The 142622-nt window shown below is 38.2% G+C and overlaps 13 protein-coding genes across 17 annotated transcripts in view; 6 read left to right on the forward strand and 7 right to left on the reverse strand.

Annotated features, from left to right (window-relative positions):
• The first annotated feature begins 14268 nt into the window (after positions 1–14268).
• Positions 14269–29630, forward strand: LOC135727444 (cell adhesion molecule CEACAM6-like). Its single transcript, XM_073811710.1, has 8 exons — positions 14269–14365; positions 14563–14666; positions 15460–15535; positions 18925–19253; positions 19871–20111; positions 20215–20469; positions 20925–21047; positions 29620–29630. Exons 1-8 carry the CDS (start codon positions 14269–14271, stop codon positions 29628–29630), a joined length of 1236 nt encoding a protein of 411 aa, XP_073667811.1.
• Positions 29631–33937: 4307 nt separating this feature from the next.
• On the forward strand, positions 33938–49712 carry LOC135728022 (cell adhesion molecule CEACAM6-like). The gene is made up of 9 exons (XM_065246126.2): positions 33938–34045; positions 34168–34488; positions 46367–46642; positions 46749–47003; positions 47142–47262; positions 47486–47526; positions 47625–47647; positions 47965–48117; positions 48296–49712. The coding sequence occupies exons 1-9, from the start codon at positions 33997–33999 to the stop codon at positions 48350–48352; spliced, it is 1296 nt and encodes a 431-aa protein (XP_065102198.2). The 5' UTR covers positions 33938–33996; the 3' UTR covers positions 48353–49712.
• Positions 49713–53657: 3945 nt separating this feature from the next.
• ceacam1 (CEA cell adhesion molecule 1) lies at positions 53658–66931 on the forward strand. Of its 3 annotated transcripts, XM_065245849.2 has the most exons (21): positions 53660–53873; positions 55346–55648; positions 56402–56680; positions 56835–57098; positions 57185–57460; positions 57867–58118; positions 58203–58478; positions 58613–58864; positions 58976–59251; positions 59402–59653; positions 59764–60039; positions 60190–60441; positions 60539–60814; positions 60971–61222; positions 61318–61593; positions 63123–63374; positions 63472–63747; positions 64208–64459; positions 64630–64908; positions 65246–65479; positions 66716–66931. In XM_065245849.2, exons 1-21 carry the CDS (start codon positions 53828–53830, stop codon positions 66805–66807), a joined length of 5193 nt encoding a protein of 1730 aa, XP_065101921.2. In that variant the 5' UTR covers positions 53660–53827; the 3' UTR covers positions 66808–66931. The 3 variants fall into 3 exon arrangements, with proteins under 3 accessions (XP_073667727.1, XP_065101922.2, XP_065101921.2); XM_073811626.1 differs by lacking the exons at positions 63123–63374; positions 63472–63747 and having other exon boundaries at positions 53658–53873; XM_065245850.2 differs by lacking the exons at positions 60971–61222; positions 61318–61593; positions 63123–63374; positions 63472–63747 and having other exon boundaries at positions 53658–53873.
• A 736-nt stretch (positions 66932–67667) lies between these two features.
• Positions 67668–68681, reverse strand: LOC141280008 (uncharacterized). Its single transcript, XM_073811699.1, has 4 exons — positions 68562–68681; positions 68188–68256; positions 67966–68019; positions 67668–67824 (listed from the first exon to the last, which is right to left on the reverse strand). The coding sequence occupies exons 1-4, from the start codon at positions 68623–68625 to the stop codon at positions 67691–67693; spliced, it is 321 nt and encodes a 106-aa protein (XP_073667800.1). The 5' UTR covers positions 68626–68681; the 3' UTR covers positions 67668–67690.
• A 1247-nt stretch (positions 68682–69928) lies between these two features.
• Positions 69929–77095, reverse strand: pafah1b3 (platelet-activating factor acetylhydrolase, isoform Ib, gamma subunit). 2 transcript variants are annotated; one of them, XM_065261144.2, is made up of 6 exons: positions 76968–77095; positions 76294–76380; positions 76039–76128; positions 75043–75159; positions 71593–71715; positions 69929–71296 (listed from the first exon to the last, which is right to left on the reverse strand). In XM_065261144.2, exons 2-6 carry the CDS (start codon positions 76372–76374, stop codon positions 71048–71050), a joined length of 660 nt encoding a protein of 219 aa, XP_065117216.1. In that variant the 5' UTR covers positions 76375–76380; positions 76968–77095; the 3' UTR covers positions 69929–71047. The 2 variants fall into 2 exon arrangements, with proteins under 2 accessions (XP_065117216.1, XP_065117217.1); XM_065261145.2 differs by lacking the exon at positions 76968–77095 and adding an exon at positions 76945–76965.
• Positions 77096–77631: 536 nt separating this feature from the next.
• On the forward strand, positions 77632–80412 carry prr19 (proline rich 19). Its single transcript, XM_065245231.2, has 3 exons — positions 77632–78919; positions 79062–79198; positions 79782–80412. The coding sequence occupies exons 1-3, from the start codon at positions 77632–77634 to the stop codon at positions 80304–80306; spliced, it is 1950 nt and encodes a 649-aa protein (XP_065101303.2). The 3' UTR covers positions 80307–80412.
• A 194-nt stretch (positions 80413–80606) lies between these two features.
• On the reverse strand, positions 80607–84033 carry tlr21 (toll-like receptor 21). Its single transcript, XM_065245854.2, has one exon. The coding sequence runs from the start codon at positions 84028–84030 to the stop codon at positions 81073–81075; it is 2958 nt and encodes a 985-aa protein (XP_065101926.2). The 5' UTR covers positions 84031–84033; the 3' UTR covers positions 80607–81072.
• A 1202-nt stretch (positions 84034–85235) lies between these two features.
• cnfn (cornifelin) lies at positions 85236–86100 on the reverse strand. The gene is made up of 4 exons (XM_065245855.1): positions 85998–86100; positions 85691–85813; positions 85484–85620; positions 85236–85368 (listed from the first exon to the last, which is right to left on the reverse strand). The coding sequence occupies exons 2-4, from the start codon at positions 85809–85811 to the stop codon at positions 85279–85281; spliced, it is 348 nt and encodes a 115-aa protein (XP_065101927.1). The 5' UTR covers positions 85812–85813; positions 85998–86100; the 3' UTR covers positions 85236–85278.
• Positions 86101–91163: 5063 nt separating this feature from the next.
• cxcr3.2 (chemokine (C-X-C motif) receptor 3, tandem duplicate 2) lies at positions 91164–94730 on the forward strand. The gene is made up of 3 exons (XM_065245856.2): positions 91164–91465; positions 92258–92374; positions 92496–94730. The coding sequence occupies exons 2-3, from the start codon at positions 92339–92341 to the stop codon at positions 93603–93605; spliced, it is 1146 nt and encodes a 381-aa protein (XP_065101928.1). The 5' UTR covers positions 91164–91465; positions 92258–92338; the 3' UTR covers positions 93606–94730.
• Positions 94731–97635: 2905 nt separating this feature from the next.
• On the forward strand, positions 97636–102507 carry LOC135743437 (C-X-C chemokine receptor type 3-like). Of its 2 annotated transcripts, XM_065261150.2 has the most exons (3): positions 97637–97968; positions 98624–98835; positions 100411–102507. In XM_065261150.2, the coding sequence occupies exons 2-3, from the start codon at positions 98701–98703 to the stop codon at positions 101167–101169; spliced, it is 894 nt and encodes a 297-aa protein (XP_065117222.1). In that variant the 5' UTR covers positions 97637–97968; positions 98624–98700; the 3' UTR covers positions 101170–102507. The 2 variants fall into 2 exon arrangements, with proteins under 2 accessions (XP_065117221.1, XP_065117222.1); XM_065261149.2 differs by having other exon boundaries at positions 97636–98835.
• A 2779-nt stretch (positions 102508–105286) lies between these two features.
• Positions 105287–111324, reverse strand: arsk (arylsulfatase family, member K). Its single transcript, XM_065245859.2, has 8 exons — positions 110988–111324; positions 110658–110787; positions 110411–110570; positions 108039–108321; positions 107443–107614; positions 107133–107357; positions 106622–106837; positions 105287–106267 (listed from the first exon to the last, which is right to left on the reverse strand). Exons 1-8 carry the CDS (start codon positions 111102–111104, stop codon positions 105993–105995), a joined length of 1578 nt encoding a protein of 525 aa, XP_065101931.2. The 5' UTR covers positions 111105–111324; the 3' UTR covers positions 105287–105992.
• Positions 111325–113259: 1935 nt separating this feature from the next.
• On the reverse strand, positions 113260–133773 carry cxcr3.1 (chemokine (C-X-C motif) receptor 3, tandem duplicate 1). The gene is made up of 4 exons (XM_065245861.2): positions 133628–133773; positions 120369–120470; positions 114860–115237; positions 113260–114566 (listed from the first exon to the last, which is right to left on the reverse strand). Exons 3-4 carry the CDS (start codon positions 115232–115234, stop codon positions 113844–113846), a joined length of 1098 nt encoding a protein of 365 aa, XP_065101933.1. The 5' UTR covers positions 115235–115237; positions 120369–120470; positions 133628–133773; the 3' UTR covers positions 113260–113843.
• Positions 133774–137145: 3372 nt separating this feature from the next.
• Positions 137146–142622, reverse strand: part of LOC135743443 (uncharacterized) — a 7753-nt gene continuing 2276 nt past the window's right edge. The window contains exons 6-9 of the mRNA XM_065261157.1: positions 138875–139126; positions 138609–138715; positions 137702–137737; positions 137146–137613 (exon numbers count right to left, since the gene is read on the reverse strand). Of these exons, the coding sequence (XP_065117229.1) occupies positions 137608–137613; positions 137702–137737; positions 138609–138715; positions 138875–139126 (401 nt within the window). The 3' untranslated portion in view covers positions 137146–137607. The remainder of the gene's footprint in view (positions 137614–137701; positions 137738–138608; positions 138716–138874; positions 139127–142622) is intronic.

Genomic DNA, 142622 nt, shown 5'->3' on the forward strand with positions numbered 1-142622 from the left:
TTTGCGAACTGCGCGTCTGTCTCGACACCTCTCTGTTCCTTCATTGTTCTCCAGTGTTGAAATGTTTCTCCAATAACGACTCTGGTTACATTAAGTTACGTTCTTCTGACAATTTTCTCCTCTTCTCAGCGACTTAAAAAGTCTTTCTTTTACGTCCTCCTTCCGGTTTCTTCTCTTCCGTGGTGCAAATTCGAGGAGGAAAGCAGGATCGACAATGAAGACAAACCGAAACTTAAGACGGAGTTTCATGCGCTATGCGCATGCGTCACTCGTGTAAAGTTACTGGAGAGCGCACGTCTCTCACAAGGAACGTATTGGCAGTGATTGACAAGCCAGAGGGCCAATCACTCATGCGATGATTACGTCAACGAATGGCTGATGTTTTTAAGGCCCTACCTTATTCACAAATGACATATATTAAATGTATTAATTTCAGTGCACCTAATAAATAGTCTTTTATCATTTAGTAAAGACAATTTCAAGTAATATTGCAAAAATGTACAGTATTAAACAAACATCCTCTTTTCCACCTTTAAGATCGGAGTCAGACACAACTTGTTAATGAAAAGATTCTCTAAACAGATATTTGTACTTTTCTGTACTATACTTATTTTTAAATTCACTGTCTGTGTAATTTAAAGGACAACTTCGGTATTTTACACTAAAAGCCCTGTTTTCAGATTGTTTATGATCAGAGGTGTCAAGTAACGAAGTACAAATACTTCGTTACCTTACTTAAGTAGCTATTTTGGGTATCTATACTTTACTGGAGTAATTATTTTTCAGACGACTTTTTACTTCTACTCCTAACATTTTCACGCAATTATCTGTACTTTCTACTCCTTACATTTTAAAAATCGCCTCGTTACTTCTATTATTTCGGCTTGTTTGCTTTTTTTCATTCCGGCTTGTCATCGTTAAAAAAACCTATCTTGATAAATTGCATCATCCAGATGAATGCGATTGTGGTTGGATGAGAAGTATAAACATACACCATTCCGACACCCTATTGGTTTGTACGCAATCCCCGCCCCCCAGCTGACTGCAGATGATCAAAAGTTTGTTCGATAGCCCTGCAAAGATAAACATGAAAGAACCGCGAGAGCGATTAGAAAGCATGTGGAGCAGTTTGCTCTCGCGATGCTTTGATATCATCCGCCATCCGTTTGTACAGTAACAGAACGCGGCATTCTGTCTTCAAATGGAAAAGTACGAAATAAAACTCGCGCATCACTTTCAGGTCAGTTCACATTCACAAGCCTGTGTAAATATATAGCTGTCTGCTGACACCAACTCATCTATGTGATTTAAATAGTGTAACAATACCAATTTATATCATATAACTTCAGTTGTTCAACTTAAATGACATTGTGCTGCGTTGCGTTTTGAAGCATGGCAAAGATATCTATGCTAAAGACATCTGTTGTTTTGTTTATAACTACCCTAAATTTTATTTGCATTAACAAAACCTACTTAGCTGAATGCTTGAGTGTTAAATCAATCAAACACATAACCATACATACCAACTTTTGCTTTTGTTAATAGACATCAGCTGTTTCCTTAAACCTGACTTTTTGAATTTACTTACAAGAAAGACATTTAGTAATTCTCCTTAATTGCTTGGATTTATACTGACTAAAGTAAAGTATACTAAAGTCCATTAGCTACACAAGTACAGATGCAGAAATATAGGCTATAATATATAATTGCATATTTGTATAATTGTAGTTTGTGTTGCTGTCAAAATACAATTATAAATGATAACAATAGCATATTTCTATTCTCACACATACTATACATGGATATCAGCTGACGTCACTCACTTGTCTTCCGCCATTTTAAGGACTTGAAGTGGTCGCAAAAGAACTAGAAGCTATGCCTTCAATATGCTGTGAGCATCAAAATCGCTATTTTAACAACACTAAGAAGGCTCAACACAACATGATATTTTGCTCGAAGTATCGCCTATGTCTCTACACGTGAACTCGAGCATTGAGAACATTGTTTGTGAACAGAGAGTTAACTAAAAAGAAGGTTTTGAACAACTGACTTTGGATGATTTGGCGTCCGCTCGCTCCTTCTTCCCAGTCAAGATGTATCGATCTCCAATTGCGACGTAAGGAGGGAGGATTGTAAAGATTGATATCTCCTAAAGCATAGTTCCATAAAAATGCACGGATAAGTCGTTGTTTTGTCGCAAGTGAAAAACAATATTGACCTTCAGGTTGAAAAAGGAGCCTCATATGATATTCATTCATTCCCCTTCGGAAATCGATTATTTATGTCTGGCAGAGATGACAAGCGGACACCATAACAGCCAAAGTCAGTTGTACAAAACCTTTATTTTTAGTAAACTCTGTGTACACAAACAATGTTCTCAATGCTCGCGTTCATGTGTAGAGATCCAGGTGATACTTCGAGCAAAGTTTCATGTTGTGTCGCGCCTTCTTATGTTGAAAAATAGTGGTAGTTCGGTAGCAGCGGACAGCGGCTGGAAGAACGCATCAGGGATCGAGAAGGCATCACACCCTAACCAAGACATATTTTTTTAAAGTAGCATTTATTTTCATGACAGTCGAGATGCGACATGTTGTCTTTCGTAGCCCTTTACTGTATCCGTAAGAATCATAGACAGTAAAAGATAAGAAATCCGTAAATCGTAGCAAGGTAGCCAATGCTTGTCAATAGCCTACTGGTACTCGGTAGGTCCTAAAGATGGCGGCATGATGTAAAAGGTCACGTGACTGAAATCCATCTATAGTTGTGTGAGATTTTGTTATTTTTTAACTAAAGAGGGCACCACTGTAGAAGTTTTGCCAGCAGCGGCCCTGCTCTGAAGTTTGACTTTTTGCACCATTACAATATTTATAGGCAACTAGTCATCATATCTTCATCTCTATGGAACACATGTTAATGCTCAGTAGTACACATATGTGGTTCTTTAATGCAGTGGTTATCAAACCTTTTTTTTCGCGCCTCCCTTGTGTGCAGTGGATTCCTTCACGACCCCCCAAAGAAAATGTATGACATAAACATTCTAAAACTTACAATTTGAATTAAACAAAACATATTAAATTATACAATGTATTGCTTTTGTTTAGTAGCCTTATTTTTTGAGGTTTAATTACACAGAATTTATAATAAAGTAATGTATTTCATAAAATATTGTAAAACTGGGGCCCCTGGCACCATCTCGCGGCCCCCAGTTTGAGAACCACTGCTTTAATGTATTTGTTCGCATTGTATTGAAATGCATTTTTAATGGGCATGTACCATATGTGGTTGAAACAGATAGTCTAGTGCAGGGGTAGGCAACATGGAGTGCCGATGTCCTGCAGTGTTTAGCTCCAGGTCTAAACAAGCAGACCTGAACAAACTAATAAAGGTCTATAAAGTCACCTAGTTTCAGGTAGCCAAGGTTTTATAAGGGTTGGAGCTAAAATCTGCAGGACATCGGCACTCCAGGACTGATGTTGCCTACCCCTGGCCCTAGTGCATCCCAAATTGTTTAACATTAACATTTTTAATATAACACTATAGTTATTATGGCCTTTAGAAACATGTTTTAGAGGAGATAGTGCACAAAAGGCCCCTGTGGTGCGGCCTAGGCTTTTTTCCGTAATGAAATTTTTTCCTTACATTACTTTTACTTTTATACTTTAAGTAGTTTTGAAACCAGTACTTTTTCACTTTTACTTGAGTAAAAAGCTTGAGTTGATACTTCAACTTCTACAAAAGTCTTTTTTTAACCCTAGTATCTATACTTCTACTTGAGTAATGAATATGAATACTTTTGACACCACTGTTTATGATTAAATAGAACAATTTTTGGGAACGCTTTAGATTACATCCTGGAAAGTACTGCGTAAGTACAGCGAATTTACAGCTGTTTCTGTAATTATAGTTTACTTATGAAGTGCGTACGTGTAATTATAAGGTAACAATTTATAATATTTGGGGAACAAAGGGTAACAAGTGCCACTTTAATTTACAGACCGCAGATGTTGTATTTACTCTGTAACTACATGAAACAAGGGGGTAACAAGTGCCACTTTAATTTACAGCCCGCAGATGTTGTATTTACTCTGTAACTATGTGAAACAAGGGGGTAAAAAAATTTGACTTAGACTGTAACAACACAAAACAATGGTATATTTACAAAGTAACTACATAAAATAGTTCTAGTTTTGCTTGCTTTGTTTTCACCATAGTTGCCTTGCCTATTTTTTATTTTGCTTGATGACCCAACACATTCCTGTACTCTTTTTCTTTCTTAAGGTAAGTAACCTTTATTGAAAATTCTAAATAAATTGTATCGTACTAATAAATAGCATAATCACAATTGAAAACTGAATTTCAAGTTTTGTTGTTTAGTAATCTCCATCATCATGCATCATGAAATGATAAAATATGTACCCCCCGTGGTTAAAAAAAAACTTAGCCTATGCCTAAATATATTTTAATAGCCTACCTATATTATTCCAAAAATATATGTGTGTATGACTATGATTGAATGAAGACCCACAGTTTGCAGAATCCATGTGAAAGCAGCCATGGTATGATGTCAAAACTGTTCTATTTCATCATAAACAATCTGAAAACAGGGCTTTAAGTGTAAAATACCGAACTTGTTCTTTAATTCTGGGGTTGTGTTGTCTGAATTGGAAATTAAATATAGAGATCATTTATTGATACTGAGGAGATCAACATCTCTGAATATGTATGTTATCAGGACTGAGGAGCTGTGTGTTCATTAAAATGTAGACTTTGCTCTAAATCAACTGGCATTTTAAAGAACTTGATTGTTTAAACAGTGCTGTATATCACATCCAGTGTTGGGTGTAACACGTTACAAATAATATTACTTTTTCAGTAACTAGTAGTGTAAGGCATTACCCGTCTGAAAATGGTAATATTATTACAGTTTTCCCGAGCTAGTTACTTGCATTACATTCGCCAGTAGCACCTTCATCACACAAGGCACACAACACAGAGAACAAAAGGGAAGGGGAGGAGGGCGTGAATGGAACAGTGATTGGTATAAGTTTGGCACGAGGTATCATTTACCATCACCGATTGGTCGACACCCGGCAGCCAGCAGCACAGAGCGGCACACTCAAAGACAGATCGGGAAAATGGAAGTGTCAACAACGGCTCTCCTTTCATTGTTTGTTTGTATGTAAACAGGGGTTGGTGCAGGTTGTTTATCCCATCAATTTTGTATATCAATTTTACCGTAATTGACGAAGGCTCTGTCTTTAACTTGAGTGATATTAATGATATTAATTGAATTGATTGTGTATTTATTACTTTGCGGTGTTAAATTAATATATTTATATGTTTGGGTGTTGGATGAATTTGCTGTGCATTGCTGTGTATAGTGGGTGGGTAAATAATGTGCACTAACATCATGGTATCCCCCTGCTAAGAATACAGAACTGGAAGTCTTTATCAGAAATAATTTATTGTGAACCGTCATTCTTTCATCAGCTGTCCATTTAAAGGTGTCCATCTAAAATGAATTGCAACCTGTTGTCATCCCTGTATTTTGAATGAGTAAATTGTTGTCAAATTTAATCTAAATAAATTTTTACTTTTTATTGATTTGGGAGTTTTGTGTTTGGATATTTTCTTGGCCGTGGCTTGCCCAAATAAACATTCTTGTCCAGAAAAAAATGTAACTAGTAATATAACTAGGAATATAACTAGTTACTTTCTCCAGGGAGTAATAAAGTAAAGTAAGGCATTACTATTTTTGAGAGCAATATGTAATACGTAATATATAACTTTTTTGAGTAACTAGCCCCAACACTGATCACATCTTACACCTCAACCCAAATCTTCACACATAAAATTTCCTTATCTGCGTTCATCAGAGAGCAGCAATTTTAGAAACCCAGTGTAAGACATCTGCTCTGGTGGTTTTACAGACACGCACACCAAATATAACGCCGCCCAAAATTTTTATTATGTAATATTTTTTCTTAGGCTTTTTTCCTGATGGCTTTGTTCTAAACTCATTCTTATCTTTCATGACTTTGATATCTTAAAAATTGACTTCATAAAAACGAAATTAATGGTCATGTCAAAGATTGAAATTAAGGTTCAAAGTTATATTTTCACATGATTTTATGTATCTTGTTGCTTTAACACAAAATGCATAATCAACACAAATTTAAAATGCTTTAACTTCTTTTACACACAAGCTCAAATGAGACCAAAACAATAGTTCTTTAATGTCAAATTTACAAATGCTTTCACACAGAAGAAGAGTAAGACATAGAATAACTGATGAGATCCAAGCTACAATAGTAATAAATAATAATAAATAATAATCAGTTACATTTATATAGCGCTTTTCCAGAGCTCAAAGCGCTTTACATATGAATGGGGGAATCTCCTCAACCACCACCAATGTGCAGCATCCACCTGGATGATGCGACGGCAGCCATATTTCGCCAGAACGCCCACCACACACCAGCTTATTAGTGGAGAGGAGATCGAGTGATATAGCCAATTAGTATGAGGGATGATTAGTAGGCCAATGGGCAAGTTTGGCCAGGATGCCGGGGCACACCCCTACTCTTTTTCGAAGGACATCCTGGGATTTTTAATGACCACAGAGAGTGGACCATGTCATCAACCATGGGATGATCCTGAAGGAACCTGGCCAACGGGTTCAGCCTAATTTGAGCCGCTACACTGTGGCAAGCATCATTAGGACATTTCGAAATGAGAATCGGTAAGTATACTTTGTAGCATTGCCATACTCTAATCAGAAACACAACAGTACCATACATGCAAAAATTCTGAAATTGTTACTTTACAGAATTGCTAGACATCCAGATGTTGGGGGCAGAGGAAGAATATTAACTCCAGAGCAAGAGACCCATAAAGTGAACATGGTGATTACCAATAATGCAAAAAGACTGCACGAAATACAGCAGTGCATAATTGATAATGACACCATCTTTCAAAATATACACAGTGTAAGCATTTCTGCACTAAGTTGTGTACTTGTGCGCCAGAGAATAAGAATGAAGCAAATTTACAGAGTTCCTTTCGAGAGAAACACAGAATGTGTAAAGCAACTGCGATATGACTATGTGCAGGTAAGCTATAGTGTCATTGGTTCTGAATTTGAAAGTGCTTTCTGTAGTGCTGTGCATGGGCCTGATGTGTTGAATTTGTTTTGTCTTGTCCAGAGAGTGATGGAACTAGAAGAAGATGCCATGGGACATGAGCTACTTTTTGTAGATGAGGCCGGTTTTAACCTCAGTAAAACCAGGAGACGTGGCAGGAACATTATTGGACACCGTGCCATCATCAATGTCCCAGGACAACGTGGTGGTAACATAACCATGTGTGCAGCTATAAGCCAAAATGGGGTTGTTCACCATCATGCAACCATAGGCCCATACAACACTGCACACATTATTGCATTCCTGGACACCTTATGTCACCACCAGGGGCTGGCTGTTTACTCTAAAGCCACGCCCCTTTGCAACTCCCACCTCGAGGAGGTCCCCAAAGCCAACCCAATGACCAGACAAACACGGGAACAGGTAAGTAAAATTTAAAACAAGCTTTATTTAGTTTAAATATTTAAAAGAACTGGGAATTTGGGGAAAGGGGAAATTAAAACTAATAGGCCTCTTCTTCTCCCTCCAGGGAGACTGCAGCCACGGCAGACAGGCCAAGGGCAGCAAGGGTGCCACCCACCATAAGCTGGGGGAGAACGGGAAACGTCAGACTCCAGCCTGGACCCTGCTAACCGTGGCGCCCTCCTTCTTCCGTCCTGGAGGCAGAATAATTTTGGTGTGACTGGTAAGGAAGATCTCCACTGTCGGTGTACCTTTCCTTGGGCCGGCAGGGGGTCCTCGCCCCACGTGCCTTTACGTTCCCTGTCGTACGTCCGTCCACGTTCTCCTTATGCCCCACAGATAGTCACTGCTACACAAAAGCACTGTTAGCTTACACTTGAGGTGTCTCTCACCGGCTCTGCTGCTTGCAGCTCTCTGGGTGGGTATCACGTTACACAGTCTGTTCTCCAATTGTTTCTCCTTGCTCTCCACAGGCGGCCACTAGGACACAAACGACACTGTTACTTGGACTTCGGGTATTGCTCACCGGTTCTGCTGCTTACAGCTCTCTGGGTAAGTATCACGTTCACAGTTTGCTCTTCAGTGATTCACTCTCGTTCTGCTCTCTCTCCACAGGTGGCCGCTAGAACACAAAGACACTGTTACTGGGACTTCGAGTAATTCTCACCGGCTCTGCTGCTTACAGCTTTCTGGGTAGGTATCACATTCACAGTTTGCTCTTCAATGATTCACTCTCGTTCTGCTCTCTCTCCACAGGCGGCCGCTAGAACACAAAGACACTGTTGCTGAGACTTCGAGTAATTCTCACCGGCTCTGCTGTTTACAGCTTTCTGGGTAGGTATGGTTCTCAGTTTGCTCTTCAATGATTCGCTCTCGTTCTGCTCTCTCTCCACAGGTGGCCGCTAGAACACAAAGACACTGTTGCTGAGACTTCGAGTAATTCTCACCGGCTCTGCTGTTTACAGCTTTCTGGGTAGGTATCACGTTCACAGTTTGCTCTTCAATGATTCACTCTCGTTCTGCTCTCTCTCCACAGGTGGCCGCTAGAACACAAAGACACTGTTACTGAGACTTCGAATATTTCTCACCGACTCCGCTGTTTACAGCTTTCTGGGTAGGTATCACGTTCACAGTTTGCTCTTCAATGATTCACTCTCGTTCTGCTCTCTCTCCACAGGTGGCCGCTAGAACACAAAGACACTGTTACTGAGACTTCGAGTATTTCTCACCGACTCCGCTGTTTACAGCTTTCTGGGTAGGTATCACGTTCACAGTTTGCTCTTCAATGATTCACTCTCGTTCTGCTCTCTCTCCACAGGTGGCCGCTAGAACACAAAGACACTGTTGCTGAGACTTCGCGTAATTCTCACCGGCTCTGCTGTTTACAGCTTTCTGGGTAGGTATGGTTCTCCTCCGTAGGTCAACAGAGGGGCGAAGGTCACACACCACCTCACCGGGTCGAGCGCTGCCCTATCTCCAATGCCCATAGGCCGATCGATTCCTAGACGGGGGCGCCCTTTTCGTAGAGACCACGGGGCGGCGGACCCTTTCGCCTCTAACTCTGCGACGAAAACAGACACAGGTAAGTTCACACCACGAAATGTTTTCCAATGGTTTACTCACGGTCACGGACAGCTCTTAGTCTGCGTCCCTTCGCACTCCAAACAGCACACTACTTATAGTAACAGTGATTTCTGTAGTCGTTGGCCTCTCCGTCCTCTGCCCAGTGGAAGAAAATGGATGATGCGGGGCTTCGTCTACAAGACACACAGCAAGCCACAGCAATATACACAGCACCACTCCAAACGTGAAAAGGATTTAATACACAGTCTCACTCACCACACTATAAGTGCACCCCAACAAGGGAAGCGCCCGGTGTCCTCCACTGCGCTTGGGCTACGATAAGGCGATGGGAAATACGACCACAATAAGTCTCGTTGCGGTGGCTGTTTGAAGTTATACTTCTAACGGCTCGCCCACCACACTCTTATAGGGGTAGGGCCGCCCTCCTTCTCCTGGAGGTTTCCAATAGTTACACAAGTTAACTTTTGCCAGTTACTCCACACAAAAAGGGTATACTCACGGCGAATAGCCTTTGTTTACGTTGTACCAGAAGGTCAATTTTCTTCCTGCTTTACTCCTTCAATATTGGTTAGAACAAGTTCCTTTTTACCCATAGGATTTTCCTGTTTACTCCAGCAGATCCACAATCAAGACTGCAACGAGAGAGAGAGAGAACCACAGACAGCCACCACGTCCAACAATGAGCACAGCTCCGTTTCCCAGCACACACTAAGCACTCTAACTGTGTTCTAACTGTGCTTTATATACTCCTCTCTGTACTATAATCATCCAATTGCCAGGCGATCTCTTCAACTAGGCACAGCTGTGCCCAATCGGCTGATTACAGCCTCCGTGAATCTGCCGGATGTCCGGTGTTTCCGTTTTCCGGTCTGGACGGAAACATCCGGGCGGAACCAAAACTTCCTCAACTTTTGGTTCCGCCCTGAAAGATCGTCACCCCGTGACATCCTCCCCCGCCAATGCATTCCAGTCCCTGGAATGTCCTTGAGTAGTCCACTCACCGTAACGGGAAGGGGGTCGGCCTCGATTTTCCCGTTGGGAGCGCCTCACAGGGGAGTCAGGTCCGGCGGGCTCGGGCACAACCTCAGGTTGTCTTTGGGCGGCCGGGGGTTCAGCTGGCGCTGGTACTGGCTCTGGTTGTCTCTGGGCGGCCGGGGGTTCAACTGGCTCAGGTGCTAGCTCGGGCTCTACTGGGGCGGCCGGGGGTGGTGCTGCCACGGGTAGGCCTGGTACCACAGCCCATCCTTCCATCCAGGGGGCCGTCGGTGCCGGTTCTGCCACTACCTCCTTCGCGACCTCGGGATAATTTGGGCAAGGGCGAATCATGTTTCGGTGCACCACACGTTCCGGGCCGGCCTTTCCTTCCGGCCGGATGGTATACACCGGCTGTCCCGGCCTCTGTTGCCTGCAGACTACGTACGGGGTGGGCTCCCAACGGTCACTCAGCTTTCCTTTGCCTTGCCGCCGATTGTCTCGTACCAAGACTCTCTCTCCTGGTAACAAGGGGGCGTCCCGGGCCGTCCGGTCGTACAGCCGCTTGTTCTTTTCCCCTGTAGCCCGTATCTTCTGGGATACCTGCTCGTAAGCAAAGTGTAGCCGTTGGTGGTGGCGCCCCGCCCATTCCGTCACGCTCCCTTCCTCTTGGCCAGCGGCCACTCCCAAGACCAGGTCCGTGGGCATCCGCACATGTCTGCCGAACATCAGATAAGTGGGGGCATACCCCGTCGTACTATGAACGCTGTTATTATAAGCTTGCAAAAGATTCGGTAGAGCACTCACCCAATCGCTCTGCTTCCGTTGGTCCAGGGTCCCTAGGAGCCCCAACAGGGTCTGATTAAACCTCTCACAACAGCCATTTCCTTGAGGGTGATACGACGTCGTATGGGTCTTCGTGCACCCATACAGCTGGCATAATTCTCGGATCACCTTTGATTCGAAATTTGCCCCTTGGTCTGAGTGCAGGAACTCTGGACATCCAAACGTTTGGAAGACGTGCCGCCATAGAGCCGTTGCGGTGGTGTTTGCCGTCTGATCAAGGGTGGGAACTGCCCATGCGTATTTTGTAAACAGGTCGGTGATTACTAAGATGTTCGGATAGCGGTCCTGTGGCCGGCCCAGTGTCAGGAAATCCATCGCCATGATGTGGAGGGGGGCTTTGGCATGTATGGGCACCATCGGCGCTCGAGCCTCTCGTCGAGATTTAAACAACATACACCTGGGGCAAGCTTGGACCAAGCTGCGTACTGACGCTTCCAGCCCCGGCCAGTAGAAAAACCTGCGCAGCAACGATACTGTCCGTTCCTGTCCCTGGTGCCCCAGCTGATCATGGTAGGCGGACACCAAGGCTGCTGCTTGATCGGCGGGCACCACGATCTGGCGCACCTCTTCGTCCAGCTTCGGGTCACTAACCTTCCGGCAAAGCACCCCTTCCTGTAGTTCCAGCTTGTCCCACTGTCCCAGCAGTCTTTTTCCCGTCTCTGTTTGAGTCAGCCTCTCAGACGCTGTTGGCCGTCGGCCCTGCTCCACCCACATCTTTACCTGACACACATCCTGATTCTGGGCCTGCCTCGTTTTCCACCGACAGGGGTCCCAGCCCCAATTCTCCGGTACCGCCTCCTGCTGGCCTCCGGGGGCCTCCACGGCCCCTATCAGATAGCCCTCCCTCTGGCTTTCTTCTTCCTTGCCTCCCCGGCAACCGGGGTTGTCCGCCTCTGGCAATCGGGACAAGGCGTCCGCGTTCGTGTGTTCTCGCCCAGGCCGATACTGCAGTTGATACTCGAAATTGGCAAGTTGTGCCACCCAGCGCTGCTCCACAGCTCCCAACTTCGCTGTCTGTAAATGTACCAAAGGATTATTGTCTGTAATCACCGTTACCTTAGCACCCCAGAGGTAGTCCTTAAACTTCTCGCTCAGGGCCCACTTCAGGGCCAGCAGTTCCAGTTTAAATGAGCTGTAGTTTGCATCGTTCTTCTCAGCTGGGTGGAGGCTTCGGCTTGCGTAAGCAATCACCCGTTCTGTTCCCGCTTGTCGTTGGGCCAAGACCGCCCCCAACCCCAGGTTGCTAGCGTCTGTATACAAGATAAATGGTTGAGTAAAGTCTGCATAGGCTAAGATAGGAGCCTGTAACAATTCCTGTTTCAATCTCTGAAATGCCCCCTCACAGGACCCATCCCAGTCAATCGGGGGTGATCCCCGTCCCCGGTTCCGCCCTGTACCGACCAGCAGCTGGTTAAGTGGCTTAGCGATCTTGGAAAAATCTTTTATGAACCGTCTGTAGTATCCCACAAACCCCAGAAATGAACGTACTTGCCTCACAGTCTTGGGCGCACTCCAATCTCTTACTGCAGAGACTTTCCCAGGGTCTACAGCCACCCCAGCAGCGCTGACCACGTGACCCAGGAACTGGACCTCTCGCCTCAACAGATGGCATTTATCGGGTTGCAACTTCAGCCCATATTTCTCCATTGCCTGGAAAACCTCTTCGAGGTGCCGGAGGTGGGAATCGAAATCTGGGGAGTACAAAATTACATCATCTAGATATACCAAGACTGACTCCATTAACTGACCTCCCAAACAGCGCTGCATCAGACGTTGGAACGTGGCTGGGGCGTTGCAGAGCCCGAAGGGCATCCGTTCCCACTCGAATAGTCCAAACGGGGTCGTGAAAGCGGTCTTCTCCCTATCGGCCTCAGCCACTGGCACCTGCCAATACCCACTGGCCAGATCCAGAGTGGAGTACCATGCAGACCGCGTGAGACCCGCAAGGGAGTCTTCGATCCGGGGTAGGGGAAAAGCGTCTTTCTTAGTCACCAGGTTGAGCTTACGATAGTCCACACAAAACCTCCAAGCTCCCGACTTCTTCTGCACCAGTACGATGGGGGCTGCCCATGGGCTACTGCTTTCTCGGACGATGCCCCGCCCCAGCATGCCCTGCAATAGTGAGCGTACCTCTGTATATAAAGTGGGTGGGATCGGCCGGTACCTCTCCCTGCTGGGTCCTGCATCTCCAGTCGGAATATGATGTTCTACCACCTTAGTGCATCCGTAATCCTCCTCGTGTCTTGCAAACACATGTTGCCATTTCTGAAGGAGGGCTTGGAGTCGTTGTGTCTGCGCCTGTTCCAGCTTTTCCCCTTGCAGGGACTCACCTGCCAGGTGTCTCGGCATGTTCCTCTCCCCGTTGTTTGAGGGGGCTTCCATCTGCGTCAGGGCCACCTCGATGACAGTGGGGCACACCTGACGGAAACTAACATCTCTCTCTTCCCTCACCTGATGGGGTGCAACCCCCGTGAGTCGGGCCAGCCGCTGGTGTCGGTGTAAGTGCACTGGGTAGGGGTGGTCATTTCGAACCTTTACAGGGACCCTCCCCCGGTGGACCGCCGCTAGGCCTCGTGCTACTTCCACTTGGGGGCAATCAGCGTGGGGTTCAACCAATACCCACTCTTCGGGGCCAACTCCTCGGGGGGCCACTCTCACCCACACCATGGCCTCACTCCTAGGGGGGATAGATAAAGCATAGCGACACATCACTCTTCCTACCTCTTCCCGGCTTCTACGGACCTGGGTCATCTGGACCCGACGACAGTCGGCGACCACTCGCTCCCATAGGGGCCTCTCAACAGGGGAGATCCTAGGGCCGGGCCTCGCCCGAAATAACTCCTCCCAACACTCGGAGAGCACATTCATCCCTAGTAGGGCTCGGTGGACTCCCAAACACCTGTCTTCCACGATGATCACCCCTTTTTGGGGAACTAACACCCCGTGCACTTCTAAGTCCGTCAGCCGATAGCCAATGTAAGGAATCTCTAAGCCGTTGGCGCCCCGCAACGTCAGCCAGGGGGCCTCTCCTCCTTGGGTTCTCTGCTTCCCGAATACTTCCTGCGAGAGACTTTCGGCAAACAATGTCACTTGAGAGCCTGTATCTACCAGGCACTGTACCGTCTTGCCACATACCTTCACCTCCGCCATGGGGCTATGCCCCACCATCTGGCCTCTTGAATTATCACGTCTTTCCGGGTCTCCTCGAGGGGTCCCGGCCACACGACCCACTGTGGCCGGTCGTCCTAAAAACCCCCCTCCGATGCCCTGCGAGGCCCACACTGACGGCTATAATGCCCTGGTTCTCCACAACGATTGCAGATTGGCCGCCCTTGGTCATCCCACTCAAAGCGGGGCCGGTTAAAACGGTTTGGGCGCCCCGGTGGCTCTCGGCCCCTCTCAGAGTAGACTCGCTCTCGGGGTGCCGGTCTCGGTTCCTCTTGCGCCCTACCTTGACGAAGTTCTCCCAGAAGAGTCTTAGATAGTTCCGACATCTGCTCTCGGACATCTTTCAACAATTCTACTCTGAGGGCTTGCTTCCAATCTGCGTGTTCAGGTGGTGCTGCGGTGTTCCCACTTACGGCTGCACATACAGGGGTTTCACTTACTTCGACCTCATCACCTTCCAAGGCCAGTGCCTCCTTCTTTAGGTCCTCAAAGGTAAGCCCGGAGTCCCGTCGAAACTGGACCCTCAGACTTTGTCTCACGGGGCCCTCTTTCATCCCCAGGAGGAACTGGTCGCGTAACAAGGTCTCTCCGTCTCCTAGCCCATGGTCTCGTCGGGCCTGCAGGCGAGTGAACTGCTCTCGCAGCCTGAGGGCAAAAGCTCTAATAGGTTGTCGGGGGCCTTGCTTACAATTAAAAAATTGTGAACGGAGGACAGCTACGGGGGTATGGTCGCCATATTGTTCAGTAAGGAACTGGAACACAGTCTGGGCGGTGGCTCGGATTGCTTCGGGGGCGGCTTGTACCTCTCGCCGTGCTTCTCCCTCTAGGGAGTTCAACACAAACTGGAGCCGCTGAGCGGCGCTAAGGCCCTGCAAGTCGGCCAAGTACTCTAATTGGGCCTTCCATTCGGTCAGTCGTACCTCCGACTCTGCTCCTCCATATTTCTGGATCCATGGGCTTCCCATGATAATAGATGTGGCACGGGGTGGGGCTGCAGGCCCCGCGTTGTCAGTCATTGGGTGACCTTGGTTACTCAACTCGAGGTGGGGCCCTGCCGACTACGCCAAAATCTGTCACCACCAGGGGCTGGCTGTTTACTCTAAAGCCACGCCCCTTTGCAACTCCCACCTCGAGGAGGTCCCCAAAGCCAACCCAATGACCAGACAAACACGGGAACAGGTAAGTAAAATTTAAAACAAGCTTTATTTAGTTTAAATATTTAAAAGAACTGGGAATTTGGGGAAAGGGGAAATTAAAACTAATAGGCCTCTTCTTCTCCCTCCAGGGAGACTGCAGCCACGGCAGACAGGCCAAGGGCAGCAAGGGTGCCACCCACCATAAGCTGGGGGAGAACGGGAAACGTCAGACTCCAGCCTGGACCCTGCTAACCGTGGCGCCCTCCTTCTTCCGTCCTGGAGGCAGAATAATTTTGGTGTGACTGGTAAGGAAGATCTCCACTGTCGGTGTACCTTTCCTTGGGCCGGCAGGGGGTCCTCGCCCCACGTGCCTTTACGTTCCCTGTCGTACGTCCGTCCACGTTCTCCTTATGCCCCACAGATAGTCACTGCTACACAAAAGCACTGTTAGCTTACACTTGAGGTGTCTCTCACCGGCTCTGCTGCTTGCAGCTCTCTGGGTGGGTATCACGTTACACAGTCTGTTCTCCAATTGTTTCTCCTTGCTCTCCACAGGCGGCCACTAGGACACAAACGACACTGTTACTTGGACTTCGGGTATTGCTCACCGGTTCTGCTGCTTACAGCTCTCTGGGTAAGTATCACGTTCACAGTTTGCTCTTCAGTGATTCACTCTCGTTCTGCTCTCTCTCCACAGGTGGCCGCTAGAACACAAAGACACTGTTACTGGGACTTCGAGTAATTCTCACCGGCTCTGCTGCTTACAGCTTTCTGGGTAGGTATCACATTCACAGTTTGCTCTTCAATGATTCACTCTCGTTCTGCTCTCTCTCCACAGGCGGCCGCTAGAACACAAAGACACTGTTGCTGAGACTTCGAGTAATTCTCACCGGCTCTGCTGTTTACAGCTTTCTGGGTAGGTATGGTTCTCAGTTTGCTCTTCAATGATTCGCTCTCGTTCTGCTCTCTCTCCACAGGTGGCCGCTAGAACACAAAGACACTGTTGCTGAGACTTCGAGTAATTCTCACCGGCTCTGCTGTTTACAGCTTTCTGGGTAGGTATCACGTTCACAGTTTGCTCTTCAATGATTCACTCTCGTTCTGCTCTCTCTCCACAGGTGGCCGCTAGAACACAAAGACACTGTTACTGAGACTTCGAATATTTCTCACCGACTCCGCTGTTTACAGCTTTCTGGGTAGGTATCACGTTCACAGTTTGCTCTTCAATGATTCACTCTCGTTCTGCTCTCTCTCCACAGGTGGCCGCTAGAACACAAAGACACTGTTACTGAGACTTCGAGTATTTCTCACCGACTCCGCTGTTTACAGCTTTCTGGGTAGGTATCACGTTCACAGTTTGCTCTTCAATGATTCACTCTCGTTCTGCTCTCTCTCCACAGGTGGCCGCTAGAACACAAAGACACTGTTGCTGAGACTTCGCGTAATTCTCACCGGCTCTGCTGTTTACAGCTTTCTGGGTAGGTATGGTTCTCCTCCGTAGGTCAACAGAGGGGCGAAGGTCACACACCACCTCACCGGGTCGAGCGCTGCCCTATCTCCAATGCCCATAGGCCGATCGATTCCTAGACGGGGGCGCCCTTTTCGTAGAGACCACGGGGCGGCGGACCCTTTCGCCTCTAACTCTGCGACGAAAACAGACACAGGTAAGTTCACACCACGAAATGTTTTCCAATGGTTTACTCACGGTCACGGACAGCTCTTAGTCTGCGTCCCTTCGCACTCCAAACAGCACACTACTTATAGTAACAGTGATTTCTGTAGTCGTTGGCCTCTCCGTCCTCTGCCCAGTGGAAGAAAATGGATGATGCGGGGCTTCGTCTACAAGACACACAGCAAGCCACAGCAATATACACAGCACCACTCCAAACGTGAAAAGGATTTAATACACAGTCTCACTCACCACACTATAAGTGCACCCCAACAAGGGAAGCGCCCGGTGTCCTCCACTGCGCTTGGGCTACGATAAGGCGATGGGAAATACGACCACAATAAGTCTCGTTGCGGTGGCTGTTTGAAGTTATACTTCTAACGGCTCGCCCACCACACTCTTATAGGGGTAGGGCCGCCCTCCTTCTCCTGGAGGTTTCCAATAGTTACACAAGTTAACTTTTGCCAGTTACTCCACACAAAAAGGGTATACTCACGGCGAATAGCCTTTGTTTACGTTGTACCAGAAGGTCAATTTTCTTCCTGCTTTACTCCTTCAATATTGGTTAGAACAAGTTCCTTTTTACCCATAGGATTTTCCTGTTTACTCCAGCAGATCCACAATCAAGACTGCAACGAGAGAGAGAGAGAACCACAGACAGCCACCACGTCCAACAATGAGCACAGCTCCGTTTCCCAGCACACACTAAGCACTCTAACTGTGTTCTAACTGTGCTTTATATACTCCTCTCTGTACTATAATCATCCAATTGCCAGGCGATCTCTTCAACTAGGCACAGCTGTGCCCAATCGGCTGATTACAGCCTCCGTGAATCTGCCGGATGTCCGGTGTTTCCGTTTTCCGGTCTGGACGGAAACATCCGGGCGGAACCAAAACTTCCTCAACTTTTGGTTCCGCCCTGAAAGATCGTCACCCCGTGACATCTACATGACATGCTCACTGTTCAGAGACCAGAGCATACACGATATGTCATCATATGGGACAATGGTAGTTTCCATAGGGCTGCTTTGGTCCGCAACTGGTTTACAGACCACCCATTCTTCATGGCACTCAACCTCCCTTCATACTCTCTATTCTTAAATCCTATCGAGGAGTTGTTCTCTGCCTGGCGCTGGAAAGTGTACGACTGTCATCGTTGGAGGAGGCATGTAGAGATATTGACCAGGCATCATGTAAGGCCTGCGGCATTCAAGGAGATTATCCACGGTGCCTTGGACTAGAGGATATTGCATGCGATGTGGACGAAATTTTGTGGCTGGACACACAAAGATGACATGATGTAGGCTGATTGTCTTTTTTTTGTGAAATTACTATTTTGTGTTCTGACTTTGTCTTGGTTTTGATGAGTGTAAATAAACACCAATACTTGAAGTTTGGATCTTTATATGTTTACATGAAACTATGACAAAAGTATGACCTCAAATTGACATCTGTACACAGAGAAAGCAAAAGCCAGATGTGTTTTGTATTCATACCATCAGTGTGTAGTTGGCACATTGTGTGCCAAGTAGATGATGGCATGTTTACTGCCACATAACATGATTGAATTTTAAAATAGATTATTCAAGAGGTTTCCACAAGTGACATGTTTGTTCTTACAAATAGACAAGACAACATGAGTCGTGTCAACTCCGCACCACAGCTCTAGGTGGCACAAAGCTCGATCTTTGTTTTACAACAAAAGTTTATCATTAACTGAAAATGAGATGTATATAGTAAAGATTGCATGTGACTGAGACCTCAGTCATGATGTTTCCTCATGGTTTGTATTGGACTCTGTTGATGTTGTGCATTGGTAAGCCTTTAAAACAACTACATAATGTGTGTCATAAAGCTGTAGTTAACTGCAAGAGGAAAATAAAAGACAGTTTGCCTTTTACTACACTAGTCAAAAAGTTTTAACATCTTTTCTTGTTGTTAACAGGACAAAGTCTTAGTGAAGATCTGCAGTTTCAGGAGTTTAATGGGGCAACAGGAAAAAATGTAGTGTTTGCCCCTGAAGATCTACCATACATTCCTTCACAGATTATTTTTATTGCATGGGCTTTTGGAGTGGATAATATTATTTCCTTTAACAATGGTGAAAATAAAGTTTCTCAAGAATATGAAGGCAGAGTTAATCTCAACACCACCACTGCTGCTCTGGAGCTCAAGAACCTGAGGCTGAATGATTCTGGGTCATACAAACTGACAGTAATAACAACTTCACAAACCTCTACAGGGCAAACTTCACTCAAAGTGTATGGTGAGTCTGTTGCTATAACTATTATTTGGAAATAGGCTTAATAAACATGTTTGGGGGGGGGGGGGTGGACACATAATTTTAAAGATAATAATAAAAAGTAAAGTTTGTTTAAGACACATAAATATTTGGTTATTAACAAGAATTAAAGATGCTGAATAATTGGTGCAAATTGCAATGGCATTAACAGTTGAATATTTTTCCAGCTTATGTTATATTGACTTAATTTTGTGTTTGAATGTCCATTACTACATAAAAAAAGCGCAAAACTGTGCTAAATGTTCGTTGTCTCTAATGTACAGTTTACTTCAGTATGTTTATGTTTCATTTAGGAATACAAAGAAATTCCACAAATCCCCAACATAAACTTCAGGATGAATGTATTTTGCATTATTTACTGGGTTTAAAATTAAAAAAAATTCTAAATTAATTTTAATCCAACAGATACAGTATGTTTGCCCATATTTAATCCAAAATTGAAATATTTACCAATATTTTCAGAAACCTGAAAACCAGATACAAAACATAAAAACCACAGGCTCTCTTGCTTTATTTAGAAACAGTGTTTTGTGTTTTCTCTTTCATCCACACAGAAACAGTATCTGACACATCACTCATTGGTCCACAGGAATCATTAATAGAGAATCTATCAAGTGCTAACATAATCTGTGAAGGAAGCGGTGACATCACTTCTGTGGAATGGATGAAAGATAAAAATCCACTGAAACCCAGCAACAGAATCATCTTCTCATTTGATAACAGATCAGTGTTGATCAGTCCAGTGATCAGATCAGACAGTGGAGAATATCAATGTACATTAAGAAACCCTGCCAGCTCTGAAACTGCAAACCTCAGACTTATCATCAACTGTGAGCAGTTAAACATCAAGATTTGTGTTTGAACTTGATGAAATATCTCAATACTTTAATGCTCTGTTTACACATCTAACAATGAGTCTCTTGTCTGTTATAGATGGACCAGAATATGTTTTTATTAATGGTTCGAATGAAGTGGATTCAGGCCGTCCTGTGTCACTGTCTTGCTCTGCCACTTCTTTACCTTCTGCTTCATTCACCTGGAGGTTTAATGGATCAGACACCGGTGTAACCACAAACACATTTACCATTGATAAGAGTGACATCACACACAGTGGAGATTACATCTGCACGGCCTACAATGATGTCACAGAGAAAAATGTCTCTCAAAGCCATCTATTAGTAGTTAAAGGTAAGAGAAATAAGTTTTCTTTCATAGAAAACTATAATGTCAAACAATGACTAGCTAACTATTAAATGAGCATATTTCTTTGGTAACTTTTTTTTATAATTTTTTAAATAATGAAATGATTACTCTTATTGCTGTGCTATTTTGTATTTATCCAAATTCTTAAATGTGGCCTTCTAAAATGTTATATTTATTTAAATGACAATGGCAGTAGGTTAAACAAATTAGCAATATCTCCAGAGAACAATTTCTCTTTTATACCTTTTAGTCTGTACCTTTTTCCTCTATTACTGAACTTTTTGTGAAATGCTCTGTGGAAGCTTCTTTACAGCCAGACACAGACTTTTTTTAAGAGTGTAGTTCAAAATGACATTTTACTTATTTTGATATGGGATAAAGTGTTACAATAGTTTACGGTGCATGATATAGAGCATAGTTTTGTTGTATTTTTGCTATAGAAGGTGGTGGAGGTGGAGGTGGAGGGCTGACAACAGGAGCAATAGTTGGGATTGTCATTGGAGTTTTAGTGGCAATTGCCGGCATTTGTGGCTTGATTATCTACTTTATAAAACAAAGACAATGTAAGTAATTTAGAGCCAAACTGCCAAATAATTTCTTATATAGTATCACAAATTTTGTTAGCAAGTGAATGTGTGAGATCATATGTGTTTTTTTGTAAATCCACAGATTTTGGGCGGAGCAATAATACTGGAGCGATCTCTACAATATATGAAAATGAATAAATAATCCCAACCTGAATATTCAAAATTAACCTTAAGCTATATTTATTTAATTTTTAATTCATTTTTTGCTGTATTTTCTGAAACATCTTGTTTCTTTAAGAGTAATACTGATAAAGGTGTTTTCTTTATATTTCAAACATAGAAAATATTGAAACTATGTGAATTTTATGAGGGCCCCAATAGGAATACAAAGATGTTGGAGTGTATCACAGATTTTAATGTTCTTTGCTATTGATGTTGGAGTGTATCACAGATTTTAATGTTCTTTGCTATTTCTTGTGAAACTGGTTTGGGTTACTATTTTTTATTTTTAAACAGCAAAGTCTGCATGCATGTATAATTATGGTACAAATCTCTTCACATTTTTACTTGAAACAGGATGCAATATTTCACCTCTGATTATGAGACAAAATAGTTATATAGTAAAAATGGTTAAAAAATAGTTTAGAATTATATAAATGTTTATACATGTAAGCAGCGGTGTAGCCAATTATGTACCCCAATTCAATAATAAATAAAATGTGGGTAATGTAGACTTTAAACTAACATGTTTCAAAAATGTGTTTTTGGATAATGTTTGATTGACATCTGTGTTAGGCCATAATCAACTTATACAGTCTCAGTCTGTGAGTTTGTGGTTGCCCAGTCTTACTTTTCCATTACTTTAGTGTTGGAAATCTGCTCTATACAAAACTCTATAAAACATTATTTATATTATCCTAGAATTGATCAGGAAGAGAGTTAATTGTGTCTTTAGATCTACATTGTGTGATTCTGTATGTGGAGTGAAATATGGTGTTGTTGATGTTGTTTGATTTTACTGTCTGATAAAAGTTCATGTCTGTGTAACTCAAAAAAAATGCTGGGTTATTTTCAACCAGCATTGGGTCAGAAACGGACGAGCCCAGCCAGTAGGTTAAATTAACCCAGAAAATGTTTATATTCGACCCAACAATGGGTAAAACTAACCCTGCATTTTGAGTTAAACAACCCAGCATACGTAAATTGTAATGAACTCTGTCTGTGTACCCTGTCTTGTACTCTTATTTTGAAGTCATGTCTGTGTCATCCATGTCTGTAGTTCTTTGTAGTTCTTTTGTTCATTGGTCCGTGTGATGATTGTTCCCCAGGTGTGTCTTGTTTTCCCTGATTACTCTGTGTATTTAATGCTGCGTTCCAGGCAACCCGTAACCCGTAACTCACGAGTTCAAAACCACGCCTCACGACTCTGAACTGGGAGTACATCGATCTAGTACGAGTTCACGGGTGGGAAGTCACGGGTTTGACTGCCGTTCCAGTGCACTTTCACCGGTAGAAGGTTGTAAAAACACGAGTTACGGGCTGCCTGGAACGCATAAGGTCGTGAGTCGTGGTTTTGAAGTCGTAACTCACGGGTTTAAAAACCTGCCTGGAACGCACCTTAAGCCTAGTGTTTCCAGTGTCTGATGTCGATCGTTACTTGATGTTCTGCGTTCTGCGTTCTGCGTTCTGCGTTGGCAAAGTGAAGCTTTCTTGAAGCAGTGAAGCTTTCAACCCAATTGTATCGGAAAAAGGTTCATTACTCGAAGCTTTTCAAATCAGAGCTCAATGAGGACCTCTGCTGGTGAAAGTGCTGTTTCACAACATGTTCCACAACCAAACAACGTATTAATTTAATGATAAAAGGAAAACTTAATGGATTGACAAATTAAGGATAGATTCATAAATAAATGTTACAATATATTAAATACATGACCAAAGCATGTTCCATTTCATGCGAATGGTACTCCAAACAAAAATAACAAATTAAGGATAGAACTTGTCTCAAAAGTATAAAGTGTGAACCAATTAAAAATTATATCATGGTTTTAAGTGGTGCAGAAAAGTATTTTTACTACTATATATATATATCTCATAAACTCACTAGTAATTGCAATACTCCAATACAACCCATGAGGGCGCGCCGCGCATTGCACAATTCTAAACCTTTGAATCAGATAACGAAGCAGTCACGTGGGTGTGTGTGATCAATCTCTTACATCAGGTAATTAATGCACATCTGTTTAACTAATACACTCTGCTGGGTTATTTTCAAATCGGTCAAAAAAGGGTGACCCCAGCAACTTGGGTTGTAATTTATGTTATGGTTAAAATCCAGGTAAGACAGGATGCGGATCCAAATGCAGTGAGGTTTTATTAAAATAGCAACAAACAAGCAAAAACGTATCAGGAAGTCCAACAAGGAACCAAGAACTAGTGATGTTACCAGTGACTCCGAAGCGTGTGTCAAAAAAACGAACCGATTTTCATTGAAGCTTTGTATCGAAGCTTGATTCGTTCTGGCAAAATCACGTGACCAATGACGTCAGAACTTACATTGATGAATCTAAATCCCTTTTAAAAGTCTCTGCTTGTGCTACACATTTTAGTACAATGAGATGCTATGGAGATAATTAGAAGAAAAATGTTACATGGAATAAGATAAGGCACGAAATTCTTATTCGTCAAACAGTTTTATTGGTTCCACTGTCCATCTGTATAGTTTTCTGTTTTAATTTCCACACTTAACTGTTAAATCTAAACATTAACAGGTGGTTTTCAAACAGGGTTTAAATTAGACCATGAGCAGTTAATCTTTATTAGTTCAGCATGTTTTAAAAATGACTTCCTGAAACACAGATATAGTACATGTCCAGTAAACTACAGATTAATATTTTATGATTAGTGCATTCACACAATTTACAGCTGTGATCAAAGAGCAAATTCTTGCACTCTTAAAACGAATGTGTTTAAATAACACATCTTGTGTCTAGTTAAGAACAACACATTTAAATTACCCTAGATCCGATGCCGCTATTTTTATACTTGACCCGGCTATACAGTGTGAGGCACACGTGTATACAGTACGAGGCACACGTGAAACCACTAGACCTCTTGACCCGAACCCACTTGGGACAAGAACCGACGGGCGAATGTCAATAGAAGTACCACACTCGCAAACTTCCCTAAACACTTCCCCTCGGGGAATCCCTAAATTTGGACGGTTCATGTTCGTGAATTTAGGGACCATCTCTAAAGTAATACTGTACAAGTTTCTATCTTCAAAAGCATTTAACTGTTTATTCAAATAAATATCAAAAATCTAAAAAGTGTGCATTATAGCTGACAACCACATAAACACGTTGGTTGTGTGACTTTTTGTTGACTTTCAGTAATTCCATTTACAGTTTTTTTCAATCGCTAACAAGCGCTTACCCATACTTCAGATAATTTTTCTAAACACTTAACAAAGTTTTCCACCTACAAAACACAATTGGCCAAATGCATAATTTTCTTTTCAAAAACACATTTTGTTAAATAAATACTAAATCTTCATTTCAAAATAGAACACATATTTCTCTGCACATAATACCTTTACCAAAACACTAGAAATCTGACTCAAAATAAAATTATTCTTTCAAAGAATAACACTTCTTTTCACTTCACAAGGTACATGCAATCAATTAAAGTACACCAGGTTTCAAAATACTGGCTATTGTTGACATTACAAAAACTGCATAGACTTTTATGTTTCAGTTTTACAGGTATTTGCATGCAAAACATGCAATCCACCATTTTTATGCTAAATGTCTTTGCTGTACATGTGGACACACAGTTCCCAACCATGTTCACATTCAAAAGCATTTCAGTAAAAAGCAGTTTTTCCACTTACTCTTGACTACAGGAGGTAAAGTAGAAACACAATATGATAGAACAGAAAAAGTTTTACAGTATTGATCTTGATCATTTTTGAGGAGCTTTCCTCTTCCCCCAGAGGATGGAAGACGTTGCATTCTTTAGAGGGACAAAATTTTTTACATATGCATTACTGTATGACCTTATTGACATGTCAAGTGAGAATAGAAAAAATCCATGTAAAATGCAATACTTACCTGTTGGTTTGTTGAAAGATGCGTATAATGGAGGCAACCTCCTAAAATTGGGATGCACTCTTTCACCAGCCTCTCTTACTGATATCAGTGAATTCCATCACTGACTACTGTTCTTGCAGCCCTTGGAATGCCACCACCATATGCATTCTTACACCTCTACATTGCCCTCTCCTTGGGCATGCTCTTCTCCCTGGCCCTGCTCCTCTCACTGCATCTCTCACTTCACCTCTCACTGCACCTGCATCTCTCACTGCTCCTCTCACTGCTCCTCTCACTGCATCTCTCACGTCACCTCTCACTGCACCTCTCACTGCATCTCTCACTGTCCTGCTCCTCTCACTGCATCTCTCACTGCACCTCTCACTGGACCTGCTCTTCTTCATGTGCCCCTTGCTTTTATGCTTCCTCGTCCAGAGATTACAGTGTTTGTCTGTTTCTGTTTTCAAAAACATCACTCCTCAAAGTCCTCCTTTTACTGTATAAGTATCAATGTAATAGAAAAAATAACCTAAGCCAGACTGGAATCAGCTGTGGTTGGCCCAATTTACCCAATATAAAGGTTTTTATACTGTATCTATGGTTTGGAATATTGTTTTTGCTATTGTGGGATGTTGTGTGTAAGCATTTGTAAATACTACAAAAACAATCCATAATTTTGGTGGGAGGTATTGCTTGTCTGTTAAGAAAATGTAAGCATTGTGGAAATGTGTTTACTGACTGCATATTGTGTGAAAACGACATGAAATGAATGAATGGTATGGCCACAAAAGACCGATGCTGTGCTAATTGTGTTTAGAGTTTTGAAAATGTGACAACTGATTGGACAAATGCTTGTTAGCGACTGAAAAAAACTGTAAATGCTGTTAAAAGTAGAAACGTGTATATTATTGAGTAACTTAAAGACGGTCCCTAAATTCACCACTGTAAAATTGTAAATATTGACAAACCTATTTCAGCTTGAGCGAATCTCTGATACAAGTAAAATCTAATTTGTTCATCCATGCTAATTTAGCAAAAAATGCTTTTGCTGTTTACAAACAAAACAACACGTTCTATCGAGTACACGTAAGCTTTAATCACATCTCAAAAATGCAACTTTTGTTATGTCGAGATCACGAGAAAATAACTTTTGTTATCTCGAGATAACGAGAAATTAAGTCGTGATCAAGAGAAAACAAGCAAGCAAAAATGATAATAGTGCATGTCCTCTCTCGACTTCCGTACACTTAAGATGGCAGAATAGACCCCTTGCACGTGACGTCACGCTCTACTCGCGCAAATCATGGACGCCATGACAGACGGCGGAAGTGCTATGTTGTAGACGGACGGCAAGCCGAACAAGTACGTGTTTGTGTTCGTTAGGGTCATAAAATAGTTATTTCGTGTTGCTATGATGCACCAACCATTACAGAAAAGTGGCATAAATACATTATTTTTACATGAATGTTATTGTTTAATGCTGCAGTGACAACATAAATTTCATAGCTGCCAACTCTCACGCATTCACAGTGAAACCCACACAATTGACCCCATTCTCACGCCACACATCCATTTTCACGATGTAAGTAGCTAAACCAGTGCTCGCAGTACTGACCCTTTTATATTTTAGCGTACCTTCACTGTCTTTTGCGTGCCACCACTTCTCATGTTGCTGGTACTTTGCTGCAAAGAGTCAAAGAGCATTTCACTTCATGTGGCGCTGCGCAGGAAGTTCGGCAGCGAGGACATCAGAGTACCGCGAGAGCAAGTCGAAATGTTACAAAAGGGTCCGCCTTTACCTTTGCTCTCGCGTTACTCTGATGTCATACGCCGATCAGTCAGCTCCGCACCAGTCGAACACACAAAGCGTCAAGGTCTGGATGAAAAGCAGAGACCTGCCCGGATTCCACCACACAGATACCCTCAGAAAACAGCAATTTTAATCAACCATCACTCGCGTATGCATGTTTGCAAGCAGTACAAGCCTGCGTGATGTTTGCGGTGACAGGTTTTAATAAAAGAGAAAAAAGTCAATTGATATTTGACATCTATAAACAATAATTTATACGAAATATAATTATATGGTCTTGACATACACATTATCTGTTGCTTTAGTTTAATATAAACTACTCATTTGGTTTATTTGATTGTGACAGTCCCTCTATCACCAGTCACAAATCATCACTTTACGCTTCTCTTTCTCAGTGGATAAACTGAATCAAAGCTGCTGTTATCTGCAGTTATACATTTTACAGAGACCAGTAGCCTATTCACTAGATTTTAAGAACTTTTTTGGCACTTTTATCAGAAGGAAAGCATAATAGAAGTGTATAAAATAATAGTAAAGACTCTAATCTCAGGCATTTAAACTCAGTAAAAGCTTTTATTTCAATTTAATTTCTAAAGTATGATTCGATTTGTATTGTGAACCATTTTAATGCAGTCTTTTCCAACTATTTAACAAATAAAATCCACACTATTATCAATTGGCAAATGGTTAGGACTTATATAAAAAATTATTACCACAAACACCCACCCCCCCAAAAAATCTCACTCCAAGCTGAACTCAGAAGTTGGCAGCTCTGCAGACTTTTAAAAGCCTTAAAGAGTAACTAAACCCTAAACCAACTTTTTTTAGTTAATGAATTGTAAGAATGGGGCTTTATTAGTGCTGTTCATTGATTTTAGTAAGTTTTTTGACATTTGGATGTAAAGTGTTTCAATACTACAATATATGGTGTAAAAACGTCTGAGTGCTGCCCTCTTCAGGTTGAACGGTGGCTACTGCAGTTGAATTTTCCTATTGGATGGTGGGTCCAAAAAATGACTCGTGACGTAAGCAGGTTCAAGCTCACCATGCCCTTGTTACGATCTCACCACACACTTAGTTCGTCCCCTCTATCTCCTTGGGATCTGCCCACTTTTCTTGCATTTTTCAAATATTGCCAGTGGGTGGAGTCAGGCTCTGACCAGGGGTTTAGTTACGCTTTAAGATCAGCACCAGTGTATGGGGATATCCCGTTTACCACATAGTGGTACAATTCATGCGGGCTGAAGTCGGGCAGACTTGGCGTTTAATGAGGTCCGTGAAAATTGAAGGAGGAAGAAGGTAAGTGTCGGTATCCAGTCCCGCTATCTCTAACTTCTCTAAATAGCGCTTTTTGTGAGGACCTACCAAATGCCCTACCTCGACCGATAACGGCACAACAACTTCCTTAATATAAGAAGCCATGTATTTTAGTGTAATATATATTTAAACTGTTTAAAACTAATCAAAAATCCCGCTCGTCTATTACTAATCAACCTAGTGCGTCAGTGATTTTGCCGTCCAGCATGGCGTCGTCACGTGGTCTAGGTCACGTGTTTGCAAAGGGTCTATACCCTGTGAAATCCACTTCGAATGGAACGCACCGACTGTATACTGTAATTTCTACAGAATTTTTTAACATTGACGGCTGTCTCTCTGGACGTGTGAGAATAAGGGTGAGAGGGAAAATCACAGTATACTCACTACCAAAATCTAGACTGCACCACTGGCCACAATCTAAGGCGACAAATTAGACTAATGATCTTTACACGTTACTGTGCTGCGTGTACTGGACTGGGCAGTAATTTGGAGCTATGATCTCTATGTAGATTAACATATATTGACTTTCAAAACGTCACTCACTGTACACTGGAGTCTTGCTTGTCATATTTGTTTTCAATTCAATTATTAAATAAATTTTTATTCCTTTTCTTAATAAATAATGTTTTTTATTTAAAGATTCTAATATTTGTGGCTTGTATGTGTCACCACCAGGGGCTGGCTATGTTTGACTAAAAGCCACGCCCCTTCTCAACTTCCACCTCGAGGAGGTCCCCAAAGCCAACCCAATGACCAGACAAACACGGGAACAGGTAAGTAAAATATAAAACAAGCTTTATTGAATTTAAATACTTAAAAGAACTGGGGAAATGGGAAAAGGGGAAATTAAAACTAATGGGCCTCTACGTCCTCCCTCCAGGGAGACTGCAGCCACGGGCAGACAGGGGCAAGGGCAACAGGGGTGCAGACCACCGTAAGCCGGGGGGAAGGGGAAACGTCAGGCTCCGGCCTGGTCCCTGCTACCCGTGGCGCCCTCCTTCTTCCTTCCTGGAGGCAGAATAAAATCAATGTGACTGGTAAGGAGATTTTCCCGCTGTCTGCGTACCTTCTTCTATTCGACAGGGGGTCCTCGCCCCGCGTGCCTTCACGTTTCTCCGTCGTACGTTCACTCTCGTTCTCCTTTCTCTCCACAGGTGGCCACGGCTCTGCTGTTTACAGCTCTCTGGGTAGGTATCACTTTACACAGTCTGTTCTCCGAATGTTCACTCTCGTTCTCCTTTCTCTCCACAGGTGGCCACTAGGACACAAAAGCACTGTTACTTGAACTTTGAGTATTTCTCACCGGCTCTGCTGTTTACAGCTCTCTGGGTAGGTATCACTTTACACAGTCTGTTCTCCGAATGTTCACTCTCGTACTCCTTTCTCTCCACAGGTGGCCGCTAGGACACAAAACACTGTTACGTGGGCTTTGGATGCTTCTCACCTGCTCTGCTTCGTACAGCTCTTGATAAGTATGGTTTCCTCCGTAGGTCAGCAGAGGGGCGAAGATCACACACCACCTCACCGGGTCGAGCGCTGCCCTATCTTCACTGCCCGTAGGGCGATCGAATCCTGGACAGGGGCGCCCCTTTGTAGAGACCGCGGGGGCGGCGGACCCTTTCGCCTCTGACTCTGCGACAAGGACAGACACAGGTAAGTTTGCACTACGAATATTTCCAATATTGTACTCACAGTCGCTGACAGCTCTTGATCTGCGTCCCTTCACACTCCAAAACAGCACACTGCGTATGGTAGCTGTAAATTCTGAGGTCGTTAGCCTCTCCGTCCTCTGCCCAGTAGAAGAATGGATGATGCGGGGCTTCGTCTGACAAGACACACAGCAACCCACAGCAAATACACAGCACCACTCCAACGTGAAAAGCTTAAAGGCGCTCTAAGCGAATAATGTGCGACGTCACTTCCTGTTGATGTTTGAACTGTTTTCAAACAGACAGAGCGTAGCTAACTCCTCCCCCTCCCCCTCCCTTCCGTGCTTTCATGAACGCGCCCAACCCCCACCCCCAAATCCTTCTTGTCGTTTATTGGCTGGAATACTTTGTTTTGTTTTGTGATGCTAGGTTTGGCCATTTGTTGATATTGCCGTTTGTGAAGCCTGGGCTGTCTACAGAGATCACGTTTTTTTACAGTTTGATCAGCGGACAGGCAGCAAGCAGATAGTGAGGAGATGTTTCCGGTATGTAACAAAAAATGTTTTATGGTCTAAAACGCTTCAATTCGCTTAGAGCACCTTTAATTAATTGCAAAGTCTCACTCACCACACTATAAGTGTACACAAAGGAAACGCCCGGCGTCCTCCACTTCACTTGGGCTGAAATAAGGGCGATGGAAATACGACCAGAATAGTGTTTCGTTGCTGTGGCTGCTTGGATTGACGCTTCTAACGGCTCGCCCACCACGCTGTTCTAGGGGTAGGGCCGCCCTCCTTCTCCTGGAGGTTTCCAACGATTACACAGGTAAATTTCTGCTAGTTGCTCCACACCAGAATTTATACTCACAGCGGATAGCCTTTGTTTACGTTGTACAACAAAGTCGATTTTCTTCCTACTTTACTCCTTCAAAGGTGTCATGAATTCGGTCTTATTGGCCGCTTTGTCTTTGTTTCACCATGTGTTGTGTTGTGTTTATGTTTTGACAGCTCCACACGTGCGCGCCTTCCACCTGGTGACCTCATTATCTCCGACTCTTCTCACCGGCGTCCCACACCTGATCCATATTAATTGCCCATCCGGTTTGGTTTAAATTCCCCTCGTTTCCTCTGTTCTTTGCAAGTTCGTCTTTGTATGTTCGTGCCCGCTAGCCTGGCTAGTTCTAGTCCTGTCGTGTCGAGTAACTGTGTGTAGTTTTGTCTGGATTATTTACCGTGCTCTCTGCTGCCTTATCCCTTCAGATTCCTCGCCCCGCTGTCAGTCTCTCCCGAGTGGTGTGTTCCCCGCCTAGCCTCTATTTACACTCTGTCTGCGGATTCTCTGAGCGCCGACTACATCTAGCGCTGTCCAGCTGCAGTGCGCTCTGCGCATAATCCTGCATAAGACTCGGACGCCTGCTGTGCGCTGTCCAGCACTTTTCTCTGCTGAAGACTCAGACCGCCTCTCTCTCCTGCTGTGCCCCGCCTGGAACTCTCTCTGCCCTGTGTCGGGTTGTTTCGAGTGTGGACGGAAGGTGGATGTCCTACAGCCCTGCTGGGTTTCCCACTGCGAGTGCTTGCCTGTTCCTGACGACACAGAGTGTTTTGCCATACATTCACATTTTACATGAAGACATAGAGTGTTATCTCCTATACATACCTGACATTGTGTAACTCATTAAAAACCTCTGCATTGGGATTCCTGACTTTTGTGGTTCCTGACAAAAGGTGCTGTTTAGACCAAGGTTCCTTCTACCCATAGAATTTTCCTTCCACTCCAGCAGGTTCACCGCAGACTACAACGAGAGAGAGAGAGAATATAGACAGCCACCACGTCTATAAATGAGCACAGCTCCGTTCCTCAGCACACACTACCTCCCTCAACTGTGATTTAACTGTGCTTTTTATACTCCTCCATGTACTCCAGTTGTCCAATTGCCCGGCGATCGCTTTAACTATGCACAGCTGTGCTCAATCGGCTGATTACAGCCTTCGCGAAGCTGCCGGATGTCCAGTGTTTCCATTCTCCGGTCTGGGCGGAAACATCCGGGCGGAACCAAACTTCCTCAACTTTTGGTTCCGCCCTGAAAAGATCGTCACCTTGTGACATCTGCAAACAAAAACATGTGGATTTCTTTTATTTCCAAGTAATTATTTTAAAAACCTAACCTCTTAAGCAAGATTGAAACATTATAAAATGATTTAATTTTACAGTTTTTTTCGATTGCTAAACATTGCTAGACAGTGGGCACAACTGGTCACATGTGCAAAACTTTAACTACAGTCTGCACAGCAGCAGTTCATGTGGACCAAACTCTAGTTGGTTTTTCATTGCTTGAACACAGTTTTCAAAACTCTACACACTTATCCCATGACTTTAACCACAACCTGCACAACAATGTGGATTTACAGCACTTTGTTCAAATGCTAACACACTTCTGTCAAAACTGTGAACCACACATTCAAAACAGAATTGATTTCAGCCTTGTGCCTTTCAAACACTGCTGATTGCAATTTCATATAATTATATAAATATAATACAGTTTTTTTCGATTGCTAAACGACAGTGGGCACAACTGGAGCTACATGTGCAAAACTCTAACTACAGTCTGCACTACCAAAAGTCACCTGAGCACAACTCTTAACATATGGCTCAAAACAGCTCCGTGCAGCCAAACACTAAACACAACCCTCACTGAGATAACACACACTGTCACTCACAACACACTGAGAGGAAAAACACTAACATCAAACACCAATACACAAAATACTAACTTTATATCTTTACAGTTTTAACAATTTCAGTGATGTCACACCAAGTAATGTTTTCTTTAAAGAATGATTTATTTATTGATTTATCACAATATTTTTTTTAGAACATCATAATTTTTTAGGGTAAATGAAAATTAGCAGTTTGCTTCAGTTGTCTGTAGTAATTTACGGAATTACAGTAATGAGAAAAAAGGTAGAAACTTAAAGTACATGAAAGGTAATATTATATATAAATGAAATATATATATGAAATTGGAATTTATATTTATATGAAATTGCAATCAGCAGTGTTTGAAAGGCACAAGCCTGAAATCAATTGTGTTTTGAATGTGTGATTCACAGTTTTGACAGCAGTGTGTTAGCATTTGAACAAAGTGCTGTAAATCCACAGTGTTGTGCAGGTTGTGGTTAAAGTCATGGAATAAGTGTGTAAAGTTTTGAAAACTGTGTTCAAGCAATGAAAAACGAACTAGAGTTTGGTCCACATGAACTGCTGCTGTGCAGACTGTAGTTAGAGTTTTGCACATGTGACTCCAGTTGTGCCCACTGGCGTTTAGCAATCGAAAAAAACTGTAATAAGTAATATAAATATTACGAAATAAATGTATATATATATAAAAATAGATATAGGTAGAGCTCAGAAAGACTAACTTTGGAAATGGAACAAGGAAGACAGGGAGAAGGGTCGCAGGGTGTGGCCTGATGCTAGAGAGAGGCAGGTTTAGCCCCTCAATTATTTGATTGAATTTCAGTACTTTTAGTTTCTACCTTTTTTCTCATTACTGTAATTCCGTAAATTACTCCAGACTACTGAAGCAAACTGCTAATTTTCATTTACCTTAAAGAATTGTTCTGTTTTAAAAATTTCAATAAATCATGTGATAAATCAATCAATATATAAATCATTCTTTGAAGAAAACATTTCTTTGTATGAAGTCACTGAAATTGTTGAAACTGTAAAGATGAAAATTTTGTATTTTGTGTATTGGTGTTTGATGTTAGTGTTTTTCCTCTCAGTGTGTTGTGAGTGACAGTGTGTGTTATCTCAGTGAGGGTTGTGTATAGTGTTTGGCTGCACTGAGCTGTTTTGAGCCATGTGTTAAGAGTTGTGCTCAGGTGACTTTTGGTAGTGCAGACTGTAGTTAGAGTTGCTCCAGTTGTGCTCACTGTCGTTTAGCAATCGAAAAAACTGTCAACAAGATTATTTAAGAGGTTTCCACAAGTGACTCGTGTCAACTCCGCACCAAAGCTCTAGGTGGCACAAAGCTCGATCTTTGTTTTACATCAAAAGTTTATCATTAACTAAAAATGAGATGTATATAGTAAAGATTGCATTTGACTGAGACCTCAGTCATGATGTTTCCTCATGGTTTGTATTGGACTCTGTTGATGTTGTATATTGGTAAGCCTTTAAAACAACTACATAATGTTTTTAAATAAAGCTGTAGTTAACTACAAGAGGAGACAGTTTACCTTTTCCTACACTTGTCAAAAAGTTTTAACATCTTTTCTTGTTGGAAACAGGACAATGTTTTAGTAAAGATCTGCAGTTTCAGGAGTTTAATGGGGCAACAGGAAAAAATGTAGTGTTTGCCCCTGAAGATCTACCATACATTCCTTCACAGATTATTTTTATTACATGGGCTTTTGGAGTGGATAATATTCTTACCTTTAACAATGGTGAAAATAAAGTTTCTCAAGACTATGAAGGCAGAGTTAATCTGAACACCACCACTGCTGCTCTGGAGCTCAAGAACTTGAGGCTGAATGATTCTGGGTCATACAAACTGACAGTAATAACAACTCCACAAACCTATACAGGGCAAACTTCACTCAAAGTGTATGGTGAGTCTGTTGCTAAAACTATTTGAGTATAGGCTTAAGAAAACATGTATTGAGTGGTATGGGAAATGGAAAATATATTATATATTTTATGATTAGTACTTTAAAAATTGCTTTAAGAAACAGAAATTTAATATTATGCTGTAAATTTAACGATTTAAAAATGTGTCTTTATGTTGTTGCTTTGTTTATTACATATTTCATTACACAGTAAAAATCAGTTGAACGGGAGGAAAAAATATTAAATGAAATCTTGTAAATGTTTGATGTTTATTAATTTAATTTGAATGGGACCTATTGGGCAAAATTCACTTTGATAATGTGTTAGAACACCACAATGTGTGCCTGCATGTGTGCGTGCATGCATGCGTGCATGTGTGCGCGTGTGTGTGTGCGTGCGTGTGCATCCGTGTGTATGCGTGTGCGTGTGTATGCGTGTGTGCGTGCTTGTGTAACAAGCAGCATATAATGGTATAAATCCGTTTACTACTTTATCAATAATTCTCATAATTCAAAATGTGTGCTGAAGTGCATGGTTTGAGATTCTCTCTATTCATGTTGTCATCAGAGGGAAAGCCCCATCCAACAATGGTTACAATCTGCCATATTTGCATAGACACAGCACTGAATGAGATGCCCAGAATCTACCAAAGAGGCATTTGTGTGTTTCACATTACACCTGAGCAGTCAGGAGAGCGTTTGCAGTGTGTGCCTATATTGTGTTTTTAACCATGACTTTGATTTGTTTAATTCACGTTGCTTTCATGCTTTTTCTGATCCGTGTAGTGCAAGATAGAAAAAAGCCTATTGCTCTTTCTGTTGCTCTGAAGGTTATGATAAAAGATAAGGGTATTCCCTTCCAACATATACAATATAAGCATATAACATATAACACAGAGAATGATTGGCAGCACATAATGACAGTATTCGCTTCCAACATATATAATAGGGCCTATAAGCAATGTGTATGTGATTTTATGATTAAAATATAATTTCATATAAGATTGATCTTTAGTTAAAGCGAGATTTGTGTTATAGATCATTTAAACATGCTTTTGTGGTTTGGTAAAAAAAAAAAAAACTATAGACAGCAGTGTTTGTGGAAGTTTATTTTCTTGTTAAATGCTGAAAATCACTGTTACTGTTTAAAACATTAATTACAGCAGGTGAAGGCAGAATGAGACCTGTGGACTGTTGCACAAAGCAAGTTGAATAAATTCAGACAAATCCAAACCGGATTAATCTGGGTTAATCTGTATCTGGTTTAAACACAGAGTTGATAATTATTCATTATCCGCATGCACATGAAAGACTGATATTTTCAGTGAACGGTCACTAGCATTCAACACAATAATAAGTAGGTGTGTGTATTTCTCCATTAAATAAAGTATTTACTATTATGAAGAGTTTATAAGCATGCACACTCCAAAAAGCAACAAATGTTGCTTTTAAGTAAGTTGATTAAAGTTTTACAGTAGTGAAATATACAGGTAGCTGGAATTCCTGCTAGGCATTGTTGCCGATCACACCTCCTCCGATGCCCATGGATCAGCTGTAGGGTCATCAGCCAGGAACCATTGTTTACCAATGTTTGCTCCTTTAATCCTGGAACATCTCCTGATGGCAGAGCAGTGACAGGGACGTCTCCCTGTCACCCCCTGCAGCTGATAGGTGTTACCATCTGCAGTTGTTGTTGGGGTTGGTTGTTCTCTTTGGTTGCCTTTTTTAAGGTGCTCTCCAGTCACTCCTGTGTCCCTCAGAAAGCGTATGGTTGATAGCCCCATGCAGCCTTAAGGGCCGGGTATACTTTTTTTCCGCGTCCGCGCAGCTTTCCGGGTATAGTCCCCGCGGCTACACGCGGATGGCCGCGTTCGACACTATACGCAATACAAATGATTTCTTATTCAAATTATTAGTCTAACAGGCTCTCAGGGCAGCACTGATTTGGCGACATTTACAGTACATTAAAACATTAGGATAGGTGAAGAAAAGTAACTGATCCACCATTGCAAACACAGTTTAGAACAAACAAGAAGACAACAAAGAACAGGAATCAAACAAACATGCTCCACAGCTTTCTGTTCTTGGAAGAAGTAAAAGTTAAAGAAGAAAAACGATAGTGTGTGTGCAAATGCTGTCTATTTCCTTTGTATAATTGTTTATAGTGGAGTGTCCTGTCTAAATATTTTCACGCGCATGCGCTGTCGTAGTGGACTGTACGCGCACTGTCCGCGCGGTCTCAAATTTTGGGCTGCACGCGGACGGTCCGCGCGGCCGTCCGCAAACCCTCCTGATGACGAAAATGACCTCATGCGGACGGCGTGCATACGCGGACGTCCCGAGTATACTTTCGGCTTTAGCATCCAACTTCCACTGGAAGTGGTCTTCCAGGCGGCCTCCCGGCACTCAGCAGCCAGCTATGAGTACTAGGCCTTCTTGCGTTTGTAGGCAACCTCCACCCCCTCCTCTGCTGGTATTGTGAGCTCAATAAGGAGCACAGATTTTGCCTTGCTTGATCACACCACTATGTCTGGGAGAGTTGTAGCAGTGATTTCAACCAGAAAGTGGAGCTGCCTGTCGAGGTTGGCTCTGATGTTCCACTCCTGGTCAGAGGAATACGCCCTGGCTGTTTCTCTTGGCCTGATGTTTCTTCTCCCCATCTTCCGTCACAAAGTTGATGTGGTTCTCTGCTAGTGGTACCCCTTTGCAGCTCTGTCGATGCCCCTCCAGCACCTCGGCTAGCTTTCTCAGGACCTGGTCGTGGCACCATTTATAGCGTCCCTGGAAGATTGCATCTTACAGCCTGACAGGATGTGCTGGAGGCTGGCATTGGACAATTGATGGCTTGGTCAACCTCAGTTTGGGCGTTCCACTTCTGGCCTGTCAGAACCTGGGGGTTTGCGTTTCTTACAGCCTGGTCAGCGGACTCTCTCAATTTGAGCACAAGCCTGGTCTTTTCCTGCTTGAAGCCCAAACTGGTGGATTGAAACGGCAGCTGGAGGATGTTCCTTTTAAAGATGCCTGCTCCAGACTGGCACTGTGGCAGGCCCAACCACTTTCAGATGAATGCATTGGCCTTTCAATCCATCTTACTTGCAGTGGATGAAGGAATCTCACTCATTTTTAATGGCCACATAACCCTCCAACCATCTATCTTGCTCCGATGAGGATTACTTCAAAGGCTAGCACGAACAAGATGGGAGAGATGGCACAACCCACGGTGATTCCTACTTCTAACTGTTGCCACCCAGTTGTGAAATCTTGGAGGGCAAAGCACTTCTGCAGGCCACTGAAGAAAGATGCAACCATGTTCTTTACACAGAAGGGCATATGAAAGAACTTCATAGCAAATTTATCAGCTGGTGTGGGACTGATCCATACGCATTAGCAAGATTGAGCCAGACGACGTGCAGATCTATCTTCTCCCACTTGGCCTTCTGGATCAGGTCCCAGATCATTGTGGGGTGACTCCCACTTTCTAACAGTTGGTTTGGTAACACTTTATTTTACGACCCGCAAAGTACCGCGTAATTAAACCGAATTTACAGCGTACCTATTTGTAACAACTGAGTACCTCTACAGTACGTACTTGTAGTTATAAGGGAACAATATTTTAAGTTTGGGGTAATAAGGGGGTAAGAATATATGGAAAATTATTCTCTAAGTATTTCATAACTACAGGGTACCTATTGTAATATTATGTGGTATGTATGACTTACGTCTATGGGTAATATGGTCTATGTGTAATATGTTTTCTTTTTCATATTTGCTACTTACCTGATGAAGTGTTTTGTATAGCCTACAGTTAATGTCTACAAGCCACGTCGGCAAATAAAATATAACACACAATGAAAATAATAGCAACTTGTACCTCTTTGATCTGTATATGTATACATGATTTACCAGGTAACTCTTATATTTGCGGGCTGTAAATTAAAGTGGGGCTTATTCCCCGCTTGTTCTGTGTTTGTACCAAGTAACTCTTATATTTGCGGGCTGTAAATTAAAGTGGGGCTTATTCCCCGCTTGTTCTGTGTATGTACCAAGTAACTCTTATATTTGCGGGCTGTAAATTAAAGTGGGGCTTATTCCTCGATTGTTCTGTGTATGTACCAGGTAACTCTCATATTTGCGGGCTGTAAACTAAAATGGTGCTTTGTTCACCTCTTGTTATAAATGTTATAGGGTAAATACCATAAACATACAGAATATTGTTATTTTTATTTTAAAACAACTTATTTCAAAACATCTTTAAAACACTATAATTAAGCCAACACTTAATGTTTATTATCACATAACTTTTATTTAAAATAAAAAGTCATGACAATTTTTCATCGTTTTTGCGGCTTGGCTTCCTCTGTTTGTGTTCTTGTCCACTCGGATGATGAGTTGATGTCATCTCACAAATGCTGTTCTGCATTACATATAAAAAACATAAATGAAAGCCTTCAGTAAATGTTTCTTCACTGTGCCTTGACAGAAACAGAGTTTTCTGAGCCAGTTACGTTAATAACTTTAGGCTAACTTATGTGCTAGCTAACCTGCTACCGTTAGCTGGCAACTTTCTTGAAAAAACATTGTTTGAAATGCGTGAGTCATGTATTAACAAAACCAGTCACCTTATCCAGCATGCGGATCCTGCTAACATCACTCGCAGCCGCACTCCACAGTGTAGAATGTTTTTAAAACCTCTTAAAGAAATTTCACCTGAGGATCGCGTTCCAGCAAACCTCCTGCAGATGGCCGCACGCTCTACACCTGCGCAGTAGCCTACGCATGTAGTCGTCTTTTGCTTTAGCGGGAGCTGATATCTGCTGTTGTTTCATTCTGGTTTGCCATTGCATAAATTATATTTGGCTAAAATACTTGTGTTTACAGTAAATAAATTGCAAAGCACCACTTCAAATATGTCCGCAAATGTAGGAGTTTCCTGGTAAATAGGGGTATAAGTTGCTATTTTTATTGTACTTACCTTAAAAAAAAGATAACCACATTAAATCAGCTGGACTTTTGTTATTAAAAGCAAGTAATATAGGCTACTAAAATAAAAGTGATGTGCTGTTATATTTATTTGCCGATGTGGCTCGTAGACATTGACTGTATACAACATTCAGTAGTCAATATGAAAAATTCACAATAAAAAAAAAATAAAAAAAAATAAAACATAATTTCCTCATAGACTTGACTAAGTCATACATACCACGTAATATTACAATATCTACCCTGTTGTTATAAAATACTTAGAGTATAAATAATTTATAATTCTTCATATTCTTACCCCCTTATTACCAACTTACAGTGCTGGGCAGTAGCTTACAAGTAGCGAAGCTAGTAGTTTAACTACATTTTTCAGTAGCTTGGCGGTAGCTTAGCTGCTTTCTAAATCAAATAGCTTTTCAGTAGCTAAGCTCTTTTTTGACCAAGTAGTGATGTAGCTTCCACACAAGCTACAATTTTCCAAACATTTCTGAAGTCGTCCTGAATTTGAGAATAAGCGCGTCATTTGAATCGACACAGGACGTTGTTTGTTCCGTATTTTCGAGTTGTGCAGCCTTCATTCATACAAAACATTACCACTCGCATTCTGTGAAGACTCGTGCTCTACCTCTGACTGGGTAATGTCATCAAGCCAAGCTAATATAAAAACATGTAATAAATATTACAATTGAAACTATTAATAGAATGTGCTTTGGCGGCAGTGGTGTAGTCTACGTGATACGCAGGTATACGCCGTATACCCACTAGAAATTGTCAAGGATTTCCGTATACCCACTAAAAATAGCGCGAGGATGCGTAACAGCATGGTTTTGTGACATTTTTAAAGTTTAGTCATAATATAGATGTGAAGCATTGACCATTAGCATGCTACACTTGCTACTTTAGCGGGTTGAAATACATATTAGGCTATATACTTCATGCCGAACTGCGCGATCCGATCGGCGTATGAATTTCTATGAAATCAGATTACTATAGTGACGCGAAAGTAACTGGGGAGCAGACTGGCGAGTGACAGCAAAGTACCGCGAGAGAGACTCCAGTTATCACATAGAGAAATCTGCTTTGACTTGCTCTCGCGGTACTTTGACATCACCAAGAGGTCTGCTTAACGCCAAATGAAGTCGAACCTACAGTGTAGCTGCTCACGCGACACTGTAAACAAACAGTCCAGAGAAGTGAACGAGTGCTGCAACATAAACTCCATAGAGTTTACAACGCACATGTGAGTAAACAACATTTAAATCATCAGTCCAGTTTATTACTTTATCTGGAGGTAAGGCTCCAAATGCAATAAAATAAGCCCGTGATTATACCCTGATGGTTTTTAGCTGCCTTCAGTTCCTCTGCATGTTTGCTTGTGCTTCACAGTGTTAAACTTCCCTTCTCTGTGTTCATTTATATATCTACGTTCAAGATGTATATGATCTTAAACTTCTGTTTGGTTTGGGTGTCTAATATTAGGCTACATGATGGTCTTGTAATAATAATTATGTATAAGCCTATTTTCATTTTTAGACAATGCTTATATTATATGCAAAAATAAGCTTTTATATCAATGACTATGCAAATTAGAGTTAATTCATGGTCATCTTAAATGTGTATTAATTAAAAACATTTACACCATTAAATTACACATGGTAATGTTATCAATAGTTGTCAGATAATAGCTATTGAAAGAATGTAATATTTTTTCTCCTTTAATGCATGTGTTAGCCACAGATTGAAGATTTATTTAATTTTAATTAACTGTTAAATAACTTTTGTCCCTGAGTTAGATGTTGATTAACACTAAACCAGTCTAAAAATCAGTCCAGTTTCCCCAGCTGTAAACCCATTGGCTGTTAAAGTCTTTTTTTCTTATAATAAACTGACATGTTGATAACACGTTCAGTTCATGTGTTATGAGTACACTTTCAGAATGCTCTTAGTTACATGAATATCTATACTGTATGCATCTGTGAGTGTGGTGGTGCTTATGAGGTGTCGCGCTAGGACGAGTAAGCATAAGGGTGAGAGGGAAAAATCACAGTATACTCACTACAAAAATCTAGACTACACCACTGTTTGGCGGGCACCTCACAGACTCTGTGCAGGCTACCTACTGCCCGCGGGCACCACGTTGGAGATCCCTGTGTTAAGATATGTCAGGGCCAGGGGTTTTTGAATAAAGGCAGCTCAAACATGCATTTTATTCTGGGAGTAGGATAAGTCCAGCAAACAGCCCCAAAATGTGAAGTACTTAGGCCTACATTATATGCTTGTATTGCCTATAATTACCAAAAGGCTAAATTGAAACTGAATAAAAATTACATAAAAAACTGGTTAAAAATAAAAAAGTAGCTTGGATGTAGCAAGCTACTATTGATGTAGCTTAGCTTGCTACATTTCCCAGGGGGGTAGCTTCAGTGTAGTGAAGCTTCATTTAATGTGAAGTAACTGGTAGCTTAGCTCACTACATTTTCCAAGTAGCTTGCCCAGCACTGCCAACTTAAAATATTATTTTCTTATACCTACAAGTACGTACTGTAGAGGTATCCTGTTGTTACAAATAGGTACGCTGTAATTTCGGTTTAATTACGCGGTACTTTGCGGGTCGTAAATGTAGCCATTCTCAAGCAGCCAGGTAGTCTTCCTTCTGGTTAGCACTGAGAAGAATATTTTCCCTTCTACGTTTAACAGAGTGATGTTTCTGAACTAGCTGATGTCTTTAGAGTTCGCCCCCTTGGAGATGAAGACTGACACAGCTCTTTGCCACTCAGATGGGATAAGTTGCTTTTTCCAGTCAGAGGTACCATAGCAGCTCCAGTACTTTAGGGCAGTTATTGTAGAGCTTGTAGGAAATTCCATTGGGGCCTGGTGCTGATGAAGACCTTGCCTTCTCCATGACTTGCCTAACTTCACTGAGATTAGGGGGCATGATGTTGAACACAGCAGTTGGAGTTGCAGGATTGGGCATGTACCCTGGTTTTCCTAATGGGACATTCCTTACTGGGTAACTGTACTTTCCCTGACGTGTTGTTCGGTTTCGAGCCTCCCACTTTTCTTCTCTTCCAGCAGCTGTCTAGCATGCTTAAATGGGTCTTTGAAGAAGCTGGCTTGTTCTTAATGTTTCCGTTTGCTGCGCTTGCAAATACGTTTAGGCCTTTGCCTGACCTCCTCCCTCAAGGTTTTCAGATCTTCTTTCTCTGCCGACATTGCCTTCCTTCAGTTCTTCCGTAGTTGTCGGGGCCTTCGCACTAAGTGGTACATTTTCTTTTCCCTCCCTCCCTTCTCTTTTGGGTGGTCTTCTGGCTGGAGTTTACTTCACCAAACCTGTTCTTACAGGCCTGGTACAGGATGTCCCCAACCAAGATTTAGCTTGGCTTCTGCTCCTCCTCACAAAGATCCCTCCAATGTCTTTGCCAGATCATTGTCCAGTGTTTGCCAAGCCTCTGTCTCGCTTGACTTTGGCCATTTGGCATTTCCTCTTCTAGTAGATTTCTTTGTCTCTGCTCTTGGCTCTGTCCTGTGGGAGACGGTGGTGACTTGGTCTTGGTACTCATGTGGGGGCTCTCCCTCCACCAGTGGACTTCCCTCCTCTGTGACAACTTTGTCTTATGCAACATTTGGTCCATCTGTGCTGTGGTCTTGGCTCACCTGCCCAGGCAATGCAAGGTTGTTGTTGGCCCTTCTGCCCACACTTTCCCTTCTCCTGATGGATTCGCAACCCGCAGAACATGGTGACTTTCTTCTATCTGCAATCACACGTCTGGAGGATCTTCTCTTCAATTCCCGAAGTTCTGGTGTTCATCTCATTGTCCATTTCCTGTCATGAATTAGCAGGACAGAACCCAGGTGCAGGTGATGGATGAACACAAAAGACTATTTAATAACAATAAAACAGAAAATAACAACCCACAAGGGGGCAAACAACAAAAGACTAGATAATACAAACCAAGAACAGACTAGACAGGTAAAAACTAATGAATTGACAAGAACTTGACTTTTAAATATAACTAGACCTACTGACTTGATGTGGTACTACAAACACATAATTTTACAATTTACAAAACGAACTGGCACAAGATAGAAACACAAGGGGGCAATTCAAGAGGGAAACAGGTGACATAAATAAAACAATAACAGGATGATTAACAAGGGCGCGGTCAAAGAGGAGACAGGGAAAGCACATGGCCTGATAAACAAAGCCACATGCCTTCACACAAAACGTGACCTGAAAACAGGACCATGACTTTTTCATTATCGTCTTTACTGTGTAGTTTGTCCTATTAGGCCCATCTTTCATCCCACCTCTCGGAAGGCCTGCAGGTTGTTTTTTCTTAGGGTTCTTTGTAGTTAACGTTGAGTGTGCCTCTTCTGAGGTACTACTGGGTTGGGTAACTAGCCTCCCACTGCAGTACATTTTTATAGTCTCACAATTAGGATAAAATTGACAAAAAACTCACAACTCCAACATATTTTGTGTGATTTAAAACGTTCAATACTAATAAAAAAACAATCCATGGACAGAGGTAATGACAAGTTTATATAGTAAAAATAAATTATTATAATTAAAAAGAATTTATATAACTTTATTTTTTTAAATACTGTAATCATATGCAACCCTAAACAAAAGATTTCGGCAGGCAGATTAAAATGAAATGTATTAATTTTAAAACATTTGTAGCTAATTGCAAAGTTGTCTTTGTCATTGTGTGTTATAGTAAAATATGCCTCTCCCACCATGCCCTTTTTGTTAACACTTAAGGGCGATTTATAGTCGTGCGTAGGTCCTACAGCGTAGCAGCGACGGCGTAGGTTCCGCGTCGGTTTTCATTTATACTTGTGCGTCGCCGTCCGCGTCGACGTGCAAACACACGCGAAACCGCTGGTTGGCAGTAATCACGCGTGTAACCACAGTAGCAGCAGAAGTCGTCAGAGAAGAAGAAGCTAAGCAAGTTAACCCACAAACGAAGAAGAAATAGCAACTTGTTGTGTATAATTTGAGAAGATCAGCAATGATGGAAGTAAATAAACAGTGACTTATGTTGCAGTTTGAGTTAAATCACTCCTCAACTTGGCTCATCTTTGTTTTCACCATCTCAACCGGAAATACCTATGACGCAGTTTTTTTACCTGAGGGGAGGGGTTCTGGTGGACCAATCACAGAGCTTGCGGTCCGCGTAGAGCCGACGCGCTGTTAGGAATTTTGTGAGGTGCGCGTCAGGCTACGCAGAGCTACACACAGGCTACGGATAGCCTACACCGTAGCTACGGCGTAGCACCTACGCACGACTATAAATCGCCCTTTAAGGGTTAACTATGTGATGCGTCAGATTTACGTCACTCTACTCATAGTTGATTGGTCTGGTTTTGGATTCTCTTACCCAAAATAAAACCTGCTCCTGAGCAGGTTAGCTGTTTAACATAAATTACATAAAGGTGAACACCGCTTTAAACCAATCCAGCTTCAGGAGCCAGAAAAAGTTTGCTCAGGCTAAACCCAAACTTACCAGGGTAACCACTAAAACCAGCTTCTTGTTTTAATTTTTATCGCGCGAGGCTCACTGTCTGCCAATTCATAAACATGCATTTAATATACACAGAACCGCTGGTGACAATTACTGATATCTTGCTGATAAGTTCTTGAAACTTAAAACATGTAAGGGGTTTTACACACATTTACATCTTTTTTGGGAATTATTGAGGGTTAGAGTATGAATACATTGCGGTTGCATTTTTGTATTATTTAAGATTTCTTTGTTAATGTATTGTGACGTATGTTGAAATGGCGTCTTTTGCAGCCTGACCGAACTGCTAGTTATTTCGCTACAATGACACATTGTGATTATACTAAGTCTGAGTTAGCGAACGTACATCAACACCTACTATGTTTACAACATTTCATTTATATCATATCATTAAGTATTTACTAAGTCATACAGTCAGGCTTTCTCTTACCATTTGTACGTTAGGTGAACTTCATCCACGACAATACCTATTACGTTTGGCTTGAAAAATATCGGAGCCTAGCATGTCCCTCCACTTCTTATTCAGCAGCCACGATTCCGGGCTTCCGAAAAGAAGCTGGCAACGACCGCTAATTATATCCATCTTGTCGTGCACGCCGAGTTGCATTGCCGTGATACCCATTTCAGTTGCTTCTTGAACTTGGTCCTCCATAAGTGCGACCAAAGGAGAAACAACAATGACAATAGGGTTTTCATGTCCTGTCTTCATAGCGACCATCGGAGCTAGCTGATAAATGAATTGTTTGCCGAATCCCGTAGGAAGGATGGCAAAAACATCTTTCCGATCAACAAATGCCTTGCTTGCGTTTCTCTGTTCCTCTTTAAAAAAATCAATGCTCTGTCGATATCTTTTAGAACAGACTCAATGTCAGAATCCACACATCTAAATTCTACAGCGGCAGCCATTTTGTTCTAAACAGATTCAACACACACGCTCTTTGGTTACGTGGTTGATTACGTTACTGTTGATCATCTGTCCATCATCGTATAAAGCCCGCCCTGACAATTTGATTGGTTCGACCAGCTTTGGGTCTAGCATAAGCTCCTCAACGGAGAAACCCCAGACCGATCTTCCCATCCTCAAAATGTTGTGGGCGGGGCTAAGATCGGCTGGCACCCAGGCTAGCAAACACTCATACAGCAAACACATTATTAATATACTGTGAATGTAATGATTTCAACTATAAATTGTAATAGTGATTTCCCAAGAATTTATATGCAGGGGCTTTTATCAATTAAGTCAAGAGAACTGACATGAGGCCCATTATCTTTTTGATATTTATTTACCAGTATTTGGAGAAACCAGGAATCCATGACCATGCTTTTTTTTTACAAACAATCAGTGTTTTGTGTTTTCTCTTTCATCCACACAGAAACAGTATCTGACACAACACTCACCAGTCTACAAAAATCATTAATAGAGAATGTATCAAGTGCTAACATAACCTGTGAAGGAAGCGGTGACATCACTTCTGTGGAATGGATGAAAGACAATAATCCACTGACACCCAGCAACAGAATCATCTTCTCATCTGATAACAGATCAGTGTTATTCAGTCCAGTGAACAGATCAGACAGTGGAGAATATCAATGTACATTAAGAAACCCTGCCAGCTCCGAAACTGCAAACCTCAGACTTATCATCAACTGTGAGCAGTTAAAACATCAAAATTTGTGTTTGAACTTGATGAAATATCTCAATACTTTAATGCTCTGTAAACACATCTAACAATGAGTCTCTTGTCTGTGTTATAGATGGACCAGAAAATGTTTTTATTAATGGTTTGAATGAAGTGGATTTAGGCCGTCTTGTGTCACTGTCTTGCTCTGCCACTTCTGTACCTTCTGCTTCATTCACATGGAGGTTTAATGGATCAGACACCGGTGTAACCACAAACACATTTACCATTGATAAGAGTGACATCACACACAGTGGAGATTACATCTGCACGGCCTACAATGATGTCACAGAGAAAAATGTCTCTCAAAGACATCTATTAGTAGTTAAAGGTATAAAAATAACTTAACAATCTTCTATGTGTGGTTTTTCTTTTATGTTATTTATGCTATTTCTATTATTCATTTTACATACTAATTTTGTGTACAACTCATGAACTCGGTCTGATGTTTTTTGTATTTTTGCTATAGAAGGTGGTGTTGCAGGTGGAGGGCTGTCAACAGGAGCAATAGTTGGGATTGTCATTGGAGTTTTAGTGGCAGTCGCAGGCATTTGTGGTTTAATTTTCTACTTTGTAAAAACAAATAAAATGTGAGTAAAACCTCATTGTGTAGTTTCTTATCACATATAGTATATCACACATCACATGAATAATACATTATTTTGTCATCTAGCTTTTTAAATCCACATCTGATCTTTAAATCTAGGCCAAATCCTGAATTATAACATAAACTTTAATTTAAGCCATAATTTAATTTCAAGAGATATTAGTGCACTTATTTAAGTTGTTTTGGTGACAATGTTTTCACGTTAGGACAAAAGTACGCCTGAGTGTTAAAGGACCAGCCAATAAAGGTATGTTTGTTATGAAAATCATACTATCAAAATCAAAATCTGTATAGATATTTTACTGTCAGAAAAATTTGAATTATGTCTTTCTTTTTTAAAAACAGCACCTCATAGAAATCCAGAGGCCGTGAGTGACTTTCAGTTTTTGTTTTCTCCTGATCACAATGCTTGTTACCTTTATTTTTTTATGAATACCTCATTTAAACTTGTAAGACTGTTGCCAAATTGCAAATCTCACAGTAAAGGCTAAACAAATCTTGTTTGAGTAGATTGAGATCAAAATTATTCAATCTTGTCTGTCTTTTAACTCTTTTATCTTAAAGAGATAATAATAAAGAGTTTATGACATTTGTCATCCCTGGTGACATAATTTCATTGGGTTGTAATGTTAAGAAAAGCATACTGTACATCTGATACAGTAGCTGATCAGTGTTTTTCTCCTAGGAGTTTAATTATGTAGATATCAGCCATGCACCGAAGGCTGATGGAGGAGGAGTGAATCTAGGGAATACGAATGAATCTAGGACAGAGTATGCACAAATAACACATGGGATCTCAGGGAAACCAAGAGCTCCTCCACCTCCCTATGGAAGTCAGGTGAGCAATACTGTATGCACATCTAGCTCTTTGGAAAAAATCATTAATGTGCTTTGGCTACAGTAAAATTTGACTGTATATGTGGAACATATTCTGTCCTTTAGCCTGGCTGTAAAATAATAAGGAAGTCATTTGGTTAGTTGATTTTATGACATGTTTGTTTAATGTCTACATTCAGCCATCAAACCCCTCCTCATTACCAGAAGGGATCACCTATGCACAGATGAGGAAATGAAACTCAACTGACACGCCATCTGAGTTCACAGAGTATTCCTGCATGTTGCACATTTTAGATATTGTTATATCTCTGTAGAAGCATTTTTCTTTAAATTATTATTGTGAAAGTGAAATATAACATTTTGAGTAAGGTATGCTGTAATTGATTTGACCTGTTGGGTTGAAAAATAAAGTCTACTGTATTTTCAAAATGATACAGCAAACATACAATACAGTATATAGTATACAAAAATATTATATCATCATGAGAGGAAACTTATCTTGTCTTTATGAACAGATATTTATTTTTATACAGATATGTATCATATAATCCTGCCCTACAAAGGCAAAAGACCTTAAGTCGCTAGAGTGTGAAACTGAGAAAATTGACTTTAATGTTTGGACTTATAGTGAGTTTCAGTTGTCAGTTAATTTCTTCTTTATTTTTATAAAACACATAAAATTGACTCAAGATACTTATGCACATAATAAAGGAGGTCTTGAATGTCTCAAAAATATCGATAAGTAATTTTTGACCAAAAACGAAGTTACTGCCTTTTGCCTATGTAGGGCAGAATACATATCTAAACTAGCCTTTTCTGGTATTACAGTGTTCATGTGTGCCTGCAGAACGCTGATTTCTATAGGACTGGAATGGCCAATTAAGATTTATTTTTACAGTATAAGATTAAATTTGACCTCATATTGTAGTTAAAAATTTACAAATGTGCTTACGCCAAATGATCTTTGAGATTCTGCTATCTATTTTTAAACCACATACCGTTTTTCAGAAATGAGAAGATCTTCCTCTTTGTTCTTTTGCACTGTGCTGATAAAAAAATGTAAAACCATGATAGTAGGTAGTAAAGAGCTGAGGTTGCATTTGTGACTCACTTGACCTATAACTGTGAACGCTTATGTAATGTACAAAGAACAATGTAAAAACAAGATGCATAATTTTTGTCAAATCAACATATATGTTAATATTACTTTAACTTAACAATTTCAACTTGTTTTTATGAGTTATGTTAACTTTTTTAAGTTCAAACTTAAAAAAGCAGGTTGAATTGACTTCTGGCAAAACCAGATTGTTTTACTCATGCTGCATTTTTTGCAGTGTAAATGGCATTTTGTTTGGTAGTCAGTAGTCTGTTTTTGATAATACATGTTATTTAATAAAACAAATGTAAAAAAGTATAATATATAAAAAAAATCCATGTACCATATTAGCTTGTATTACCTAATTTTATGTTCATTATGTCTTGCAATGAATGTAATGTAACTACTGTCCTTTGATTTCAAATTAATAGAGAGACATTTGTCAGGCAGTTGCCATCACCATTTTCTTTTTCAGTCTGTTAAAATAAAGAGTCATATCACATCTTCCCCGTTTCACCTTCTATACTTATGATAACACATGACACACAACTGATAAAACAGATGTTATGAGTTAAACTTTAACCCTGATTGTGTTTGTTTAGCAATGATAATGAGACAACTGTGTTCATCATGGACTAATGCTGAGCAGGAACCTAAAAGTTTATAATTTCCGCTTTTATACAGTAGCTAAAATATTAAGAGAAACAATAAAATAAAAGTGAAATTGTGTTCACACAACAAGCACAATTTACCCAACTGCGATACAATATGTCTATATCTGCATTGCTTTGAATCAGTAAGCAGGCCATCTTACCTGTGATAGGTGACGGGAACTAATAGGCAAAGAATAGATGTACTGCTGCCACCTCATGTACATTTATGTCATGGCAGAGTAAATTTATCTGTGTTTAAATGTCATAAATATATAGATTATTTATTACGATGTTTGCGAGCCAAAACTATTATTTTTTACATTTTTGCTGTCTTTAGTACAAAAAATATTTGGTTGTTTTAGTTGGGTCAGATATGGACAAGCCCTTGGGATATTTCAACCCATAGGGTAACAACAACCCAAAATAGGGTTATTTATATATAACCCAGCATTTGGGTTTGTCCACTTTTTTTACTGTAAAAAAATCTTGGTTGCACTTAAATATTTAAGTTGAATCAACTTAAGTTTATAATTGATTTCAAGTTTCTTGACTAGTAAGGAGTTGCCATAAATTACAAAAATAAAGTTAAATTAGCTTAAGATATTTTTAACTTCATTTTTAGAATTTATATCAACTCCTCACTAGTCAAGAAAGTTGAAATTATTGTAATTTTTTAATTAATTCAACATAAAATGTAAAGTACAACAAGATTTTTTTTACAGTGTAGGCTGTTTTATTGCAGATTACATGTCAGAAATTACAAAGGTCAGTGTTTGATATCCTGATATTTATCTTTGGCATGACTTTAAAGATGTGACTGACCTTTCTCAAGATTTTGTAAACAGTAGCACTTTTCTTGGATCCATTCATTGTGCTGTCATCATCAGTCTAGTCTTGTGAGGGCGCTATTGGCCAGTGCCATTGAATGTGTTCGAGTATTTTCTGATTTTCCCACTGAATATATTATTCATTACTTTAAAATCTGTTTATTTGTTTGCATATGACACAATTAAGGTGCAGCACCCATTCCTTATGTAATAGCCGCCTCATCTATGGAGTGCTTGGAAACAGACAGCCTCAGTTCTCAGCAATGTTTCCATTGTTTACTCCAGAGGCTCACAGTGACGGCATTGAAAGCTCAATGTCTGATGTACATTTTTAGAAAGTTTTTAATAGACAAACGCACTAGCACATATGAAAGACATCATGAGACAGAACGGTAGGTGAGTTTACCCAAGGCGTGTGCAGGAGGGGTGGCAGTAAATGACAAAAAGATATAAAGAATGTTAGGTTTCGATAAAGGGAATGAAAGGGTGTAGGGGTATATGCTCAGTGTTTTGTACAATGGCATTGTTACACAGCTGTTCAAACAGACTCTTTTGCATTTAACATGTTATACAGTAACAGTTTCAAACAGTCAACAAACTGCGTCATGATGTCAGACCAAACGTCAGATGTGTGATCCAAAACAAAATTTTTGCTTTTAGTGAAACTAAATTACTTTAAGTTAATCAGAATTAAACATCCAGTGTTAAATTAATAACCAAAATTTAATTTTGATGTTTTTTTTTTCACAGAAACCATAATAACACGGAGGCATTATGGTGTTAGGAGTGCAATATTAAGTCTAAAAGTTACCATACACACCTATGATCAGAAAAACGATTACATCATGGTACTAATGAGCATCAACAAACTATATACTGTAAAAAATCTGTAGAAATTACAGTGCTACTGGGTATTACTGGCAACTAGCTGCCAGTAACTTACTGTAGATTTTACATTTATGTTATTTTCTTAACAGTTTGTTCAGTTAAATGAACATGAAACATTTTCAGTCTTTATCTTCTACAGTAAGTTACTGGCAACCAGCTGCATAATTACAGCAAATTTTGTACTGTGTAAAATTTTGACTGATTTGGGAGTTATAAAAACAGGAAGTCAAGGATTAAGGGCCCAACTTAACGTAAAACTAATCATTGTTACCGTAAAAAAGGTTTAAAACTGTACCTTTTCTGTTATTGGGGTGGTACGCTAAGGTACTGTAGCGTTTTGTACCTTTACAGATACAAAAAACAATACAATGCTGTACCTTGTTTGGGTACATTACTGGACCCAGGTACAGTACATACATTTAAAGACACAGTTAACTGTTTTGTACCCCTAACATTTCAATGATGCAAAATTGTTTCTTTAAGTTACACAACAGGTCCTTAGGGTATAATAGTGTACCCCAAAAGATGCAACGTTTCAATGTGTTGTAAACCCATAAAGGTACAAAAATGTACCTGTAGGGTAGGGTGACTTCTTGTTATTTATCATTTCTTCAGTGATTTATATGTACACAAAGTCCTGGTTTCACAGACAAGGCTAAGCTAAAGCCAGGACTAGGCATTAGTTTAATTAAGATCTTTAAGCATGTTTTATAAAAATGCTTACCAAAAGACGTTACTGGTTTGTAAGATAAATCAATGGCACTGGCTTGTTTTAAGATCTGTCAGTGCAAGTTATTTTTAGTTAAGACAGCTCAAACATGTGTCTTAGATTTGGACTAGACTTAAGCAATTGTCTGTGAAACCAGGGGTAAGAGTGTTAATTGGGTGTTTTGCTGAAGAAGTGTAGTACTGAAGTCCCCTTTAAGTTGAATTCATTGACTCAAAAACTTAAAAACCATTCATTTTACATAAATTAAACGTACAACACACACCCAAATTCACTTTATACAGTAGTGTATATGACACCACACCTACCTTCTTTATTGCATCTAAACATTACATCATCTATTGTGAACCGGAAGATGTCATTGTTTTGAATATGCTGCTAACATCTAAAGTAAATAATAAGAAATATTTTCAGAGAAAATAAATGTATCACCATAACATAAAAAACATTCTGAGAAAATATAAACATATAACAATATAAATACCCTTATCTTTAATATTGAGTAAAGGTCATGTCAAATGATTGAAATCAAACATTGATGCTCCTTATCTCATAATTAGATTATGTAACTTCAGTTGAGTAATACTTAGCATAAGCAAATGAAACACATTTCTAATCAGTGATTGTACTGAAACTTTGTGCCTATATTTAGTCATTGATCATATCTTATTATAATCGCTGTGTCATTGTTGTGAGGGTATAGCCTAAGTGTTTAAAACATAAGGTCAGCTAAACAGAAGACATCATACAGTATTATTAATCACATAACAACCAGTGATTGTCATTTAGATTTTTAAAACAGTGATTCATGATTTTTTGCCCTATATGAAATCATGTGAATGTACTGTTAAGGGTTAGTTTAGGTCAATTTACAAAGCAATAGTGAAGCAAATGCTGAAACGTGATTTTCCTTTTTGTGTATCAGACAAGCCACCGGATAAAATTTGTTTATAGGAGCAGCATTAGATCTCACCGGTGGGAAAGTGTGTAGGATGTTTGTATGAGAATTATTTTATGTTTCAGCGACTACATAAACACATCACTGAGGAAACTTACACCGAATGTATGTTGGGGGAATCCTGAAATAGTGTGAATCCAAAACATTAAACTGTAATCCTAATCATGTGATATATCATGTCGACATTTTCAGTGTTGACTGTCCACAATTTTTACAAAACACAAATTATTCCCTACCACATTAGGAACTATTCAAATACGTATGGCTTGACCTTCAGTATCTGAATATGCACATCAGTTGGGTACCAGCAGCCTCGTTCCAGATTGTAGTTAACCACAACAGACACACCCTTGACTGAGTCTGTATGTGTGTGTGATGGGGACAAAAGGCTGTACCTATTTTGTGACATGCATACTTTTTTGAAAGCGAAGTCACTGGCGTAGCAAAGTAAATATCTGGATAATGAAAGTAGAGAGACCATATATATAGTTTTACCATTTATTCTCACCCTGTAAGAAGGGAAGTTGCCTTGAGCTGAGGTTTTCTGGATAGGATTTCCAAAATGGAATTTAAATTACTCGTCTTCTTCATCTTAATTTTACCAAAAGGTACTGTAAATGTTTTTAATGATCATTTTATAAATGTTTGCTATTAAACAACAATGTAGAAACATTTGTTGCACTGATTTAATAGTTTTTCATCTCTTTAATAAATAAAGAAAAAAAACAATAATTATAAAAAGAATAATTATATATTAATTTATGTATAAATGTTTATGATTCATATATAAATTATATATACAATTTTATTTAGTATGTCAATCTAAGTTTATATATTTATTTAAATATTTGCTGAAATTTTTTATATACATTTTCACACAAATAAAGGTAGAAAAGCTGTCATTCAGGCTGTACCCATAGTACCCTTTCAAAAATACATCTTTGTAAAAAAAAGGATGTATATGAGTACCTCAAAGGTACATAATGGTACTTCAGACATACATGTTTACCTCAAAGCTACATATCTGTATCTAAATGGTACATATTGACCTTTTTAAAGGTTACCATCCAGGTAAACTATTTCCGACATATACCGTACATTCATTAAAGACATATGTGTGTTTGCAAGTACAGTAGACTGCTGTTTGTTACATTGCTTAACGTTGGATTTTACTCATACACTCACAAAAAATATACATGCCTAAAATAGTCATCACCTTTTTAATACAAATTTCATAACACTTTACAAGAAATTTTAATTAATTAACATTAAGTCAAGTTAATGCATTATCTTATATGAATTAAGAGTGAGCAATATATTTTTACATTCATTAATCTTTATTAATCATATTAGTTTGTTGTATTTCTAATGTCAGCAGACATAACCTTATGATTTAAAATGTATTGAAATGTTAAAATCATCATTAGAAAAAATTTGCTCTAGAAGTAAGTTCATGTTAAGTATTGCAGTACCTAATGTTAACAAATGGAACAGTACTGTAAAGCGTTACCGCAAATGCAATAGGAAGGCATCATGGATGTTACAGGTGCTTCATGAAACCACACCCTGAATAGGAGCCATTTTAAAACCTTTAACAGTGCAGGATCTTCTCACGGATGTAACGACATCTATAATACATTTACTGTAGAAAAAATTAAGATGCAATTTTTTCACTGTGGATACAGAGTTTATAATTTACATTACAAGTACAAAAAAATTACATAAAAAATAGATTACATAATATCTGTATGCTGATTATTCATATTATTTAGTTCACCCAGTTATCCTGCACTGTACTGTATCCTATATAATTTGACATCACATTACTTTGCTGTTGTGAAAAAACAACAACTTTAAATTGTAAATTTAAAGTAAATGTTTTTAAATAATAGACTAATCACCTTTTCTGTTAACACCCTCTAATGTGCATTATTTTTAAAGGGATTACTGTGTGCGACACAAAGTGTTACCACAAAAAAACCTGTACAAATACACAATAATGCAAGGAATTAATATGATTTTTCAAACTTACAATTTGCTTTACAGTATGCTTAAAATGATAATGTCTCTCCTTTCCTAGGTCTTACTGCAGTGACACTGCAACCATCAGCAAACCCTGTGCGTGTGGGCACCAATGTCACTATTAAAGTAATTGGCTCCACGAGCAGTCCAGCTGGTGCCTGGCTGTTTGGGCCGAGTGTATTGTTTGTGTGGTACTCGGGGTCTCTGTTAATCGGCAGTAGCTTCGAGAATGGAATCGCATTCAACAACACAACATATGATCTCTTTTTACCTACCGTAACTCTGAACAGTTCTGGTCTTTATGTATTTGAGGACATCGGAGTGAATCGGAGCAAAGCCGAGCTTATTTTAGATGTTCAGGGTGAGTAACTCATTTAATGTGAGCAGGTCTTTCACATTATTGCACACTAGTGTAGTAATGTTTAGTCTTTAATCCATTTAAATTTACCACATGCTTTATTTAAAAGACCACATGATGCTCTTTGAGTATAATGAATACCATAACCAGTTTTTCATAATGGACACAGACTGCTTAACCCCTTCGGACCCTGCATCCACTGGAATGGAGATCATGTTTTGTGTTTTAACCCAACAAAAATGCTGATCAACCAATCAAAATATGGCACACTAATTAAACACCAGAAAAATCAGGTCTGAAGGGGTTAAAATTCTATTTTATCACCTTGGTTTTTCTAGCATATGATTTCCTATGCATGTATTCAATTAAGTTTAATAAATGTACAAAGGCACAGGTTAATACAGCCTTTTGAAATAATGTTTACTTTAGTTACTTAATTTAAAGATTGTTCCTGAAGCTTTCATAGCAGGGTTGAGACATAATCCAGATAAAGAAAGGGAAAGAGTCACTACTGAAAAAAATGATTCATTAAATTTAATAAAAATTTTTAAGGTAAGTGGTTGAAATCAATTTATTTAAGCTACATTTAAACAAAAGTTTTTTATTTTATTTTACTTTACTAATCTTTTTTGTTTAAATGTAGCTTAAATAAATTGATTGCAACCACTTACCTTAAAAAAAAATATTAAATTCAATGAATCGTATTTTCAGTGCAGAAAGACATGCTTTAAGTTGGCATTTTCTTTTTACCTCCAGAACCTATAAGTGCCGTGTCTACAGGCGTTAGCAAATCAAACCTAATGGAGTTGAACGACAGCGTGACGTTCACATGCTCTGCCAGTGGAACACCGATGTGGATTTCGTGGCAGAACGGCAGCTCTCTGATCACAGCATGGGATAGGATTGTGCTCAGTAATGGCGGACAGGTTCTTACCATTAATCCGGTGATGCGGTATGACCAAGGACCGTTCAAGTGCATTGTGGCAAACAACATCAGTAATGGAGAAAGCACGCAAGTTAGCCTCAATATAAGCTGTGAGTATAGACATAACACAATATCAGAGTTATTACAAAGTGTTAAACGTTTGATTTCTTTATTTCTTTATAAAGAAATAATGCTTTTAAAGGGCATGGTGAGGTGTGGTAAACTAACAATTGAATTCATGACTGAATTGTATCATTTGTTTAGATGGGCCGAGTAACATGAGATTGACGGCCTTGCCAGACAGAATAGCATATGCGTCAGGCTCTGCTATATCTTTGTCATGCATGGCCGACTCCAACCCACCAGCATCTATGTCCTGGACATACAACGATGTTCCTCTAAATGTCAGTGGCTCAAACCTACAAATTAATAACCTTACCCCAAGCAAATCAGGACAGTACACTTGTGTTGCCCGTAACGCGGTGACATTCCTATATGCTACAGTGACAAAATCCATTCGCATACTTGGTGAGCACACTTTCAAAATATGTTTTTCTGTATTTGCGCCTGTGAACATTTTTATATTCAATAAATTATGCCATTTGTTTACTTAGAATCAATATCACAAGTGATGGTGAATCCCCAAGCAGGCTACCCGATAGAAAACGCGTCTTTTAGTCTGTCCTGCAATATTGTGGGGTCGATGGGTTCCATTCAGTGGATGAAGAATAGCTTGTACCTGGTCACCGACAGTAGGATCACATTCTCCAATCAAAACTTAACCTTAAGCATTAATCAACTTAATATCAATGACAATGGACAATACACGTGTGTAGCCAGTAATGATGTCAGCAACATGAGCAGCCTGGCCTACAACTTCAAGGTCAACTGTGAGTAACACAGATATTTACAGGAGAAAATTCATATGAATGCAATATTATTGTCATCGGTTTTGATTCTTATAACATTTACACTAGGGCTTCACGGTATTGAAAGAAAAATGCGATAACTTGGTAAACTATGCGGCATACGCTAATGCTTTCTCTTTGTAAAATTTATGTCAATTATATATTTCACAGCATGCATTTCAAGTTTCACTCTCTATATCAGACCAGACTCTATACATAACTTTTAAATATTTCAACAATTTGGTTATTGCAAACATTTGCTGTATGCATTTTGCGGTATGCACATTTGCAATATTATGGTAATTCCGGTAGTTATCTTGAAGCCCTAGTTTTCATAAAATATGAATGCATTATATTTTAAAACTTTCTGTATCCATGTGTTTGTCAGATGGCCCAAGAAATGTAGCAATCTCTGGTCCAGATGTATCTGGAGTGGGATCGATTGTGACCTTCAACTGTTCTGCTGACTCTCAACCTCAGAGTCAGTACAGCTGGTATTTCAATGGCGTGAAAGTAGACAACAGATCGGTGTATACGACAGGAGCTCTCACAGTCAGCAATACAGGACGGTATATCTGCATGGCCTACAATAACATCACAGGCCAAAGCAGCAATGCCTCAAAGGACTTAACTGTAATTGGTGAGTTATTTACAGTAAGTAAATGTATGTATGGTGGTTATGTATGTATGTATGGTTAACCTCAGTGATCTGTGTGAAATTTAGTTCCTATCAGTGCCATTACGGTGACCATAAACAACCAGCAACCGGTCTTCAATCAGTCATTCACGCTAACCTGCAACATCGTTGGAGATGTTTCCTCCATTCAGTGGATGAAGAATGGTCTGCCTTTGTACGCCAACAGCAGGATCACGTTCTCCAGTACCAACTCAACCTTGAGCTTTAACCCACTGAATCTTAATGATGGTGGACAATACCAGTGCGCAGTTCGCAACCTTGTCAGCAACATGACTAGCATGCCCTACAACCTTACTGTCAACTGTGAGTAACTTTTTAACATCTAGCCATCACATCTTTTAGAACTTTGTAGATGTTTTTGAGATTTTCTTTCAGCAGAATTGTGGTATTAATGAGTTCAAAGTGTTTCAGAGCTGAAAGTTTATCTGTGTCTTCAGATGGTCCATGGAACCTCACAATCTCTGGTCCAACGGTAGGAGCTGTAGGGTCAAATGTGACCTTCAGCTGTTCAGCAAATTCTCAACCAGCCAGTCAATACAGCTGGATCTTCAACGGCACAAATGTGGGAACCGCTTCAGTCCTTGTGATCAGATCTCTCGCAATGAACAACAGAGGACAGTACACCTGCGTGGCTTACAATAACATCACAATGAGCAACAGTAGTGCTTCAGTGAACTTAACAGTAATCAGTGAGTTCATTGAAAAGGCCTTCAAAAAATATGCATCTTATACAGTAGTTTGCCAGTTCTGTTGTTAACATGTTGTCTTAAGTAAAAAAAATTTATCCGTTTGAATTACAGATTATATCACAGCTGTTTCAGTGAACCTAAACAATCAGCAACCGGTCTTGAATCAGTCTTTCTCACTAACCTGCGGTGTCAGTGGAGATGTTTACTCCATTCAGTGGATGAAAAATGGTCTGCCCGTGTACCCCAACAACATGACCACTTTCTCTAGCAATAACTCAACCTTGACGTTAAACCAACTCTCTTTCAATGATGCTGGACAATACCAGTGTGCAGTGGTTAACCCTTTTGGCAACATGACCGGCAACCCCTACAACCTTACTGTCAACTGTGAGTATACCTGTAGATATGTAAGCATCACTGCTTTCTACAACTTTCTAGATGTGATTGAAATTTCCTTACAGCAGAATTGTGATATAAATAAGTTGTTTGTTAATGAGTCAGAACAGAGATTGACCTGTGCTTTATCTGTGTCTTCAGATGGTCCATGGAGCACCACAATCTCTGGTCCAACGGTAGGAGCTGTAGGGTCAAATATGACCCTCAGCTGTTCGGCAATTTCTCAGCCAGCCAGTCAATATAGCTGGTTCTTTAACGGCACAAATGTGGGAACCGCTTCAGTCCTTGTGATCAGATCTCTCGCAATGAACAACAGAGGACAGTACACCTGCGTGGCTTACAATAACATCACAATGAGCAACAGTACTGCTTCAGTGAACTTAACAGTAATCAGTGAGTTCATTGAAACGGCCTTCAAAAAATATGCATCTTATACAGTAGTTTGCCAGTTCTGTTGTTAACATGTTGTCTTAAGTAAAAACTTTTATCCTTTTGAATTACAGATTATATCACAGCCGTTTCAGTGAACCTAAACAATCAGCAACCGGTCTTGAATCAGTCATTCTCACTAACCTGCGGTGTCAGTGGAGATGTTTACTCCATTCAGTGGATGAAAAATGGTCTGCCTGTGTACCCCAACAACATGACCACGTTCTCCAGCAATAACTCAACCTTGACGTTAAACCAACTCTCTTTCAATGATGCTGGACAATACCAGTGTGCAGTGGTTAACCCTTTTGGCAATATGACCGGCAACCCCTACAACCTTACTGTCAACTGTGAGTATACCTGTAGATATGTAAGCATCACTGCTTTCTACAACTTTCTAGATGTGATTGAAATTTCCTTACAGCAGAATTGTGGTATAAATAAGTTGTTTGTAAATGAGCCAGAACAGAGATTGACCTGTGCTTTATCTGTGTCTTCAGATGGTCCATGGAGCACCACAATCTCTGGTCCAACGGTAGGAGCTGTAGGGTCAAATGTGACCCTCAACTGTTCGGCAATTTCTCAGCCAGCCAGTCAATATAGCTGGTTCTTCAACGGCACAAATGTGGGAACCGCTTCAGTCCTTGTGATCAGATCTCTCACAATGAACAACAGAGGACTGTACACCTGCGTGGCTTCCAATAACATCACAATGAGCAACAGTAGTGCTTCAGTGAACTTAACAGTAATCAGTGAGTTGTTAATTGAAAAGGCCTCCACACAATATGCATCTTATAGTTTGCCACTTCTGTTGTCTAAAGTAAAAACTTTTATCCGTTTGAATTACAGATTATATCACAGCCGTTTCAGTGAACCTAAACAATCAGCAACCGGTCTTGAATCAGTCATTCTCGCTAACCTGCGGTGTCAATGGAGATGTTTACTCCATTCAGTGGATGAAAAATGGACTGCCCATGTACCCCAACAACATGACCACGTTCTCTAGCAATAACTCAACCTTGACGTTAAACCAACTCTCTCTCAATGATGCTGGACAATACCAGTGCACAGTGGTTAACCCTTTTGGAAACATGACTGGCAACCCCTACAACCTTACTGTCAACTGTGAGTATACATGTAGATATGTAAGCATCACTGCTTTCTACAACTTTCTAGATGTGATTGAAATTTCCTTACAGCAGAATTGTGGTATAAATAAGTTAAAAGTGTTTGTAAATTAGCCAAAACAGAGATTGACCTGTGCTTTATCTGTGTCTTCAGATGGTCCATGGAGCACCACAATCTCTGGTCCAACAGTAGGAGCTGTAGGGTCAAATGTGACCTTCAGCTGTTCGGCAATTTCTCAGCCAGCCAGTCAATATAGCTGGTTCTTTAACGGCACAAATGTGGGAACCGCTTCAGTCCTTGTGATCAGATCTCTCGCAATGAACAACAGAGGACTGTACACCTGCGTGGCTTACAATAACATCACAATGAGCAACAGTAGTGCTTCAGTGGCCTTAACAGTAATCAGTGAGTTGTTCATTGAAAAGGCCTTCAAAAAAATATGCATCTTATAGTTTGCCAGTTCTGTCTTAAGTAAAACCTTTCATCTGGTTGAATTACAGATTCTATCACGGCTGTTTCAGTGAACCTAAACAATCAGCAACCGGTCTTCAATCAGTCATTCTCACTAACCTGCGGTGTCAGTGGAGATGTTTCCTCCATTCAGTGGATGAAAAATGGTCTGCCCGTGTACCCCAACAACATGACCACGTTCTCCAGCAATAACTCAACCTTGATATTAAACCAACTCTCTCTCAATGATGCTGGACAATACCAGTGTGTAGTTGTTAACCCTGTTGGAAACATGACCGGCATGCCCTACAACCTTACTGTCAACTGTGAGTATACCTGTAGATTATGGTGGTCTTTATTTTTAAACTTTTAAAAGTTCATGGTCTCACCCCACCAATATGTTTAAATAAATAAAAAAATATTTTGGCAAAAAAATTTAAACATTAAAGGAATAGTCTACTCATTTTCAATATTAAAATATGTTATTACCTTAACTTAGAAGAGTTGATACATCCCTCTATCATCTTAGTGCGTGCACGTAAGCGCTGGGGCGCGCTGCCACACTTTGATAGCATTTAGCTTAGCCACATTCATTCAATGGTACCACTTAGAGATAAAGTTAGAAGTGACCAAACACATCAACATTTTTCCTATTTAAGACGAGTAGTTATACGAGCAAGTTTTGTGGTACAAAATAAAACGTAGCGCTTTTCTAAGCGGATTTAAAAGAGGAACTATATTGTATGGCGGAACAGCACTTTGGGAGTACTTCGACTCGGCGCAGTAACACCCTCCCTCTCCCATTATGAGAGGGAGAAGGGGAGCGGATTTTTCAGGCGAGTTGAAGTACTCCCAAAAGTGCTGTTCCGCCATACAATATAGTTCCTCTTTTAAATCCGCTTAGAAAAGCGCTACGTTTTATTTTGTACCACAAAACTTGCTTGTATAACTACTCGTCTTAAATAGGAAAAACGTTGATGTGTTTGGTCACTTCTAACTTTATCTCTGAGTGGTACCATTGAATGAATGGGGCTAAGCTAAATGCTATCGAAGTGTGGCAGCGCGCCCCAGCGCTTACGTGCACCCACTAAGATGATAGAGGGATGTATCAATGTATCTTCTTAGTTAAGGTAATACCATATTTTAATATTGAAAATGAGTAGACTATTCCTTTAATATTAACAGGTTGCTCAAGACCTTTGAAGTTTAACACATTTGCATATTCTGTGAGACTTTGTGCTAACATGTATAATTGTTTAATAATATATACTTATGGCAGCAATGGACTTATTTGACCATGCTCCATGCAATTAAAACTCCTGTTTTAGTTGTGATATTTCTTTCAAAGCAAGAAAGCTTCAATGTGAATGAAGCACAATAGACAATATACACTGAGACAATGGCTGAAGCAACACGAAGCAATTCCGCTAACGTTATATGGTTACTCGGAACAGAAGAGATTGAAATAACTTGAACAAAGTTACCCTCCACGAAGCAAGTTTTATGTGTGTTGTGCATTTTAAATGGTACAGTTTTTTGCAAAACTATGTGATTTCAGAAATATTCAAAGGCTTTGAGCAACCTCTAGATATTGTAGGAACAATTCAAATTTATGCACAGTGTGTTTTTATTGATATCCTAACACATTTAGGGGGTGAGAGTTGAACATTTTAAACAAAAGATTTAACCCATTATAGGACCAACATAATGTAAATATATTGGCATCACTGCTTCTACAACTTTCTAGATGTGATTAAAATTTCTTTACAGCAGAATTGTGGTATAAATAAGTTTAAAAAAGTGTTTGTAAATTAGCCAAAACAGAGATTGACCAGTGATATTTCTGTGTCTTCAGATGGTCCATGGAGCACCACAATCTCTGGTCCAACAGTAGGAGCTGTAGGGTCAGATGTGACCTTCAGCTGTTCATCAAATTCTCAACCAGCCAGTCAATATAGCTGGTTCTTCAACGGCACAAATGTGGGAACCGCTTCAGTCCTTGTGATCAGATCTCTCACAATGAATAACCGAGGACAGTACACCTGCGTGGCTTCCAATAACATCACAAGGAGCAACAGTAGTGCTTCAGTGACCTTAACAGTAATCAGTGAGTTGTTCATTAAAAAGGCCTGCACAAAATATGCATCTTATAGTTTGCCACTTCTGTTGTCTTAAGTAAAAACTTTCATACGTTTGAATTACAGATGCTATCACAGCTGTTTCAGTGAACATAAACAATCAGCAACCGATCTTAAATCAGTCATTCTCACTAACCTGTGGTGTCAGTGGAGATGTTTCCTCCATTCAGTGGATGAAAAATGGTCTGCCAGTTTACCCCAACAACATGATCACGTTCTCCAGCAATAACTCAACCTTGACGTTAAACCAACTCTCTCTCAATGATGCTGGACAATACCAGTGTGTAGTTGTTAACCTTGTTGGCAACATGACCGGCATGCCCTACAACCTTGCTGTCAACTGTGAGTATACATGTAGATATGTACAGTGTTGGGGAAAGTTACTTTTAAAAGTAATGCATTACTCCCCCAAAAAAGTAACTAATTGTGTTACTTAGTTACTTTTCATGGAAAGTAATACTTGCGTTACTTTTGTGTTACTTTTTCATACTTGGCTAAGGCTTGATCTCTTTAAGTCCTTGCATGTGTTTTTATGACTGAGAAGTTCTGCATTTGAAAAATAGCATTTTCAGTCGTAAAAATGTCAATCTCCGTTTCTTACTCAAACTGTTCCTGCTCAGGCGCAAACACATAGAGTGCGTGATTCTAGTAAATCAGTTTAATTCAGTACATTATTTTTTTTAATCAAATTAATTAAACTGAGAAGTAACTGTGAGTAAGAGATACATTAAATTTAAATAATATTATATCAAAATATTTGCATTTACAAAAACAGTACATTACAAAATAAACATGATTTCAGATGGTCCATCGAGCCCAACAATCACAGGTCCAAGCGTGGCAGAGGTGGGGAACAACGTGACCTTCAACTGTTCTGCTGACTCTCGTCCTGCAAGTCAATACACCTGGTTCTTCAATGGCTTAGTAGTGGCAAACAGCTCAGTCTATGTCATGGTAGCCGTCACACTAAACAATACAGGATGGTACACCTGCATGGCCTATAATAGCATCACACAAACCAACAACAGTGCCACACTGAACTTCACTGTATATGGTGAGCTGTAACTCAAAGCACTATTTTCCAGTATTATCGTACAAGATAAATAACTTTGTTTTAATTGAGAGCAGGTTTGTCCATTAAAAGACATTAAACAAAGTCAAGGTTTTGAAACATGTTAACAGTCAACAAAGCACTACTAACTTTGTAATATTGTGTGTATTTAGAGGGGATCACCTCCGTGTACGTGAGCTCCAATCCACTTATTCCAAAGGATTCCGAAAACCTGATACTTACGTGTAAAGTGAATGGATCCTACAACAGCGTCAGCTGGTTGAAAAACAGCCAGACTTTACAGACATCTGACAGAGTAGCAATCACTGGAGAGAAAAACAACACGTTGAACTTCACGCCCTTGAAGACAGCTGACAATGCAGTGTACCACTGTATCGCTACAAATCCGGTTAGATCTTACACGAGTCAACAATACAATGTGGTGGCCAACTGTGAGTAATGTTCTTCCCTTGTGATTACTTTGCTTTGATCTACTTTGTTGTGGCTTCTATCAAACCACACTGTGGGTTTACATAATACTGTAATTGTTATAAAACTTTATTTTTAATGTCATTTATGAAAATGATTTGTGACTCCTGATCAATTTCTATCGACACTTAAGACTACAAATCCTATCTTTACACCCTGTTTAACAGCATCATCAAGCTACGCAGTTGTTTTTTAGCGACCTCACACTGCGAAAATTACATATTTTGCTTTTAAAAATGTGCTATAAATTAGATTACGGCAGATGCTTCCTAACACATCCTCTTAATCTTTATTGAGCAGATGGACCAGTTAATGTGAAGATTTTAGTAGATCCAGGGTATATGACAACCCTCACATGCAGTGCAGAATCCCAGCCGGCGGCCGTGTATCAGTGGATTGTCAACAACGGCACTGTGCTAACATATCAAGCTACTATTGAAATTCCCATTCAGAATATCCTGGGCTACAATTACACCTGTGTGGCCAGAAACCCCTTGACCAACACGATAGTCTACACCAGCCACTTCATCGGTGGTGAGATTTTTCCCAAACTGACACAAATAAGGAATAAAGATGCAGCATTTATATGTATAGGTTGTTTCTTTCTGTTTTCTAGATGTAGAATTAAATTAAATGAGACAAAGACAGACTTCTATGATAATCTGTTCAGAATTTATCTGCCTGCTTGCTTACTTGTTGTATAATCTCACAGCTCAGTTAGTTACAAACATGATTTATCCTCTGTCTAGTTGCAGCAGTGTTATGTTAATGTGCCAGACAAAAACTGACTTGAGTGAAACTTGATACACCATTTGTGATCCTGAACCACAAAACCCATCATAATAGATTTTGTTTATTGAGATTTATACATCATCTGAAAGTTGAATAAATAAGCCTTCCACTCATGCATGGTTCTTTAGGATAGGTTTGGTCGAGAAAATCTAGATTTCTAAATAATAAGAAATTCACCATAAAAGTTGAAGTCAAAATAAAGTCCTTAGCAACTGCATCCACTCACAAAAATAAGGTTTGATAGGCTATATTTATTGTTGGAAATTTACAAAATATCTTCATGGAACATGATCTTTATCTAATATATCATATATCTTATTAAAGAAAAATGTATAATGTAGTCCAGGGTCACATTTGAGTTTTGGTTTCTTGCCTTTCGTCTTGTTTTCTGGGAGACTGCTGTGCTGATAAGGCTTAGGGTTTTCATACATTGCTAAATTTATTTTAATGTAATGGTTCAATCATAACCTATACTTTTCTCAGTAAGTCATGTTAAGTTACATTTTAATTATATTGTATGGTATTATTGCAAATTCCTCATGTATATTATAGAATTTCCCCTATTTTTGGCAATTTTTAAGCTAAACTGGAATGTCTGGTGTTAATATGATACCTGTCATCTGTCATGCATGGTCTCAGATAAAGTACAGGCATAACGTTTTAGTAGGATATCTTGTTACACACCATCCTCGCATAAAGCGCTGTGGTAGGTACAAGCCTTCAAATGAAGTGACATGTTTCTGACATGCGGCCATTTCTCAAAATGGTTTAAATTTGATGCAATTGTTATTAATTCAGCCATCTCCCTATTATTACAATAATGTACATGTATTTTGCAATAATACCATGACAGACAGACAGATAAGCTTCTGATATGTATTTGATGTAAAGCTGCGTTGGAAAAATGTGAAATACACATAAATTAAACTTAATTAAATAGATGTAATCTAATAACAGATTTTTACTGTTTTTTCACAGACTACCCGAATGCTTCTGTCAGTGTCCACGCGAGCGTCATGTTAACCGCTCTTCTCGCGCTCCTGCTCATTGTGCTGAATGAATGCATGTAAACCTGAGAGTGACATTACGCCTCTGTGTGGACTGACTTGAGGTCTGAATGAGGTTTACGGGTAAAAGAAAATGTTAAGGTACATATAAAAGAATAAAAGCACAGTGGAATGTATCTGCAATTTTTTTAAATGAATCTAAGCACTTTTGTACCTTATTTAGAGCATAAGCATAAATGGATTACAGGGTTGCAGATGTCTGGAAGACTATTGACCATATTACATTGTTTGCTTATATAAATTTATTATAATTGTGCTGTAGCCTATTTATTATCATTACATTACCACAAATGAATTATAATTGTGCTGTAGCGTATTTATTATCATTAAATTACCACAAATAAATCACTTATCTAATTAGTCAGAGTTTAGTTTTATATATATACAATAGATGTCAACTGGGGAAAATACATGGAGATAATATTTTAATATTCAGAATAGTAGCTCTGAGTTTTTAAACGTATGATATCCTTCTACACACTATTACACACCAACATTAGCAACTATGAAACTATTTCAGTTACTTACCAGTTTGTTTTACAAATGTTCATAATGTTACATATGTTTATAATCATACATAATATAATGGTTGGCTATTTCCAAAAATGTAAACACATGCTAGCCGACAAATGTCAAATGTGATATTCTCTGTTAAACTAAATAAATAAATTATGCAAAGAAATCACTACTGTTTTATTGGTGTAAAGAACTAATCGAATACAGAACTTTTAAAGTATGAATGATAGGACAATACATACAAAATCAACAGACAAAACAATAGATGCAGAAATAACTTTGTATATAGTATTTCTTATTTTAGATACTTATTTTGCATAAAGAAGCACAAATATTAAAATGTGGGTGCTGAAGATGTTGGCGAAAATGTTTAAAATGGAGTACCCATGGCTTTGTTGCTTTTCTTTCCATTCTTGATGTTTTGAGGAATCAGCTGTTTGCATTTTTTAAATGTCTTAATCCCTTTCTTCTTGCACAAGTCCCTTTGCTTTTCGCTGAGGATGGCTGAAAATATATATATATAAACTGTTTTAATGTCTAGCCAGTAAAGTTGGCAACTTCCCACATTTTTATTTCCCTTTCACGTGCTACTGTGCTTAATTTAACAGCGTGATGATTTTAGTAAACACAGGTTGCGTGACTTACTGCGTTGAGATGGCAGTGAGCAAGGACAGTTTTGCTTCTGACCATTTCTTCTCTCTGTAAACAATGCATCTATCAAAATGATTCAAACTCCTCATTCACATTTGAAATACAGTAATGAAATTCCAATGCCTTGTCCGTTCAAATCATTACATAAAACCTGCATTATCCTCAACAAGTTAGATATATCTGTCCTTCTGCATAAAGAGCACTGTTATTACTTACCAATGCAGTTGCATGGCCTGCCTTGTTGAAGGGACATAGATTTATCTGAATCTCCCTGCTGAGGTTGTGCTGCTCCAATAACATACAAACATCAAAGATTTACATTTACATAATTTATCTCATTTATGCCTGTTGAGATAGTTTAAAAATCGTACAGTTGGTTTGCTCAGTAACTCTAGGGACCATTAATTGAGGGAAAGATGGTAAAACAAGCAGTGAAAGCAGTAAAAGGTTTAGTATTGGGCTCTTTTTTTGTTGTTGTCAAACAATTTAAAAACGTATATTTGCTATCATATGTACCATTTAAATTTACATTTATTTACCATAAATAGTTTTTATGATAATTTCTCACAAATAAATAAAAAAATAAATACCTTCACCGTAGACATCAGTGGCAATCAGAACAGCACAAGTTAGCAGAAGTATCTGGAACTTCATCTCTGTTCAGAAACACGATCTACGAAAATACGTTGAATAAGATTTTGCTTTCGAGAATACTCCGTCTAGTTCTGTGTTCAAATCTAGGGTTACACTGTATTTATATGGCAAATCCCTTATTTCTGGGTTTCACAAACTATGTCCAAGTATGCCCCAACTTGCTGGGTAGAATTTTAGATGGTAGGTGTGAATGAAATGTTGACATTTACTTGGAACTGCCAAGCTGTGTCATGAGGGCTGTATGTAATTTTGGAAAAGATGGCTATTATTTTTCTGAATTTCTTAATCTCTTGCAACTCTGTTGACCGTAACAGAAGATTTTTTGTATTGCTCTTGTCAGATTTACTGAGTTCAATTTAAGGTCCAGTACCAAAAGACCACATTGAAACCTGCATGCTCTTGAAGGTTCAGATATCAGCAAATGTGTAGAGTTTATTTTAACAAGAAACAAACCTTGCTTAACATTAAAGCATTTCATGCCATTATCGTTCCACCTACATTGATTCAAGCCATGGAGGAACTATGATGAATGATCTTGCAGACATAAATAACAAAAATTCTTCAAGCGTGTATTCCCCCAATCAATCTCGCATTTATATCCGTTAACCTGAAAAACATGCAGCTGATCTGACAGTGGGAATACATTTCCACACTTGTTTATATAACTTTAAAACAATAATAAAATCCTATAATAGTATATAAACTATATTGTTATATTTAAAGTATTAAATAAGTGATGACAACAACATGGGAACTTTGAGAAGGCATGCATGTTATAACTATATCTATACGGTATAGGCCTATCAGTGCGATTTCATAACAATGAGAATAATATTTCTTATCAATTTTTAACATGTTTAACAAAACTGAAAAAAGACCGTTGTTGTCTTTTTTTCAGTCTTGTTAAACATGTTAAAAGTTCATTCAAGATCAACAGATAACTACAAGAACCGTAAATACATCTTTATCTGTCTAAATCAGCCAAGCTTGATTCATGAGTCATCTGAACTTGAGACTCTTTTGTGTACATCATAACATCCCTCAGTCAAGTGCTTGTTTTGTGAAGCCTAAAAGTGCCATGACTTTTCCAACAGTATTTGTGCAGTGACACAGTATCAACGATCAGGTGACTTCAACTGTTATTCTTTATCTGGCAATCATTCCTGCTTTAGTGATGATAGGAAAGAAAACATATTTCAAACATTACGCTGACTAAATACCATATCTGATCATTAGGCATTATTATCTTGACAATATCAATAAAATATGAACATAAAATATAAGAATAAGTACAAAGGTCAGGTTCAGCTGGTTTGTCAGGTTTTATTTCACCATTCTGACACAAGATCTTATTATACAATGTAACAAGGTTTATCACAGTACCAGACTGTACTTTCATACTACATTGACTTAAATCGACATTGGGATGCAATTTCAAGACCATCATTCAATCTCTGCAAGATTACAATGTTCACAAACACCTTTAAGGAAGAAGAGGCAAGTATGAATACACACACCAGGACAGAAAAACATACTAAACAATATATGTAGTCATGATCATGTAACTAGCCAAATAAAGTGACCATCCCCTTACAATTTGAATTCTCAGCATATTAGAAATTAAATCAGATGAAATGTAACTTCCAGAATGCACACACCCATTACTTGTTTCCAAGATTTTACAATTTCATTGATGTAAATCTTTCAAATACCCTCAGTGCCTGTCTCACAAAGTAAACATCTCACCATAAACTACAACAAAGCACAACATTGTCAAAACAAAGACATAAAGCAGACATATATAGAGACCGATTTGATCCCAAAATAAAAATGATAAAGAGTACAAAATTATAGATAAACAAGAAGGGTAAATCAATGTTTACCACAACAGATCTCCAGAAAAAAGTGTTAATCTTATGAGTCAAGGCATGAATCTTTCTGTTGTGAGAAGAGCTTATAGCAAAGTATTGTGGAGGTGTAGTAACTGAGATCTGAGTTGTCAATTTCATAATAACTCAATACATGAATGCTTAATCACTGTACAGGTCGGTGTTTCCTAAACAAACGTCACAAGACATACATCAAGCAATGACATCAGCATGTAGCCCTTATGTATGCTTTAATATCCATTACACTTGAGCAGTCATACAGATCATCATTAAACTTTATATTACACTTTGCTAAAGCAGTCTTATTAATGTACTGTATGTGCAAAGCTTTGGAATGTACTTAACATTTGCATATAAAGAATAAATCCAAAGATGTATTTATTTGTAATATGAAGAATATAGTAACTTGTACTGACAAAAAGCATGTGACACTGTGTCGTGACTTTCCCGAGGGTTTTGTAGGGCACCCAGGGCGTGACGACACTCTTATAAGCAGGGTAGGGTGGGTATATTTGTGTTTGTGTTGAAGGAACTTATTTTTCTAACAGGGACTTGATGCGCTCATGTATGGGTGGGCACACTTTCTGATAGGCCTGTGGTGTGAGGTGCAGATAATCGTACATATCCTGATGTGAGATGCAACCATCTGCCTGTATGAACCCAGGATCCACATCCAGAAATGAGACATGAGACAGGGATGCCACCTCAGTCTGTACTAGAGTGTTCACGCTCGCATTACGCTCACGAAGTGGGTTTGGATTCTTACCTCGCGGCAGCACCCCCTAGTGGGAAAAAGGAGCATAGTCAATTATTAAGTTACCCATTCCTCAGCTTATGAAGTCATCCAAAAATAGCTGATCAATTGTATTGAATAGTGATGTCATAACAGGCTTAACCAATTATGTGACTTCACAGACAAAGCTTAAAGCTAGTCCTAGACTGAGCTAAGAGATCTTAAATCTGTGCCATTGATTTAAAATATGCTTAAACATCTTAATTTAACTAAAGGCTAGTCCTGGCTTTAGCTAAACCTAATCTGTGAAAGCAGGAGTGAGAGTTAAAGGCTGAAATAACTAACCAATACAAGGGTGTGAGCTTGGGGCAGCTTCTTATGGACCACATTGATGATAGCCATGATGCCTTCACAGATCTGTTCTGGGGTGTGACCATGATTATTAGTGCCCACCCATAACACAACCACCTGTATACACAGACAAAGCATATAAACATTGTTTTAATTAGAATATTTGCTATAAGAGAGTATTGTGCATCTGGGGCCAGTTGCACCAGCTGTGCATTAGTTACAACTTAGCCTAGTTACAATGTAAAGGGACAGTAAGTTACAATTTATTCAGAACTAAATATTTTTGCGTTGCACCATTAAACTTACCATTAAACTTAATATTTACGAAAGGAATAACATGGCATCTGACTGAACTAAATCAATAAGCTCTTGTTTTACTCCACAGACTTCAATTCTTAATTATATATACATATATATATATATATATATATATATATATATATATATATATATATATGACACGAGAGAGAGCATTATGTGAATAAATGACCTTGTTAACAGCTCTTTAACATGAACCCATCCTAAACAGCGTAAGTGCACCATGTTTACATTGGTCCATGTTGTGAGTTTGAATCAAAGAAAAACTAGGCTGCTATTGGATATTTAAAGGAACAGTATGTAGGATTGTGGCCAAAACTGGTATTGCAATAACAAAACTTGTGGCTAAAACTGGTACTGCAATCTCACAACTGGTGGCCAATACACTACATGACAACATAAACATCAGTTGAGGGCTGCAACTCCACTTTTTAAATGACAATATCCTGGCCAGACCACTGCTGTGAGTGATATAAGTATTTGAGATTAAAATGATTTCTTAATGTCTAGTGACATATCAGGGCCATTTTATGATTAATTGATATACATTTCTTACATACTGTTCATGCAACTATGCATTACTTTACAGAGAGCTTGTGACCTACTAGCGATGTTCAGGTGGTGCCACTGAAAAAAGCACAGCATTAGTTACAAACTAGCTAGCAGTTACTAAGCCTCTAGTGTGGACTTTATGTTCCAGTTAAAACAAGAACTTAGGGATGGCTGGTGAAACCCTACCATGATGCACACAATTTCAATTGACAGAAACAGGGAAATAGTTAATTTACGTCAAATAATACACACAAACAGAGAACACATTCACTTTCTTGAAAGCTAAAACAAATAAATGCGGGGGCTTTACAGTATCAACAGGGCTGTTGACATGTACATACTGTATTTTGTAATACCTTGTATATGTTTGATAAGGTTCATGGTACTTTGTTTAATTTAAATAAATACTTTGCAAAACGTTTTTGTAGCTACATTAGAGAGTAAATAAGTAAATTAAATAAATGGCAGTGGAAAAATATTACAAACTATTTATAAATAAATAAATAAATGTTTTGCTCAGCGACTTATTATGGCGCTTTTCCATTGCATAGTACCAGCTTACTTTAAGGGCATTTCCACTGGATACAGTAGTACCCAACACTTTTTTAGTACCACCTCGGTTAAGGTTCCAAGCAAGCGGAGCTGATGCTAAAACATGATGTGAAAACACTGTAGATCACTGACTGGTCTGAGAGAATTGTCACTACCAGCGTCATTACCAACATAAGATCAGCTTAACCTTTTTGCTTGCTCTGTCTGGAGCAAACCTCTTGTCATCAGTGCTTTGTTGTAAGTTCCCAAACTCCCTTTTAGCGGGGAAAAACATCCACAGGCTGAGAATCAGGAACACCATACCATTTGCTTGCAGTATGTGCAGCACATCCGCAACGGGCCTTCTGTATAAGAGCACTGCAATTTTGCAACTTAGCGAAGTGCGCCGACTGACGCCACGGGTGTTTATACAGAAACTGTCATGCGAGACAGAAGTATAGTGACAAACGTGAAGTGCAAACATCTATTTGTGGTGGTTAATTTTGGTTTTGTGGCAGACTGACAAACAAATGAATGTATGGAAAAACTGCATTCTAATGATATTCGCTCTCACTTTTTGTATGATATCCCAGCAGCACCCAGCGCAAATAATCCCTCCCCAAGCCAAAGTAAGGTGAGCTGACACGTGGGGTACTATGCAATAGAAAAGCGGCATTAATGCATATTTAATGTAAACCGGTAAGTCTCTTGTTGACTTATTCCTGTGCACAATGGTGCTTAGACTAATTGCAGTGATCTTTATTCCGCTAATGTTCCCACACTGTAGGTTCTCAAACTTTTTAAATAACCATGAATTTACCAAAATGAATTTACCAGTAAATACAAAAATGTGCTGTTCACACATGCAGTTCCGTTCCGTCTTTTAACCAGTAAGATATTATTCACACATCAGTACCAAAATGCTGGTAAACTCGGTGAGAAAACAGAAGTTTAGCTCCGTGTTGTATTTATAAACAATGGCGGGTTATGACTTCATATCCACGATCCGTCGCGAAGTTGCTCATGACCAAACAACATTGAATTATGTGACTTCAAATGAAACTGAACTAGGGAAGAGTCAGAACATGCATCTGGAACAGCAGTAATGTTTACACTTTAGGCTTCATAGAGTGTGTGAGGGCGTGGGCAATTCTGGAAAAAGATGGTAAGCGGTTTTAAACAACTTTGGTGAAGAAATGTGGACGTTAACTTTAAGTGTGCTCGACTTTAAAGCAGAGTGCGTGTGGAAACGTCCGTAAACAGTGCTGGGTAAATTACTGATAATCTTACTCTCTTACTGTTAAATTGGCAGCGCTGATTTACCAGAAAGGTTCTGTACACATCCGATCTTTTAACTGTAATTTACCAGTAAAGACTGTACGTGTAAAGGGACTTATTTTTCTAAGGTTTATTTATTCAGAATTCATGTTAAAAAAATTCATTTTTATTAAATGTCATGTTGCGCCCCCCAGTTTAACTCTTTCACCGCCAGCGTTTTTAAAAAAAGTTGCCAGCCAGCGCCAGCGTTTTTCATGATTTTCACCAAAGTTTAATGCCTTCCAGAAAATGTTCTTCTTTAAATAAATAAACATACAATATACCAAATGAAAGAACAGACCCTCTGCTTTCAAACAAAAAAAAAACGTTTCATCCTACCTTTAGTGGTTCTTTTGCAATCAGCTTTTGAATATGGGTAGGTTTTTGCAAAAACACCATATTTTGAGCAAAAAGCAAAAATAATTCCATTTTTGTGACGGACTTTTCATAGAGATCCGATTCAGAGCGATCTTTAAAACAGACACGGAGGTGCAGCAGCTTGCCATAGGGCAATACTTCCGGTTTTAAAAAGTTGCGGAAGGGCGCCACCTGGTGGATAATAGCGGTATTGCGGAAAGACGGAAAATCTCGTCATTGGCGGGGAAGCGTTTTCTCTTAATTGACGAGATATCTCGTCAATGGCGGGGAAAGAGTTAAGAACCAATGCTGTAGGGTAATGAGTGCACTACAATTTAATTTGTGGTGATATAAATGCAAGTCATTTACTTTGGGGCTGATGTGGTCCAGTTCCCCATTGCTGAGTCTCCATAGTACATGCTGTGTAGCGTCTCCACCAAGTCCAAAGTTCAAGGCATGAAGAGGAGAAAACAGTTTTCGCCAAACCTGCCAAAACATACATATAAGGTAAACGTGGAAGCAAGACAACCTCAAGACTTAAAATATGTAAGCAGCCTTTTCAAATGAGCTTAAAGAGATACTCCAGACAAATACCATATTTATCTTATGATTTATTCAACCTCAAGTCATCCGAGATACACATGATATCTTCTTTCAGATGAACACAATCAAAGTTATATCAAAAATGTCCTTGCTATTTCAAGCTTTATAACAATAGTCATAGGGGATCAGGAAACAACTTCTAAGTTTGAGGCCCAAAAAGTGTAATCCACACAGTTCCAGTGGGTAATAAAGGACTTTTAAGGGTAATCGATGCAATTTTGTAAGAAAAATATCCATATTTAAACGTTATAAACAATAATAACTAGCTTCTGCCTGTCTAGAACACATCTGCTTTCATTAGAGACTTTAAACATAAGCAGCATTCATTTTTATAGGTACGATGCATATGGACGAAGTGACGAATGCGGGGGCAGAGGCACAGAGCAGAGAGTAAAACAACAATGCCAGTCAAGAGCAAAAATTAGGATTTTAAAGAAAATAATGGAAGATTTATCTAGCTCTCCCTATCTGTATTGATTACCCTTAGAAGTCCTTTATTAACCCATTAGGCCATGTGGATTATGTCTGTGAAGCATGGATGCACATTTTACGTGCTTCAAACTCAAAATTTGTTCCACGATCCTCTTTGACTATCGTTTTTAAGCTTGAAATAGCAAGGACATTTTTTAATATAACTTCAGTTGTGTTTGTATGAAAGAAGGTCATACGTATCTCGGATGGCTTGAGGGTAAGTAAATCATGTGGTAAATATAAAATCTGGATGGAGTATCTCTTTAATGAGTAAAACAGCTTGTGATGTACCTCAAACTCATGCAGAAGCTGAACGAGTGAATCTCCAACAAACAGAACATCAGGCTCTTTTCCTTTACTGTCTGTCACAAAGCGATTGTGCTGCAAGGACAATAACAAATAAAAAGTAATGCTATCACAATAAACTAAGAAATGGCCATTAGAAAAAATACAGAAAGCATTAGAAAAACACATAAAATGTAAATTGGATTAACACGGTGATATGGACAAAAGTGTTGCACAAAATATAATTAGACAAAAAAGCACCAATGACATCCATCGGCCGTCTCCCTGTATGTCCTGACAGGGGGTGGGTGTGGCTGCAGGGTTACAATCTTCACAACTCATCACTTTCTGAGAAAAGACATAAAATGGAGGAGAATGAGGGATTGCATTTTTACAATTCACGTACATTAAACATAAATGTAGATTTTCAAACTGTAGCAGATAATATGTGACATTTCAAATAGCTTTTGAACACATGAGCATGGAATACTGCTTATTGCAGACTATAACCTTTTATAACAAATTGTGCCGGGATCTTTTTATGCATTTTGTAAGTACACAATGACATACAAAATAATCATTTGTTGTGTACAACCTAAGAAAAAGCCCATCATACTGCCAGCCAGGTTGTCCCACTACAAGTGTACAGTGCAGCAGCTAATGTCACAAACCAATGAATAATTTAAGTTTTACTTATAATAATTTGTTTGACGCCTGGCATGATCTAAAAAAACCAACGACTTTTTAAAAGACCATTCATGTTGTCAACTGTGCCCTGAGCAGCTCACATGGCTAATGTAGCACTTAGCACTTTCCATTGGGAAAAACACAGCTTAATGCCGGTTATAATAACGCGTAATATTTTACGTATGTCTATATATAATGTTAACACTTAAATAGATGCATGTTTACTTAAAATGTGTTAATATCGTTACCAACAAATGCAACCAAAGCAGAATTCAGTATTCAATCAGCCAGCCAGCGATCAGCTGCCTAAACCCGGAAGCTGGAATACCGAAGCACCAGACATTACTGACAGATCCCCGAGTGAGTCGACCTAAAATTATATAAAAACTTTATACGTGTAAAAACACCAGAACTCCGGTTTCTTCTTGTGTTATCAATTGATGTATTTATCGTTGGTAAAATATATGTAAAAAAAATATTACTGAACTCGTCATAACAATTGTGAGCCTTTTATTTCTACACCGTGGATGCACGTGGATGATTTTCTTTTGAAGCAGGTTGCTATGCAACCGAACGATAAAGTGTAACTGCCGTGAAAGTATTTGGGTAAAAAAATTGCATTTGCTTACATTTTTACACAGTGCTTATTTTTTTTAGGTGGTCTGACGTTTGACAGCGAAGAATGCATTAATCTACAGATTTGACATCACTTTAAAACGCACTATATTTTAGGTAGGTCCAAAACATGTGCTGATCGTAAAAACACTCAGTGTTACAATTTAAGAATAAAAAAATAAGTGATTACCATACAAATTTGTAACTTTCTTTTATGTTAAAGTTTAAGTCTTTGATAAAATACTCTTAACACAACAAGCGTTTTGTTTCCCTATATAGTAAACTTGTGTATACACGATGAGCCACCAGACCTGTTTGAGCTTACCACATAAACACAATGTGCTGAAGACATCCGTCAATCAAGGGAAAGGAAAACCTAAGTCTGGTCCTACAACCTCTACCAACGCCAAGTGCGATGCGGTGACCTATAGTAAAGTGAGGACATCGTCCCAAAAAGTGAAGCGTTTCAAAACCAGGAAGGAGAGGAATCAGATTCGAGGTTTGGAGAGAAACGGATCTCACGCATGCCCTCAACATAGCAGAAAGGTTGGCAGTGAGAAATCACAGCATCATGGGTTCCACCAAAGCCATTCAGTCGTTTCATCTAGGAAAGAAAAGACGTTCGCTAAGCCATTTGTTACCCAGAAGCCAAGCATCATAACTGCAGGACGCCTCACCTCCATCCGAGGTCTTTTCAGCCATGAGATTAGATCTTTAGACATTGAGAGACTAGTAAGTGATGAACTAAAGAATGAGAAGCAGAGAAAAGATCACAGAAAACAAGTTACATCTCCGCTGCCTCCTCATCCGCCCGATCCAGTGCCTGAATCAGACCAAGACTGCGCTCTTGATGAAGTACAGGAGCCACAGGAATTAGAAAATAATGCATCATCATATGTAAGAGCAAAGAAAAGTTCAGATAAAGAAAATGCCTTTCAGACTAATAAAGAAGTCAGGGTACACATGGAATCATCTACACATAGAAAGAAAAGCAAAAAAGAAGATACAAATATCAACTCAAGGCCTGATAGTTCAAATAGCCCTAATGGATCTTATGAGCTTTGGTCATCATCTGCAAACAAACTGCCATATCAGTTATGTTCCACTCCTGTCAAAGCCATCAAGATTTACTCTGATTTTCCAGAAATAGACTCTCCCATATCACCACATGAAAATAACAAAGTAAACATTGAAGTTCCACCAAACAAAAGTGATCCTTCTTTATCTGAACTTGACTCTGGGACTGGTACATTGACATGTAATGGTCCTGAAAGAGAGCAGATATCGGTGTCTGTCAGGGAAGCTGTGAAAAAGCTGTCAGCACGTGTGTGCCAAACACTTGAGCTTAATGTTCCCAAACGCTCCCTGCTGACAGAATGTAGAGAGGTGCTACTGAAGACTCTACAAAAAACACACAGCTTTCATCTACAGGATAACCTGCGCAAGCTACATTCATTAAAAAATGGGAAGCAGACGGACAGTTTTGGTTTAGGACAGACTCATGAAGACTGCTCATATGTACATTTTAGCCATGGAGTGAAAAATGAGGATAGTGAACACCGCAGGAATATGGAAATATGGAAAGGTAACCTGCTTAAATGTTTTAGTTATATATTTAGCAACTAATAATACTTATTTTAACTAATACTAATAATTTTTTACTAATAATACACATAATATTTTTTAAAGTGGTAAAATGATGGATATTTATAATTATCTCTGCATAGACCATTTTACACAACAAGAGGAAGTTAAGCAAGACTTGGACAGAGATTCATCCATGAAGAAGCGTAGAGTACAAGCTGAGAGGATCTTATCCCCTCCAGTCTCAATAATACAACCATTTCAATCACATACAGAAATGGTAGGTGCATATGTGTGAAAATGCATAAAATATAACCGTGGCAGCCGGTGACTTCTTTTTTGGATGGCGCTCGATACGAAGTTTTTCACAACATATATGTAGCCCATCATGTGTGTGGTTCTTTTTTTCAAAATATGTGTTCTGTGCATTGAGAGATCCTCACGTGTCTTGTCAAAATAAGTCTGTGCTGCAGATGCGTCTAAAGGGTTTATGATAATAGAGATGCTTGCGTTTGCCAGATACTCACATCATCTCATGCGTAATCAGAGTTTACTGTTAAGGGAGTGTCTTGCGTGTATTTTGTGACCGTGAGAGCCTCATAAACGGTTTTATCGCGTGTGCAGCAGGCAATTATTTTGACAAAACATGTGATGCACACAGGATCTCTCAACGCGCAGAACACATATTTTGAAAAAAGGAACCACACACATGACACTCCAAACACTTAATTTTAATTAGCGCCCCTTAGATGAGCAGTCACGAGCCGCCACTGAAATATAATAAGGCATAATTTAATTTCTTAAATTAAAAATTGTTGTTTAGTACTGGATATGTATTTTGAAAGTCGATTTTTTTTGTGCAGTTTGACCAGTTGAGGACAGCTAGATTGTCTCGGGATTGCTTCAGAACTCAGCATTATCCCAGCACACCGGTCTTTCGGCAGGACCAGTATGCCTCTCCCATATCCAGCGTCCCCACCTGGACCAGTCATCCTTATGAACCCGGTTTCCAGCAGCTGTTCGGGGATTCACAGAGGAAATGTGAAAGTACGAAAAATGTAGGTTTCGATCTCATCTCTCACCAGTGGAAAGAAAACACAGATCCTTTGTTTAATTCATATTACAAATACCAGAATACAGAACAGAAACCACAGGAGACATTTGTGGGACGGTCAAGCTGCTGGTCTGATCAACTGCAAGTTCAGGATGTAAGAGAACGGTGGGCTCCCATCTCATTCTCAGCATCCTTTCCCTCAGAAGGGTTTCGATATAAGCCCTATTATCGCTTTCCACATCCATCTAACTCTCAACATGGGTCAGATTTGCTTGATATGAATCTTTATCACAGATCCAATACAGATAGTGTACTTTATCATCATTGGGAATGATATGGTTAAACTAAAAACAGGTCACAGTTGGATAAACAACAAGTTTCTGCTTTGAGTAATTTTATAGTTTATTTTTTTGTAACATCTGCATGTGAATCACTTCTTCATATGATTTAGAGTTGAAAGTTTAGCATACTCATATTATGTATAATTGTGATTCTTCATGCAAATTCTGGTATATTGATAACACGGATATTACGGATGATTGGAAAGAATGCAGTAGCTGACACAAATATCGAATGCACTGCACATTAATTTTAATTTATTTCATTTGTTTGTAAATCTATACACAAAGATGTGTGTTTATTGTTGAGCCATTTATGTTTGTCAAACTTCATAAACTAGATTTTCTTGCAAATCTGTGTACCAATACAGAACTTTATCCACATTTCTGAAAAGAAAAGGATGTGATTTTGTAATATCTATTAATGAAGCAGACTGGTGTTAAACATTTATAAAAAATTTAATAGAGATTTACATGTGACTCATTTTACAATTTAAGTTTTGTATGTAATAAAATACTTTGTAGTAAACAAATTTGAATAGAAAATCAAAGGACAAAGCTGTATAGTGTAATGTTCTTGTATAGGTAAATAGATCATACCTAATTTGCCTACTTTGTTTTACAACCAGTATAATAAAAGTCAAACATAAAATCAATTATGTGCATTCATTATTAGCAGTAGCAATATGATTATAATTAGTATTATTATTTCATGCTTGTAATGCATGATATAGTGATTAAAATATGTGGTCAGGTTGTGAGTTAGGGCATCAGGTAATATATTTCATCATCTGTTGGTGTCTGATTCACAAAATATTCTCTTTCCTCCACACCCGCTTTCTCTTGTTTCTTCTGATCATTGTCCTCCTTCAACTTCTGCTCCTCTTGGCCTTCAGTGTTGCTGCTCCTAAGTGCTCTCTTTAGCTGGCTCCAGAACAGTTCTTTTGCACTGGCTGGATCCGAACAGTCTGACCCAGGCCACTGTAAATAGGTCTTTTTGAGCATGACCTTCCTCATACGATGATAAGCAGACAGTTGGCGTTCAGCAATCGGCTCCAAGAAGACCAGCAAAAGCACATCCTGCATTTCTTGAAATAAACGGTAGCTGGCCAGCTGGATCTCCAAAGAGCACCATTCACTGCGAAGGAAGCTCTGGCTGACCACACAGATTGTTTTGCGGCTACCATATACGGCAGCCACAATGTTGTCGACGATGTCGCGTCCAAGCTCAAAGTCCCTGTGGTGGAGGCAGAGCCGAAACGAAGACCCCTCCAGGTTCGGCGACAGCTCTTCCATTACCCATTTTTCATCTGCTGAGTTATAGGAAATAAAAGCGTCAAACTTGTAGTTCTCCTCTTGGTCCCGTAAACGGCGCCACTGTTCGCCAAACCACGATCGAAAGACGTAGTAGCCGTACTTAAATTTCCAGTAAAGTCTGTCGTAGAGGAGTGGTAGTAAGGTAAATAAAACTGTTAATGCATAGGTTGAGGAAAACAGATAGAGTCCTAGGTCTAAATAACAGACATTTGTGTCGAAGTTGTGAAAGTATGACCCTGGGTGATCTTGGCATGTAATATTGTAAAGATATGGAAATTGGAGTCTTTGGTTGCTTATGGTCCAGTTCTGTAAGTCGGAATTTTGGCAGCCGCAACTAAGAGGACAACTGCGCAGGTCAATATCTGTAAGTTTGGTTAGATTTTCCAGCAGACCTATATCCAAAGACAGCATGGCGTTGCGATTGAGATGTAGTACTTTCAGTCCTGTGAGATTTCCAAAGACCTCTTTTGAGAAATATTTAATGCCCATGTTCTCCAGATATAAAGTTTTCAGTTTTCTGAGGTTTTTGAAAATACCCGATTTGAGCTGGGCGATGCCAACACACGAATTGTCCAGAGTTAAAAACTCCAAGTTTGTTAGGTCATCGAATGTATCGTCACCGAATCCAGTGATATGGTTGTTGGTGAGATAGAGACTCTTCAGAGAAGTGAGGCCACGGAAAAACGCACGAGGCAACAAGTTTATACCATTTGGCTGCTGCATGTCGAGTTTCAAGTCGAGAAGTTTTGATAGGTTTATGAATGGAGAGTGTGTATGTTCTGTGAAATACACAATGTGGTTCGCCTGTAAATCCAGCACACGAAGCGTGGCATGAAGTTTCCCAAAGAGCGTGCCGTCAATCTCTTTAAGACGATTTCTATCTAAATAGAGATTAGCCAAGCTTTTCAGACCTTTAAAGGCACGCGGTTTCAGCTGTGAGATCTTATTCCCACCTAGATCTAAAATGGTCAGATTTTGAAGAAAACGGAAGGAATCGTCAAAGATCACAGCTAACTGGTTGTTGCGCAGGTTAAGGGTTTTTAGGCTGATGAGGTCTTCAAAGCTGTCATTAAAGATATCACTCAAAAGGTTGTTGTCTAGACGAAGTGTTATAAGATCTCTGAGTCCACTCAAAGCTTTATGGTCCATATAGGCTATTATGTTAATATTCAGCTCAAGGTTTGTTATTTTGGGTGTATGTCTGAAGGCATACCCAGAGACTTCTAGAATACGGTTGTAACGAAAGCTCAAATTTCTCAGGCTGTGAAGCTTCTTTGCTTTTTTGCAGGAATATAGCCTGGTCAAATGGTTATGCTCTAACTTCAGAGTTTTAAGTTTGCTCTGTTTATTCAGAAACTCTAAGCAGCCTTTGCTTTTTAACTCATTTCGTGAGAGGTCAATGACATTGGTGATATTGGGGCATTGATCAAACGTGAAGTTGACAGATCTAATGAAATTGCTCTGGAGGATCAGTTTGGGGATTTGTTTCTTGTGGTGGGATCGCAAAAGAACACATAGTGAATGCAGTGCGTTATTGTCCTTCAGTTTCAAACCCGAGAAGTCCATGTTCCAAGGTTGAACAGTGGTATTTTTAAGAAGACTGATTGCAGAGACGTTGGTAAAACGCAAACGCAGGTATGTTACGTTCCCCAGATTCAGACCTTGAAAAGTCTGGAATGACAGCAACGCATTGTCTGAGAAATCAAGCACTTTGACATACCTGAGAAAATTCTTATCACATCCCAGTTCAGACAGATTATTATTACTGAGATAGAGCCAGGCAAGTGACACTGGCAGAGGGGCGGAGTGATGCAGGCTGGTTAGTGAGTTAAACGAAAGGTCCAGTTTGGTCAAGTTTGACAGGTGTGTTATGCTTTGAACCAAAGCAGAGAAGTTCCTCAGGCGGTTCCTGCGCAAGTCGAGAGTCTGTAGGTTTGGCAAATTGGAAAAGAGAGACGTGTCAATGTTAGTCAGAGTGGTGTTTGCCAGTAGCAGCTCTTCAAGGTTGTACAGGTCACTGAAGACATCACGATGGAGAGATTGAATGCCATTGCAGGACAAGTTCAAAGTCTTAAGTTTTGATAGGTTATTGAAAGCATCTTTGTGGATACTATCAAGCTGGTTGTAGTCCAAAACTAGGGCGTTTAGATTAGGCAGATGTTGGAAGGTTCCTTCAGGAATTTTCCCGAGGGTGCTAAAGGACACTGTAAGGTTTGTCGCAGTGGGCAACAAATCTTTCACTATTAAAGTTATTTCTGGTTCATGCGGATTAATACATCTGTAGGTCGTACGGTTATAATCTGGGATCTGTATGCAACTCCTGAAACTGTAGCTGAAGGCAAGTTCAAATAGGCATGTAAATATTGCTTTTACGACCAACTCACGACATGCAGAATTTGCCATGTTTTTTCAGACTAAGTTTCATTCCAATTTTACATGTTTCCCATTAGTGGCATTCACCATAAATCAATGGTATGTGGTTTGAATATTCACTTGCACAGAACAGCTCCTAGTCCAATTTACAGCAAGCTAGAAAAAATAAAGCAAAAAGGAAAGCAAAACAGTTTAAAATTCGAAATAAATATACATGATCACTACACATAATGTACAACATGGTCAAGAATATGGATTCAATTTATTTATTATTAAAAAATGATCTAATAAAAAGAAAAGAGGATTTGTAGTAGTATCCAACGTCTATTAATACACGCAATACATGTAAATAGAGAAGTACATTCAAAAAAGACATTGCTCTTAAATCTTCTTCATCACTCTTCTCAAAAAATCACCATATGTGACTGAAATCAGGAAATGGGTTCTTGGAACTTCCTCTGGATTAAGTTTTATCCCTATTAATATCATATTTGAGAACTTACAGAATAAAAGAATAGAAGTAATGCATAATAATTCCATGAGTAAATAAAATGTAGATTTATGATTTGTAAATGCATTTTTTATAACAATCCGTTATTTCACAAGCTTTTGTTTCTCACACTACTGATACATTACTGCTATACATTACAAAAAAGTTTAGCGTTGTCATGTTAAACAGAATATTAAACAGAAAACTATATCTTGAACTATATTCAGCTTGAATGAACAGGTCTCCATTGTTGACATAACAGCAGTCACATACATACGACTATAAAAATCTCAGACTCATTTGAAACCAATGAGCATTAAAACAACCCAATATCTTCTATTCTTCAGGCTAGTATTACCTTGTTTACTAAAAATAATTTTTTAGATTTAAATGATCCTGTTCAGTACTTACCTTTATGAAATCATTCCTGTTTTTAAACTATTGCAAACTATCTTTCTCTTACTTTAAAATAGGGGTTCTCTTTTCACGCGAACCAAAAGAGGAACAAAAAGGGTTTCAGGCTAGACGCAATAATAGACAAAGTCTCTTGTAGCCTGACAAAATTGTCTTGTTCACACATTTATTTATTACTTAGCCACACTTATTGTGTTGCTTTATAAGAATGTAACATAATTAAATGTCCTGTGATCATGCCCCATTAATATAGGGTCATTTGAACAGCTGTACAGATTTGATCATTTGAACAAATATATAATAAATGGAATCATGTATTTGTTATACAATAAAATAATCTGTCCTCCAGGATATTTTCATCTTCAATTTTCTATTTAGCCTCTCATTTTCTGTTCTCGAGCCATCTGGCAGATTCCACAAGGGGCAAGGCAGGACATCATGACCCAGTCATCACAAACAGAGCCCTTCAAAAACACAGAATACATTTAATACAATCCATCAACACATTTGATCAAATTTCAACACTAAATTTCAGCACGCTCATACAAAATGTGTTGATAGTGATTATTAGTGACCTACACTGATATGATATTTGTTACGCATGCTGGTTCTCAATGCAACCATAGCTCCAGGTAAGAAGGGCAAACAGCAGCTTTCACCATGATCCTGTGCCACCTTACAACCCAAGATGCAGGGTATAAAAGTACCACAGAGACCTGGGAGAAAACCAGGGTCAGAATTTTTGATATTATTTAATGTTTATCTCCTTTTAATGAACACACTCACAGATGCCACAGTTGTCACAGCAGTCACAGATACTGGAGCTCCAGTCTGCGGAAGCAGAGGAGGTGGTGAAACTGGTAACCACTTGAGGCTGAGAATTGATTGTTTCTGTCCGATATGACATCACTATTGTGAAATAAAAACAAATTATGCAGTTGCTGACGATAATCAAACATTTCATAACACGTATTTCAGCATATGGTTTTATCTAAATTAAGTGTATTTAGGTTTTATCAGTTATAGATTCATTATAGTTCATATGTGATGGCATTTTTCAAATAATATGTTTAAATGTTGTCATCTCTCTCACCTGCTTTTGATCCGATACGTCTCTCTCGGTCTGGCAGATGGTGTTCAATTTCAGGTAGTTCTGTAAAGCCACCTCATGTGCAACGAAAGGGAGGAGAAACTTTACCTCTGGTGTTTATACCTGTTCTGATGTCATTTTTTTTTTCCCTTTACATGAGATGTGTGCTAATGGTGAGATCTCATGGTTTCCTCATATCTCTTGTAAAACAGAGGTAAAATGTTTGATTTGGGGGCAAGGAGTTCTCCACACCCTCCCATCAAGACATGTCAGACAAAGTACTATGTTATCTGGAAGCCATAAAAACACTTTAATGAGAATCTATTCTGTTCTACACCTACATAATGTACATGGGCATTGAAATCACTACAGAAACAGTCCAGTACATGTCAGGATTTCTTACTTCAGTAACACAACACACCTTTATATCATAGCATGTGCATTAGTCAAATGGATACATCTGTTCATCCATATTATTGAATTTGATAGATAGTTAAAGTCTGCATAAAGTGCAAAAAATTTGCAAAGTATTGAAACATTACAAGTGTATTTTTACTCAAGCCATTTACAAGAAAATGTATGTATTGTGACTATTGGTTCAGGTATAGGAGACAAACTGAGTGCAACTGAGTTTCAGCTCACCTAGACTTTAAATTATGTTAAATAAACATATACTGTATGCCCAACAGTTTTTCCTATGCTGCTATACTGTGGACTAGAACAAACATTTATTCAAGCATTAGGTCTCTGCAAATCAGCTCAATCTAACTTCTATATAGGTTCTTAATCCTAAACCCACTTGCCAATTGCATATTATGAAAATTAAAGGATGTTTGGATTATTAGAACTGATTTGTCACATCTTTAGGCATGCATGTGTAAAATCAAAAAAGTTATTTTTAAAGAGTCAGCTTCATATCAGTTCAAATAGTCAGCAGAGTTGTTTGACCTCTGTGTTTACACATTAAGGCATGTCTATGTTTCTTCTCTTCTAACTGAGTGCACTACATTTGTATAAATTGTACTAATTGTTTGTTTTTCCATTTGAGTCAATAAAGTCAGGCATTCAACATACAGTAATAGATTTTCAGCCCCTTTAGTAAATGTACTCTTTAACATACCCAAAGCCCTCTATAAACAGTTATGAAATTCCTCATATTTTTATTGTCCTCAACCTTATCTATATGAAAAAATATCCTTTAATGAAAAGAAAATAATTGATATACACAATCAAACACAGCAATATTTAGTTTGTTTCACATTTGATAGTTTTTAATGGCTAATCGCAGATTGTTTTACAGATTCTAAAGTTAGTTCCTCTTTTTAAGCCACTGGAACAACCTTATTGCCCAATGTCTGAAATTATGATTTGCACAAACATTCTGTCAAAGTTTCAAGTGCAATTGGTTAGAATAAGGGTAACGGATTTGAAACAATCATCTTTTCATTAGAAATGAGAAGCTTGGCAGTGCTATATGTTTAAATTGTATTTTTCAGAAATTATTACACTGGCAAGAATGTGTAACGGATGTGCGAAATTACTCTTGTCCGGTAGCCTACATAAAAAGGGGGAGATCAAAGTAAATTTAAAGTAGTGCAACCAACTACTCATATATCCTTGATATATATATACACTCTAAAAACAAACGGTGCTAAATAGCACTAAAAGTGGTTCATGGCTTGTAATCATAGGGGAACCATTTTTAGTGCCATATAATTGGCATTGGTGTTATTGTGAAGCAAACAAATCCTTTTGAGCTCCTGCGCATTTCTTCTCAAATGTGTTTGTATAACCTTAAATCTTATGCCTGCCCGCAGCTCAGTCATCTAACTTCCGTAATTCACCAGGATGCTCTTTCTTGCCTTCATGCAGGAGCTGATTCACATGCGCACGGTGTGTGTGTGTGTGTGTGTGTGTGTGTGTGCGTGCGTGCGTGCATGCGTGCGTGTGTGAGATAGAGAGAGATAGAGAGAGAGATACTGCGCTGTTTCTTATACTGTTGTCATATTTTTGTTGACATGATCATTTTAACCCTTTCCCCGCCAGCGTTTTTAAAAAAGTTGCCTGCTATCAATTTTTGTGATTTTCACAAAAGTTTCACAAAATACCTTCCAGAAAAAATTCTTCTATAAATATTTGAACATACAATATATCAAGTGAAAGAACACATCCTCTGCTTTCAAACAAATAAAAAAAAAACACTGGAAAAAATGATCCTATCTTCATTTGTTGAGTTTTTATCATCTTTCAAATATGGCTAGGTTTCTTCAAAAATACCACATTTTGAGCAAAAAGTTTAAATAATTGCATTTTTTGTAAAAGACTTTTGTAAGAGATCAGATCCTGAGTAATTATCAAAACATACACTGATTTTTGAATGTTTTTCATTAGTTGATGCTTCAGATCAGATTTTTATAAGTTGGTTAAGAGCACCATCTAGTGGATAATAAAGGAAATATAAATTACCATCAAAACTCGTCAGGAAATCGTCATTGGCAGGGAAATGTTTTTTCTTGTTTGACAAGATTACTCGTCAATGGTGGGGAAAGAGTTAAGTATTCAAAAAGAATAGAGATATGGTGACAGCCCTAAATTCAATGCAGAAATATATGCAGTATCCTACCACACATTTGAAGTGTTATAAAAAATTTTACCTGTGTTTTAGCAGGTACAGGGTCTTTTTTTACAATTTACAATTGTAAAAGTAGATCACCACACAAAAAAGTATGGGCTCCCCTAGTTTAGACCATAAGCGAACTACACCATGGTTGCTCGACTCCAACATCATCGTCACCAAGCATCGACAACTCTTAAACTTTATTAAACAAATTAAATACTGTGTACATCAACCTTTTGGGGGGGGGGATTTTGCCCATGTTTCATTGTTTTTTAGATTTTCAGGTGTAATGTTGTATTGTTAGAAAAGATCAGTCCTCAGTTAAATTAATCAGTAGTATTAAGGTATTATTGCCTTCTCTAAAGTTGTCATTAATATACATAAATATTCTGTTATTTGTTATTTGGCATGAGTCACATAGGCCCACTACCTATTTTCACTTCCAGGAAACAAACCAAGCAGTTCTTGTCTTTTAACAACATAATGAGGCAATGAGATGTTTTAGAATATTTTTTCACAAGGAATGTTTGTATAAAATGTATTAAATGTCCTAATATTACTAAGGCCTAGTCCTAAATTCATCTAAAGTCTGTCCCCAATGACTTACACTGGTGACTGAATCTAAACCACACACAATTCAGAGTGTGTGACTACTGATCTGTTTTTTGTACTTTGAAGAACAGATACTGAATGTGTCATGTAGAGTCATGTAAAGAGTTAAATATAGAGGTTTAGTACATTTGTTCATTTATAGTCAAACACAATATAAAATATATTGTCAGCATATGTGTGAAAAACACTTACAGTATCTCTAGAGCAAATTATTTAACCTCCTAAGACCTGAGCTTTGATTTGTCTTTTTTCAGATTTCTACCAGCTATTTTGGGGTTAGGAAAAACCAAAAAATATAATAACCAAATATTTTTCATTGAACATGAAGCAGTTTAATTGTCCACGTTTGTAGACAACTGGTTCAAGTTAAACAGAATTAAGTATGGTGCAAACAACTAAAAAATTTAGGAGGTTAAGTTAAGTTTTTACTGTTGTTTATATGTCTATGTGGTCTTCTTAATATGCTTTAAGACAAACCATGTGCAAATTCATCATACAACTCCATTGCTAAGTATTTTTCCCATAAAATTTGAGAATTGGATGATTAATTCCCGCAGTTTAAAATCACCCAGTTCATGTATACATTGTGTAAAACTGGCTTAACAGTTAATGTCTAAAATGCAGCATATATTTACAAATATTTGGTCCATGGTGGTGCAAAATTCTGCAGGTGGGGACTAATTTGCATATTTATAGATCCACCTATTCAAAATGAGGCAAGGGTGTGTTACATTCAAGCTGTTTTAAAGCATGAAGAAATGAATGTCACAGGAAAACTTTTACATACTGTATGCTATATTGTGATGTTCAAAGATGACTTTAAGTGATACAATTATTGACTACACAGGAATTAAAGTCATTCTCAATTCAAGATATGTTTTGAGTTAAACAAAGCATTATTTCCTTTATACAACGAGAATTGTCACTTCTTTTTTCAAGTGTGGCTTGACATGACTGGTATGCTACTGACTATTTATGTTTCCATCGCACAAAGAGTTGTTTACCATCACTAGTTACCATCACTACCATCGTATTACTCAACAATAAAGGTGTTAAATAGCAACGGTGCTATTTATGTATATTTACAATTTAACACCTTTATCCGAAGAGCGCATTGCTAAACCGCATGCAGCAGCATCAAAGACTCCTTGAATAAAACACCAGCTTGACATCATTAGATTTGTATAGGCTTATCCAACCCATATCACTATACCTCCTGCACTTGTGAGTGGTAAAGTAAACTGTATTTGCATGACCTTTTAATGAGGCCATTGCATGCAACTAATTTTAAACCACAGGAACTTTGACTACTTTTAGCTATTACAATAAACATTCAATTGAATACCTCATTAATTTAATATTTTTATATGAATTTAAACATGTTTTTAACAAATCAAATAGTCTGTTTGGAATATTGTGTAATCTGAGGTACATATACTGCAAAAAAATATATATATATAAGGAAACATTTGACGTACAGCTATAACTTGTATACTAGGTATAAGAGAAAACCCTTACAAATACAATTATTTATTTACTGCAAGTTATCTGCCATTGAAAACATAAATAGACCAAGACTAAATGAAAAAATTGATCAATGTATATGATTTTTTTATAAAACGGTTAGTTAGTCCAATCCTTGATTCTGATTGGTCAATAGCTGTGCTTTATTCAAAATAAAACACGGCTATGACCGCTTCACCCAACGGTTCTATTAATCACTGCGCCCTTAGCAACACCCTTGGCAACTACACATATCAGTTTGAGAACGGTTTGTTGTTTTTATTTGAACTTTCATGCATATTACACATTGGACTGTTGTTGTTCACGGTCAGGGACTATTTTTTTCTAGGAATGCTTTTATTGATTTAACCTTATGAAAGTTGCACTAATAAATTTATTTTTACTTTAATATTGTGTGGTAACTGTTTTATAAAAGCAATAATGTACTCGAGGCAAGTGCTGTATCGTGAATAACGGCTTTAAGGGATTGCTTCAACTGTTACTTATTCATGATACAGCACAGCCTCTCGTACCTTATTGCTTACAAATATTTCCAGTTAGCTTTGTGATGAAAGCAAAAAGAGAACAGAAAGAGAGAGAGAGCGAGAGAGAGGTAGGGAGAGAGAGAGGGGGGGGGCAGGAAACTTAAAAAATGTTTTCAGAAATTACCAGACCATCATCTTATCAAGGCCATTCGGACCCCACACAGACAGCAAAGAGAGAAAAGGAGAGAGAGCAGGTAAGATATTAAGTGTTTTTGCTTACAATATATTTTAACAGTCATAGAAATTAGTTATTGATGCACATATGGTAAACATTTTTAATGATTAAGATAGAGCAGCAGGTTGTTTTATTATTCTAAAAAAAAATTATTATTCTATTTTTATTATTATTATTAAGTTTAAGTCTCATTTCAACTTTTCTAACTAGTTTCAGTGTATTGTGAAGGATTTCTTTTTTTTTTAGAAAATCTTCTTGTGTAATGGTCATTTGCAATCTTATTGTGAAAACCAATTTTCTTGTGCTTTTTCAGTTATATTACTGCAGTAATAATAACACCTTTGTAGTAAAATGGTTCCAAAAAAGTGTTTAATTTAAGTTTTACGGCGACTTACGCTACTACATGCTGATGCAGCACTCTCACTTCCTTATAGTTGTAGTTTACCATGCCTTGCTTTATAAACCACAAATCTTTCAGTTTGAAAACTAGACAACATTACTTTTAATAACACAATTTTCAAAATATTGCAGCTTTACCATCCTTTCACCTGTTTATCTTTCAAAGTTTGACATGGTTTATAGAAAAAAAAAATTCAAGAAGCCAAAAGCAATTTCTTCATCCTCAGCAAACAGGGATTTCAAAATAGTGTTTTTTCAAATTAATGCAGTTTTATTTCCCTTTGGACACAACAGTAAGTTCCCCTTTGACATGTTTGTATTGATGTCCCCTAAAAGTCAGTTTCGTATGGTTTCGACTTCTCCTTTCAAATTTTTAACCCTCTGTCCTTTGATTTTTCTCTCATGCATGCAGTTTAACTGAAAGACAGCAGACATACTGTAAACAAGCTTGTGTGATTGACGAGTGCATCTGTATGTCTCACGGCTGTACACCATGGATAATGACACAACAACCATCTCTCTCTTTGAGGTAAGTGCATGTAGGCATCAAAGGCATTTGTGATCTTAGAATTCATTTATGATAAACCCTTTAAACAGTGCACATGTGAAAATTATCCACATACTGATATGTATTTTTATTCTCTCTTAAGGAGTACACAGATTATGGGGATTATGATGAAAACACTTCTAGCTTTCAAGATGACGCCAGCACTGCCCCCTGCAGCTTAAAAGAAACGTGGCTCTTTGTCGGCCGCTTCACCCCTGTGTCTTACCTGCTGGTGTTCATTTTGGCACTAGTGGGTAATGTTCTTGTGCTTTGTGTGATTCGCCGCTATAGGCAATCTCGGCACAGCCCCTGCTCCTTCTCATTGACAGACACCTTCCTGCTTCATTTGGCCATCTCTGATCTCCTTTTGGCTTTAACGCTGCCATTTTTTGCCGTGGAGTGGATCAATGGGTGGATATTCGGCTGGTTTGTGTGTAAGCTTGCCGGGGCACTGTTTTCACTCAATCTCTACTGTGGTGTGCTGTTCCTGGCCTGCATCAGCTTTGACCGCTACCTGGCTATAGTGCACGCCATTAATATCAGCTGGAGACGCAAGACCTGCCACGCTCAGCTTGCCTGTGCCGTCATATGGGTCACTTGCCTGGGACTGGCCATTGTTGACGTGCGCTACCGTGATGTGGAGAAGCTACAGTTCAGTAATATGTTTGTGTGCCAAATGGTGTTTTCTCATGAGACTACCCAGCAATGGCAGATTGGCTTGCAGTTTATAAGCCTGTTTCTTGGATTTGTACTTCCCCTATTGGTAATGCTCTACTGCTACCTTCGCATTTTCAAAGCATTGTGCAACACCACACCACGTAGGCAGAAACGCCGCCCGCTGAGGCTTATCATTTCTTTGGTGGTTGTGTTTGTGGTCAGTTGGGCACCTTATAACATCCTGAGAACGACAGATAGCCTGCGGTCGCTGGGTTTCTTTGACAACACCTGTCACATAAACAATGTGCTGGATGTTGGCATTGTGGTGACTGAAAGTCTGGGGTTAGCACACTGTGCTTTAAATCCACTACTCTATGGCCTTGTGGGGATGAAGTTTCGTCGTGAGCTTGCCCTGATGTGCAAAACTGTATTAGGACCCAAGGTGTGCAGTGGTTCAGCAAAATGGTCACATGGTTGGGGATCAACACGCAGGGCTCCTGGATCATTCAGCTCAGTGGACAGTGAGAATACCTCATATTTCTCTGCCGTGGCCTGAAAAACTCCAGAAGACAGAGAAGTGAAAGGAGAAATAAAAATGAAAGGATAAATAAAGATTGAGGAAAATAGAAAGGAACTGGAAAGTAACAAGAAGTTAGTATAGACTTGACGAATGACATCTATAGCCTACATGTTTTCATGTTTACTCTTTTATAAGCATGACATTGTCTAATACAGCAAATGTACTTTTTGAGAAGGTGAAAAAGACATTTTTTGTGGGTGCGTGCGTGCGTGCGTGAGTGTGTATGTGGTTTCATTTTGTTTACACATTTTCAAAAATGCTCTATCAAAGAAATGCATTTCTTGAAACTCTCACAGATTTTGTATATATGTCAGCAATTCTGATTTGTGACAGTTGGTTATTGTTACCAACAGGAACTGAAACCATTGTCCATTTTTCACAGTTTTTCTTCATTTTATCTTTTTATTAAATAAACAAAATGTTCATTATTTGTTTTGCTCTCTTGCAGTGTATAACATCATTTTGAATAATTTTTCTTAACCATCTCAATGATTTTTGATTGACATATTGTCACTCACAAATACTAGTAGTCATGGACATTAATGGATTTTTTTATTATTATTATCATTACCTTATTGTCATTTTTGCTATTTCTATATTTTTCTAAGAATTTCCTGTACATTTTTGTTAAATTGTAATAAAGATCTCAAAGCAATGTGAAATCTTTTTTTTCGATTTTACTGTAATGCCAGCTTTTTTGTTGCTATAATTATTTCAAGAACCAGAATTTAATAACATCTACAAAATTGCAATGTCCACAATATCTTTCATATTCACTTTCACACTAACACAATTTAGTATCGACAGTTCACATAAAAGCCTTCAAGGCCCAGCCATGAGTTAACATGCAGTACTGGGCAAAAGTCTTAGGCCATCATGCCAGATTTGTTGTTTTTTGCAATGTTATAGTGATCATATATAATTATTTCTCAGTCTCTTTAATAGAATACATCCAGAAATACAGGAAATGTGTATATAGTATTAAAAACTGTATACAAATGTAAACTGATGTGTCAAGTTTTTAGGGTAAACTCCCTTTCCACTTGAGCAATAGTAGGAAACTGCAGGATCTCTTAAACCTAAATAAAATTAAAATCCTAATTTCAAGAACTTAGTCTTTTTACTTCATTCTGCTCAAAAACGCTAAAGATTTGTTTTGTGCCAACAGATGTCACACTAAACACCGACGGTGCCTAAAAATGACATTTAGTTCTGAAAATATAATTTTTTCTCACATTTCCTGTATTTTATTACAAAAAGCAGAGAAATGCCAGTAAAGGGATCGAATATATGTTGAAATAAGGGTCTGAGGTATTCAGGAGGATGAAGATTAACCTTTGTTAATGCATGGTTAATCTAGTAAAATAAAAACATGCCTACGTGTTTCAGCCAACAAGGCTTTCATCAGGGCTTGAAGTGTTTGACAAACAGCTCACTTAAGATCAGTAATCAATTGAGCCTCATTCCTGTATTTTATGTTTGTATAAAATATATTGAAAAATAAATATGGCTGGATATTAAAACATCTAAAACAACAAGTCTGGTGGTGGGGGGCTAAAACTTTTGCACAGTACTATGAAAGCACTGTCAATTATTTGGTAGCCATGCTGTAATGGGGTTTAGAATAAATAAATCCATTTTTACGTTAAAGCGTAACTAAACCCCTGGTCAGAGCCTGACTCCACCCACTGGCAATATTTGAAAAATGCAAGAAAAGTGGGCAGATCCCAAGGAGATAGAGGGGACGAACTAAGTGTGTGGTGAGATCGTAACAAGGGCGTGGTGATCTTGAACCTGCTTACGTCACGAGTCATTTTTTGGACCCAACATCCAATAGGAAAATTCAACTGCAGTAGCCACCGTTCAACCTGAAGAGGGCAGCACTCAGACGTTTTTACACCATTTATAGGAGTATTGAAACACTTTACATCCAAATGTCAAAAAACTTACTAAAATCAATGAACAGCACTAATAAAGCCCCATTCTTACAGATCATTAACTAAAAAAAGTTGGTTTAGGGTTTAGTTACTCTTTAAGGATAACAAGTGGCTCTAAAACATTGACCTCAAGATGAAAGCATTCTAAACTGATTTCAGCCAGTACAGATCACCATCTGTTATGACATCATTCTGCACTTCAACTTTTATGAGGTAAGATAACCTATTTGGATATTTAAAAGAGGGATGAGCTACTATGCCCTTCCCTAGTTTGCTGTTTCAGTGGAAAATACGTCAATGCATTGAAAAAAGCTGCACGTCAACGGACTTCAGTGCTTTACGTGTTGAAATTACGTAACAAACAGTGTAGTTATAATAGTTGGCGAGAATAAAAGAACACCACAATTAATGTATATACATTTAAAACTATATCATAATTTATATTGTGTGTGTGCGTGCGCCTGCGCGTTCGTGTGTGTGTGCGTGCGTGTGTGTGTGTCAATCACTCTAAAAATGGCTGGGTTATTTTTAACCCATGATGGGTAAATATTGGAAGGAACACATGCTGATTTAAAAATTATGCAATGGGTCAATTTTAACACAAAAGTGTGTTTTGTCTTAACCAAACATGGCAATAACCAAGCCATTTTTAGAGTGATGAAATGTTTGGTCAGCACTGCCAAACGTTTTTGTGTTTAAATCCATTTAATGTAGAAAATTGTAAAGGCCAGTAACAAATTGTGATTTAGAGAAAAGAGGAGACTGATTTTAAGGAAAAATAGGATCTCTGTGATACGTTGGAGTTCACCTAATGAAGCATGTGTGCTTCACCTGTGAAAACTGTAATGATTTAATTGTAAAGAATATTCTGTGAAAATATATAACACTGTTATGACTAAGTTCATGTCAAAGATTAAAGTAAAATCAGTGACTGAAATCCAACTACTTTCTGGATTTCACAGGGTCATAAATAAGAGTAAGATGGTTAGAGAGTCCAAGCAGGGGTAGATCACATCCTGATGAGAAAAGTCATAGGTGGTGTTTCGCATTTGTTCTTGGGGTGGCACCTACCGGCAAACAAGGGTACTGCATGCTTTGAGATTAGCGCGTGAGTGCAGCTTCGTGATTTTTAATGGTTAAATTCATTAACCCTCAATATTAGAGATCCTAGGGACATTGTGTGCCATTTTGATTTTGATTTTTAAACTATCTTGACTGTGATTATTGAATATTGCCCAAAATTGCCAGAGGTTAATAATTTTTGATAAATTTTAGAATTGTTTTCAGTTTTTTAATAAGTTTAAAATGGCTAATCTAGGCAAAAACCGACACATATAGGGACAAAAATGCCCCATTGAAAACTATTATAACTACCATTTTTTATCCCCCATTTATTTTAACATAAACTAATACATTTGTGTCAATATATCATTTTAAACAACTGCCTTCAAGTTTTGGTTTTTATACTTGTCCACCAGGTGGCGCTATGCTTTTTACCATTTCATGCATTCATCAAAATGTCACAATTTTTGCTATTTTCTGTGGACCGCATTGCTACTGAAAAGATAAACCTTTTATGTTGAAAAATGATGTCTGAGTGGTAAAGGGGTGGGGTGATGTTGGGGTGGGGTCGGGACGGTGTTGAGTGGGGCAGAGGGGCATATTCAACATATCCAAATTCTTCTCTCTTTGAAGGCCACATTCTGCGTTATAAACTAATTCAGTAATAAAAACGATGAAAGGCCAGAACCGAAACAAAATCAATAAAAAAAACATGGTTCTCGCTCATGTTATGCAAGTACACTGCTATAAGTATGAACAGTATAGCAGAAGTAGTGAAAATGGCAATGCATTACAGCACACACAAGGCTAAATAATCAAGCACTCCAATCATGGCCAATCATAAATAAGTCTTATAATAACAATAATGTGTTTATGCTGATTGTAATAAATGCTTTTCTACCAATAGTTGTAGTTTTACATTTGTAGCTGTATTTTGGCACATCAAACACTAGAGGGCACTATTGGCATACTCAACTGTAGAAATCTCAATGATGTAATGTTTACTACAAGTGTGTGAGATATATTAGACCTTAGTAGCAGGGCAGAAGTCAAACAAAAGTTTCCGGGGTGTGGATAAGAGTGAGCTAGAAAGCTATACTGTATGTTCAAATGCTAACCTTAAACTGTAAGTAAGACGAAACCAAAACATCTGTGATCGTCGTTAAACACTCTTTATTCATCTTTCAACCCTTCACATGGAAACAGGCACTGTGTTTACATGATCAACAAACGACTCAAACAAACAGATCAATCGAGAACAAGACAGGAGAGATAGTAACGGAGAGATAGAGAAAGCGAAATAGACATCTTGTGTGAGAAACAGGAACATGAGCACACTTGTAAGTTTAAGTTTATTTCTGCTTTCCGTGTCATTTGAGTCTTTTCTCCTAACCCTATTGGCCTGCGCGCTCGGGTTCAAGACATATCGTTTGCAGTGTCATCGCGTTTTATGTTTGTTTGCCTAACACACAGACACGTCTACTAAACTTTAATATTAAACACTAACCAAACAAACTGTGCGCAGCTATCTTAACATATGATGTAGTATTTTTACACCATACTTAAGGTACTAAGGTTTAAAAACAGACATATCTCTGTTTGTGTATCTTATCAATCTCATGACACGGAGCTCGCTGACACAGGATCCGTTTGCGTGCCCGGGCGCGTGCAGCACTTAGGTTCTTAGGAAAGTCCGCTTTCACTTTGTTGCACCATCATGTGAAACCCCACCATGTGATTCTTAACTCACAGGAAATTCCTCAATACGGTTCATAAATCAGCTCAAGTAGCTATAGGCATATATAAACCATCTCCTTGCAGCACACAGTGTTTTTAGGCTTTTATTGTAGTCAGACATGGATGTAGACCTGCATGGACTGTTTAAGAATAACAAAACCTTTGATTATGATGATGATTACGTGTATACTGATGAGGACTCTCAGCCCTGCCAATCCTGTGGCTTCGTAACGGTCTTCATCCCACTGCTGTATTCAGTGGGGCTGTTATGGGGATTGCTAGGAAATGGGCTGGTTCTGCTGACATTGTGGAGTAAGAGACGTAAATTGAGTGTGATGGACATCTTCATCCTCCATTTGGGTATAGCTGATGTTCTCCTGATGCTGACACTGCCCCTCTGGGCTGTAGATGCAGTGAGAGGATGGATTATGGGCACAGGGTCCTGCAAACTGGCCGGAGCTTTGTTCAAGGTAAGAGCATGGTTTAGTGCGAGTTTGAGTCTTAGATTTTTTGACTTGTTTTGAATGTAAACCATTGCATTTGCCTGTGCGTTCAGGAGACGTTTTTATCCAAAGCAACTTGGAGTGCATTCAAAGTGCACATTTTATTATGTGGGATCCATGGAAATCAAACCCGAGTGCTAATGCAATGCTCTACCAATTGAGCTACAGGAGTGAAAAATCAAAGTTTTGTAATGGGGAATTGTTTTTTTTATGTAATGGGAAAAAATATCTATGTCATATATGCACTTATATACAGTATATAGGTCATATATGCATATATTTTCAAATTTTATACTGATAGGGACCCCCGCATATAATGAACCTATAGAAAAGAGAACACTTTCCTAAAATATATATCTATTTAAAAAAAACATAAAGGGGCAGTTTACCAGATAGGGTTTAGATTGATCATAGACTAGGCCTTAGTCATATTAGGACATTTAAGTCGTTTTTACAAACATACCTTACAAAAACCAATACTGGTGTGCATCTTTAGACAAGACGTTGGCAATGATATGTTAAGATATGTCAGTACAAGGTATTTTTAAATTGGGGCAGCTCAAACATGCATTTTAGTCTGGGACTAGCATGAGCCCTGTCGGGGTAACCGCCCCTTAGATAAATAGCAATTGTGATGTAAGGACAGCAGATGATTTGCAAACTTAAAGGAGACAGAGAATGAAAAACCATTTTTACCTTGTCTTTGTTGAAAAATGGTAGTCTACCCGCATTCACGAACATACAAAAAGTGCTAGACATGCTAAACATCTCAGTCTCATAGAAATTCCTCTTTTAGAAATGTCAGCCAGATAAAAAAGGAGAGGTCCCGCACACTATCCACTTGCAAAAATAGAAAAGATTTATTACAACGTTTCGATCTTTCGATCTCGTTTCGATCGAAAGATCGAAACGTTGTAATAAATCTTTTCTATTTTTGCAAGTGGATAGTGTGCGGGACCTCTCCTTCTTTATCAGTCTATATTTGGACTTTCGAGTCCTTTTTTCCTACGCACCTATCGCACACAGGTGTGCGACGTTTATGTGATAGAAATGTCAGCCAGAAAACAGCCCAATCTGAAAAACTGATGCCTATGACATCACAGGCATCTCACTGCCCCTCCACTTTAAAATAATTGGCTACATTTTTTGAGTGGCAGCAAAGTCAGCCAATCAGTAATGAGATTGCAAGTTATGCCAGTAGGGGGAGCCAAATAGGTGCAAAACCACTTGTTTAAAATCCCCCACCCTAACAGAGCTATCTGAGAGAGGTTTTTAGGAAGCTTCTAAGGCATTACAGACCCAAACAAAAAAAATGTTTGTCTACATGTCACATCAAAGAACAAGGATAAATACCCCGTTCAATCATTCTATGTCACCTTTAAATATTTGACTGGTACACAGCTTGACTTTTCTAAATGTTTACTTTATTATTTTTGGGGGGACCCCTTGGAACTTTCTTGGGGGACGCCAGTTTGAAAACCCTGCTATACACTACAGGCTAATAAGTTTTGTATTAACAGTTCCTTTATCTTTCTTCATCAGATAAATTTATACTGTTGTATCTTCATCCTGGCCCTCATTGGTCTTGAACGTTACCTGTCCAGTGTCCGTGGAGTAGAGATGTTTTCTCGTAATCATCCCAGTGCGGTTCACCTCAGCTGCGTGATTGTCTGGTTCATCAGCCTGCTCCTTTCCATTCCTGACTGGATTTATCTGGAAGCCATCATGAATGAAACGACTCCGGAGAAATGGCAATGCGATCACGTTTACCCCAATAATGGCATGCGTATTTCCATCCGTCTTTTACTTTTTGTCGTGGGTGTTATTTTGCCTGCACTTATGCTGCTGTTCTGTAGCATCTTGCCGTATGTACAGAGCAGAACCAGTGGATCGCAGAAGAAGAAGGACATAAGAACATGTGTCTTTGTAGCGCTAGGGCTGGCGTGCATTCTTGGCTGGACTCCATATAACGTTGCCTTCGTTGTGGACACTCTCTCCACATCAACAGCTTCAAAATGGTGTGAAGGAAAGCGATGGACAGCTGTCGATGCAACAGCCGTTTTGGGGCTTCTCCATTGTGTGGCCAAACCTGTGATTTACCTCTGCTTCTCTAAAGAGTTTCAGCGACGTGCTATGTCTATGGTGAAGTTAAAATGTTTTGATGAAGACAGCAATGAGGTTTCGCTTTGGGACTGCGGTGAGGGAAGCGGTTGTGCTGGCGTTCAGCAAGAGGAACAGAGTTCACTTCATCCTATAAATGACATTAATCAAACACCAAAAACCCAGGATCAGAACGTGTGAGGAAACATGGATCATGTTGAATACTGTATCTCATTAATAATTTATTTTATTTACAACATAATTTATTCAACTAAAAAGCTTCAGATACAATCACACAAAGTTATGAAATAGCTTATTGGTGGTTGATGGATGGGTTTTTAACATTTGTTTCTGGGATTTTTGTCTTGTTTCTGTACAGAGATGTGTTCCTGTAACTCAACTTGAAAGTACGGTGCTAGAAATGTCAATGGGTTGGATAACGGAATAGTTAGTTGCGTAATGCATTAACAGTTATGGATGCTAAATAGCCTTTCATTGGAAAATGATAAATATGTCCAGTTATTTTCTTATTTGCACTTTAATATTTTTTACTTTCATACGTTGTCAAATGTATTATTTTATGTTGGCTTGTCTTGAGTCTTGTGAAATAGTGTTTTGAAATCATAGGTGTAGGGATGATGATAAGTGGGATACATGTCATAAACCTAATCAACTCATCATGAATATTAATAAGGTGATGTAACATTTTCCCAAAAGCTCTTGCTGAAGTATAAGTAGTTTACTACAAGACATTACTGTATCATGCTACTGGAGCTTTCAGTTCCCAGAGGCTTGGTCTTAAAGTGGTAGCCGGCTATGTTTTTTTTTAAAGTAGCCATGAAAGGGAAGTAGCGATTGTCTTATTTTCATGTCATGATGTATATCCAAGTGAAAATCCAGTGCTTCTGAAATGAGAAAAAGTGTAGGGCAGGAGCTGGGTCATGTTGCCTTCATGCAATTCCTCGTGACAGGAAGTAAAGAGAGATTGTTTCAAGTAGGGGAAGAGATTAGTGTTTTTGAGTAGATTTAGAGAGCACATGAATTAAAAAATAATAAATAATGAAGCTCACAGATCAGTCATTTATAAAGATAGCATGCTATTCCTTGAAAAATGGTTTTAATTTCAGTTATGATGACTTTAACAGGCTAAACCCATGTATTCGCTAATAATAATAATCCAATGTTCTGTGTAATGATCTGTATTTACAGTCATTATTTAAAAAATTATTTAGATGATTCTGGTTTGTAGCTACGAATACTGATTGCATTGAAAAGCTGTTTAAAGCTGCTGTAAGGAATCGGATACTAATATCCATATCAAAACATTGAGCACATCTGTCGAATATGTTTCAGATCGACTGTGAGGTTCTTAGCAAGGCATGATGTGTTTTACTGGTAAATAGACTTTGAAAGGGAAGTGAAAAGGTATTGTATAAGCATGTTGTGTTATGTTGATGAAAAATGATTGAGAAAAATATTTCATTATAATAATTTATTGGCACTTATGCTTGTTTGTTGTTAAATAAAATCTAATTTCAAGTTGTGGGTCATGAGTTCTTCTATACCAACATTACACAACATTTACTCCCCTTAGTTTTCCTCTTCATGGAATTTTAGAGAAAGTATTCCACCCTTGCTCTTCAAGTACATGATGAAACATGGGAATTGGGGAAAAAACTTTGTAGGAATTTTTCTGGAATCTCCTTGAAAAGCAATGTCAACACACATGAGTAGAGAGAGAAAGAGGTTCATTGTATAAGATCTAGGCTTGTGCTGTGCTGACAGGAGTGTCCTTCTGAATACTTTCATCATGCTAAACAACAAAAGGCTCTGTGTCTTTGTTCAAAGCAGGGGGATAAGACAAAAAGTTAAACAATTATTTTTTTCTAAACAATCAGATGAAACATGTTTAACTTGTGATCATGTTATCATAGATTTAGTATTTTGAATAGAATTAATCACAGCTCTGGTATTTAAGCTTCTATTCAAATTTTCTATTCAGTTTCTACTTTGACACACTGTTAAAAACTCTTTGCCTATACAGTAAACACAAAAATAGACACACATTTTAGCACTCCACCCCATTTCCTCTTTTGCAAAACACATGATAGTAAAGATCACACAGTGATTGCATAGTCATGTGTTATATTATTAAATTCCCAGCAGATATTTTTCCTCTTTAGTCACCATTATATAAACAAACATCCTGATATTATTAAACATAAGTGGATTTTGTTTAGTGACATATTAGGATGAGTTTACTGAATTAAGACTATTCACATTAGGCTACTCTGTAAGTAAGGACAGGAAGTTGCTATTTGCAAGTTTTTTGTGAGAACATTTTGTTGCTTGTGTGCAAGCTGTGTGACTATTTTTATAGACACTTGTGAAGTACAATTTTTGTCATTTTTATAGGCTACTTGTACATAGACCTATAAAACACTTCCAGAAGAAACTCTCAATGAAATATCATTGGTATGTAGCTCCTCTGCTGTACAGTGTGCTGGCATTTCTTTCTGTTTTGCTTTAGCATCATGCTGTGGACTGATAGTTAGAGCTCTTTGCTCTGGAATTTGCATACAGTGTATTGAAATTTGTTCTTTGATTTGGTTTTTGTCTTATGGACCAGCCCTGTATCTACAAAACAAAAGCAAAAGCGTGTAGACGTAGGGTAAGATTAGAAGTCACAGAATAAATTGAACATCACATGTACATCTAATGTACTATCTACACAAACATGTTTTGACATAGACTGGTTTCTCAACTTCTGGTTCCTGAGTCATGTAGGTAGTCACAACACGTGCATTGTCTTTATAAATAGAGCTGATACCTCATGATCATTTTAAGTACAGCAGGATTTCCTTTGACATTTAGAGGTGTATTACTATCTGCAAGTTGAGCTCCAATTGTTTTTTAATAATTTGTCTTTATATATATTATGTGCAATAATGAAGATTCAAGAGTTTATTTTTATCTATTTTAATAATATTTGGTAAATGTAAAAAAATACAAATACACATTAAACACAGTAATGCCTCTTTTCTTTTTGTATGGATTTATTGCAGTTTTTGCATTATACAGAGCAAAGTAAAAAATAATGGTTTTAGGCTTAGTCATTTTACAAAATTATGAATTTGTCCATAGTTTTCTTCTCATTCTTATTTTAAAGTGCATTCAAAGCAAAAGAGATATCAAGACATCGTAGGAAAAGTAATAAATATGTCTGTTTATGTGAGCAGCCACCCAGACCATTATTCAAAGTTTTCTATGCATAATAAGTCTACTACAAAATGCTGTCTCACTCACTACTCTTGACATATATGGTAAAGCAATTTGGCTTACTGTTCTTGAAGAAGAACCGAGACTCAGCTCGAGGTCTAAACTAACCACACTGACTGGACTAGTTTTCAGTTTCACAGATATAACAGACAGTACACAAACCTGGCCTTCTGTCATTAGGAGGATCTCGTTCTTGAGCTTGCCCCCAAAAGGGGTCATTTTTTGTTTAATGAAATGGTGAAAATTTGATAAACTCTTGATACTTAACATGCATGTTCCAAACAGTACACATACTGTAAAATTTGAGATTGGACATATGTAATTATTATGTAGTTACAAAAAAATGTAATTATCCGCCTATAGAAGCATCTCTAGCCATAATCTCCCTAAATTCTTACCAACATTATTGTACATTTTCAAATAGGCACACAATAATACAAACACATCTTTTTCAGTTTCAAAAATTACTTCCTCTGTTGCATTCACACTCACAAAACTTTATCAAGTTTCCAACTTAAATAGTATATTACTGCCATCTAGTGTTTAATATTTTTAACACATTCTAGTTTATTTATGGTCTTTTTAATCTCTGTTGGGGCTGTGTGAGTGCATTGTTCATGCTTATTTTTTCTGGCATACTTCAAATAAACTTCTATGTGTATTTCAGATCTTAGCACGATTTCAGCAGTTGCAGCTGGTGTTTACTTTAGATATTCAGTTTGAAGAGTTTTCCAGTGTGCATTATACATCTCAAAGTTTCTTCTAGCACACATGTTCAAGTAGCATTCATTTTCTGCCATTCATTTTCAGGGGGGTTTTTTTTGGCCGCAAATTTGTGTTACATTTTCATTGCATTTTAACAAAGGGAAACAAATAAATCCAGTGCCACAATGAAATGCAAAGCTGAAAGTTTAAGAGCAGGATTCAACATTCAATACTACATATTTGGGACTGAATGCAATTATCTCTGCTTTTTGCAAAAAAATTGGGTCTTTCTGAAGAAACCTTTCCATATATGAGAGGTGATAAAAAGAGAACATAGGAAGAATTTTCTTTTTTAATCAGGGGGGCTGTTCTTTCATTTGATATATTGTATGTTTATACATAAATACATACATACATACTGTATATAAAAATCCGATCCTACCTCCTTCAAAATATGGGTTAACAGGTTTAAACTTAATTGGTTATACGCAATACAGCCAAAACATTGATCGATAGCAGACTAAGGTTAGAAACTGTTCCAGTGAAAAGAAACTGAAAGCATGCAGCACATTAAAATTAAGATGGGGAAATTCCGTTTTTCTCACACAGTGTTGCCAAACTGTTTGCAAAGTCCCTAAAGGGCCGTTCACACTTTAACAATAACCATAATGTTAACAATATTACTATATTAGTGTACAATCATTTTAACTATATTAGTGTCCATTAGTGTCCGCATAATTGCTTAATGCAAATTTGCATGTTAATTTTTTGCCGCCCTACTGAGAAGCCTGTTTTTAGCTGGTTATAGTCTGATGTATGCCTAAACCACTTTTCTTTTAAAACATGTACTATCAAAAAATAATATTACCATACATTGGCACAAGACAACTGCACTCAGCTCTTGGTGGTGAACTGAGCAGAATACAGCAGAATTTGTTCTTGTGACAATACACTGAATTATCAAACCATGAAAAATGTTGCACCATAAAACAACAAGTGACATACAATTAATAAATTAATATAATAATAATACTGTACTGTCATTTCAACCCTGCAAGCCACTTCTCAATTTTTTTCTCATTAAACTTTGCATCCTTTTGCCAGTCGGCATGCCAGCGCAGATTACTTATGACCTCAGAGTAATGTTCCCCAAGGCTTTGCATCCAATCTAGAAACTGTTGCTTGTTGTACTGTTGAACTGCTTTTGATACAGAAGGGTAGTCAACAATCACACGCAACTGCTTGTCCAAGGTCTGGCACACATCAGGGAAAAGTGCCGCTACATTCCTCAATTCTGATTCATCTTTGGACAAATCTATGTGGAGAGTAACAGAGTCATTAAAACATTATTGTAGGGGATCTCAAAAATGTAAGATCGAAGCTAAATCTAAATCTCCTGACTGGAGACTACACACACTACTGTATACAATGGTCAATATATGTACCCTTTAAAAAGGTCATAATATGTACCATATGTATACATTTGTTACCAATATGTGAGTAATATGATCTCTTTGTTTTGAAAGGGTACTGCCCCAGTGACAGCTGGGGTGCAAAGTTTGACCATTGTTTCTAACAGTGTACAGTAATTTCATCTGATAAGCACCAGTACAGAGCACAGATGTACAATTATATATCTTACAGAAAATGATCATAGGAAGAAACTCACTAAAGAGCTGTGGGGGAACAGTCAGGCCATCTGAATATGTGATGTACTTCCACTCAGCTATCCTCAGCATGTATGTCGATGCATTAGCATTGCAACCATGATATTCACTGAGCACCCACCCAGGATGAGCCTCAGCTGACCGACCGCTGACCACAGACACCAGAGGAACCAGCGAGTGTCCACTGAGACCACCTGGCTTTGAAACACCAGCAAGATCTAACAAACAAAAACAAGAGCAGATGGAAAGTCATGTTTTAAAGGATTTGACCGTATATAATTCTCATTACTGTAATTCAGACACGATACATTATTTTTTAATACATTTATAAATACATATATTTGTTGTAATCCCTTATGTTCATTAATTTTCATCATAATATTTTGCATTAAAGTACATTTAATTTTTTTAATTTTGGGGTGAAATATGATCCAGATAAATTTTGTCACCCAAAGAGGACCTACCCCAAAACTACTCTACAGTACTATAAATGACAAAAATAATGTTTCCTACCAAGCACAGTTGGATATATGTCCACTAGTGAGACAGGTAAGCTAACTTCAAAGCCAGACTTTATTCCAGGGCCCATTATGAGATAAGGGACATGAGAGCTCCCCTCAAACATGGACATTTTGTAGAACTGCCTGTGTTCCATGGCTAGATCTCCATGATCGGAGGTGAACAGAATGACTGTGCTCTTTAATAAGCCAGTGTCTCTGACAGCAGCGATCACCTCACCTATAGATGGAACGACACAGTGTTATAATATCCCAACCATTTATTGACAAAACAACATACAGTACATTAAACCAAATCTCCTCACCTAACATGCTGTCTGTTTCAGCACACATGGCATAGTAAAAAGCTCGTATGTTTCTGATCTCTTGGTCTGTGAAGTTGCCGCTGCAGTTTTTGGTAAAGGTGGAATAGTAATCCACAGGGTGCATATCTTTAAACTGTAACCATTTCGGCACAGTCACATGCTCATAAGAAACCTTTGAAAGAAGCCACAATCATTGTTGTTATTATTAACATTACATGCTGCGTATGGTTGTTTTTGCTCCGAGCTATGATGTTTTTATGATCATTGTGTTGATTGACAAGTCTTCATATTCTGATGATATATGAATTCAGTGGCAGCTGGTGACTTCTTTATCAAGGCCACACAATATGAAGCTCGTCAAAAGGTTCGCCACTGGCGTAAGTTTAGCTGAGGCAGTTTTGTCAATAATGTTAAATGTTTTCTTGGTTTGCTTTGTTTAGGATGAGTGGTAGCTCACTATCATTTAAACAGACATGCAGTGCAGCGGGTCGCCATAAACAGAGCTGTTTCTGAGCAAAAAATTGTGTTGTTTTATACAACCCTTTAACAAAAAAAATATTTTTTCTGCTCACATTACATCAAGCAATGCAACCTACCTTGTCAAGCCAATATGGAGAGGTGCGGAAGGTGGAGCCTCCAGCTGTGGGCCCTAGGGAGTCTGTGCGGTAGGGGTGAGGAAGATTTAACCCCAGATATAATGCAAATGGCTGGGAGAGAGATGTAGCTGTGTGTTTGATCCAGTGGGCTGCAGCATCAGTTATGTTCCAATCTTTAGTCATGACCCTGTTTGTGGACATATCACCCACCAGGTCTATGACTGGACGACCCTCTTGTCTCAATAAAAATGGCACATCTCTGGTCCAGGCCTCCACACGATTACTTAAAAACAAGTCATAATTTAGTACGAAATTTCGAATGTTTGATTTTCTGTCATGTGGGTATTGACTTGAAAAATACTTTATATTTTACAATTTATAAACACTTTTTTCAAATTTAATCAAGTGTTAATAAATTATTATCTTATTTTGATCTTCACTAGATGCTGGAATGGCATAAAGAAAGAAAGATAGACAGTTTTAGGACAGAGAAAGTATAAAAAATAAATTTAGCTCCAAGCAGCTAGTACAGAGTCAAGCCGAGCAAGAGACACATTTAAAGCGTAACTAAACCCCTGGTCAGAGCCTGACTCCACCCACAGCCAATATTTGAAAAACGCAAGAAAAGTGGGCAGATCCCAACGGAGATAGAGGGGATGAACTAAGCTCGTACCAAGTGTGTGGTTAGATCGTAACAAGGGCGGGGTAACTTTGAACCTGCTTACGTCACGAGTCATTTTTTGGACCCAACATCCAATAGGAAAATTAAACTGCAGTAGCCATCGTTCAACCTGAAGAGGGCAGCACTCAGACGTTTTTACACCATCTATTGTAGTATTAAAACACTTTATATCCAAATGTCAAAAAACTGACTAAAATCAATGAACAGCACTAATAAAGCATCATTCTTACAGATCATTAACCAAAAAAAGTTGGTTTAGGGTTTAGTTACTCTTTAAAATCACTTACAACTATATAAAATGTTGTATAATTTTTTACCAGTAGGTGTCCCTGTCACCAAATTTTATGATACAATCAAGATGCTGTGTCAATGACACATGTAAAGTAATACATGACATGTTTATACACCAAAGCATAGCAGAGATACAGCCTATAATGCTTTTTGGCATCATGCTTGCCATAGGGGCGATCACTTAGGGCGTAATGTCAAGTGAAAACATTTAATTATTTTTGTTCAAATAGATTTTTCTATCAAATGTTACAACCCTCTATCTGTCACAATTAACCCCACTCATTGGGTAACTTTTACACTTCATGAAGTTTATTTAACTAAGTTCGGGAGGAGCATGGTCATGTGATCCAACCAATCAGTGCAAAGAGGTGCCTATAAATGGCAGTCCCTCACCTCTGTCCCGTGACAGATTTTTTGCAGCATCCCTCCTCCACCCCACCAACTCACTCTCATCTATATTAATTTATCACAGTTAAAGAGAGAGGAGTACTCTGGGTTCGGGCTAAAATTCCGAGCTCGGAGCCCTCTCCTCGGACAGAACGCCAAATATGCTTTATCTCATTCCCTATCGATTACATGTTAATGCGAACTTGTGAATGTGGTTGCATCTGTCTCAAGTGTTTATTTTTAGCAAACATATGTGTGTTCATTGGAATTCACACATCGTGCCCCACTATCCATTATTCACTATAAATTCAAACCTTTTTAGGTGTGGCTTAAAGGGACCCTCCACTTTTTTGAAAATATGCTCATTTTCCAGCAATTTTCCAGTTAAACATTTGATTTTTGTGGTCTGGTGGTACCACTTTTAGCATAGCTTAGCACAATCCATTGAATCTGATTAGACCATTAGCTTCGCGCAAAAAAATAACCAAAGAGTTTGGATTTTTTTCCTATTTAAAACTTGACTCTGTAGTTACATTGTGTACTAAGACCGATGGGTATATTAAAAGTTGCGATTTTCTAGGGAGATATAGCTAGGAACTATACTCTCATTCTGGTGTAATAATCAAGGATTTAGCCGAAAAAAGTCCCCTTAGTAACTTTCAATGGCAGGGGACTTTTTTCAGGCGCTGCGTAATGTCATTGAGCCTCCTGCAACCAGGTCTTAGTAGTACACGATGTCACTACAGAAGAGTCAAGTTTTAAATTTTTTAAGTTTTTAGCGCAATGCTAATGGTCTAATCAGATTCAATGGATTGTGCTAAGCTATGCTTAAAGTGCTAGCGCCAGACCTGGAGATCAGCTGAATGGATTCTAAAAATTGTCAAAATCTAATATTTAACTCTAGGGGAGCTGGAAAATGAGTATATTTTAAAAAAGTGGAGTGTCCCTTTAAGTTTCTAAATAGTTTTTGCAAAGGTTTTTAAGAAAGTACTTTAATATCTCTTAAGGTCACCTGACAGAGTGACCTCCTGATGTGTAATCCAATTTCCCCATGGCATGAGTATGATAACCTCTCTTTTGTAATTGATCCATCCATGTAGTAGCATTGTGATCAAGACATTTATAGTTGTTCCAGGCCTGAGTTAAATGAACAAACTGTCCACTCCACATAGCTGTCAACAGAAACATATTTCATTAAGCTTTTCAATAGCTGTTTAATCTAGGAACACAAATAATATCTGTATAAAAAAGTATTTTACCTGCTCTTGAAGGACAGCAGATGGGTGAATTGGTGTAACAATTGAGAAAAACACTACCCATTCCCCTCATATAGTTGATGTAAGGCAGTTGTACAACTTTATTGCCTGGGTGAAAACTTAACCTCCCATCCTTTAGAGAAATGAAAAAAACAGAGACTGCCATAAGAGGGTAAGACAGGGTGCTTACTGTGTTTAAAACACGGCAGTTTGTTGAGTTATAAATACTGGAAATTTAATTTTACTAATGAAATTGTACATTTTTGTAAACTGTCATTATAAAAAGTAATTTCATTTTAATGACATCTATGCAAAATGATTTAGGCTACTTACAAATGCATCAGCCATAATCATGATTATGTTTAATCGGTCCTGTGATGTCACATTCAGAAACATGCAGTGAGCGTTTATGTGAAGCATCAGCGTTACTAAAACGCTGAAAATGTGCATGATTCTGCATGAAGAATCTTCAAAATCCAAAAACGACGTTTAAATACGAAAGTTTGTAAATATGTCGAATAATTGACTGCTTTCTTCAAGCAGCAGGATGTTCACTAGCATGTTAATAACAAGTTAAGTTACAGAAAATAGAAGACTGTGGCTATAAACGTGTTGTATTCTATCCTTACTGAAAGCAACAGAAATCTCAACTTTCTTCCGTAAACAATGAGGTTCACCTACTGCCACCTGCTGGACAACGGCGTCATCTATAAACAGTAGCCTACATTGGCTGCCTAAAACTCAGAGAGAGAAAATTCATGAAAAACCATCAAAACTATTTGATAAAATACAATAAATACAGTTAATCAAATATGTGTAGGTTTGTTTGTCTTTCTGACTCGCATAGAGACTCTCAAACAACGTTTTCACTTTAAAAAAACAATATACCTACTTTCAATAATAAAGTAAATTTTTTTGCAAAAAATTGCTACCACATGGCAGTACAAAGGAAAATAAACATAACACTAATTATTTACTAAATAACATTATTTGACATAAATAAAACTACAGCATACAAAAGACTCTAGCGTGATGAGGTCGTTTTAAAAAAAATAATAATCTGAGTCTCTTACACTATGGAAGCCTATTTCCGCCACATAAGAAAAAAAACATGCTCTAGGTAAATTATAATTATGAGGAAAAAAAGTCGAAAGTATAACTTTAAAAGTCACAATTATGAGATAAAAAGTCATAATTTCGACTTTTAAAGTAATAATTATGAGATAAAAATCATGCTCTGGTAAATCATAATTAGCGTATGAGATATAAAGTCAAAATTTAAATTATTAAAAAATTATCTTATATTATAAATTTAAAGTAAAATAAATTATAATAAAGTAAAAATAAATGATTATTTTAAAAGTCATAATTTCGACTTTTACCAGAGCATTGTTTTTTCTTATGTGGTAGGGATGCACCGAATATTCGGCAACCGAAAGACTTTTATCACCAAAATAATACGGCTGAAATGTTGTGATGACGCAAACAGAAACTGAGACCTGCACGTGCTTGTTTGAAGCAACATGTATGCGGTGTGGATGTATTTAACCGCAAAAAGGCGCTAAAGTGAGCGGCTTTCTGTACACACAGAGGCACATGTGGTTAAATGTATCTGGTCCAGACGTGACCATCACAATATGCCCTTCAAAGATCAGAACTCTTGATGTGTAAACTTTATAAAAGTCGCGCTGTGTCTCATACTGTAGTCCATTAACATAGATTTGGCAAAAAAAGCAATGAAAAACAACGTAACGTTTTTATGTGGAGAGACTGTTGCGCTGTTCGGCATTCGCCCTCAGTCTCTGTGTGCGCGGCTTGCACTTTTAAGTGCCCTCAATAGTGCACACACGAGAGAGACGGGTTTAAAAAAACAAGCAAACATAAAATCTTTCTGTTATTGACAGGGCACATACAAACAAAATGATCTCCACAGTATTCTTTTTTTAATAAAAAAACATTTGTTTATGTCTTAAGTGTATTACAGTCAGAAACCAGTCTGTGCTTATTTGGTATTAAAGAGACAGTAACCTCAATTAACCTACTTAAGTCTGTGTCATTAATGTTAATCAAACAACCCAAGACAAAGAGAAAATCACTTCTGTAGCTCTAAAAATAATAAGTTATACAATAAAGACAGTGTTATGATTCATTTAATTTGATTTCTGTACCTAATGCTAATTTCAGACCTTATTAATGTACAACTTTGTTCTTTTTTATAAATGTTTGCAATTTCTTTCTTTTTGTTATTAGATTTTTCCCACCCCCTTTTTTGCTGATATGAAAAATAATCAGATCGATGCCTCAAAAACTGTAATGTGATCCGAACCGTGAGTTTTGTGATCCGTCACACCCCTAGTAAAGTTAGTACACAGTGATAGCCATAAATGCAATGGTACTAATAATTGGCATAATAATTTCTTTTGGTGTTTCGGTTTTCGGCTTTGGTTTCCTTTTTTTCGGGTTTTCGGTTTCAGCCAAGAATTTTCATTTCGGTGCATCACTATTATGTGGTGAAAATGGCTTTGCATACTTACCCCTGAAAATATAAAACATATTGATGTGGTATAATGGTATATGGTAAAAAAAAAATCATATTTGATGCAGCAACTTTTATTGAATTTATTTTATTTGCAGTTGTTGTATTATAAAGAGACAAACTTCTTGGGTTTTAGATATGTACAAAAAGCCAACATAATGTATAAATGTATTATGATAATGCAATATAAAATTTGACAGGGAGCTTAAAGTCATACTAAATTATGAATTTGTCCAAAATGTGCTTATTATTTGGCTATTTTAAACACACAACGCAAAAGATATGTATAACGGAAAAACTAAAAAAAAAGCAAATATAATATACAGAAGCAACTACTAAGATATAAAAATTCTCAGTAAATGTTGGAACAGTTTTCCCCTTAAACTCCAAAGTGTGAATTTAGTCAAATCAGTTTATAGTAATTTTGTTGTTTTCTTTTTTCTTCTTTTTTTAAATACAAACAAATTAAAAAACAATAAAGAACATTCTGCAGCTGCCGCATATACAAAGAAAATCTATCAAAGTTTAAAAAATCTCTCTGTTTTTATGCTTTCATTAAACCATACATGACATCACAACAATACAACTAATACAACAGTTAAAGGTTGCAGAAAACAAGTACATATTTAAGTTTATTGGCGCATGTGAACATTTTAGAAAGCAGAAGTATGTGAGGTGTCCACTGACTCTGACCATGCAGAGCTCCTCCGTGACACCAACCCTGCTGGGCCTTTAATTTTGAATCCTAAAGGCCTCATAAGATCCACCAGATTTTGCCTAAATTTCACCCCAATGAAAGCGTAAAGCACTGGGTTGACACAGCAGTGCAAGTAAGCTAATGTGGAAGTAGCTGTGAGCGCTATATCCAACGCTGTGAGGCTACCACAGGATGTTTGGTTGCCAGATTGGGAATATCCGGTGTGGACGGTGTCAATTATAAGGGTGATGTTATAGGGTGTCCAGCTGATAAAGAAGGCCAGTACCAGGGCTATGATGACACGCATGGCCCGCTTCTTCTGCATGCCCTGGGAGCCGCGCTGCAACCGCAGCAGGATGCAGGTGTAGCAGAACAGAAGCATTATTGCAGGCAGAGCGAAGCCCACAACATGACAGAGGACACGAGTGGCCAGATACCATTCAGACTCATCTGGGAACCAGGGAACACATTCTGTTTTATTACGTCTAGAGTCCAACGTGGCCACACGGAACGTCCAGTCAGGAATGGAGAGCAGGAGGCAGAACAGCCAGACGGCCAGACAGCAACGATGAACCACCATGGGCTTCTTACGAGAATACATCTGCACTGCATGGACGATGGACAGGTAGCGGTCAAGACTGATGCAAGCCAGCATGAAAACACCACAGTAGAAATTGATCTGATGGAGAAGACATGACAGAACGGTTAAATGGTTAAAAATGGTGGGTTGATGATTTGTTAGTGGCCATGGTTTTGTCAAGATAAACCACTGCTGTGACCTCTTCACTGAGACGATTAATATCACTTGTTCAACTCTCATAGCTGATAACAGTATGTTACTGTAAGACAAAATTGGATCACTTTATCTTTAAATTCATAATTGAATGATTTTACATAAAAAATTTGTTTTCATAAAAACAATAAGCTATATTGTGAATATATAGATTATATGTATAAAGACTCTTTTCTCACCCTGAACAGAGCTCCTGCCAGTTTGCAGAGTCCGGTGCCAAAGCTCCACTCATTCACCGCCTCTGCAGCCCACAGGGGAAAAGTCATCAGAAGCAGAACGTCTGCTAAGCTCAGATGAAGGATGAAGATGTCTGTAACATTCAAGCTCAGCCTTTTCTTCCACAGCACTACCAACACAAGCCCATTTCCCACCAGCCCAACTACCAGCGCCAGAGAGTAAAGGATTGGAATAAAAATTGAATCAAAGTGCATGCTGGACTCCTGATCACACACATCTCCAGAACAGCAGTCATAATCAGAGTAGTTATAATCACTGTAGTTGAATTCATCAGAGATGTTTAGACCCTCCACTGAATAGGTGACTATTGAGCTCATCTTCTGCGGAGAAAAACAAACTGAAAATAAGTTTCTTATGCACTGAGAATTTTATCATGTGGAAATAACACAAGCCAAACTTTAAACTGGACTTGCATGTTATTTTTGGCTACACTGATAAACATCTGTCATATATTTAAAGTTCATGTTTTATTGGTTAAACTGAAAATCATTGTTTTGATTTTTTTACATTACACTCCCCTTTAAAGCAACACTATGTAGTTTTTTTACCTTTAAATAATGTCTCTAAAATTATTTCAGTGATAGAACAACTTTTAACTGGACAAATTGTACTGTTGCTGCAACCTGAGCAGCCTCCTAGCTGCTACAAGCACACTCTGAAAGTGGCGGTGGAGGGTAGGAAACACAGCCCCGCCCCTCCCCCTGCCTGCAAAAGAGTGTCTGATACCAGGCACTGTTGCTCTTTTTAACCACATGGGGGAGCTGTAAGTCATTTTTACATGGAAACTACAGAGTGTTGCTTTAACAAAATTAAACAAAATAATTTAGTATAAATTGTATTTTTAATTAACCACAGAAGTTTCTTGTATCACATGACCACATAAAATCACATTTGGCTGACAATGTGATTTATAGCAACTCATCACTGGACAAAAATGAAAATATTAAAGAGGACATATTATGAGATTTTTTTAAGATGTAAACTAAATTTTTGGTGTCCCCAGAGTGCGTAATTGAAGTTTTAGCTCAAAATACCACACAGATAATTAATTACAGCATGTAAAAATTGCCAATTTGTAGGCCTGAGCAAAAGTGTGTCGTTTTTGGGTGTGTCATTTAAAATGCAAATGAGCGGATGAAGTGCAAACACTGATCACAATGAAACTCAATTGTGCTGTGAATTATTTTCTCTCTCTGTTTCTCTCTGCACTAAATGGCTGTGCAGGGGTTGGATAGTGCAGATAAAGGGGGCGGTATTATCCTATTCTGACATCACAATAGGAGCCAAATTACAATGACCTATTTTTTCACATGCTTGCAGAGAATGGTTTACCAAAACTAAGTTACTGTGTGGATCTTTTTCACATTTTCTAGGTTGATAGAAGCACTGGTGACCCAATTATAGCACTTAAACATGGAAAAAGTCAGATTTTCATAATATGTCCCCTTTAAATTGAAATAACTTAAACATTTAAATTAATTAAACCTAAAAATTTAAGATTGCAGTCTTTTGGAGAGTATCTACATTTGTGATTCTGGGTGTTAGCTAATTCTACCTTTACTATTGAACTGAAAAATGTTTAATTTAAAAGTTTCTTTTGTGAATCTGCATAAAATAGTTGAGCTGAAAATGTTTATTATGGCATGCATCAATTAAACATAAAATATATTATAACATGTTTAGAAAATAAATTATGGTCAATCAATTAACCAAATCCATTCGAGTTGGGGCTACGTGAATGATTTATGTTGAGTTAAATTAACATTAACAGATGTGTCTTTCCTAACATGCTTTGCACGAGACTGGATGAAAGTAAATGGCTGAGTCCGAAAGTTTAGCCTACAATGTTAAAACGAATGTGTTAAAATAACACATCTTGTCTAGTTAAGAACATACATATAGGGTGTTGTCACATCTCTGTGTTATTTTTGGAACAACACACTTTGTGTTGTTTTAACACATCTTGTGTTATCCCTATTTAAACTCAAAATTTACACAAAATGACACATAATGTGTTAAATAGGATAACAAAAAGCAGTGTGTTAAATTTAACATATCCTTTCTTAGAGTGTTGCTGCCTTATGGCAATGACTTCTGAAGCAGCGTTTGTGCTTGAGGGCAGCTCTGGGAAACAAATTCGATCAGCCTTCAAAGGCAGCATAATTCTTTTGAAATACAAACAGAGAGCACCTTTGTGAAAACTAATCAAATATTTAAAAAAATTCTCGCTAGAAATTCAATCAAAAGGTGTAAAAAAAACTGTGTGCCAGTCACTTTTTTATTTTCGAACTCGACAAGGCTCAACTGATCACATTCCACGCACACGCATGGAATTCTGGGATATTGAATGCAGGGAAGGATACATCTATGATGCCTTCAAAAATCAACCTGCTGAAGGAATCTTAGGAGATAGGACTGTACAGTAAAGTGAACATTGGATTCAGATGTGCCTTGATGCTTTCCTACCTTGGAAAGCTGCCTCCAAAGGCAGCATGTTAGAGAATTTGTATGCAGCCAGTGTAAAAAAAAATTATTTTATGCATTTTAATCAAGGTGAGAACAAAAGGAGACTTAAAATACACAAGGGGGACCTCATGCTGAAAAGGGTTGAGAACCACTATAAAGTTTAAGGTACTTTATCTCTTACTTTAATTTCCAGAAGGGGGCAATACGCTTCCTTCTGACATAATGGCAGGTCGTTCATTTATTTTTTGATAACATTAGGCAGTCGTGCATTTTTGTCACAATCAGTTGGTTTCACGTTCAGATAAAGGTTTCATTTAATCAGAATCAAAAATGTGAAACCACATTGACCACAGAACACATTCATCTATGTCTAATTAGTCATAATACAATTCAGATCAGTCATGACATAAACCGTGACCTTCTTATCTGTTGCTTTCTTTTTGTTATTCTTGGTAAAAGTACCATTTCTTTGAAAAGTGTGTTGTTCATAACAGTATAACGCACAATCTGTATTGTCACAATCTATTCTACAGGGGAAACCACGGGACAATATTCTCGAGTGATTCAAAACCTACATCTCTAAAGGTCACAAGTGTTTACTGCTTGGTGTTTCCATTCAATATTAGGCTGTCCTCAGTGGTGGCTGCTGACTTCTTTTTCGAGGGCGCACAGTGCGAAGCTTGTCAAAACATGTATTACGCCCATCATGTGTGTGGCTCCTCATGTCAAAATGTGTGTTTGGTTCATCATATGAACCTGTGCATTGTGTGTAATGTCGAAATACATGTCTGCTGCAGATGCTTTGAAGGGTGTTCTGATAAAAGAGATTACCAGATACCCAAAGTGTATTGTTAAGTTAGTGTCTTGCAAGGATTTTGTGAACGTGAGCATCTCTTTCGACGTGTATGCAACGTACTTCAACATGACGCACAATGCACATAGGTTCACATGACGCACCAAACACATCTTTTGACATACCAAACACACATGACAGACCAAACATATATTTTGAATTTGCGCCTCTCGGAAGAGAAGTCACAGCCACCAATGTCCCTGGAAAGAATCTTACTCAATCAGTTTAAGTGGGAATGTCATGGAATTCACATTGTTTTCATTTCATTACAGTTGTATATTTAGGTCTTACAATTAACCTTGCTATGTAGGGGGTTGGTCATCTTGGGTTGGGTTATAATGATTGTTTACTAAATGATAATTTTTATATAAGTTATTTTCTAAAGTAACCATTTGCCAATTTATAATAGTGTGGATTTTTAGCTATTTCTGTGTTAAATTGTTGGAAAAGACTGCAGGAAAATGGTTGCGCTCCAGCTACTGTAATAACTCCACCACCTTTATTTGACTGGCCATCGCATCATTTTGACTTTGACGAGAGCTTTCATATGCTGATTGATGCACGCCAGATAGAGGCGTTGTACACTATTTACAGTTAGGCATATTAGGCAATTATTTCATGACTTTTATTACACTCAACGAGGATCTCAATGGTGGGCACGAGCCTGCATGAGAAAATGGATTTGTGGCGTGAGAGCGTGAGAATGGGGTCAATTGCATGAAGGTTGGCAGCCCTGGTTTTAAGTAAGTGGTTCTCAAACTTTTTCAGTATGCGCCCCCCTTATTATATTCTTTCATGCCCTCCCAAAGAAAGTTTTTGACAAAAACAGTTCTAAAATGTAACATTTTAATTAAACAAAATATATTAAATTATACAAAGTGCTGTTGGTTATTAGGCTTATTTAGTTTTAATTACACAGAATTTATGATAAATAAATGTATTTATTAAAATGTCACAAAACATGGCACCAGTTTGAGAACCATCTCGTGGCCCCGGTTTAAGAACCATTGTTTTAAGTAACAAGACTGTGATTAAGATAATATTAGGTTGAATTTGGTGACTAATAACCCAGCAAGCAAAAACCAAGACGTTGAAATGACGGCTAACTATAGACCCAACATAGACCGGCTATGAGTAACCCACTTTTACCCTAAATAGCTTTGAATTTGGTTACATGCCATTTTTGCCAAAATAACTTGAAGATGTTTGATATTCCAACATGTAGGCAAAGTCAACAGGTGTTCAAGGTGTTTGCTTTCATTTGTTTTAAACTTATACGTATCGTCTATTCTTGGGCTATGGTAGACGTCTATTAGACTTTCATTGACAGCCCAAATTTAGCCTGGTTTTAGCCCAAATTGCTTGCTGGGAACACACACAATTCTGATAACATTATAGAATGGACAGGCATGACCGTGTTGGCACTGATCCTTGTGGAGGAAGACAACAGTTTCTTCAGCGCTCATGACGATCAGCAAAGTCGGGGGACTGAACTGATGACCAAATTCAAAAATCGAAAAACATGATTTTCTTTCAGAAAACATAAATTTACTTTCATGCCTACAAACCACTCTTTAATGTTTCTATAAATGTACAGGAGACAAAGACAAAAAAACACTCTGCCCTGTGTAACTCTGAAAAAGTGGTGTTACGCATAAGGTGTTACAATTAACCGTGCATTGGTTTGTGCCCCGCTCACCTCTACACTCTTAAAACGAATGTGTTAAAATAACACATCTTGTGTCACATCTTATGTGTTGTCCTGAACTTAACACATCTCTGTGTTATTTTTGTAACAACACACTTTGTGTTGTTTTAACACATCTTGTGTTGTCCCTTTTATATATTTGAACAAAAAATCAACACGAAATGACACACAATGTGGATAACACAAAACATTTGGGTTAAAATGAACACATCCTGTACTTTATTTATTTAAAAATAAAATGAATGCTAATACTGAAGCTTATCATTGCACATCAACCCAACACCAAGACAAGGGAAGCAAAAAGATTTACATTAAAAGCATTTCAAAGCAATATTCTGATCTGCAGAAAACGTAAGTTGAGTATTAAAACAGTGGTGTGACTTGCCTAAAAAGATAAATAGTTTAAAAGGATGAAAAACCCTACCTATGTTAGGTGTGGGATCTCACAGTAGTTGACAGATGCCAAAATGATTGACACAATGAAAGTTGCTCAGTATTAAATGTATAGGTCACAGCTTGAAGTTGCCTGAGAGGGAGAGAGAGAAAGAGAGAGAGGGCGGGGGTAGGTCGAGGAAGGGAGCACCAAAGTTTAGAGGAAATACTGTAAGATAAAGATCAGTAGTCATTCACAATTCTATTTATAAAATGTCATTTACTCAATGAAATGTTACCCACTGTCAGATCCAGACATTAGATAAGTACATGGGTTGTATTTTAACAGTCATTGTTTATTATTGATTATTATTTAACTCAGTCAGTCTTTTTATCTTTATCAATCTCTTCATCTATCAATATCTTTTACTTACGTACTTTCTTATTGCCTATATAAAGACAGGAAAAGACTGGTTTGGTGTTTTAACTAATCATTGTGGATTTGTGCAAACTCAAAGTATTTTTCAGCATCTGTCTAGAAGTAAATTCAAGTCTATTTTATGTCTGTTTTTGTTTTATAGGCGCCCCTAATTTTTCAGTTAGTCAGTATGAAATTTCTATTTACAGACAGAGATTGATGCCGCAAGCATGCAGTACCTGGGTTTTTTCTTATATAATTACATGCGCTTGTCTGATTCACCTGCTCATGGGACGGGATGTTTATTTCACACCTTTATACCACGTCCTGTTCATCTGTTCTCGCACCCATTCTTGCAAACACATATGCGTTACTTTTGTTGTTGGTTTTGGTTTTAAACTTTTTGTGCAGAGATTTGGGCATTTGTGTTAGTTTCTGTCACTACAAAACACCAGATTGAAAAGGCTAATGTCATAATGAATCATTAAATAAAATGTCAAGCTTTGAATTTATAACTCAGATATCTACAGTATGTTCTATATATTCTCTTTAGTTTGAATTTGAGCAAATATAATTGAAATCTGTAATAATAAACAACGTTTTACATGAATAACCATATGCTAATAATTAGATATACTTGACAATTAATTGAATGTGTTAAGTCCACAAGTTATGGAAGACACAAATACTCAAACATGTTTCCTCAAATCATTTGAGTAAACTACTTATTAGGGTTTACTGTGCAAGTGAAAGGTATATGAGAATAGAGAAGAGAGAAATATAAAGTTAAGAAAAAGAGAACTGAGAGAGAACACTGATTTATTTTACAAAGTTGTAAGCTAAAGATACACAAGAACGTCAGATGATTGACAATGCAGAACTAGAAACAAAATGTAGATTTAGGTCCATTATATTTTGACAGCAACACAGTTTTCATAAATTTGTCTCTTTATGTCAATAGAGAAGATTTAAAATAAAACAATCAAGATAACATTGTGCAGACTTTCAGCTCAAGGGGTTAAACAAAAATATTATATGAACTGCTACCATTTTTAAGTACAGTCCCTTTTTTTAGGGGATCATAATGGACAAATGAATAAATAAAACATTTGTTTTTAATATTTTGTGGAAAATCATTTGCATGCAAAGGCTGCAAAAACACAAGTTTTCCTCTTTGGTGATGCTTTGCCAGTCGTTTGTCGCAACTATCTTCAAATGTAATCTGTTCATGGGTCTTTCAATCAGTTCTAGACTGCCTTTAGATGGGCAGTCGTAGCCTAATGGTTACAGAGTCGGGCTTGTGACCTTTACATACCATTCATGCATAATGATAGGTCTGTCAGAAATCAATTAAAGGGATAGTTCGGCCAAAAATGATATTAAACCCATGATTTACTCACCCCCAAGCTGTCCGAGTTGCATATGTCCATCGTTTTTCAGACAAACACATTTTTGGATATTTTAGAAAATGTTTTAGATCTTTTAGTTGATTAAATGTAATGTTACGGGGTCCACCCATAGTCCACGACCTTCAGGTCAAAAAAAGTGCCTCCATCCTTCACAAAATAAATCCAAACGGCTCCAGGATGATAAACAAAGGTCTTCTGAGGGTAATCCGTGTGGTGGTGTTGTAGAAATATCCATATTTAAAACTTTATTAACATAAATAACTACCTTCCGGTAGCGGCGCCATCTTAGACTCCTCTGTATTCAGGAGAGAGTATTAGCGTAGTGTACGCACTTTTCTTAGTGACGTATGACAAATTCGGAGGGCGGGGGCACAGAGCAGCAGCAGAGTAGCCTCCGTAGGCTGCGTAAGCTCTCATCCTGAATGCGGACGTGACTAAGATGGCGGCGCTACCGGAAGGTAGTTATTTACGTTAATAAAGTTTTAAATATGGATATTTCTACAACAACACCGCGCGGATTACCCTCAGAAGACCTTTGTTTATCATCCTGGAGCCGTTTGGATTTATTTTGTGAAGGATGGAAGCACTTTTTTTGGACTTGAAGGTCGTGGACCCCGCAACATTACATTTAATCAACTGAAAGATATAAAACATTTTCTAAAATATCAGAAAATGTGTTTGTCTGAAAAACGATGGACATATGCAACTCGGACAACTTGGGGGTGAGTAAATCATGGGTTTAATATCATTTTTGGTACTATCCCTTTAATAGACTTTTTAAAAACATTGCCATCCAATAATTTTCTGCACTTGAACGAATTAAAAACACAAATTGTCCTGTTTGGGCCTACTGAAAAAAACTATTTGAACTCTGTGGATTTTAGTTCTCTCACCCCTGAAATTACCCAGTCTCATGTAGATGCGTATAAATAGCACAAAGTGTAAAAATCTTGCAATACATATGCCAAATTCCACTTTGGCGTGCATATGATAGGCCAGTCCTTCCCATTCACTTGAACAGCGCATTTTTTTTTTTGTCTTTTTATGTATTGGTTTTTCTATTTTTTTTCTGTTTTTAAACCATTTTGCTTGGGTTTAGGGTTAGATTTCAGATTTGCTTAAGGAGGTAATTTAATATGCAGGTGTCTCCATGTTTTTGTCTATATTTAAGCCGTGGTCGCTTAGAGTTGGGCTAGAATTGGGGTTGGGGTTAGGATGTCATTTTTATATAACAAAAAGTTGTTCTAACCCTAAATAAACCCAGCTTCCAGAAGAGATCAGATGTGCTCCAACAGTAGCCACATTCAAATCCAGACTCAAAACACATCTGTTTAGCTATGCATTTACTGAATGAGCACTATGCTGCGTCCAAACTGATTGCACTATATTGTATATGCACTATTTTTAATTGTTTTTTATTTCTCTTGTTTTTATTTTTATTTTTAACTGTTTTATACTTTTATTCCTGTTTTACTCTTTTTACACATTTAAACAGTTTTTATTAAAATCACATTTATTTTCTTTTAATTGATATTTTAAATTCATGTATCTTTGATTTTTGTTTTCTCATTTCTATGTAAAGCACTTCGAATGACCTCTGTGTATGAAATGTGCTATACAAATAGCCTTGCCTTGCCTTGCCTAATCCCAAGCGAAAATGGTAAAAAAAAATAGCAAAAAATTTGAGAAATCAATAAATAAATAACAAATGCACTGTTTAAGTGAATGGGAAGAACTGGCGTATCATGTGCACTCCAAACTGGAATTTGGTGTATGTATTGCACGATTTTTACACTTCGTGCTATTTATGCCCAACTCCGTGAGACTTAAAGCTGCCGTCGACAACTTATTTTATCATATTTTTTGATCATATTCACTGAAACCAACACTATGCTCCGATAGAACAACATCAACTAGACTGTTTAAGAAAAAACCCCGCGCTTCTAGCTCCACCTGGAGCCTGTTATTTGTTTTGCAAAAATCCACCGCTGCCGGTTCATTTGGTCCAATCAGCGCAGGCTGGTTCATTTGGTCCAATCAGCGCAGGGCTGTGTAAAATCTGCCTGTCAATCACAGTACCTGCACGCGCCACAGATCCCCATCCCCCTCGCGCGCGTTACAATATCACGTGCATCCGCCTGAATTCATAGTTGTTTTGGTTTGAATGCAGCGTGATGGCGGAGAGAACTTTCAGTAACAAACTTCCGATTTCTCGGTTAACAACTAGAGCTAGGAAAACAACCAATGAAAAGAAGGAAACAAAGATAGAAAGCGACTGTGACCGTATTAAAACTAGGATCAATATCGGACCGGCATTTGAAAGGAATCTACGAGATTTCAAGCTGGATGCAGAGCTTGCCACATTTCTTCTCGACAGGTAATTGTGCTTTATCAACCATTGATTGTATTTCGGAGTGTTATGTAAGTAATCTAAGTATTCTTGCTAAGTATGCGTTCACAATAATACTTTTGCACACGCGCTGACGAGAACGTGCTCTGAGGGAGGTTGCTCGGAGGTAGTGGGGGAGGGACATGAAATTGTAAACATTTGGAAACTGCTCAATCCTCCAGAGTTGCCGACGGCAGCTTTAAATTAATACTGCCGTCAGATCCAGCTTCTACCGCAGGGTTCCCCAAATCTTACCCTGGAGGGCCGGAGCACTGCAGAGTTTAGCTCCAACCCTGATCAAACACACCTGAGCAAGCTAATCAAGGTCTTCATGATCACTAGAAAATCAGGTGGTTATATTTGATTAGGGTTGGACCTAAAGTCTGTAGTGCTCTGGCCCTCCACGGTAAGATTTGGGGAACCCCGTTCTACCACCTCTGAAGATTAGCGAAAATGAAACTAAAACTAAATATTCCTAAGTAGGAGTTTTGAAATATTTATTCTTTTATTTCATCATGGCTTGATTACTGCAATTCACTGTATCACGAGCTGCCAACTGGTCCAAAATGTGGATCCCCGCCTGCTCACAACATTCGCGAAGGGCAATTTGCATTACCCCTGTTTTATGGTCATTGCACTGGCAACCAATTCAATAGCGTAATAAATACAAAAAAAAATTGATTGTCTACAAAGCTTAAACAACCTTGCTCCTTAGTGCCTGTCAGAGTTGTTTACTAAGCATAATTTAGTCATCTATTACAGGTACCCAGATGCGATGCAGGGGGGTCAGAGCCTTGGTAGTAGCTGGCCCAAAGTTGTGGAAAATGTGTCTTTATCTATCAAAACGTTTATTAGAATGTTTATTTTTAATTATTGATGATGGACATAGGTAACTTTTTACAGCACTTTGGTTACTTTTGGTTTTAAATATGCTTTATTAATGTAATAAAATTGAAAGTTGCTTGTTCGAGGTGCCCTTGAGAAAGTATGCTTTACCATACATTGGCAAATAAGTCAGTTTTCCTTTAGTTTTGCCTTAAGCAAGTATGCATGCTCTCTTTATAACACCTCCCTTTATAAATCATGTGAATGTCTATGTCCTCACCGAAATTATGGCAAAGAGGTCAAACAAGAGGTACTTCTCAGAAATTGAAATACCAGTGAGCCAAGTGAAAGAAAACCTAAAAGTATAATTTGCCTCACCTCAGGCATAACTACAAAAAAATGTGTACATGTAAGAAAATAACAGATGGTGTTAATTCTGTTGGGTTTCAGACAAAAGGAAACCGACAGAAATAAAAAAGAAATGATTTGACATTAAAATGCTGCCAAATAAAGGATCACAACTTACAAACCGGAAATATTTGTTACTCTAGGAGTACAAATGGCAACGCAAGTTACACCCTTGGCCAACCACACCACTAGACTCTCTGGGTAAGCATGCTCAGAGGTGTGCTTATATTTAAACACTTGTGATTATATTCTCACACCTTTGGTACAACTGTTCTTACACCCTCATTACGCACACATCTGCACAAACTGTTGATAAATGAGACTCCTGGGGCCTCATTTATAAAATGCTGCGTAAAAACCATCCTACATTTGACCTTACGATCATTTAACAAAAATGCGTACGTGTGATTCATAAACCGAACGTACGCGCAGAAAACGCGCGTACCGCTTTCAAATCTATAAATCCCAAATGAACTTGAACTTGTGCGCGCAGCCGAGCAGTTTCAGATCTCCGCCTTTAAACGATGCGTAATTAATGTCAAACATATAAAAGAGCGCTTATCAATGTTTAAACCCAATTTCAAACAGCAAGAATGGCTTATATTTCCAAAAACCTGCAGCAATCAGACAAGAAAAAGTGCGTACGTCTGCTCAGACCCTGACGTGGCGCTAAGCACTTTTCCACGTCAAAGACAGTTTTTATAAATATGGACTTTGCCGTGGATTTTTGCCTACGCACACTTTACGATCAAATCTGTGCGTACGCACGCTTTATAAATGAGGCCCCTGGTTTGCTTGTGCAGTGTGCAGGGGCACCACTAGGAATTTTGGGCCCTATGAAAGAATATGAGGTTGTGCCTTCTACCACACCCATCTTACTACAAATAAAAATGATCTTCACTGCATTTCGTGGAATTTGGGCAGGAAGTAAATCCCTATACACACTATAGAATATATCTAGCTGCTTTGGTCTTCTGTCACATTGTCAAAAAGTGACACCATGTGTTCATGCCATTTATACGGCCTCCATCATGTTTGGCATATAATGTTGCTTTGGATCATGAGCTGCCTTCTCCATACGTTTTTCTTTTAGTCATTTTGGTAAAGCTCGGGAACTGGCCCAGAACTGGTTTGGCTTTTTGGCAAAGTGTAATTTGGGTTTTCTATGATCCAAACCCAGAGGCACAAAATATACGGACTACAATTAAAGTCTGAAATAAAGAAAAGGGTATAAATACACAGAGAAATCAAGATAAACACAAGAGATGGTCATTATTACGTGGCTGGCACCAAAGACAAGACCACAACAAGAAGGGAGTCAAGTAATAAGAAACAAAACTACAATAGAAAGTAATAACCGTAATAAAAAGGCCTTAAACTCGCAGACACATCTAAGGAAAATTATTATCTCCAATTCATTTAATCTGTGTCTTGGTGAACCGGATCTGGCACAGGGGACACATGCAAACTTCACACAGAAAGGTCTCCAGTTGCTACCCAGCAAGCCTGAAGTGTTTACTTATGATTTATTTAAAATAACTTTTAATTTTCACATCTGCAGTTCTGCTTCTTGTTTGAACGCACCTAGTAATTGTTTGTACGGATGATTGAAAACAACCCAGCTGTGAATAAGTGAAACAGAATAAGGGGGACTGCAGGTGTCAGGTCTCATTTCATTTGAGGAACTGAGAACACTAAGATGGTAAATCATTTTCATGACGCTGCACAACTTCAAAAAAAGAAAACCCACTCATTTGTGTAACAATTACTGTTACACAATACTGTCATGGCAATATTATTGAAAAAAAAAACACTTATTTCAACACAGATGAAATGCTTTTTGTCAAAACAAGAACCTGGGGGGGGGGTTAAACAACTTTCAAAATCAGGTCAAAGTCATGTGTGTAGTGGCTATTTGTCCTTGAACTTACGTAAGTCTAATAATAACAAACTTTTCAAATGGCCACTAAGGCTACGTCTTGGGTTAGGCTTTACGCTTGGTTAGAGGTACAAAAATAAACTAATGTCCATAGCCAAAGATGAGTTTGAGGAGGTTTATTTACACATATAAGCAAGCTCACAGACATTTCCTGCTGCCTCTCTCACCTCCCACCTTAACCTATTTATGCAAATTAACATAGCCCCACATGACCAAACTATAGACTATATATAGTAGACTATAACTTAAGCCTTAAATAAACAAAGTGCAAAAATAGCTCCAACAATGTGTATTAGTCAATTTTCCCCATATTATTATTATTATTATTATTACACTCTAAAAAATGCTGGGTTGTTTTTAACCCAGGGCTGGGTCACTATTGGACAGAACACACTGCCGGGTTAAAATGACCCAACTGCTGGGTTATTTTAACCCAACTGCTGGGTTATTTTAACATGGTTGATTGACAATAATTGATTAATAATTAAAAGTAATTTTAACCCGGCAGTGTGTTCTGTCCAATAGTGACCCAGCCCTAGGTTAAAAACAACCCAGCATTTTTTTAGAGTGTATTATTATTTATTTTAAGTGGAGAGAGAGGAAGCTTAATTAAGCTGGGTTATTTTTAACCCAATGCTGGGTACATATTGGACAGAACACATGTGTAAAAATCTATGCTGGGTTGTTTTAATTCAATGCATGGGCTGAGTTAACAACAACCCAACATATGTTTTGTTAAATATATGAAGAGTTTGGTTCCAAAACACAATAAACGCCTTTTTTTTTAAATGAGTTACTGCCAAAATCAGTATTATATCAGGTCAGTATTTAAAAGTAAATTCTTAATTTTACGCAAAATCCAATATCCGCTGTGTTATTCTGTCATCTTTTCTCCCTTTTTTCCCAAAACTCGATAAACGCCACTCCTCCTTTTCTACAGAATGCAATAAATCCACTCCACAAATTACAGCGCACCATTCCATGCAATGTTAACAAACAATGGCGGCGTGTTGAGTACACAGAGTCCCAGTTTTCCTCATCTACTTTATACTTCGTGATCAACAAACAAACAAAAACAAAAACAAAATAATACTTTAATAGCATTGATAAACCTGTGGTTGTTGTTTTCTGTGATGAAAAAGAAACGTAAGCCATCAACATCTAATAATTTACACAAGAGGCACTCGGGAGACGATCGTTCTCCCGACAGCATCTAGCTTCTCTTGTGCTAACACATTGACCCCAGGGGATCTTATGAAAAACTTTCCATAATTTTACTCAAAGTCAACAAGAATCACAGCTAATCGCTGTGAAAAATGTTAAGCGACGACATCAAGTATAACCGCGTAGCAATGACAGTGTTCCTAATATGACAAAGTAAGTGTTTTGATGAATGCCATTAATGTTTATTTTTTTAATCAGTGTGTAATCAGTGTGTACAACTGTTCACCTAAATGAATATAAAATGGCAAAAATGAATGAACATTTATACATTGATTGAATAGATTCATATAATTTTGGAAAAAAAAACGTCATGGATTTATTGCATTTTGTGGAAAAAATAATTTGTTTTTATAATAAATCTTTGAAAACCAAGTTATGGATTTGAATTTTTTATGTTTTTATAACCTAAAGATGCTATGTGAAAGTTTGTAACAGAAAATAGTGGTTTTCATCTTGTCACTTTCTTGGTATAGAAAACACGTTTTTACCGAAATTTGTCAAAATGGATTTATTGCGTTTTGGAACCAAACTCTTCATATATACCCAGCATTGGGTTAAAAATAACCCAGCTTAATTAAGATTGCAGCTATCAGCTTTTTCAGCTTCCTCTCTCTCCACTTAAAAGAAATAATAATAATAAACTCCACCTCCTTTTTATGTTTATATACTTTTGAGTGAATTACTTATTAATCAGATGCATTTTTTTAATAAGTTCCTTATGTTTATAAGTTCCAAAGCAATTTAATATAGTGTGTGTTCTGTCATTAAACATGTTGTTTCTTCATGCCCATATGGACTTATGAGTTGCACCAAAGAATGACAAGATTGAGCATTCCTATTACTATGAATAGGGGACAATAGAGGGTATGCATTGATACTATACCTTTCAGTTACCAACTGTCATATGGCTCTAAAAAGTCTAATAGAGGGTATGCATTAACATCACTTTTCCACGTGACCACGCCGAAACTTGCCCTGTTGAGTGGCAAACGTTCAACAAAATGGCTGGTTTTCATAGCGGGTGCTGCAATAATGCCAGAAAAAAACTATTATCAGCTTAAATTGAATTTAGTTGGACTTGATAGCAGAGGTGGACAATACTTAGTTACATTAGTTACATTTTCCAAGCATTTGTGCTTTATTAGGATGTTTGTATTGGGAAAAACATTACTTCACTACATTCTAAAGCAGGGGTGGGGAACCCTGGTCCTGGAGGGCCACAGTCCTGCAGAGTTTTGTTCCAACCCTAATTAAACACACCTGAAAAATCTAATTAAAGTCTTCAGGATCACTTGCAAAATGAAATTCAGGTGTGTTTGATTAGGGTTGGAACTAAACTCTGCAGGACAGTGGCCCTCCAGGACCCAGGGTTCCCCACTCCTGTTCTAAAGCATAGAATAATACTACTGTGTATTCTTTAAGATTGCTAATTAAAATGTATTTAATACCTAATTACATAAAATTGTATAATTTTACTTGAGTTAAAATACGTTAATGTACGATATACGATAACGTACGAAAAAATGAAGAAGGAGGAGTTACTACCGCGGGAGGAGCGAGTACGAGTCATGCAACACTATACAACACTGTTTAACTTACGATTCACTTTATGTTTGTGTCATTTATATAATATGCACAAATATATGTCTTACTTATCACATGCAACTCATGACCTGGGGCCCGTTTCAGAAAGGTGGTTAAGTGAAATCTCTGAGTATGTTAACCCTGAATTGAGGGAAACTCTGAGTTTTTCTGTTTCAAAATGATAGGTAGGTTAAACCTAAGACAGCGGGGTAAGTCAAGCCTGTTTCAGAAGGAGAGGTAACTTATACTCAGAGTCTGTTTCCAGAGTAACTTACTCTCTGAACCTAACCTGGTTGGGAGCAGGTTTTATCCTGTAAACTCAGAGTTTGTTGTGGTCTCCTCCCCATTTGTAAAGAAGTAGCGGTGTTTAATCGTGTTAGTTGCTTTAGTACATTAATTTATTGCGCACATTTTTATTACATACAATGTAAAATATATTTTTGGCTGTCTTTAAGTTATAATTAAATTGCCAGTGCAAACCATTTTAACTTACTACTTTATATGTTTATATATTACACTAAACTTTCAAATAAAAGTTAGAACAGTAAATTGAAATGACTTGTAAAGCTAATTTGATATACTTATGTGCATAGACCGTCTAAGAGACTAAAATGTCATGTACTTTTATAGAGTATCCTGAGATGATAATGTTGCATTCATTTGTAGAAAGTTACATTTATATCGCGAAAGGATTTTGAGACCCTGAGTGGTTTTTTTGTCATATCCACTTGCATTTATGTGAGGGGAATTATAATTTTTTTGCAGTCATTTTAGATATTTAATATCCTTAAGTGACTAATATCAGTCTTTGTGGCCGTGCTCTTACATCTGAACAGTTGCTTTTACATTTCTTATGTATCCTTCATCATTATTGCTGGTCTAGTGGGTAGTGCTGTGCACAGTGGCTTGGGCAGACGAACTGTTGGCGATCTGAGTTCGAAGCCCGCCTTGTTGTATTTTTGTTTTATTCATGACATACATTTGTAAAGTTCTTAGCCTTTTATCCCCAAGTATTATGTCTAATTTCATTTTTAGCTGAGCTGCTGTCATCTTTTTGTCCATGGGATTACATCTGCATGAAAATGAATATATGTAATAACGTACAGTCCTACGTTAATATTCTGATATTTTAACCGTGATGAAAAATTTGTAGCAATTTCCAACAACAACTCTTTTCTTTAAAATATATGCTCATAGTTTCTTTATACTTGCAGTAACACTTTTAGTTTTAGTAGTAAAAAAGATTTGGACCTCACGTGCTGTTGACATGGTGAATCGTAATATCAGAGCTCCATTGATGATGGCTTTTCATATTGGTTGTGAATGCGCTTAACTCAGAGTCAACCTACTCAGAGTCGATTTGACTAACTCAGATCAGCTATTCTGTAACCGAAAACTCAGAGTTGGTTGAACCTTCTTATTGAAACGGGCCCCTGGTTGGGAAAATCCAGCGCATAAACACACAAGCAAAACTCTGCTGCTACCTTGGATGCGTCTCCCGCTGATTGACGGGTGGGCGGGGTTTTCCGGGGGAAGTGCCCATAAAAAGAAGTGATACGTATAGAAACCCCTAATACGTTAGCTTATCCTGTAATCGAAAAAAAACTTTCCAAAACTTGTACGAACCCTGGGGGAGTGCATTCGGCACAGAAACACTCTGTAACATGCCCAACTGCTATTTTGACAGTTTGCCTACGTTTAGACTGAGAAAACAACTCCATAACTGTGTCAATAAGTCAAAATGCATGAAATACCATTGAACCACCCCTTTAAGAAGAAAGTAAAACCTCTGCTTGATAGTGACCCTAGCAACTTGTCAACCCACCTGAGGTTTGTGGACATTGGAAGGAACGATCAATTTACTTCTCCTCTCAATGTTTTTTGGCAGTCTGTAAAACAATAGCTCAGAATTCTTGTTAATCTGTTTATCTATCGCACAACAGCTTTTTCCCATTTTGACGCGTTTTCACCGATGTCACGCTGTACTCAAATGCTGCCGCTCTGTCTTTTGCCACTCAGTGGGCGTAACCGCAGTCCCTCTCACCGAAGTGACGTCATGTGCATACCCTCTATACAATGCTCAATATGGCCGCTCATGGTGACAAAAGTCTTGCCTTCCAAAAGAGCCAAACATAATTTTATTAAGAGGATTTTAAATTAAACATTTACTTTTTGTTAGTCCTTAAAAAACAAATATTCTGACCTGAGATGTGTATCACGCTTTTATCAAATCAACATGTTAGTAAACAATTTTTTAAGGTATGTCAACTTTTCACAAGCCCAAACTTACGGCAAACAATTCTGTTCTGTAACGTTTTTCTTCTATAAATTGCATCTTAGAATTCATTTTTCAATACCAATTCCTTACAATGGATTTAAAGAACCCTTACTTCCTCCCTGTATGCGGTCAGAAATGATACACTACCGCATTACCATGCTGTCACCTATTTTGTTAGAAAGGTGATGGCGGAGTGGTGGAAGAAACTGGGGCAATGAGCTGACTGCGGCAAAATCTTTCTCCACTTTCTGCTCTGTTTACAAGCAGTGTATGTGCATACTTTACCCTGGAAGAGCTCTGTGTGATGAATGCTACAGTAAGTTAGTAAAGATATGCATGCTCAATGCCCGGTGTACTTTGCGGTTTCCTGAGCTTTGCAAGAAAATAAAGAACCTGCAGACAGGAAATGTCGCATTTCTTCCAAAGCTGCTGGGGGGATCAGTTAACTCTTTAACATCTAAGTATTTTACTTTATAAAACTTAAAAATATTTAAATCCACAGTACCTGCCTGATTAATTTAACCATTGTAAAGAACATCAATCCAAACTCCAAACAGGGCTAATGAAAGTAGGATTGAGGACCCTTGAGCCTTAACAATTTAAGGGTTTGTTGTCACCTTAGTAATATGATATATAACTGACAACCAAATTTATTTAGTTTAAGCTTTCAGTAACTTATTGAAAAGCATATAAGGCAACATTTGCAGCAGTATTAGACATGAACACAACTAATTGAATCAGTCACTAACCTCCGACATAGTCGAGCACCACTGTGGTCTCCCACAGTTTTTACTCTAACCCTTTCAAGGAAATGGTTCACACAAATCGTTTACTCACCCTCATGTTGTTGCCGTATAACGTTTTTCAGTGGAACATAAAAGATCAAATTTGAAAATATGAAAATGTATCAATAATAACTTGAACTTTAATGCACAAGCTGAAGATCATTTGGTCTTTTTATTAGTTTGGATCTTGACAGCCCAAGTTCCTGTTAAAAAGCAGCCAGTACATTCTTTAGGATTTTTACATATTTGTGGTCCTACGGGTTTGGAACCACAGTGTGTTCATTTTGGATGGAACTATTCCTTAAAGAGGCCATTCCACAATAAATTTTTTAAATGTAAAATAAATCATTGGTGTCCCCAGAGTACGTATGTGAAGTTCTAGCTCAAAATACACAGATACCCCACAGATAATTTTTATAACATGATAAAATGACCACTTTGTAGGTGTGAGCAATAATGTTCCATTTTAGTGTGTGTCCATTTAAGTGCAAATGAAATGCTTATAAAATGCAAACAGGAGGGATGCTGCAAAAAAAGGGACAGAGGTGAAAGACACCTCTATATAGACACTTCTTCGTGCTGATTGGTTGGATTACATGACCATGCTCCTCCCAAATTTGGTTAAATAAACTTCATTAAAATGATTTATTCAGGGCATAATAACCATTTTAAGAAATATATAATTTATAAATTAATATCAATTTTATTTTAACTGGTACCATCTAAATCAGTTCTTCTGTTTAATTTGATTTACTGTAACAGCCACATGTTTTTCACATATTTACAGAAATGGCAATGTGCTGAGAGCTGTAGGCTAACATTAATTTTCAATTTATTTCTTCTGGCGGTAAATGTACACAATTTGGTGCTAGCTGTAAATAATAAAATAACCGTAATTTGCAGCTGCTATATTTGTGAATATTATGTAAAAGTGTTGGACACAGTAAAATACATAAATAACAAAAAACAGGAATACTATATTTAAGGTAGGATAATAACAGTAACTAAGGAACTAAAATACTGAACTGCTAAAAATAAAGTTACAATCGTTAGACTGTAGTTTCTATAAATTATCAAGTTTGTTTTTAGGATATGACAGCACTTTTCAAAGTACCAATAACACAGCGAGGCTGTCTTTTGGAGCTATTATGAATATTTGAAAATTAAATTAAATAGAAACTTTGTACAATAAACTAATAAATACTTCAAAACTATTGTTGGTTGTTAGTTCATGTATGAGTTTAGAATACTACCTATAGCCTATATGATTTGACACGTTCCTATAGTTTTAGTCAAATAAATTCAGCAAACATATTCGATTTAACAAATCAGTTACAGGCAATGACCACCAAAATATCATTAGACCAGCCTACAGTACACTGTGTTTAGTACAATGCACAATAATAATTCACAGTTAAGTACTTCCTGAAGGCTTTTAAATGAATATTGTTGTTTTAATTTTTAAATTTTATTTTTTTACAATTAGCTTAGGCTTGCCGATAGTGGTTTTGAATACTAGTAATACATAGTAGTAAGATTTATATGTCAAGTAGTAATATTTATATGTTTTAATTTTATAAAAAAATCTTTGTGTCTCACTTCACACACAGCAATATAATGAGCTCTTCTGCCATCTAGTGGACAGAGAGAGGAAAACAAGGTTCACGCATTGACTGACAACCAAAAGTTCACCTGCTTCAACGAAACCACAGAAATAGGCTACTTTTTGTAAAAAGTGCCAGTCTATAAATGAAAAGTGTAATGAAACCCCTTTAGCCATAGGGGTTTCACGAAACCACTCCTCCAACCTACACAAAAAGTGAAATGATCCCACTACCTTTACTCTACAGTTTAACCACGTGTGGAGAGCAAGTGTGTTGGACTGCGCAGACGGATCAGGGTATGACATTCAATTCGCTATCGCAGTACTTTGATGCACCAATGGTCTGCACAGCTCTCCTCTTGGCTTGCCATGCACTATCCTCCCTCTTTCATCAAAAGTGGTAATATAGTAGAATAAAGGTGTTAGGTTTTTTTCTTTTTGGATGGGGGTTGGTTTCGTGACACTTTTTTAGGGCAGTGTGTTTTGTGTTGTGATTTTCGCGCAATGAAGTTCTGCTGTCATCTAGTGGAGAGATTACAGTAATACTCTGAGCCTACAGCCTGAGGTAAAGAAAATACCTGCAGATTGCTGTAGCGTGCTTGGTGACCTTTAATTCTCAAATATGTCTATATTTGCATGTGACTTTTATCTAAGATCTAACACTTTTTAAGATTTTTATTTTTTGTGTTGGGGGGCTGTGCCATAGACAGTAAAAGAAATGGACACAGCGACCCCATTGGATTCAACGGAGACAAGTGAAGTCAATTAGAAGCACGCACTTCCTGGGTGTGTCAGTAAAAGATTGCCTGTGAGCTTCTCTCCAATGCTGCGTCCGAAACCGCCTACTACATACTATATAGTACGCGAAAAGCAGTAGGCGAGGCGAGTAGTATGTCCGAATACATAGTATTCGAAAAACAGTATGCGAAAAGTACCCGGATGACCTACTACTTCCGGTTAGATTTTGCAGTGTGCATACGATGGACGCTTCACTATCCCATGATGCCCCGGACGAGGAGTTATCCAACGAAGAAGAAGATGCACGCGGCTGTTTTCGCGCTGAAATGAAATGACGTGATGACGACGTATGTCACGTGATGTAGCAACATGGCGGATGTAGTACGTCCGAATCTCATTCATACTACCCGGATTCATACTATACAGTACCTACTGTTTTAACGCCAAGTAAGTAGGTACTTCATCTAATTCAGTACCTACTATACAGTATGCGGTTTCGGACGCAGCCCAAGTCCATACGGTAATTTCTCTACTGTGCGACAGAAAGTCGCAGGTTATGACGCAATCGTTAGCCTATTTTTACAAAAACTGCTTCTACTGGGACATAACGTAAGATACATGGTAATGGAGCCTTTTATACATTTTCGTGTTTCTTTAGAAATAATTAATGGACAAATGGAGTCTTTAAACGCCTCAGATGTGAAGTTATTCGCTGTCAAAGTGACGCCAAAATGAATGGGAGTCAATGGGATGCTAACAGCAGATGGGTGTTCGCTAAGCAATGGCGGCGTCCAGGGAAGCTTCAATAAAATATGAAACCCTGCCCCCCTGGGCTGTGCAGGTGTTGGTCCTGTAGCTATCCTTACACATGCCTGAGTAAAAATTTGCCTTTTTGGGTGTGTCCTTTAAAATGCAATTGAGCGTATGAAATGCAAAAGCTGAATGGAATGATGGTGTTTTTTTGCCATTTAAATTCAATTGTGTTGTAAATTTTTTCTCGCTCTTTCTCTCTGCACTAAATGGCAGTGCCTTGGTTTGATAGTGCAGATTAAGGGGCGGTATTATTGTAATTATTGTAAAGCTGCGTTTAAACCTGCAATGTGTAACTTGTGCCTTTCTATCACCATCTCTGTTTGAAACATAAAATTGCAGTTATTTGTAAAGTAATTTTCTTTAACTAAATTTTGACAAAAATATCAGATAGAATCTTTTAATTCTGAGCCGGCGAATTGTAGACATATGTGGGTACATAATGCATTTATTTCCTTCATTTCAACATTTTTATACTATTGTTATTTCATTTTTATTTATTTATTTTAAATAAAAAATACAAGCAAATCAGAGGAACCATACAAGTATAAGGAGGTAAGTAAATATTATCCTTAACAGAAGAATAAAAAACGACAACAACATCAGCAGGATTTTCCAGAAAATATAAAAGGGATGTTTTGCATTGCAGGATGATTTCTAAAATGTATACAGTAGAGAGTATAGAGCTTTAACACTTGATTTTAAATTTAATTGTCATGATCTTCAAGCATGAAGCTTTCATTCAAATTACAGCATATATTGTGTTATTTACACCTTTTATTTTTATCAAAAATGTATAATGTAATAATGGGTGTAATCTTGTCAGGCAGCCGATCATCAATCATGAAAAGTCTCTTCAGGTCTTTTAGAATCCCATTTCATTAGGACTAGAGGAGAGACGGTTAAAAAAAACTGATTATAATTTATGTTTATTTTCATGTGTGTGTTTAGTTATATAACAAACACCAAACTTACTACAGAATCTGGTCTTTGTCGTCTGTACATCAACATCTGTTGAGAAAGATTAAGAAAGTTTTAAGACTTATGAGCCGTTACATCTTTTAAAGATGCCAAAAATCCATTAATACAAAATGTTACATTGTTCTCTGATACCTACATAGAAGGTCTGTGGCTTTATTTAGTGCAAAAATTACCGGGAGATGGTTTTACAAGTCCATTTACAACCCTAGGATTTGTACCCAGAATGAAATTGTCTGTTATTACCTTATTTGAAAGGGTCATGAATATTAATGTTGAGCTTTGCTCTGATTGGCTACTTTACAGATCGGCTCATTTCAGTAGCTCTGTGTGTGTTCAAATAGACCTCATGTTTGAGCCTGTATCAGATGAAGATACAGAATGAGGAATAATTCAATATTCTTAGATTGGAAACAAACGTTTCTGTGTAAGTTTGTGTTTTTTCAGTATGGACCTGCAAAACGTAACTGTAACGTCAGTAGTAAAACTTCAGCCTAAACGCTAGCATAGAGAATTAACTAGCATATAGGATTAATTCAGCAGTCACATTTTAAGCATTGTAACAACTTTGTAATTAATGTGTAATGCTGAGGGCGTACATTTAGACTGTAACGTCACAGTCAGTGTCAGGTTGAGGCTTGCCTGTTTTTTTAGTTTCAGGTCTTTTGCCTGCACAAGGTTTACATAAGGAGGAAACAATCATGTTTAAGGCTCAAGATAAGTCATTACCGTGTTCAGAACTCTTATTATTTATCTATGCTTACGTAAATATAGTTTTCCATTCTACCGCATCTTTAAATCTGCATGAATGACAGTCCTGTTTGTTTGTTTGTTTGTTTGTTTGTTTGTTTGTTTGTTTGTTGGGACTGAAAGTCTAAAAGTCTAATCTGAGAAAAATATTAACCTGCTTATGTTTGCGAATGGCTTTGATGATAACAACTAGAAGCAAGATGAAGACCACAATTCCACTGCTGATGGCAACCCAAAGCCAGATGTCCACCGGAGCTTTCTCTGTGAAACAATTTAACAACAGCAGCGTTACACATTGTATTGCACACTTTTCACTCTACTACTCTAGAGCGGCCATATTGAGCGTGGAATTGTCCCCATTCATAGTAATAGCAGTGCACAATCTTGATAAATCAAATTTCTGTACTCTTTTTTTCTTACCAATCCGTAGAAAAATCTCTGAAAATGTCAGCAACTTCTGGCCGTCCCAGAGTTCACAGGTCCATTTGCCTTTGTCCTCCACCCTCACAAGGAAGGACAGAAATGCTGAATGAGGAGATGAGCTGAGAAGGGGATGAGTGGAACCAGATGGACGTCTCCATTTCACCTCATGGGTTGTATTATGTCCTAATGAGCATGACAGATTCACCCTTTGGCCTTCGATAAGAGGACTACGTGTAGCAGTAGATGTAACTTACAGGGAAGAAATATGAGACAGTTCAGATTAGATAATGCAAAAAGTAACTATCAAATATTGTTTATTCACATTTTGTGTGTTTTGTGACTGCAGTAAGAAAGCTGTTCTAGATGTTTTAAGTAGTAGTATGTAGTATGACATCCTTTATATCTCCGAAGAGTCTTTAGTTTAATCAGATTTATAAAAGAACCGAATCTTTCCGATAACGTACAAAAAAATGAAGAAGGAGGAGTTACTACAGTGGGTGGAGGGAGTACGAGTCATGCAACACAACACTTCTCTTGATGTGAATGTTTGTAAGTTCTAGCGTCTCCCGCTGTTTGACGGGTGGGCGGGGTTTTCCAGGGGAAGTGCCCATATAAAGAAGTGATACGTATAGAAAACCCCTGAAACGTCAGTTGGACCTGTAATCGAAAAACTTTCCGAAACTTGTACGAACCCTGGAGAAGTGCATTCGGCACAGAAATACTCTGTAACACGTCCAACTGCTTTTTTGACACTTTGCCTACGTTTAGCATGAGGAAACAACTCTATAGCTGTGTCAGTAAGTCAGAAAGCTTGAAATACCATTGAACTCCCCCTTTAACATGTACATTTAATTTTTTTTATTGTCGAATATGATTTTAAAGGCAAGATTATGACTTAATTTAGTCCGTTCTTCATACAGAGCCATCGTATGGCTTTAAAAAAGGAACACATTACATATATGATGCTTCTGTCTATTGTGAAAATTTACAGGCTCTGGTTCCCAATCCACATTCATTGTTTAAAATGAGAGTTGCTTGTGCTTGAAGGGGGGTGTAAAGCTATTTCATGCATTCTGACTTATTAACACTGTTTATGTTAAATTCCTCATGCTAAACATAAAGGGCCCTATTTTAACGATCTAAGCGCATTGTCTAAAGTTTACTTCGTAAACTGAAAAACTAAGCGGATGAAAAAGATCCCCAGTTTAAGATTAATGTTAAATAATTGTGTTGTTTTTCACTTTTTTTTTATTAACTTCTTACACCCTGAAGCTATTTTGGGGATTTTCGCCTGGATTTGGCCTACCCAATTTCAAAAGCATCCCATACCCACATGCAGAGGTTTACATACAAAAGTTTGGTATCATTTTACAGGTAACCCTTTGAAATTACATAAAACACTGTTAAAAGTGCTCAACATGGTTGTATGTGATGTCAGGCCTCTAATAAACACAAAAATAAATAGGCGCTTTTTGATGTTTTTTTCTAAAGTTTTTATTTGAAAGTATATAACTCTGGCCCTGGGTATCTCAGGTCCCTGAAGACAGTTTTGTTTGATTCCAACAATTGTCAGCTTACAGAGGAAAAAGGAATTTTTTCTCTATCACAATCTATGCAAAAGTTATTTTACTCCAACTAAAGGGAGGAATAATACCCTTTTTGTATACAATTTCTGCCTAAGAACATTTGAAGTGTCCCCATAACCACATACAGTGGAATAAATGCAATTTCTTTATATCATTTTAAAGAAAACCCTTTGAAGTTACATAAAAAGCTGCTGTTTGTGACAAATTTTGTTATTTATGTTGTTTTTCATATGATGAAACACCAAATTTTCTTTTTTATGTTGTAAATACTGTCTTTGATAGTGTATAACTCTGGTTCTGGGTGCTCTAGCAGACTGCAGACAGTTCTGGTTGTTAGCAGCAGCAGACAGTAAACACCCAAAAAAAGAATGAACTCTTTAGCATGTCGCATTCAAAAGTTATTCTCATTTTACTAAAGGGTGTGAAAATACATTTTTCATATAAATATTAATTTTTTGTTTTGCACATATAATAAATAGCAAGGGATTATATATGCATACAACCAAAGAAAATGCTGTGAATGGACTCATTGTTTAGAGTAGGACCTAAAATAAAAGATGGTGTATCATTTGTGGCTATATGTGCTATCTGAGGCAGTCCACACTCAAGTTTCACATATGTTTACAAAAGACCATTTTTTACCTTATTATTCATTCAGCGATTGTTGGATATGTGTTGATATTAGAACAAAAATAACGCTGTAGCCTTATTCCTGAGAGTGAGAGCTTTCATTTGATATAAGACTTGCCCATGTTTGTCATTTTTGAAAAATATGAAATATGTAAATATTAAATGATATAATAAAATATTGGGGGGGTGATAGTGTAAATTAAGTGTAAATAACTTTCTTACAGTAAAACATGTGTCAAAGTGATGCATATCTGCAGAAAGTAGAGACTCTAAGCTTTCAAACAGTATCTCATATGTGTTACTGGGGTCCATGACGGAGCATTAAAGATTAAAAGAATCTTTTATATTAAGTCAAAATACGAAATTCTGGACCCGGGACAGGGTCCTCAGGGTTGAAGAGGTTAAAACCCGTTTTCTTTTAGTCATGGAAGTAAAAAGCAGGCTTTGAATTGCTTTAAATGTATGGCTATCCAAAATCATCAAAAAATAATTTACAAGTATGTAAGAAAAGGTTTGTACTCTAAAAATACTTTATTTGTAACAAACAGGAGATAAAGAATTTACAAACGGCTCTCCGCAAGGTTCAGCACTTGGACAGCGTCAGTTTAAGCATTACTTAAAAAAATTTCTCATCCCACCATATCCACAGGTACAGAGTCATCATATACAATAAATCCATGAGGTAACATTTTAAAAAAAAAACATTTAAAAACAGATGCATTTGTTTAAAGCAAAGCATTTATTTACTTACCAGGCTGCAGGTGAAGCAGCCCTTTTTGTCTTCTAACGTCTCATAATTAGTCCTCATTTATGTCCAAGAGACTCAATAATAATCTTTTACATTCAATCCTTTAATCTTTCATATTTAAAAGCGTTTTTGTGCTGCTGCGCATTCATGTATGTGTTAAGCAAACCCGCGTTGTCGTCCCGTTTAGGCGTATATTACTACTGCGCTCTTTAAATAACAAAAAAAACATATTTCGCCATTGACTTTAGACTTTAGACCAGGTTTTGGTCAATGGCGTAGTCTATTTTACTTGCCTCAAAATAGCATTGTGCCAACAATGCGCCTGAACACACTTCGTTTTCAGACCAGAACGCCCATGGGCGCAAAAGGGGGCGCAAATGCAGTTGCTATTTAAACAACGTGGCGCTAAACGTGAAAATGATAATTGCGCATGGTGGAAACTAGCAAAAGACACTTGCGTCGCGCATTGCGCTGCATTGCGCCGGGTGTAAGATAAAGCCCAAAGTGTCAAAACAGCAGTTATTTCTGTGCCGAATGCACCAGGGTTCTTAAATGTTTCGGAAAGTTTACATAACAATTTTGTTCTATTTCTTTAATGGGCAATTTCAGTGCTGGAAGTACAGTGGAAGCCTTATATGGGCACTTTAACCAAAAATACCACACACTAACAAAGAGATGACACAAAGTCAATGTCACCAAAGAAGCAACCTAGCCTTATGGAAACAATGGATATAGTTGCTCCGAGGTAGCAACGGAGTGCATGTGTGTAAGTTTAACACTT

Source organism: Paramisgurnus dabryanus, chromosome 13 (assembly GCF_030506205.2).
Source record: "Paramisgurnus dabryanus chromosome 13, PD_genome_1.1, whole genome shotgun sequence".
Classification (NCBI taxonomy): Eukaryota; Metazoa; Chordata; class Actinopteri; order Cypriniformes; family Cobitidae; genus Paramisgurnus; species Paramisgurnus dabryanus.

Excerpts from the sequence above, each read along its gene's own strand:
- LOC135727444 (XM_073811710.1), top strand. The coding sequence starts at position 14,269 with ATGCCCTGCGAGGCCCACACTGACGGCTATAATGCCCTGGTTCTCCAC. Across the intron at positions 14,366-14,562 it reads TCCCACTCAAAGCGGGGCCG|GTGGTGCTGCGGTGTTCCCA; the intron begins GTTAAAACGGTT and ends CTGCGTGTTCAG. Across the intron at positions 20,470-20,924 it reads CCATCTATTAGTAGTTAAAG|AAGGTGGTGGAGGTGGAGGT; the intron begins GTAAGAGAAATA and ends TTTTTGCTATAG.
- LOC135728022 (XM_065246126.2), top strand. The coding sequence starts at position 33,997 with ATGATGTTTCCTCATGGTTTGTATTGGACTCTGTTGATGTTGTATATT. Across the intron at positions 46,643-46,748 it reads CCTCAGACTTATCATCAACT|ATGGACCAGAAAATGTTTTT; the intron begins GTGAGCAGTTAA and ends TCTGTGTTATAG. Across the intron at positions 47,648-47,964 it reads CTCATAGAAATCCAGAGGCC|GAGTTTAATTATGTAGATAT; the intron begins GTGAGTGACTTT and ends TTTTTCTCCTAG.
- ceacam1 (XM_065245849.2), top strand. The coding sequence starts at position 53,828 with ATGGAATTTAAATTACTCGTCTTCTTCATCTTAATTTTACCAAAAG. Across the intron at positions 58,865-58,975 it reads AGTGAACTTAACAGTAATCA|ATTATATCACAGCTGTTTCA; the intron begins GTGAGTTCATTG and ends TTTGAATTACAG. Across the intron at positions 60,040-60,189 it reads CTACAACCTTACTGTCAACT|ATGGTCCATGGAGCACCACA; the intron begins GTGAGTATACCT and ends CTGTGTCTTCAG.
- LOC141280008 (XM_073811699.1), bottom strand. The coding sequence starts at position 68,625 with ATGAAGTTCCAGATACTTCTGCTAACTTGTGCTGTTCTGATTGCCACT. Across the intron at positions 68,257-68,561 it reads CACTGATGTCTACGGTGAAG|CACAACCTCAGCAGGGAGAT; the intron begins GTATTTATTTTT and ends TTATTGGAGCAG. Across the intron at positions 68,020-68,187 it reads CAGGCCATGCAACTGCATTG|AGAGAAGAAATGGTCAGAAG; the intron begins GTAAGTAATAAC and ends CATTGTTTACAG.
- pafah1b3 (XM_065261144.2), bottom strand. The coding sequence starts at position 76,374 with ATGAGTTGTGAAGATTGTAACCCTGCAGCCACACCCACCCCCTGTCAG. Across the intron at positions 71,716-75,042 it reads TGGACCACATCAGCCCCAAA|GTGGTTGTGTTATGGGTGGG; the intron begins GTAAATGACTTG and ends CTGTGTATACAG. Across the intron at positions 71,297-71,592 it reads AAGCTCACACCCTTGTATTG|GGGGTGCTGCCGCGAGGTAA; the intron begins GTTAGTTATTTC and ends TTTTCCCACTAG.
- prr19 (XM_065245231.2), top strand. The coding sequence starts at position 77,632 with ATGAGCCACCAGACCTGTTTGAGCTTACCACATAAACACAATGTGCTG. Across the intron at positions 78,920-79,061 it reads GAATATGGAAATATGGAAAG|ACCATTTTACACAACAAGAG; the intron begins GTAACCTGCTTA and ends ATCTCTGCATAG. Across the intron at positions 79,199-79,781 it reads TTCAATCACATACAGAAATG|TTTGACCAGTTGAGGACAGC; the intron begins GTAGGTGCATAT and ends TTTTTTGTGCAG.
- tlr21 (XM_065245854.2), bottom strand. The coding sequence starts at position 84,030 with ATGGCAAATTCTGCATGTCGTGAGTTGGTCGTAAAAGCAATATTTACA.
- cnfn (XM_065245855.1), bottom strand. The coding sequence starts at position 85,811 with ATGTCATATCGGACAGAAACAATCAATTCTCAGCCTCAAGTGGTTACC. Across the intron at positions 85,621-85,690 it reads CTGTGACAACTGTGGCATCT|GTCTCTGTGGTACTTTTATA; the intron begins GTGAGTGTGTTC and ends GTTTTCTCCCAG. Across the intron at positions 85,369-85,483 it reads GTAACAAATATCATATCAGT|GGCTCTGTTTGTGATGACTG; the intron begins GTAGGTCACTAA and ends GTGTTTTTGAAG.
- cxcr3.2 (XM_065245856.2), top strand. The coding sequence starts at position 92,339 with ATGGATAATGACACAACAACCATCTCTCTCTTTGAG. Across the intron at positions 92,375-92,495 it reads CAACCATCTCTCTCTTTGAG|GAGTACACAGATTATGGGGA; the intron begins GTAAGTGCATGT and ends TTCTCTCTTAAG.
- LOC135743437 (XM_065261149.2), top strand. The coding sequence starts at position 98,485 with ATGGATGTAGACCTGCATGGACTGTTTAAGAATAACAAAACCTTTGAT. Across the intron at positions 98,836-100,410 it reads TGGCCGGAGCTTTGTTCAAG|ATAAATTTATACTGTTGTAT; the intron begins GTAAGAGCATGG and ends TTTCTTCATCAG.
- arsk (XM_065245859.2), bottom strand. The coding sequence starts at position 111,104 with ATGCACATTTTCAGCGTTTTAGTAACGCTGATGCTTCACATAAACGCT. Across the intron at positions 106,838-107,132 it reads CATATATCCAACTGTGCTTG|ATCTTGCTGGTGTTTCAAAG; the intron begins GTAGGAAACATT and ends TTTGTTTGTTAG. Across the intron at positions 106,268-106,621 it reads TGTTCCCCCACAGCTCTTTA|ATTTGTCCAAAGATGAATCA; the intron begins GTGAGTTTCTTC and ends CTCTCCACATAG.
- cxcr3.1 (XM_065245861.2), bottom strand. The coding sequence starts at position 115,234 with ATGAGCTCAATAGTCACCTATTCAGTGGAGGGTCTAAACATCTCTGAT. Across the intron at positions 114,567-114,859 it reads TGGCAGGAGCTCTGTTCAGG|ATCAATTTCTACTGTGGTGT; the intron begins GTGAGAAAAGAG and ends CTTCTCCATCAG.